The sequence below is a fragment of the Nicotiana sylvestris genome, chromosome 11 (genome assembly GCF_000393655.2).
Source record: "Nicotiana sylvestris chromosome 11, ASM39365v2, whole genome shotgun sequence".
Classification (NCBI taxonomy): Eukaryota; Viridiplantae; Streptophyta; class Magnoliopsida; order Solanales; family Solanaceae; genus Nicotiana; species Nicotiana sylvestris.
Window position 1 is genome coordinate 680,133 of NC_091067.1, and position 144,179 is coordinate 824,311.

A 144,179-nucleotide genomic window follows, 5' to 3' on the forward strand; every position below is an offset into this window, starting at 1 on the left:
GGGGTGGATTGAACATAATAAATATTGGCTTATGGAAAAAAGCAGTTATCCTAAAGCATTACTGAAAGTTGGGGCAGAAAAAAGATAGATTGTGAATCAAATGGGTCCACACATATTATATAAAGGAGAATATGGTGCATGAAGTAAAGCCAAAACATGCATCCTGGGTTATGGCAAAGATACTCATGCAAGGAAATATATTGAAGAGGCTGGGCTAACACTAGAGGAGATTATGAACAAGTAAGAGTTCTCCCTAAGGCAAATGTATAACAACCTGAGAGGTAAATATTCCAGAGTTCATTGGAGGAGGTTGATATGTAACAATCAAAGTAGTCCAAGGTGGTCTTTCATATTATATATGGCTGCACAGAATAGACTATATACAAGAGATAGGCTCATCAAGTGGGGGATGCAGAGTAATCCGCTATGTATTCTATGTGACCAAGAACAGGAAACCACACAATACATATTCTTTGAATGCAATATAGCAGCTAGAATCTGGAAAAAATTACTCACATGGCAGGGTATATGTAGAGCTACAATGGGGGTCTGATGAGATAACATGGGCAACAAATAATGCACGAGGGAAATGTGGGAAAACTGAAATATATAGAATGACATTAGCTGGGAGCATCTACTATATCTGGCAGGAAAGAAACCTAAAACTATTCCAGAATAAACGTAGATTAGAGGAGGTGATTGTGAAGATGATTATACAAGATGTACACTGCAGAGGAAGCAAAGTACCAAGATTAGCAAAACAGATGGCCGGCCTAAACTTCTACCCATGAAGCAACAAAGGAGAAGGTCGAACCATGTGCAATAAGATATGCGATACTAAGTAGTAAGATTTCTGAAGGTTAGAGTTAGTAGAGGAGGCTAGAGATGCACACTAAAGTTGGGGCTACATGTCCAACTTTAGGATAAAGACATACTTGTACAAAGATTAAGATAAATAGAAAATTTATTTATCAAAAAAAAAAATTATGAGGTATTGGCCACGTTAAAGGTTAATTTAAACAACATTTCATACAAAAAGGGGGTTTGGAATATCCATATCCAATGAAGGTCTTTGAAGCCAATATTCAAAGAGAGAATTTTTCAACACATTGTTATGGGGTTTGCTTATTGGCCGACCTTTTTAACGGGTGTATTCTCATGAATAAAACTTTTAGGAGGTATTGATATCCTAAACAGTATATTATAGATGATGTTGTAGAATTAGCTCAAATAAGATGTATCTATTTGGTTGCCCCCATTTAATCTATACCCATATTTTTAAATTTATTTAATATATACCCTAATTTTGACAACTTCAGACCAGTCGTCGCCTCCACTTCTTCCTCTTGTGACCTATGCGCTCATTTCTTCTTCCTCTTCTTTTCCTCTTCTTATTCTTTTCTCCCTCAAACACATGAGATTCTGTATAAGTATTACTGATTGGATATGAAGTACACAGTGATTTAACATAGGATATGAGTTTTGAAGTAAAATCACTATTAAAGGAACATCAACATTGAGATGTCGAAGATCTAATTTTGAAATCATCTCGGTATTTAAATATGGAGTTGAATGAATGTATACCAACATTAATTTGAAGATTTGAACTAGAAGTACACAGCAAGAAATTCCATTAAAATTTTTTGAGTCTCAAGTTTAAATTTTCGAAGACTTTGCTACTACAATTTCAGGTTTGTTAATTCAAAATCATTTGACCGAAATCCTTGGACTTGCATTCCTTGTTGAAAACGTAATTGAACATTGTCCGAGAGTGTGAAACTTGAAGAAGCATCCCGGACTTAATTATTAAATGTCTTCAAAGATACGAGTCTGAAGTTTGGGACAACAGGGCCAAACTTCAAAAATTACCAAGTTAAACTTTTGTTTGAAGTTTTCAATTGTCAGGCCAGATTTGTTTGAAACTTGAAGAAGCATCCGAGACTTAATTATTGAATGTCTTCAAAGATACGAGTCTGAGGTTTGGGACAACAGGGCCAAACTTCAAAAATTACCAAGTTAAATTTTTGTTTGAAGTTTGCAATTGTCAGGCCAGATTTCAGAAAAAATTATTTGAAGTTTCAAATATCACAAGTTGATTTTGTTTGAAGTTTGCACTACAAACTGAAGAACTTCAGACTAATTTGTCTGAAATTTGCAGTATGAATTGAAGTTTTCTAGATCACCTTTGCAAGTTAGGCCAAACTTCAGGCGATAATATTTGAATTTTGCTTTGATAAGGCCACACTTCAGGCAAAAAATTCTGAAGTTCAAATTTCAGACATACACAATTGAAGCTTTACAACAGAGTTTGTACACTAAGGCACTGATGGTTGTTCTATTGTTGAAGTTTGCATTATGAACTAAAGTTTGTCTTGCACTACGAACAGAAGTTTTCCCGATTACCTTTGCAAATCAAGCCAAACTTCAAGCGAAATTTTAAGTTTTGCTTTGGTACTTTACTATAACGGCCAAATATTTTTTGATTTTGTCTGAAGTTTTCACTACAAACTAAGGAACTTCAGACTAATTTGTCTGAAGTTTGCAGTATGAACTGAAATTTTTTCGATTACCTTTGCCAGTCAGGCCAAACTTCACGCGAAAATATTTGAATTTTTATTTGATAAGGCCACACTTCAGGAAAAAAAATTTGAAGTTCAAATTTCAGACATACACAATTGAAGCTTTACAACATAGTTTGTGCACTAAGGCATTGTTGGCTATTCTGTTGTTAAAGTTAGCACTATAAACTAAAGTTTGTCTTGCACTATAAACTCAAGTTTGCCTGATTACCTTTGCAAGTCAGGTCAAACTTCAGGCGAAAGTATTTTAAGTTTATCTTTGATACTTTACTATAACGGCCAAATATTTTTTGGAACTAATTTTTTATGTTATGTTATAATATACTCCATCCCTTTCAAATTAGATGAGGTACTTTCTTTTTTAGTTTGTTCCAAAATAAATGACACATTTCTAAATTTGGAAATAATTCAACTTTAAACTCTTCATTGTATCCATTTTACCCTTAATGAGAAGCTTTTATAGCCACACAAATATCATGACCCCATAAATCTTTTACCCCTTAAGCTTTTAAGACCACAAGTTTTAAAAATTTTCTTCTTTTTCTTAAACCTCGTGCCGAGTAAAACTATCACATCTAAATTGAAATGTAGAGAGTATAATCTTTATAACAACTATTCACTATAGAAAGCTAAAAGTATTCGAAATCAATAAAATTATTATAGAAAGTCTGACTCTATTGTTTACCCACAAAATTGGATAACAATTGAACTTGTAAGTGATTTTAAGGATACATGAATTAAATTGACACAAAGCGATAAATTAAATTACAATTGAAATAAATAATGATAAAGTAAATTCAAACCATACGAATTGAACAGTTACAACCTTGGGGGTTGGCCACTTTTGAACAGGATGCATTTCGATCAATATTAAGACACAATTGAATAAAAGCTTAAAAAGAAAAATAACAGTGTATTGCTTCTGAGTGCGTGTTACAGTGTACTTAAAAGAATTATCATACCCCCTTTATATAGTAGCGGAGTTCTAATTTAGGTATAATTCTATAAAAGGTAAAAAAATCTTTTGATTTACTGACTGCCAATCCCTCATTGATATGTGCCGAGATTTTCGCTGCAATATCCAACCGGTCACGGATATTTCGGTCTACTGTTGGTTACGCTAACAATGCTTCTTCGAGCTCGTTCGGGGTCAAGGTCGATTCCGAGATCACGAACTCAATATTTTTGAAGACAGACATTCTGACTTCGGGCTCTGGTCCGGTGGGACTTGGGGTCGATCTTCAGTCCCTCATGTTCCAAGCCCGATCTACCATGTCATAGACGAGCCCGATTTCGATCATTTACACATAGTCCCCTCATTTTTCGGAGAGTAGACAACGAGAAACGACATGAGCTTCCGATTCTCACTTCGATACCCCGCGATAGAAACGATAAAATAAGTAAAACGTCACGTCAGTCAAGTATTAATAGCATTAAATGCTTGTCAGTTGCCGGTCGGCCACTTCTGGATGGGAAATGTCGTTTGCCACTATAAGTACCCCCTTCTTTATTATTCATATTGTACATCCGAACCCTTATCCTTATTCCTTAGAATCTGCATACTTTCTGTCATTTTACATCCTGGTTTTTTGAGATCTTTTGTGAGAAATCTTGCTCATCTTCATCCCAAATCATCAAGTGTACTCCTTTAAATATCTTTTTTTCCTCCATTTTAAAAGAAATGGCGAACACTTCGAAAAGAAACTCCTTCTACATTGCGGATATCAAAGAGACCATTCCGCATACTGCTGCTGAGGAACCAGTAGCGGAACCCCTCTTGAACACGTTTATCCCTAGTAGATGCTCGGTAACCGCCGATTTCAAGGTCGAAAAACTTTCCCCCGTACTAGGCCGGTGTGAGAAGGTCTCGAGATACGTATGCTCGATTACTGAAGAAGTCCTCCCCATGGTCAAAAAAGATTGCAATTGGGTTGACAAGCAAGTGGTGGTTCCCGGACCCGATGAAGATATCACCACACATGTCGAGGGATACTTAAGTATTTACACTTATCCCTTTATGCTGGGCCTATCGGATCCGGTTATTATCGATTTCTGCAAAAGACACGAGGTATGCCTCGGTCAAACTCACCCTTCATTCTAGAGGATTGTGATCCTTCTTCGGTTCTTCGTGAGCAAGATTGATGGATGCTCGTTTACCGTCGACCACCTCATGCGCCTATACAGTTCCTGACTCTTTCGGGGGAGGGGGACTGATCAAGATTGCATGTCGGGCTAGTAAATCCCCATTCTCGAGTATCGATAAAGATCGGGATCGAGGTTGGCTAGGCCGTTTTGTCTGAGTGAGGACCTCAGAATTGATCTCACCCGAGTGCATGCCATTCCTCGAGAAGTGGAATATATCACGTAAGTAAAATTTTGTTTTCAAAATTTCATTTTACGCTTTTGTCCTTTCTTCTTATCGGTGCTTTGTGATGGTGCAGCTGTCGCTCGGGTCCCGAACACAATCCCTCGACTCATGGAGTGGGTTGAGGGTGTTACATCCCGCATTTTCGTACATTAAAGCTTCGTCGTAAGATTAATCGACGTAAGTTCGGGAATGAGATTGTTTTGGAATTATAAGTATTACACTATTTCAAATAAGTGATAAGTAAATTCGTGAAGGTGAAGGGTAAGCGAATCGAAAAAATGAGTTTCGTCAAAGTTTGTCAATTTGGGATAAAATACGGTCCGAGAAATAATACCCAGTATTTATGGACTAGTGCCATACAAGGTACCACATGACCATGATAGTAAGGTGTATAAGGTATGCTAAAGTGAGTAGTATTTTAAGTAATTGAAGATAATTCGTAATTATGTGAATAATTGGGTTACTTAATGATTTTGGTGGGAATATTAGCTAAGAAATTAAAGTTCTTGTGATAAAGATTAAGGACACTTGAACGTGGCAGCCCTTGCCTTAGGGAAATAGTGACTACTAAGTTCACATAAAAGGTGTCAATAGTTGAGAAAGTATTTAGCCAAGTAACCCTTATCAAGTGGGGTCCACACCACTATAATAAGGAACTTTCAAATTCCTTCATTCATTTGAGGTAAGAGATCGTATGGATCTGCCATGGCATACATGAATTCCTTTCAACATTAGTTTGATTTCTACATAAATATTTCCTTAAGTTTCAAATGGAGAAAAGCTTCAGAAAGGGGTAAATGATGAGATCTTCAACAATAATAACGGATCTATTTTAGCAAATTCGTATGATATCATAAAATAGAAACGTAAGATGCAATTCTAAGAGAATACGGTACAATCTTCCTCAAGAATATTATATGAATTTTTCCCTACTTCGATCTGCCGTTACGTGTTTCGTCGCAATTTCCGTATGTTAAAAGGATTGCTAAGAGAATCGGTTCGGGCATGTTAAGGCTATCCCTTCTTTCTTTTTGGCATGATCCAAATTATACAGAAGAAACGAGCAAACACACAATTTTCATAAATGATTCTATTCATAGAGATACTAGGGGTCTCTATGTTCTTGATTCCCCATGTGACATATTATTATATCTTCTGTTCATGGGTCTCAGAATAATACACAGTTGTTAAAGTTTATCCGAAAGGAATATTGAGATTATTAACATATTTTCTTGCATTTCATTCATTTATACATGTACATTGACCCATGAATAGATGACGCATATATATATATATATATGGGATATGAGAAAAAGGTTACGACGTTATATATGCACCACTACCTGATCCATTGATATATGTTGATGATGTTGCCCACAGTGGCCGAGACAATATAATGGGATGCCCTCAGAGGCTTGATGATGTTATGAACACATATACCTATGCATGACACGACATTTATACGCATATGCATGGCATTATACATATTAATGATTCACACAGTTATTCAGACTTACATGTCGAGTCTTTTATTCCATGTTTCTCTCATGTCTATTATTTACTGATTTTCATTCCTTACATACTCGGTACATTATTTGTACTGACGTCCCTTTTGCCTGGGGGCGCGATGTTTCATGCCCGCAGGTCCCGATAGACAGGTCGAGAGTCCTCCAAGTAGGCTATCGGCTCAGTAGAATATGTTGGTGCGCTCCATTTGCTCCGGAGTTGCTTGTTTGGTTAGTATAATTTAGACGTGTATTGTTTGGTATGGCGGGTCCCTGTCCTGACCTTTATGACAATTTTGTACTCTTAGAGGCTTATAGACATATTTCATGTATACAGATACTTGTATGACTTTGTAAGCCTATGTTTAGTGTACGAGTGATCATTTTGGTCTTGTAGGCCAGTATGTCATATGTATAAGTATGGATTACATGTTGGGGCATCCAATATCGAGTATTTACCCATAGTTTTATTCTGTTTATCTCACGACAACCTCTATGGATCATTTACCTATAATAGTATGATACGAAAGATATGTTACATAGGTACTCGGTTGAGTAAGGTACCGGGTGCCCATTGCGGCCCATCAGTTTGGGTCATGACAGGGGCATATTGTCACTCATGACACAAACTTTTGAAGGTCCAGTGGGAGGCTCGTTCACATGGTGAGACTCCTTTTCCGAGTAAGCAATATTAGGGTTCATTTTATGTTATTAAGTTCTCACTTGTTTCATTTCCTTTTGTAGGTTTGTCCAAAGATGTCACACTGAGGCCTTCATCTGGTGGTGAGGACTTACCTACTGAGTCTCCTGCTTCGAGACGGGCCGAAGAGAAGAAAAGAAAAAGGTCTCCGAGCTCTCCAAGCTCGGAGAAGAAGAAAACAAAAAGAAAGTTGGTGCGCAAGCCTAGGGAAAGTACTAGTGCCTCGAGCACCACCCTCGGATTCACTCTACCAGCTGAGGGACGAATCCGAAGAAGAAGCCTCTAAACTGGTGGCCCGCTTGCGATCGCAGTTCAAGGGATAATGGGCCTCCGAACCAGAGAGAGGCGAGGCCGATCTACCGTAAGCCAGGGAGGCCGACAGGGAGTCCGTGGACAAGGCCAACGAGGAGGCCGCGACTGAGGCCTCCGGGGATATAGTTAATGCCCCGAAGGATACACTCGATGTGATAGACATCACCGAGTCGCCTTCATTCTGAGTCTATGTACAACGAGGCTCAGACGGTGAAAGAATGTCCTATCAAGGGGGACTAAGGAGTAGAAGACCCTTTCCGCGTCTTTTTTGATGGCGTGGATTCGGCCACCACGGAGGACATCACCGGATTGGGTGACCTGGCGGTACCGAGGAAGATTCCATCTTCTGGAATAAGCGAGACTTCCTCAAGTCCGAAACTAATCAACTGATTCGTAGCTCCAAGCGCCGATCCTGACTGGAAACGATCGACATCTCCATTTCGGAGGATGCCTGGGTCCTCTCTGCCCCCGTAGGAGTGACCAATTATCTTCGGTGTTTGGTGACCAAAGAAGACCAAGCCAAGATGATAGAGGTGGACGTGCCCTGCCTGTTCAACGAAGCACATGAGGCGTTAAACCGGGTAACTTCAGATACCTCTTGATGACTTCTAATTTGTACTTAGATTAATTTATATATAATCATAACTTTTTTTGTGTATGTAGGCTTCAGTGCTTCATCACGAGACTTTTCTCTGATATCGGGAAGAGCTAAACCAGTATGAGGTCGAGATTCGAGGGCTCATTGAGAAGAGGGATGCTTACAAACTTCTCAGCAAACAATGTGAAGGGGAGGGTAAGAGCATCCGAGCTGAGCTGGAGGCGGCTTGGAAGGAGCACGTCGACCTGGTGGAAAAGGTAAAAGTCTTTGAGGTTAGTGGCGATGAACTAGACTCAGTGACTAACGCTCTGAACCCGCAGGTCCAACAAAATCTTGATCTGATCGACCAACTTCGGGAAGAGATGGACGTGGTAAAGACCGAGGCCGAAGAATGAAAAAGTAAAATGGACCGCTTGGCCTCGGAAAAGGAAAATGCCTGGGTACAATTGGCTTCGGCTAAGGTCCAGCTTCGGGCGGCAAAGGAAAAGGTCATAGTGCAAGCCAAAAAGATAGAGGAGTTCCGGTCTCAACTAAGTTTGGTCGTCTTCGATTGAGAAACTCTGGCCAAGGAGCTTGAAAAGGCCAAGTCGGTAGCCGTTGCGGTTAAAGTCGATGGCGATGAGATGGTGGCCCAATATAAGGCCGATGCCGAGGCGGCTCAGGATCAAGCGAAGGATATGGTCGAGCACGCAAAACGGCAATCCCTAAAGGAGGCCTTCGAGGAAATTCATGCTCGGGGTTTCAACTTGTCGGCTGAAATTGAGAGTGCTAAGGGGCTCGAAGCCGAGGCCAAGAAGTTGGTTATACTGAGGATGATGAAGACTCTGAGGGTTTGAGAAGATCCGAGGGTAGAGGATACCCCAAAGGTTTTGGTGATGAGGTGGTCCCTCGCGAAGACTAGGCCACTTAGGCGCTTCACAGATGTTTTTATTTTTCTGCTTTTTGTATTACCTTCTTTTTTTATTGAGGCCGTTTGGCCTTTGTAAAAATTTATATCAAGGCTGTTTGGCCCTTGTAAAAAATCTTTTGATATGTATATAAGGCTTTTTTCCATTCAACAATTTATATGTTTCTCCTTTGCTTTATTTTATATTTGCAAAGATTGAAATGCCTTAGCATGAAATAGTTAGGTTACGTTCGGAGGTTCGAACAGGCCTTGCCTTCAACATTATTTTGTTTAAGGCATCATAGGGGTTCCGTGTGACTGGAAAATTTTCCCCAAAGTACTTATAATTTTTTAGATTATAGTTTGTTCAGGGTAGCCTTTAGAACCGATTAAGAAATTTTAAGGCCTTGTTGTTTTTGTTACGGATCTCGGACATCTCTGAACCGTTTCAATAGGGTCGTAGCCTTTTTATTTCTGGTGTTGCCCAGTGGGCTTTTTATCCCAAGTTATTCGGGCTTGCCCAAGATATAAGTCTCCAAGTGGGGATGACCGTAGCCTTTAAAGTTCGGGCGCTGCCAATAGGTCTTTCCTCCCGGGCTTTGATAGCCAGGGCGGCCCGAGTTTGTCTTTGGACGGTAGTCCCCGAGGCGGAGTGATCTTTTGAACTCGGATTAAGGTGGCCCTTGGGCTCGATACCTTTTAGGGATCGGATGTAGGAAATTCCTTAAGAAATGATTTTTTTTAAAGGACAAGATATTTATCAGCAAGGTAGAGACTTCCTTTTATTCTTGTGCTTAATAGTTACACATGTGTACAAGCTTTGTGCCAAGGCTCGAGTAGTCTATGCGGGCACATTTCATATGATCGTTTGGCCCTTACAGTAAATCCTATCGATCGAGCCGAGACCGTTCAATCACAAAGTCTCCGTCCTTTTTAAAGTCGTTATCCGAGGGTAATGCTCCCCAGTATCCTAGGTTGATCATGGAGATTGACTCTCAGATAGTAGCCAATATGTTCATTGTTAGGAACACCGACAACATTCATCTTAAAGGCCTAATTGAAGACATTACTAGGCTCATAAACCATGTCGAAGTTAACATTACACACTGCTTCAGAGAAGCAAACCAAGTGGTTGATAAATTGGCAAAAAATGCAACAAAAAGCGGGAACAATAGCTATTACTACACCTTCCAGCAGCTCCCAGGAAATGCTAAAGGACCTTTCCAACCGGATAAATTGCAACTACCTAGTTTTAGAATTAGTTATGATAAAGCCATTTTTTGTAAGTTGATGTTCATTCTTTTGTAGATATGAGAGGCAGGATATATTTTCATTGCCTTGCCTTTCATATCGTTTTCTCAAGAGGTAAGGTCCATGTCCCCTTCCATTGTACGTAATCCTTTTTTGTCGGAATAGACATGGTAAGGGTCTCACCAAACCCCCAACACTCCAGGTAATGAGAACCTGGGTGTTTGGCTTTAATAAAAAATAAAAAAAAACAACCTTGGGGGGTTGACCACTTTTTAACAAGATGCACTTCGATCAATATCAAGACACAGTTGAATAAAAGCTTAAAGAGAAAAATAACAGTGTATTGCTTCTGAGTGCGTGTTACAATGTCTCTAAATGAATTATCAGACCCCCTTTATATAACATATGAGTCCTACTTTAGGTGCAATTCTATAAAAGGTAAAAATATCTCTTGATTTACTGATTGCCAGTCCCTCATTGATACGTGCCGAGATTTTCGCCGTAATATCCAACCGGTCACAAATATTTCGGTCTTTTGTTGGTTACGCTAACAATGTTTCTTCGAGCTCGTCGGGGATCAGGGTCGATTCCGGGATCACGTACTCAATATTCCCGAAGACATACATTTTGACTTTGGGCTCTGGTCCGGTGGGACTTGGGGACTGAGGTCGATCTTCAGTCCCTCATGTTCCGAGCCCAATCTACCATGTCATAGACGAGCCCGATTTCGTATACATCTATAATCATAGACATCCTCTTCCATTTGAGTCGATTGATGATCATCTTTTGACATCCACTTTCACTCAAGTGTATCTATTTTAAATTTATTACGCAATCTATCAGATAAGTTAAAAAGGGTTCAATATATTCGTTAAAACTGATGGACCACCCATCATGATCAAGTGGTAGTATCAACATAATTATTACGTACTTCACAAGGTATTGAGAAAATGAAGACTACAATTTAGACCAAATAAAGCTCACGTTTGATAAATGAAGATAGCTACTGTGAGAGATTCTTGTAATTTAGAAAAGAAAAAGTTACGACTTCACCAACTGCTTTAGCCTAGTTATTCAACTACTTTAATTTCCTCTTTTATTTCTTTACTAGTTATTTTTATTTGGTTTAATTTCTTGAAAGAGTATTACTGATTCAATCATCGGAGAAATTAAATGGTGAGTAGAAAGTGAAGGAAATATTTTTCTTTTGCTTGTTTGATTGAACATAAAAAAAAAAGGCAAAATACATAAACGACTCTTTAAACATGTCAATTTCTTTTCGTATTGACATTTAAATCAAAGGTAGTACCTATTGAACATAAATTGTATGATCAATTCTTTTCACAATATTAACTCTCTCTGTCTTTAATTATTTCGCTATCTTCCCTAATATTGTCTATTACGTACAATACAAGATATATAATTGCGCCCACACGAAAATATATAAGTTCACATGCATAGCACACTCCATAATTAATAAATTTACATAGAAAGCAGGTGATGATCATTTAATTTGCCCTTAAGTTGAAGGAACTTCTTAGGTGAGTAGAGTCTGAATAATTGAAAGGCAGAAAGTGAAGAGACCACAACCAATACAAGGACAGCAGCATAGCCACATAATAAAGCACCTCCAATTTGGATACAAAACCTTGTGAATCTATTGCACAATTTCATCCATTGCAAACTTCTCACTCCAGCCAATGCTATTGCTGATGCTTCAACTGCTGCTGATTGTGCTGCAAATACTGTGTATACAGCTGCCTGGAAAAAAATATATAGACATGCCAAATTAGGTAGAGTACTTTTAACTTTTTGACACTCCAATAGTTTCGAGCCGCGGAAACAGTCATTAATGATTGTATTAGGGTGACAATGAGTTCGAGCCGTGGAAATAATCACTAATGCTTGCATTATGATAGACTGTCTACATCACATCCTTTGACGTGCAGGAGTCCTTTCTGGGACCCTGCGTGGATATGTGATATTTTATGCACTAGACTGGATAATGTTTTGACACTGAACAATGGGTTACGTTCGAGCCGTGAAAACAGTCACTAATGCTTGCATTAGGGTAGACTGTCTACATCACACCCTTTGAGGTACGACCCTTTCCAGGGACCTGCATGAATATGCTCGGTGGCAGATGAAGCATCTCCCCTGAGGGGGTTCAAAAAAGAAAAAAAATTCGAAAATTAGAAGAAATTATAGCAAGTGGGACTTAAACTAGTGACTTCACAAAGGTTTTGAACCTCCTTGACCATTGGGCTATGCTTTTGGGTTGTGTCATGGGAATTCAAAATATAATATAGAGGTAAAAAATAAATAAATTTGTCTTATATGTACAGTGTAATTTTTCGGCGAAGGAGATTCACACTCCATCCGCCCCCCTAAATTTCCCCCTAAATATGAGATATTTTATGCACCGGACTACCCTTTTGATCAAATTGTTTGAGGATTAACTTTATGTAACCGTCTATACTATAGCGAGAAGCAATTTGGAAAAAAACTACTATGAGAGGTTAAATATATAAATATTATAACTATTTTATACACTGACAGAGTATATAACTTAAGTGGTTGGTTGGCTGCAGGATTGAAAAATTCATATTCGTATATAATCTTGCATAAGATAATATTATGTTTGGTTCGGGGGATTAGAAAAATAATTCATGCAATTAATTTATGTAGCGTTTGGTTTGTTGAAAGAAAAAATATTTCCTGTGTAATTATATATATATATATATATATATATATATATATATACCATATTTGGTTAAAAGTATCAAATAATACCTGCATTATTTAAAATAGAAAAATCCCAAACCAGTGATGCAGGAGACAAAAGAAGAAGAAAAACGAAGCAATTAATTGCTCTAGGTTACAGCATTAAATAACATTAATATCTCAACTATTTTAGCTTTTAAAGCAACAACGTGGAGCATGCTTATCAATGAACTAAATCACCTAACTAGTTCCAACTCTCATTTTCCTTTATGTTTTCATTGATCTGTTCAGTAGAATAAATTAACTTCTTTTGAAAATTTGACATTCTATTTTGTGTGAAATCAACAGTATCAATAACCCCATTTTGTATATCTCTTTTTTTAACGACAACAACAATAAATCCAGTATAGGATCAGTGGCGGAGGTAAAATTTTATTAAGACGTGTCAAAATGTATAAAAGTAAACACACGAAAAAGTTAAGGGTGTCAACATATAGTAATATACACAGTGAAATTTTTTGGACGAAGGGGTATCAATTGAAACCCGTTTGGATAAGGTGGCTTCACCACCGGATGAGATTTGGGGAGGATAGTCTCTACGCAAACCTTATCCCTACCTAATGCAGGCAGAAAGATTTCCAATAAACCTTGTATATCTCTTCTTTTACCGTTTAATAATATTATACGGAGGAAGAACAAATTACAATAACATACTCAATGTAATCTCATAAGTGGGGTCTGAGGATGGTATTGTGTATGCAGACCTTATCCCTACCTTATGAAGGTAGAGATGGCGTTTCCGATAAACCCTCGACTCAAAAAAAGTAAAATTACGGTAGCGTTGAAAAAGAAATATGGTAATGAATAAGCCATGAAAAAGAAAGCAGTAGCCACATCCAAAAAAATCAAGATAACTGAAGCAAAGAAACACCAAATAAAAATAAAATTAATTAAGAAAAAGGAACATCTTTTAAAATAAGTCTAGTTTCTAGAGAATTACCTGATCTAAGAAGAAAAACAACCAATAGTTCTTGTAAGACCTTTGTTTAACATCTCCCTTTGCAGTAGTAGGAATGAGGAAACATCTTAACACATGGAGTACATTATAACTGGCAACAGCAGCATCAATCCATACCAAAAAACTATATATAAAACAAAAAATTGACTTTAGTTACAATTAGCACATAGTGGGGTAGGAAAGAGAAAAAAGAATACAAGAAAATTGATGTAATTTAATGTTTCAAAGTATGACATATTTCCCTTTTTAGTTTGAAAAGAATGGCACACTACTAAATTTAGAAATAATTAATTTTACGTTTCTTATTTCGCCTTTACATAAAAAAATTTATAACCACGTAAATACTATGACATGTAAGGTCACAAGTTTTAAAATTTTGTATCGGCATGTTATGGTATATTTAAGACCATAGTCTATCTCGAAAGTCTCCATTTCTCTAAAAGCCCGTCGATTTCAACTATGCCACATAAATTAGAACAAATGAAATAATGTTACGTATTGGTCCATATTCGATGCACATATCAGAGATTGAGATAATAAACAATATACTCTTATACAACCAGACATCTCTATAGCAGCATCTCTATATAACAATATTTCACTATAAAAGTTAAGTTTTTCCGGAACCAATTTTCATGCTGTGTTATAATATATATTCTGTATAACAGCACTTCGCTATAATATCCAAAAATATTTGGAACAAATAAGGTTGTTATAGAGAGGTTTGACGGTATATAAGGTACATATGCTGCACAAAACCTTTTGAAGGAAAAAAAGGTTGAGCTAGAGCAACGTACTTAAGTATATGTTTTTCTTTACTAAAAGAAAAAAATTATTCTATATTCATGCAGAGTTCGGGGAAGGGCCGCACCCTTAAGGGTGTAATATATACAACCTACCCTAGAGTAATATTAATGGTTATTTTCACGGCTTGAACTCGTGACCTATAGAACACACGAAAACAACTTTACCGTTGCTCAAAAGTGTCCTTCCATTACATAAATGTAACATTTTTTGCAGAAGATGTAATAGTCTTCAAGTAACAAAAAAGAAGTTCAAATGGAGGAGAAAGAATTAATAATAGAAACTCACAACAAGGCATCCATATCATTGAAGCTGGCTTTTCTTTCAACTGTGTCAAAAAGGAGTTTAGTTTGAGAATCAAATCCCATTAAACAAGCAGTCAAAACCAAGAATACAATCGCAAATAGCCTCAAGAAACCCTCTTTTCTCACAATATCCATATTATGATCCTTTTCACTGCTGTTCTGTAGCTGTCTTCCTCGTTTCGTCTTCGGCTTTCAGAGTTGTGAACTAACTGAATAGAAGAGATAATGGCAAAGTTAACATGCATTTATAAAACTTATTTTGCATCTTCATGTAATTTTCAAAATCATTAATGCTTTGATTTTGTTAGTTGTGGGCTTGTGGCTGTAGGGGTTGGGGGAGGGAGTTTCTGGTTTGTAAATGGTACACGTGAAGAGGGGGACCTTATGTGATAATGCAATTTCAATTTTCAAAGGGTTCATGCTTTATTCATATAGGATATGGATTAGAACTACCACAATTTAATTATATCTTGTATATTGTGGGTACTCACGACAATTTTTTTTTTAATTAAGGAGAATTTTTGAAGCAATGATAAAGTTGTTTGAGTCCAGAGACGGATCTATGTTGCGGTCCTATAAGTTACGGGTTCGAGCGTAGAGACAGACTTACATTGCGGACCTATAGGTTACGGATTGGAGAATCGAACCGTGAAAGCAACAATTAATGCTTGCATTAGGATAAACTGTCTACATCATAGTTCTTGGAGTGCAGTTTTTCCCCGAGCTCTGCATGAATGTGGAATATCTTATGTACTAGTCATGATAATTTTTTAAAAATATATATTCGAATGAGTATTAAATTGTAGAAATAATCTGGTTCATTTTATTTGTATTTGGGATTTTATATGATTTCATGCAACCACAACTTTTTGGGTTGCAGTTTATTTATCGAAAAAGGGTCAAATATAGCCTTGTACTATCAAAAAAGGTTTAAATATACTTTCCGCTATACTTTAAGCCAAAATATACCCCTGTTGTTATACAATTGGCCGGTTTAAATATATATACCCCCTTTTCGTTAAGTTTGTCCAAAATGGACATTCAATCCTACGTGGCACTGATATTTGATGAGGTGGATGTCATGTGGCTTGCCACCTCAGCACCCCTAACCTATTTTACTCCTCCATTCTATTTTTTTTCCACCACTAAAATTTCCTTCCCCTCCACCATTGTTGCCACCATTACCGCTACCATGAAATATTTTAAATTTTAGTTTTTTATATATAGATTAGGGTCGCTGAGGTGACATGCATTGTAGCATCTAGCTCATCAAATATCAGTGCGACGTAGGATTGAATGTCCATCTTGGAAAAACTTAATAAAATAGGGCTATATTTGAACCAATAGTATTACGCTATAGATATATTTGGACCCAAATATTTAAACCTTTTCTTATAATATAGGGGTATATTTGACCTTTTACCGTTTATTTATGGACCGAAAGAAGTCTATAGAGTCCTTGGCTAAAACCTATTTATATAGGACGACTGTACGAAACTGCGTCCTAGGCTAGACTCTTGCCCTTTATTGATAATAATTAAATTTCATTAAAGAAAATTTGAAAAATAAAAGTGAAGTAGCATACCAAATTACTCACTGAATAATTGAATATGAGAGAGGAAACAAATATCCTCTTTACATAAACATATAGTATACCTTTTTATAATTTATGTATGTTGTTTAAGGACAAAAGTTTTGAAAAAATTATTTTTGAAATTCATGGTCTAAAATAAGTCAAATATTTATATTACTATAAATCAACTCCCTAAAAGTGGAATGAGAAATTTAAAATTTTAAAATATAAAAACAGTGTCTAAAAGAAATCATCATAAAGCAGTGTAAAAGAAATCAAATCTATATATCTATATAAAGCGGGAATGACAACAATGGTGTGGCATATCTCTAATGCCAAGAAATCTATTTGTAATTTTCTCCTTATTATTTATATACAACTCAATTCAACTTAGGTTTAAAAAAGAAGAAGTTACAACCGTTACAAAAAGTCACATACTTAAAAAAGTGGGAAGCAACCCCCACTTCCAACCGAGAGGTTGTGAGTTCGAGTCTCCCCAAAAGCAAGGTGGGAAGTTCTTGGAGGGAAGGATACCGCGGGTCTATTTGGAAACAGTCTCTCTACCCTAGGGTAGGGGTAAGGTCTGCGTACACACTACCCTCCCCAGACCCCACGGATTGTTGTTGTTGTTGTTGTATAGTAGTTGTTTCTTCTTTTTCTCTCTTAATCTGTTTATTTGAATTTTATATTGTCTCCCTCAGAATATGCTTACAATTCTCTTGGTACTCACTCAGGATATGCTTCATTTTCTTCCTAAAAGTGAATAAAAACGGTTATAGAGTTAAAATGCACATAGAATCAAAATGTTCTAAAATCAGATAATAGGCCAATAATAACAGTTGAGTGACTGTGCTAGAACCACGGAACTCGAGAATGCCTAACACCTTCTCCCGGGTTAACAGAATTCCTTATCCGAATTTCTGGATCGCGGACTGTAATATAGAGTCAATCTTTTCCTCGATTCGGGATTTCCTTATCGGGTTGATGCGGTTTGTCGGTTTCCTTTGTACACCCCTATGAGACACATGCAAATGGTTCCTATTTTGTCTTTTATTTTCCAGGACAAAGATGAAGCTACTATATCAATTATGAACTTCTGTAAGATAAGAATGTTGAAAGAAGCAACTAAGCAAGTCATTACTTGGGATGAGAATAGCAAAAGGTTCTGCTTTAATTTACCCCACTTTGGGCGAGAATAGAAGCAGATGCAAAGCAATTTCTTGATCAATTTTTAGCTGATTAAGATTATGGTGTTTACGCAGGAATTCTTCTCCTATTCATAGTAGGATCTCTCAAGTTTACTATGGCTTCAGTTCAAGCCTTATAATTAAGATTGCTGTATATATATATATATATATATATATATATATATATATATATATCAAAATCCCTATATTTGTATTTGCCTTCACATCATGTTGGATATAAAGAGTTAGGGATGTAAATGGTTCGGTTCGGCCGGTTATTTTATAAAATTTGTACCATACCAATTTTTCGGTTATTCTATTATGTATAACCAAAATTAAACTTTTCGAAACCGTCCCAATCATGTCGGTTTCTTTTCGGTATCGGTACGGTTCGGTGAATTTTCGGTATTTTTTTAATATCATGTAAATTTCACCAGTAGAAGTAGAATCGCAATAACATACGTTCTTTTATAGGACTTAACAAAACTGTCTAGACATTTTTACAGTTTAAAGGGTGATGAATTAAAAAAAAAATAGCTAGAGTATAGATCCATCAACTATTCTGCAACATCGTAAAAGAAATTAAACAAAGGCAAAGAAAATATAATCACACGAGTTGAAAGATATACCAAGCTGAGACTCAAGAATAACGTCAATAGAAGATTAAATATTCAAAAAGATAAATCTAAATTATATGAAAGGAAACATATTCAATACATTGTAGTTTGCTACTCATAATCGCTAGAATACTTTGTAACTTGCTAATAAAGATACTTGAAATAACTTAGTTTAAGTAGAAGTAGCATAATAGGTTTCAGGAATTAGTATTTTGAGTTTAATTACTTGTTGGCTTGTAATAGTTTTCATAATTCCAAGGCTCAAAGAAAATTTAATGCATTATTATTTTTAAACTTACTAAATAAATATATTTTCTACATGTAAAATTTATTCGGTACGGTTCGATTTTTTTCGGTTTATTTTTATAAAATAAAAAACCTACCCTAATTATCGGTGCAGTTATAAATTTATATAAAAATCTACGATTTCTTAAAAAGAAACCTAAAAATTGATTCGGTACGATACGGTACGGTTCGGTCGATTTGATCGGTTTTCGAATATTCATTGACACCCCTATAAAGAATTCAAAACACCACATATGTTCTGTTTTAGGGATTAATGATGATCAACAACCAACAATAATTATTTTTCTACTTTTATTACAAGTACATAAAATTTGTCTCTTATACCTAACTTCATATCTTAATTTTGCTAACTTCTTTTATTACCGCACGACAATGAGATCCAACCAGATAAAATTAAGGACAACATTAATTATGCACTATGAGGTTTTAATTAACAAAATTTTTGATATGTAATTATTGTGTTTAGCGCATTTAACTCGATCCCTCAATACTGTCACCTTCTGCGGCAGGGACGGGTTAAGGGGCGGAAGATCGTTCACCCGAACCTCTTCGCCGGAAAATTACACTGCACATATAATGCAAAATTTGATTTGTACCTCTATATATTTTATTTTGTATTCCTATAACACAACTCAAAAGCATAGTTCAATGGTCAAGGGGGGGGGGGTTCAAAATGTATCCCATTGTCCACAGTTCAATGATCAAGGGGGTTCAAAATCGTATTCCACTGTCCACAGTTTCTTCTAAATTTTCAACTTTTTTTTTTGAACCCCCTTAGCGGAAATTCTGCCTCCACCGCTATTTGCAGGATGGCATAGATAAAACTTATATATAAGAGTCTTTTTTTAATCCCAGGATAATATTTAAAATTATATTTATATTCCATGTTTGGTTATAAGTATAGTATTAAGAAGTACTCTATCATTGTAAATTTTATATCTAAATTTTAGTTATATTATCTATTAATCCTACGATTATAGTGTTCCGAACCAAACGACACCTAATAACTGACCTTCAATGTTAGGTCCCTCCACTTTATTTTACAAAGCTTAAGAACTTACCTGCAATTTTGAGATTAGTCAATATTCCTATACATTATTTTCAAAAAAAAGAAAAAAGAGTTCCATTGACACTCCAAGAAGCAAAAGAAAACAAAAAAGGGAAAACAATATTGTATAGTTGCTCTCAAAAGAAAAAGAAAAAAAAAGGCAGTCTGGTGCACTAAGCTCCCTTTATGCGTGGAATCCGGGGAAGGGCCGGACCATAATGGTTTATCATACGCAACCTTACCCTGCATTTTTGCAAGAGGCTGTTTTCACGGCTCGAACCCGTGACCTCCTGGTCACAAGACAATAACTTTACCAGCTAGGTCAAGGCTCTCCTTCTTAAGGAAATGCACCAACCGAGAAGAATAGCCGAAAAATGCATATTTTGTATACATATTTTTGTATATTATATACAAATGATATACAACTTTTATACACTTTTACTACTATCAAATATAAATAGTTTCGGGCGCCGGTTAAAAATGATCTTTGCCCAACATAAAACCACAGACGCATAAAGTATTAAACTAGGAATGTAACAAAGTTTGAAGGATCAGTTGCTTACAGGAGAGTAATTTAAGTTGGTATTTAAAGTGAAACCAGCAGCTCAGGATCGAAAAAGTTTTCTTGGTAGGAAGTATTTTCCTCTTAATTTTTTTATGTGATGCGAATCTAGATTAGTCGGACCAATAAATTTCGAATACCAGATGATTAATGGAAAAAAAAAAGAAAGAAGATGCTCCTTATAATGATTTTCTCTGTTAAATTAGGATTTACAGGATTTAACTTTTAAATTAGATTGGTCTTAAAAAGAGAACAAGAAACCTACTTCAACCACTCACAAGAAAAATGCTTCCCACCATTTTGCTTATATCTCAAATGTACCAAATTTTGGGTAAAAATTAAACTTTTGGAGAACTTGGTGGGTCAAATTTGTTGGTCAAACACATAGGCAATCCAAAAAGAATGTAGATTCAGCCCAATCCACCTTATATGGGCGGCCCTTCCATAAAGTAAGTAAAACAACCGCTTTAGGTCTCATATTTGTGGGGGCCCCATTTTTTGTTACACCTAATAGATTATGTATAAGTTTAAAAAAGAGTTTAGTAAAGTGAAAAAGTTTGATTTCTTTCTAAGAAATATAAAGAAGAAGGATTTGCAACTGCTATAATTTCTACTAAGGAAATTGCACTTGAAATGGATATCGAACCCGAATTTCGTAAGAAACGTGTGATATATATGAAGTAACAATTTGATGCAAATGTTGATAATGAAATCTCAAAATCTTTCGAGGAGTCCTTTAGAGTTGATTACTTTTATACATAATAGACAAGGTTATTTTTTCACTTCAAAATAGATTTGAACAATTCGAAGCATATGAAAATATTTTTGATTTTCTATTTGGCAGTAAAAGTTAAGATCACTAGATGTTAGAAATTTGAAAAAAATATTGCCTTAATCATGAATGTTCCTTATAGCATAATAATCAATTCGATATTGATGGTTTAGATTTATGTTCTGAATTAAAAGTATTAAGGAAAATAGTACAATTAGAAGTAACAGTTTAATTGATACACCTAATCAAATAAAAAGATTTAATTCTTTTACAAATGCCTAAATTGCTTATGAAATAATGTTCATAACTCAAGTTATCGTTGCTTCAGCGGAAAGAATGTTTTCAAAATTAAAATTGATAAAATCTTACCTAAGAACAATAATGCCACAAGAAAGGTTTAGTGGATTAGTTATATTGTCAATTAAGAAATACTTATTAGGAGTTATTGACTATATGAAAATTAAATAACTTTGTATCTAAAAAAAAGCTAAAAAAACAGACTTCAAATAAATAATAAAAAAAAAATTAAAAAGTTAAGGCCTCTCATAAAATTTGGCTTTAGGCCACAAAATTTGTCGGAGCGCCCCTGCACATATATTATATAAGAGTATGAATTACATTATATATAGGTCGATTATTTTTAATTTAAGCCGTTGGATGAACGGTTATTTGGGTTATATCTTCGTATCCTCCAAATGGACTTTAAACGAGAGGAAAATGGTGCAAATCAAACAGGTTATCTGATTTTGCACGTTATCTCATAAATAAGTAAATAAATGCCAATAAATTTTAAATAATTTGTGTTGTACGCCTAACTTGAGATTATGGTGTCTCAAAGTAAAGATATGACAAAGGAAAGAACGCTGAGGGATTGTCTGGTTCAGGTCAAGCCAAATCCTATATGAAATGGAGTAGATAATATTAACAGTTTCACAAAAAATTTATACTGATTTTAGCTAATATCAATAATAAAATATAAAATTATTAATCTAATCCGATAATCAAACGGCCAGAGGGTTTTGGTCCAGGCTCGAGAAGAGAGAGGACAAATTGTTATTGTGGTCCGATAGGCAGGGGCAAAGTTAGGTGGACGGAAAGGGGTTCAATCAAATCTTCTTCGTAACAAATTATACTATATATATAAAGTTATTTATCCCCACTTTTCAGGCTAAATTATTGGGGCGAACTTTTTATAAGGATACAAGCTTGCGAAATGATCAAAAATCAAAGTTTATCCGATCCCTAAAACAATTCACTTTTTATGATTACATCGATATGCATATATGTTAGATATTAAATTTCCTTAACTTCTTCACGTATTTACTTATTTTAGTTTTTGAATCCTCTCGGTAAAAATCCTACTTTTGCCGCTGGTCCTAGGCATCCCTTTTCAATCAATTACATTCAGTGGTGGATTTAGAGGGCAACGTGCGGGTTCTCCAGAACCCAATAGCTTTTGCACAATCCTTATATATGTATTAACAAATTTATTAAATATCTATAAATATTTAATTTGATTATGAATTCAGTTACGTTATTAACTTGAAATCGTTACAGAAACTCATAAACTTCAAAATCTGGATCCGCTTTTGATTACATTACTGCATGCATTGGTTGTTGTGAGCTCCATTTCATACTCATCTTATTGTTCTTATTGCATCCGTGACCTGTAATGTTAATTTAGAATGACTCTTTAAGTTTAAAGGGGTTGCTCTGATGGTAAGCAACCTCTTGTGAGTTCGAGTCTCCCCAAGAGCAAGGTGAGAAGTTCTTGGAGGGAAGGATGCCGGGGGTCTATTTGGAAACAACCTCTCTATCTTAGGGTAGGGGTAAGGTCTGCGTACACACTACCCTCCTCAGACCCCACTAAGTGGGATTATACTGAGTTGTTGTTGTTGTTGTTGTTGTCTTTTAAGTTTAGCATAACAAGTTCCAAGAGTTGGGTGAGAAGTTCACGTGAATTACTTAAAGGACTTAAAAGACATATAGTTGCAACTAAAATAAGTAGCCTAACACATACAATTAACACAACATTGAAAGAAGTAGAGGTGGTATTTAGAAAATCTTTTTGTTTTTCTTTTCCGAGAATATATGTAACAATATTAATGTGCTATTTCTAGATTTGATTTCTGATAAAATGATATATACATAAGTTAGAAAAGTATTCTTAAGCCGTTTGCTTCCCATGTTTTTAATTCACTTGACACTTGAATGATGCTTACAAATCACTTTCACATAAACAATCTCATCATACATAATTCTACGCTCTAGAAATATGTTGCTTAAGTCATCGAATCAAGAAAAATAAATTAAAAATGTCACGAATATACGTCCGATAATTACCTTGAAAACTTTCGCTTGCTTGGAGGCATCTGAAGGCTTACACATTACAATCGACTAGGCCAAGCGTAACTATTACAACCAAGAGGCGCATGGGCGTAACGTCTTGGAAGTGAACGTGTAAAGCATATCACTTTTCGCATATCAATTATATGCTACTCACTCCTTCCATGCATTCATTCATAGAAGACAAGTTCAAAGCCTAATTATCGCAATTATCGTTTTTTGCATCTCACTTCTCCATAAGATACATCCTTGTTGTATTACGCAAAAGAACATATATAGGATGATCATGCATGTAAATTTCCACAACATAGATACTAGTACGCTGCTGCACCAATACCCTCTACTCAGGGCGGACCTAGAGCATGGAATATGGGTTTCGAAAACCCAGTAATTCTTGCGTAAATTCTGTATTTATATTAAAAAATTTACTAAATATTTGTAAATATCTAACTGTGAACCCAATTATTATTGCATATTAATTTAAAATTATAGTAAGAACCCATAAGACTCAAATCTTGGATCCGCCTCTGCCTTAAAATTATTATATATGCTTAATAACTTCAATTGTTTTTCGAAGAAAATTTTCACACTATATATGCTGCTATATCTTAGCCTATTAATGTCAGGTCCAATATTATAATCGAGAAAGAAAGAAATTAACATCTAGACGGAAGAACCAAACCTCTAGTTAGAGACGACTCTTTTTCATTATTTATACTATCACATTATCACCTAAATTGCAAGAAATGTCACAGGTGATGACACGTACCCTAAAATTTGATGAGTCATGACCTCACTCTCTTGACTGCTTCTGCATGCAAAACTATGACATAGAGAAATATCTAAATGGCAGAATTATCAATAAACTACTCAGTCGGCACTCGGCACAAAACAATCATTTCTTTCCCAATTTCGAGAATTCCTATCCTCTTTTAGTGTTTCTTACTCTAGTTCTCTCATTATTAAGAAAGTCAAATAGTCACTTTTGTAAAAACTAATAAAATGGCAGCTCCGTGCACAAAATATTTGACATTTACCTAAGATTTAGAAAAAGAACGCACCCTTATAGAGTATATTATAGACAATCTATTTTAAGGCCGGCGTTAATAGCTGCTTCAATGGTTCGGACTCGTAAGTTATAAGTTACACGAAAATAACTTTATCATTATTGCAAGGCCCCGTATTATAAAAACTGGTAAGAAAGTAAATATTGAGTTGTAAGATAAACAAAAAGGTATCATCATCACTGAGAAATACATCAGAAAGTTAAATATTTGATGAAGTTTTGAATTAGTGTTAACTATACAATCTATGCTTACAATGACAAAAATGAAGCTGAACGTCATTTTTAGTGCACCAAATGTGTAACTTTCCATCCTAATTAATAACCGTACTATACTTGCAAGTTTTTTTTATCATCAATAATGGAGTAATGACAAGAAAGTCACCGATAAAATTGATATCATGTAACTAGAAAGTCATGAATTCGAGTCGTGAAAAGAACCTTTTATAAGATTGCATGCAAGATTCTTATGATTCGGTCCTTTCTCGGATTCCATATATAACAAAAGTTTAATACATCATATTTTTTTTTTAATGGAGTTATGAATAAACCGAGCTATTTATTAATTTAACCATTTTATATTCACAAACTTACCCTTATCTACTCAGCCATTTTATATGCAAGCTGTACGTCGATCACTCTTTGTTCCTTTTTACCTACACATGGCATCCATTGAACCTCCTTTTCAGGACACAATTTTGTCTCTTCCATTTTCATTCCTCTATAAAAAGGCAATGCAATTCCATTTTTCATTCTCATTCCACTAATAACACTTAAACAGTTTCCAAATATATACTCTGAAAATGACTTCTTTGTCTTCCTTTAATATTAAACTTAGTTTGCTTGTAGTAATATTTATAAGTTGTTTGGTTGTTGAATATTCTGCTAGTGATCTTAATCAAGATTTTGGTATTACGTGGGGAAATGATAGGGGAAAAATACTAAATAATGGGGAGCTTCTTACTCTTACACTTGATAATACTTCTGGCTCTGGTTTTGAATCAAAGAAAGAATACTTGTTTGGTAAAATTGATATGCAAATCAAATTGGTCCCTGGGAATTCTGCTGGCACTGTCACTGCTTACTATGTAATTTTTTTTTTTTTTTTTTTTTGCATTAGATTATTATTAAAATGGAGCCTTAGCGTAACCGGTAAAGTTACCGACATGTGATAGGAGGTTAGGATTTGAGCTGTGAAAATAGCCTCCTGCATTTTCTAAGGCTGCGTACAATAGACCCTTGTGGTTCGGTCTTTTTTTCAGACCATGTACATAGCGAAAGCTTAGTAAAGTTGCCGCCACGTGACCGACCAGAACAGCCTCCTGCAGAAATGTAGAGAAAGGCTGCGTACAATAAACCCTTATGGTCCGGTTTTTTTCCAGACCCTGCGCATAACGAAAGCTTAGTGCACCAGACTCCCTTTTTTAACATTATTATTATAAATTATTTTTTCCCAAAAAAAAGGTTTTGATATTTTATTTGTTATTTTTTTGATATGTTTTTTTTTTCTTTTTTTTTGTGAATTTAGTTGTCATCACAAGGATCAAACCATGATGAGATAGACTTTGAGTTTCTTGGGAATTTGAGTGGAGAGCCATACACAGTGCATACAAATGTGTATACACAAGGCAAAGGTGAAAGAGAGCAGCAATTTCATTTGTGGTTTGATCCTACTGCAGATTTCCACACTTACTCTGTCCTTTGGAATCCACAAACGATTGTGTAAGTAGTCTAACTATTTTTTTTTTAAAGAAGTTACGTGTTTCTTTTACATCTAAATATGTGTTTGTGTACCACGAAAATAGTAACTAGGCCAAGAGTTTTTTCCCCTATAATATGTACTCTTTAACTTATCTATATTGACATTTCAAAAGATTAAATTCAGAACTCATTTAGTAACACCTTATCACCTTATGTCGGCAACAAACCTGGTGAGAATCCCACAAGTAGGGTCGGGATCGGGTCGGGATAAGATGTACGCGACCTTATCTCTCGGGATAGAATGTACGCGATCTTATCCCTACTTTTATTCCTACTTTTACGAAGGTAAAGAGATTATTTTCGATAGACCCTAAGCACAATAAAATATGAAAAAGAAACAATAGCAACAAGTACCAACAACACGATATTGAATAAACGGAAGCGAAAGAGACAATAAAGTGGATAGGAGAAAGAAATAGAACAACATATAGTAAAAACTAAGCCTAAAAGAATGCAAGAGCAATACGAATATTACTGGTATGGAAAAGAAAAAACGCTCAGTAACTTACTAACCATCTACCTAATCGTCAACCTTTACGTCCTCCTATCAAGAGTCATGTCCTCGGTTAGCTGAAGTTGTATCTGCTATCATATAATTTAGAATATATACAGTTCAAATCCTGGCTCCTTGCTCCGACTAATATGGTAACGAACCTTATTTTTCGTATTATTATTCTTGTCTTTCAAGAACAGTTAACGGTAGTTATCTTTTTGATGATCTGATAATGCAAAAAATATTCTTAAATACTATAAGTATGTTGAATTTAAACTGCACATATTGACAATCTTTTTTTGTCTCCAAATTCAATTTTTTTTTCAGATTTTCAGTGGACAATGTCCCAATAAGAGAATTCAAGAATTTGGAAGATAAAGGTGTGGCATTTCCAAAATCCCAACCAATGAAGTTATACTCAAGTTTATGGGATGCTGATGAATGGGCCACAAGGGGTGGTTTAATCAAGACTGATTGGAGCAATGCCCCTTTCTCTGCCTCTTATAGAAATTTCAATGCTCATACTTGCACTAATAATTCTAATTCTTCTTGCTCAATTTTAGCAGCAAAATTGGATCCTGTGAGTCAAGAAAGATTAAGATGGGTGCAGCAAAAGTTTATGATATATAATTATTGTACTGATACTAAGAGATTTCCTCAGGGTTTTCCTCTAGAGTGTAGTACCACTTAATAATATGTAGTAACTTAATTATGAAAAAAAAATTAGAAATAAAATATGTAGAATATTTAGTCTATATTAATAGCCTCCTCTCTTTCTGTGGCTTTTATTTTATTTTATTTTCTCCTTAATTTATGTTGAGGCTTAGCTTTGGTAGCTAAGTGGTAAGGGAGGAATGTTGCAATTCTATGTTTGTTGTTATTGAAAGTATTTGTGTAAATAATATATGTAACGTGTTAGTATTGCTATATATGAAAATGTTCTCCGCATTGACTTATTTATTTTCCTTTTGTTTTTGATAAATCGGTTCGAATTTGTACCATTTTTATACTCTTTACTAATATTTGGATTAATATCATATAAGTATTTCGTTTAAAATTTTACTATGAATTAGAAATATAACAATGTTTTAAGAAGTAAAAATATTGAATACATATATTATTATTGGTTTTTATATTCTTTTTTCTAAAAATTGTACTCCCTTCATTTTCATTAGAAAATGTGGACTTTTTGCCTTTTCCAGGTTTTTGATATTTTAAAATATATATTTTTAATTGAAATTTCATGATTTGTTAAGGTTTTCCCCGCATTAAAAATTAAAATGCTTTGACTTATTTTTACCATGTTATAAGTTTCAACTATTTAGAGTTTGCTTACACATGACTTAAACATGTCGTTTCATGTTAATATAAACTATGTAAGTTCCTTTATGGGTAAAGCTAGCTATTTGTATGATGGTTATCCTTGAATTTGATCTCTATACAAGTAAGTGAAAAAAAAAACAGATTATAATTCCGTCCAATTTTATATGGGATTCAACTGTGGGAATTCGAACATAAAATCTTCACGTATATTAAAATATAATTTACATATTTAAAAATTATATAGATAATATTATAAGTTACAATAATTAGTAACTCAAAATATTTAAAAGACATACGAAAAATTACGGTTAAAGAAAAATTATTTTCGCTCATTTCATATATTTCACGTCCCAAATTACCCCTTAGACGTAACTAACACCCAGCACACACCACCCGCCAGGCGAATAATATTTTCATATCTTATCTATTAATCTGCAACATTTGATCAATTAAACGAGCATCTAAATAATCTGATAATTAATTACGAATAATTAATATCTCGAAATATATTAGAAACTATAGCCCAAATCACACCCTAGACCATGGAGCATCTAAAAGAATTACAAAGGATATCATATGAACAAATGATAAAGACTCTTTTGATAGCCTCCATGAACAATGCGGCGACTCACTTCAATAACTGAATCCACTCTATCGAACTCATCAGCTACTAGCTCCATCTTCTTAATATCTGCATAGACATGCAGGTAAGGAGTGAGTTGTACGTAAATATAACATAGTAATTAAGATCCTCGACCAGCTACTCTAACTATCTTTGGAACAAGTGTTAGAAAATACAAACACACAACGAGCACATAAATAATATGCACATAAATTCTTTCACCATATAATTACTCAATAAGGTCAAAACAATTATTCAACAACAATATTATATATCTCAGCGCAATTTACACTAAGGACTTGTCATAAATGGCAGTGCAGAAAATTAACTAGATACCGCAAAGAGTCCATGACAGTATACACAATGCCCCAAATCTACCACGGTGGCATACACAACGCCCCAAATATATTACGGCAGCGAAAAAATAATTTCTAATGCCTCAACGCCATAGCACGAGGCTATGCCACATCACATCACACCACATATTACTTATTAAATTATTTTAGCTTTTTACAAAATAATATATATTTGTGGCTGGTCAAAGACCACCGATTCTGCTAAGCGCACGCTCGTTCCAACACATAGACCAGACAGACAAAATATACTTTCAAAACGAGTTTTTGGAAAAGCAAATATCAAAGCTAAAGTCTCACTTACCCCGAATTCATAATCCAAGCACCTTTTCAATAACTCAAAACTATACTCTCGAGTCTCTGGATCACCTCAAACTACACAAAAACGAGTTTAGATAGAGGCTTAGGGGTAACAGACATAATAAAATGAAATGAAGCTGCTATTGCAAAATATGTATGGAATGTTGCTCAAAAAACTGACAATCTATGGGTGAAATGGATCAACAATGTCTACTTAAAGGAGAAGGATTGGTGGCAGTACAAATGCCCCAATGATGCTTGCTGGTACTAGAAGAAAATATGCAGGAACAAAGAAATATTTGCTCCTGGATATAATCAGAATTTGTGGAGCAGTGCCAATGGACAGTACACAATTAAGGAGGGATATACATAAGGCTGTATTGTGGTCCGGTCCTGGGCCTAAATGGGCTAAACGGGTCGGGCCAAACGGTCCCGGACTTTGGCGGGCTGGGCTCTGGCGGTCCCGGACCAAACGATCCCGGGCTTAACAGTCTTGGAGGGTGGAACTGGCCCACTGTGGTCCTAAGCCCACATGGTCCCGAGCTAAATGGGCCGGGCCTAAACGAGCCTAAGTGTTCAAGGCTATTTTTTTTATCTAAGGCAATTTCTTGTAAATTATATATATATATATATATATATATATACATATACATACATATTAGATAATTTACAAGAAATTGCCATATATAGTATATTGCCTTATATAAGATTTTTTGATTTTTTTTTATCTAATGCAGTTTCTTGTAAATATATTATATAATTGTGACTAAAATCTTCTAATTCAAATTTAAACACACAAAAAATTGCAAAGAAATATTCAAGGGAATGCCTTATAATTTTTATTATTACAACATTAACAAAAAATGGCAATATCTTTCTTAGTCTTCCTCCCCCCAATGGAACGAGCACAACAAGGTGCTAATACCACCATTAAAAGAAAAAAAAAACTAATGAAGATGTGCCAAAATACAAGTTACATATTAGTCTATGTATTATCTCTAACAAATTTCATAAATCCTTCAAGGTCCGGAGGAATTTCCGTTGGTGGTGGCAGAAAAGAAGCTTGTTCATCACCGCTTACGGGTGAAGCAGCATCCTCCGCAAGTTCCGCTAGCATTTCTTCATAAGCTTCGTCTATCTTCGGTTGTGATTCAACAAGTCCAAAATTTCTTCTTTCCGAACGGATCCAATCTCTAAAGAGTATTGATTTTTCCAAGTAACAACTAAACTTTCATATAAGTAATTCCATCTAGTCGGACAAGGTTTAGGAATCATTCTTTCTCTAAGGTCAAATTCATCACATTTTTTAAAATATTCTCCAAGTCTACTTCTACGGTTTGAATAAAAAAGCCAATTAAGAGCGATTTTAACCTTTTTTAATTTCAACATTTAATATTTTCATACCATCACCGACGATTAAATGGTAAATTTGACAAATACATCTAACATGGAAAATATTACTAAATGCAAGATTTAGTGTAGTTGTAAGCAAGCCTATAGCATTAGTGTTACTAGAAGCATTTTCCATTAAAACTGACATTATTTTATCTTTAATGCAAAAATATCTACAAATATCTGCAACTGTGTAAGCAATAAATTTACCTGTGTGACGTGAATTAATTATTCTATAAGCAATAATGCATTTTTGCATTTTCCATTCCTCATCAATCCAATAAGTGGTAACAGTAAGATAATCATAGTCATTATCACTTCTACCAATATCAATAGTAATAACAACGCGATAATTTATATGAGTAAATAAATAGCGCAAATATTATTCATATTCATGTTTATATTTATAAATATCGTTCTTTACGGTTACGCGAGACCATCCTTTATAAGTAGGATTAAAAACTCTTCTAATATAATGTACAAAGTGAGGGTTAGAAGGAAAATTATAGGGTAAGCACATAACAGTAACTATTTTGCCAATTCTTCACGATCTTTATTTGGATCGTAATATAACATGCCACCGGTAACAGTATTAATTCCCCGTTGAATTAGATTTGACCCGGTACTAGGGTTAACCTCAGTACCTACACTTGTCCCCTCTTGCGCAGCTTTCATTTGAAGATATCTAGCTTTATCTCTAGGGTGTGTCTTTATGTGTCTAGTCAAAGTACCCGTACCGCTATGGTCTCCAATATATTTATGAGCCATCAAAGACCCACAAGTTTTACACTTAGCCTTATTTTGATCTCTTAGTTGAGTAAAAAAAGTGCCAAACAAAATATGTTTCGGGCCATCTAGAAGGTTGTCTATTCAAAGTAGGGGGTAATATAGGAGGGTCAGGCGGGGCATCATTTGAATTATTATCAGTTGGGGTAACAATAGGACTAGTAGGTGTATCATCTAAATCCGGTTGCATTTCATCTAAACCATCATTTTCATCGATAGTTGGATTACCATAAAGAGCATTCATATATTCATTATTTAATTGTTGACCTGGTGCAATATCATGGCAAAATTGACTATCGGTAAATTGAAAACAGAGGTTATCACTATCAAGAATAATAAGTGGAGGAGGACGGGTAACAGGTCTGCGTCGGGGAGCCGAGAGAGGAGTAGTAGCTTGACCACTATATTCACCAATTTTAGATTTTCCCTTACCCTTACCACCAAATATTTTTTTCAAAGAAAAGTCCATATTAATTATAATTATACAAACTAAAACAAACAAAACTATAATATTAAAACTTAAGAGTTGGAACGAGTTTACCGAATTGACGAACAACTTCTTGAAAATTGTATATCGTTGAAGAATTGAATACTTCAATTCACCAACTTCACAATTTTTCACAAATTGCAATAATAAAGTAAGGAATTATAGAAGAAAATTAGAGAGAGATTGATGATTTTGTGAGTAAAAATGAAAGAATGAGGGGGTATTTATAGTTGAGAATAGGAAAAAAAGTGTAATTATAAAAAGTTTGGGGTTAAAACAAAGTTTGGGGGCCAAATGGATATTTTTTATAAAGCCAAACGGCTAAATTACAGGCCAACAGCTAGTTTTTAAACTTCCAATCGTTGGCCAATTTTTTTAAAAAAAATAGTCGTTGGGGCTGTTAGGCCCTGTTGAACCGGCCCAGGCCCGCCAGCCGATCCCGGGCTAGTCTCAACATGGAGGACCAGCCTACAGTGGGCTCCTAGGACCGCATGGGACCGGATCGTTTGGACCAACTCGTTTAGCCCATGGTCTCGGGGTCCCGGGCCGGTCCCGGGCTTGGCCCGGACCACAATACAGCCTTAGATATACATGGAGAATTGGAGAAAAGGAAAAGTGGGTATAGAGAAGATGAGTATGGAACAATATGAACCTACCCAAGCATAGTTTTATTTGCTGACTCACTATGCATCAAAGACTGCTGACAAAAACCAGATCATATCGTATGTGCATTAGTCAAGAAGATAGGTGCCCAATATGTGGAACAGAAGAAGAGACTATCCAACATTTATTCTTTGAATGTGTATTCTCACAGTAGTGCTTAAGGGAGGTGTTAAACTGAATGAGCATAGGTATACAAAAGACAGAGATAACAGGGATATGAAAAAGAGTGACCAGACTAGTCAAAGGAAAGAAATGCAGGGAAGTTGCTACTGCTATATTGGCTGCCCTGATGTACTGGATATGGAATGCTAGGAACACTGCTGTATGGAACTTCAAACTATCCACCACTACCTACATACTAAGTCAGATTAAACAAGAATGCAGACTGAGGAAGCTCGCCTATTTGAAGAGCAAGACAAGTGTTCAAGAAAGAGAATGGATTGAGAAGATAATGCAGAAATATAAGATAAGATAGATAGAAAAAATAATGTTTTGATGACAAGGAGTACATAGCTAATGTATATGTATATAGAAAGAAATAGGAGAAAAGAGGAAAGTACTGAGGAAAAAAGCCTGTAATAGTTTCGAGGTGATGAAATAAAAAAAATTTCTTCACAAAAAAGAATGATAAAAAACCCTTAAGTGAATATCCATTTAATTTTTAGAGCAAGTCCAACTTGTAGTCAAAGGTTGACACAAAAAGTTAACATGTCGGAATTCTCATGCCATGACCACCAACGGATTCTTTTCCACGAGAGGATTCCAGAACACTACTTAAAATCAAATTTTGATAACGTTTGTCCTTTCATATTCATGAATTAGGTTGAAGAACTCTAGGGCTAGGCTTTCGCAAATTCTGAAAATTTCTCCATATTTCTATCATAAAATTCTTCTCATAATTACGTAATAAACTCAAATAAAAGTTTAGGATCATTACCTTGAAGATTTGAGCAGAAAATCCCTATTTTTCTCTTCTCTTTTTCTCCCTTTCTTTTCTTTTCTCCTACTACATTTTCTTTTTCTGCTTTTGCGTTTTGCTTCTGTTCCAACTTTCAACCAGCGTTTATGTTTTTTTCGCTTCTTTTTAAGTGTTTTTTTTTTGTCTTCTTCTTTTATATTAATTAATTTCTTTTTTTTGGTCAAATTACCAAATAACCCCTAAATTAAATTAGGGTTATTACAATATAATAATTTTGTCGCATAAAATAAGACAGAGTACCTATCACAATAACATAGACGAAGTCCGAATGAAACTTCATTTATTACAAAACTCAAAAAACTTACAAAGACAAGAAATATTGTATTTGCACTGCGATTGTCCTATTCATGTAGCATTACATCTTATTACATGATTCTATTTGTAATTTATTATCTCTGAAAATGAATTCCGTCAATTACAAGAGGAATTTGATAATTACCAAGACTAATATACAAAACAATTTTAACTAGTTGTGGAGTTGAAATTACATTCTAGAGGAAAACCTTGAGGAAACCTTTTAATATCAGTACAATAATTATAAACCATATAATTTTTCTGCACCCATTGTAACTTAGCTTGGCTTGTTGAATCAAGTTCTTGAAAAAACCATGGATTTGTGCTACTATTACATGATGATTTTCCAAATTCCCAAACACAAGCATTGGCTTTGAAATTTCTAAAAGAAGCTATAAATGGAGCATTGGACCAATCTGTTTTAATTAGGCCACCCCTAGTAGCCCAATCATCTGCATTCCATAGACTTGCATATACTCTCATTGGTTGCTTGTTTGGGTATGGTATTCCTCTTGACTTCATGTTCTTGAACGCTCTTATTGGTGTGCCATCCACATAAAATCTACAAAATTGGTAAATCAAACATAAAAATATATGTATAAGTTTTTGTCAATTTGTAGAAGCAGAAATAAAATAATGTCATGTTCAACTATTAACCAAGACAATTTGTTTTGGGACTGAGGCATAGGAGCAATAGTTATGGTGGTTGTTGTTGTTGTTGTTGCTGTTACATATTCAAATATTAAGAATTAACAATAATTTATTAGATTTAGTGGGCGCTTGAACATAAGAATTGTGAAATTAAAAAAAAAAAAAGAAAAAATATAAGTGAAAATGTATTTGAAAATCACAAATGTGTTTGGACATGAATACAATTTGAGTTGTTTCTGAATTTTTGTGAGTGATTTTAAGTGAAAATTTTGAAACATAATTTTTTTGGAGTTTTTCAAATTTTTGAAAAATTTCGAAATTCAACTGCAAGTGTAATTTAAAATTTTCATGACCAAATACTGATTCTGAAAAAAAATAAAATAAAATCGGAAAAAATAAACTTTTTTATGGCCAAATGGGCCCTTAATTAAATTCTCGTGCGTCCTGATTCTAACTAGTTATATCAATATTATGAACATTATTCAGCTTATAGTTTGCTTAATATTCCAGTATATTGGTTATTTTTATAAGAAATGTCAAATAGAGCAAGTCAAAATAAAGATAAAGTTAAATTTATAGAACTTTAGGAGCAAAAACCAAGAGAGATATATAAGTTTGGATATATGACACCATTACTATTTGAGGAGTTAAGCTAATTTTTTTTAACTTTAATTTCTCTTTTTTTTTAAAAAAAATAAATAATATGCATTGATTACTAACTATCTTAGCAAATCTTACGTAATTTTTTTCCATAGTTTTCAAATTGTGTAAATTTTATTTCAAAATAAAATAAAATTGAAGGAGCAGTAATGGTTCTAATGAATAATGATATATGGTTTGTATAGTAAAAGGATGCCGACCAAGAGGTTGTGAGTTCGAGTCTACCCAAGAGCAAGGTGGGAAGTTTTTGAAGGAAAGGATGCCGAGGGTCTATTTGGAAACAACTTCTCTACCCCAGGGTAGGGGTAAGGTCTGCGTACACACTATCCTCCCCAGACCCCACTAAGTGGGATTATACTGGATTGTTGTTGTTAGTTTGTATAGTAAAAGGATACCTACATAATTGTTTGTGGGTTCCAAAGAATGGAGTAGGTATGAAAACCAGCAGTTGGATCAAACCATAAGTAGAATTGCTGTTCTTTGTCACCTTTGCCTTGAGTGTAAACATTTGTATGAATAATATAAGGATCACCACTAAGATTGCCCAAGAATTCAAAATCTATCTCATCATGTGTTGCCCCTTGTGATGATAACTACATAGAAAATTAAAATAAAACAAGATCTTAGTAATCATATGATATAAAAATAAGAAAAAAAATTACCATATGATCATAATTATTGATGTAGATTAAATGACAACATCACCAATAACTATGAGATAAGGTATTCCGGTACACAAAACCTATTCATGCAGGGCCTATGGAAGGATCACACCCCAAGGGATATAATATGCATAGTCTATCATAATACAAGCATTAGTGGCTGCTTCCACGGCTCGAATCCGAGACCTATAGGTCATAACGGAGACAACTTTACCGTTGCACAGCCTGGTACATAAAGACTCCCGCATTCATGCAGGGTCCGGGGAAGGGTTGCACCCCAAGAAGTAATGATGTAGACAATCTACCATAATACAAGCATTAGTGACTGCTTCCATGACTCGAACCCGAGACTTATAGGTCACAACGGAGACAACTTTACCGTTGCACAGCCTTGTACATAAAGACTCCCGCATTCAAGCAGGATCCGAGAAAGGGTCACACCCCAAGGGGTAAGATGTAGACAGTCTACCCTAATGCAAATATTAGTGACTACTTTCACGACTCGAAAAATAATTTTACCGTTGCTCCAACACTCTCATCCCCTTCGAATAACTATGATATAACACTTACGTAATATGTAGTAACAGTGCCAGCTGAATTTCCACGTACGAGTTTCAACTGCATATCAATCCTTCCAAATAAATACTCTCTCTTGGATTGAATACCGGAACCAGAGGCTTTGTCAAGGGAGAGAGTAAGAAGTTTTCCATTGTTGAGAACCTTTGCCCTACCATCTCCCCATGTAACATCAAAATCTTGATTAAAGTTATTATAAGCCAAACTATGATATTGCAAAGAGCATAAGGCAAGAAAAACCAAATATTGAGCTAACAAAGAAGCCATTGGGTAATTGATTTGGTTTTTACAAGTCAAAGATGGATTGTAATTTGTAACCAAATGCTATATATAGAGGTGTTGGGTTAAGGAATGAAAGTTGGTGGGGTTAAAAGAAGGTTTCTAGAAATTGGAGGGCCATTTTGGTAATGGAGTAGGACAGCTGGCAAATAGTTTATTCCCACTATAACAGTGGGTGGGCCCCATTTCTATGACGTGGCTTAATTTGATAGTTTAGCCAGCCAATAAAATAGTTTGGTCATCATTAGACATCATCATGGAAACAAACTACAAATTCTTGTACTAGTGGACACGGTTTTAGACTTTTCTTGTGTCATATTGAGTCTAATTAACCATTTTTATATGAGATTTTTACCCTGTATAACCGCTTAATCAAAATAATTGTCAACAAATACATAATATGTATATACAATTATATTAGTGTATAACTTATATATATAATAAATACAAATACTTTTGACCGAACAATCAAAAGTGTAACTTTCCCTTTTAATTTTGTTTTGAGGTAGTTCATATATTTTGAAATTGAACTCAGGAAACCATATTCTTAAAACTTTTTTTATTACATAGGGATTCATACAATCAAAAGTTTATGTTTTGTCTAATTTTACATTAGGAAAGGAGATGGACATATTTCACCACTATTGCAATTCTCCTTTGACATCTACAAATGCTAGACTTTAATGTTTAACGTATGGGTAAACAACGTATATGTGTTAAGAAATTAATTAAATATGTACAAATATTAAATTCAGAACACATAAAATTATTGTCGATCTAAATTCAGAATCCATAAAGTTAAAATTTTGACTCCGTCGGTAGAAAAAGGAAAACTCTAGCAATTTCTATAGGTTCATATTGAAGTTGTATTCACCAATAAAATATTTCTTTTGCGTGTATTCTAGTACATTCCTCATTGGCTTTTCAACGTGTTACTTTCTAGTTGAAGAATCATAGGTAAGTGTTGTTTAGGATATTACTAGAAAAGACCTTTTCATTTGGTCAATCAACACAGCTGGAAACCAACAACTTGGTGAACTAATGTTACTAGTTTTGAATAGTACTAGCTTTATTTACATGGGGAAGGTTCATATAAAGAAGTGACAAAGATCAAATTTGGTCACATATAATATTCGTTAACCTTTTGGTCTAATATTAATTTCATTATTAGCAAATAGTCTCGTTCTTTCGTGTAAAAATGGCGTGTAGTAGCTACTAATTAAGGGTGTCTTTAATTTTTATTCACTAATTATAATGCTCAGCAAAAATAGCCAACACTAATAGAAAAAAAATAATTTTACCCTTTCTTCCTCTCTTTCACGTTGCATTTTCATCTGGAATACCCAAGGTGATTTCATGGCCGACCTCCTCCATGCTTGGTCAACAACATCAATCCCTCAATCCCTTATCTATGCACATCAATCCCTCAATCCCTTGTCTCTCTCTCTCTCCAAAAGAAAATGTCGGAACCCCTCTTCATTTCACACACTGTTGCTGCTTCTCTCAAGCACAAACTTCAACTTCCAAAACCCAGAAACTTTATAATAAACCCATGGATGAATTGCAGTTCAGTTCGACTCACAACTACTGCCACTGCCACTAAGTGTAGTGGAAAAGTGAATGGATGGTCCCTTTATGGCATGAATGCTCTTGTAACTGGTGGCACTCAAGGCATTGGGTACTTTTTCATTTGCTAGTTCATGATTTATGTTCTGTTTCAAGATATGTATAGTTTTCAATCCATCTACCATTAAAAGCAACTATTATGCATATTGTTTCCATCATACAAGTCAAGAGAATGGGAAACAAATGACATACGTTATAAAGCAATCCTTGTAGAATTAAGAACAGGTGTACTGTAAGTGCAAGACCAAGATAAGGACTGTCTGTCCTTAACATTTAAACATGGAATTAAAAGTTAAGGACTGAACTTTTGAACAAGAAATTAAAACTTAAGGACTGTCTGTCCTTAACTTTTGAACCAAAAATTAAAACTTAAGGACTGCATGTCCTTAACTTTTGAACCAAAAATTAAAAGAACAGGTGTACTGTAAGTGCAAGACCAAGATAAGGATTGTCTGTCCTTAACATTTAAACATGGAATTAAAAGTTAAGGACTTTCAGTCCTTAACTTTTGAACAAGAAATTAAAACTTAAGGACTGTCTGTCCTTAACTTTTGAACCAAAAATTAAAACTTAAGGACTGCATGTCCTTAACTTTTGAACTAGAAATTAAAAGCTAAGGACTGTCTGTCCTTTAACATTTAAACATATAATTAAAGTTAAGGACTTCGAGTCCTTAACATTTAAATATGGAATTAAAAGTTAAGGAATGTCAGTCCTTAACTTCTGAACCAGAAATTAAAAGCTAAGGGCTGCATGTCCTTTAACATTTAAACATGTAATTAAAGTTAAGAACTGCCAGTCCTTAACATTTAAACATGGAATTAAAAGTTAAGGACTGCAAGTCCTTAACTTTTGAACAAGAAATTAAAAGCTAAGGACTGCCTGTCCTTTAACATTTAAACATGGAATTAATAGTTAAGGACTGCTAGTCCTTAACATTTAAACATGTATTTAAAAGTTAAGGACTGTCAGTCCTTAACATTTGAACCAGAAATTAAAACATACAATTTGAAACTCAAGCTACAGGACTTTGTATACAGAAGAACAACAACAAAGTGAAGGACATTTTGTCCTTAAGTTTTTTTATTCAATTTGCAAAATGAGGCCAGTAGAATCAAAGTTAACGACATAGTTTTTTTTTTTTTTGAATTCAATTTTTAAAACGAAGACACTATGTCCGGAATACAGAATTATCATAGGAGGCGATGTCTATAACTTTATCAATCCTCAGTTGATCGCCGTTGTGGTAACTGCTGCTGCTCGTTTCTTCTCTTTGTGTAACTGCTGCTTGTGTTGATAGCGTAAGTATAAGTTATACCAGAAGGGTATTTTCGTCCAGTCAGGTATAAATTTTTTAAAAGAGTGGCTAAAGTCTAAATACATTGAAAACAGTGGCTTTAAAATAAAAACCACTGCTTTTAGTGGCTATTTGTGTCGTTCGCCCTTCTTTCGTTAATCCCTAATGGAGCCTAACATGGAGGTATTCTTAAATCATAGTCAGAAGTGAATGTGCAAATTTGGTGAAAATAGCATGTGTTAGCCAGCTTTGGAACTGGTAAATAAAAAAAACTAGTGTTTGTAAAGTTATTAAAAAATAGCTATTATTTTGTTGTAACATTAAAAGTTCCAGCATAATATACTGGAGATCGGTGCACCTGTTTATGAACTTCCAGCATATTATGTTAGAACTCCAACACACGAAAAGATCCAGCATAATATACTGGAGATTGGAGCACATGTGTATGAACTTCCTGTAAGATTATTAAATCACAGCCATAGCAGAGATTAAGACACAATTGTAGAATCAATCTAAAGTCAGAGTTTAAGGAAGAGTGTCGTTAAACTCCATGGATACAACAACGACAACAAACGACGATTAAGCCTGAGACCAACTTTCACGATCCACTAGCTACTCGCTCTCACAGCCCGGAGAACTTGACTGATGGGACGTCTACCGTTACCACGTATTCAAGAGGCAGAATACGCTAGGGTTTTCTAATAGCTAGGGAAATGGGGGTTCACCTCTATTTATAAAGAGTGTCTACCCATCACAAGCCAATAGTTATTGGGCCTCACTTATCCAACACACGATATTTAATATTAGGCCTTTTATTTATCCACCACTTGGGCCACGACACTATCCTTTCAGACTATAACCAATTAACGTAAGTCCAAATTCCAACATTCTCCCACTTGGACGCCAACATTAATTGAGGACAAGAAAACAATTTTAAATATTTGAGTTTTTAAGAAAATCATTTTGAAAAAGGATTTTAGACTCTACGGTGGCCACACTACTCACATAGCCAATGATAGAATGACCTATATAACAATCCATTCAATCTTAATAGGAAAGATTAACAATGAATCGTAGCAGGCATCGCACCATTTTAAGGTATGAATTCTATCTACGACCATATATGCTATAATTTCCATCAACATGGATCAAACATATGTGCTAAGCATTTTATCTTTCTAATCAAGGTGAATATATTCACACCTCTTAAAAGAAATAATCCTCCAAGTGATATTATAACCATATCACCTCAGGAGCCTCCAAGTGACATAAAATCATATCACCTCAGGAGGATTCCCTTGTGTCTTACCTGGGATAATAAAGGCAACAAGCCGCAAGACTCAAAGATATCATGAGTTTATGCAATGTCCAATTGGAAATAAAAATAAATAAATTATCATGTTAGTCATAAGCATAAGAGATATCAAATAACACAAGCTTGCATAAAAATAGGATTTATTAAAGGCAATATCTCAGTCAGCAATTACAAAGTAACTCCCACTGACTAAAGCGCATCAAAAGACTCTAAAATACCCATATTTTTAGCATGTTCATTAAACACTACAGGTCTAAGACGTTTAGTCAAAGGATCAGCCAACATAGATTTCGTGCTAATATACTCAATACATAAATCACCTTCTTTTACCATGTCTCTAACCTTAAGAAACTTAAGGCTAACATGCTTAGAGCCTCTTGTTCTCTTGTTATTCTTGGAGAAGAACACAGCTGCACTGTTGTCACAGAAAATAGTCACCGGCTTAGATATAAAATCCATAATTTGCAATTTAGTAAGAAAATTCTTTATCGAGAACATGTGAAACAGTCTCAAAACAAGCAATAAACTCAACTTCCATTGTAGATGTAATAGTGATGCTTTGCTTTTCACTTTTCCAAGAAATAGCACCTCCATCCAACATAAAAGTATATCCAGAAGTTGATTTCATAGTGTCTTGACAACCAGCAAAATCAGAATCTGAATATACTAGAAGATCCAGGTAATCAACCCTTTTGTACACAAGCATGAAGTCTTTGGTGCATTGTAGATATCTCATCACTTTCTTTGCAGCCACCCAATGTGCCCACCCAGGATTAGAAGAAAATCTTCCCAACATGTTAACAACAAATGCAATATCAGGCCTTGTACAAACCTGTATGTACATCAAACAACCAACAACACTTGCATATGGAACATCTTTCATTGTTCTCATTTCAACTTCATTTTTCGAACATTGATCTTTACTAAGTTTATCCCCTTTTACAACAGGTGCAACACCAGGTCTACAGTCTTTCATATTGAAAGTTTTAAGAACACTCTCAATATAGGAACGTTGTGATAAACCCAATAAACCACGTGACCTATCTCTTTTAATTTCTATCTCAAGAACAAAAGAGGCTTCACCAAGATCTTTCATATCAAAAGACCTTGACAAAAATTGTTTGGTCTCATTCAACAAGCCCAAATCATATGTGGCAAGCAGAATATCATCAACATAGAGAACCATGATAATGAAATTACCATTAGCTATTTTAAGATATACACATTCATCAAGCTTATTCTCCACAATTCAAAATTTTGTAATAATTTCATCAAATTTCAAGTAGCTCTGCCTGGAGGCTTGTTTAATCCTATATATGGATTTATTAAGCTTGCACACTAGATGTTTTTTACCAGCCTCTTTAAACCTTCAGGTTGAACCATGTAAACTTCTTCAAGTAGACTCATATTCCGGAAAGCAGTTTTAACATCCATCTGGTGCAATTCTAAATCAAAATGAGCCACAAGAGCCATCACAATTCTAAATGCATCCTTGGATGAAATAGGAAAAAATGTTTCTTTATAATCAATGCCTTCTTTCTGAGTGTAACCCTTAGCAACCAACCTTGCTTTATAACGGTCTATGTTTCCCTTAGAGTCTCTTTTAGTTTTAAACACCCATTTGCAACCAATAGGTCTAAAACCTTCAGGCAGTTCAACTAATTCCCACACTCCATTGTGTTCCATGGAGCGCATTTCATCTTTCATTGCCTCACGCCATTTATCAACAAATGGAGAGGAAATAACTTGAGCATATGATAAAGGATCAGTTAGCTCTCCAGTATCACTAAGATTTTCAGTCACATACACGATAAAATCATCAGAGATGGCAGACCTTCTTTCTCTTTGTGACCTGCGGAATGGTTCATTGTGTACATTTTGTTCAGGAACTATGGGATCTACGTCGTTATTCCCTTAATTCTCCCTATCATGAATAGGTTGGTTTACCACCTTTTCATGTATAACAGGTACAGGGACAATGACTTCCTTCTCTTTCAATATAATTTCCTTACCACATGAACAATCACAATCACAAACATCATGCTCAAGAAATTTTGCATTAATAGACTTAACGATTCCAGTGTCACGCCCAGGACAGAAAAACATAAAACCTTTAGAGTGATCAGAATAGCCTATAAAGAAACAACTGGTAGTTCTAGGATCAGTTTTCTTTTCTGTGGGTGAATAAATACGAACTTCAGCTGGACATCCCCAAATGTGAAAATGGTTCAAGCCAGGTTTTCGGGTTGTCCATAGTTCAAAGGGAGTTTTCAAGACATTTTTGTAAGAACTCTATTCAGGATATAGCTAGTTGTTTAAGGCTTCACCCCAAAGAGACTCAGGTAGGCTAGTCCTTGACATCATACTTCTCACCATTTCCATGAGAGTACGATTCCGTCTTTCCGCCACACCATTCTGCTCAAGAGTACCTGACATGGTATATTGTGCTACTATCCCATATTCTTGCAAAAATAAAGCAAAAGGCCCCATGCATTGACCAGATTCATCATATTTTTCATAGTACTCACCACCACGGTCAGACCTCATTATCTTAATAGACTTCCCAAGCTGTTTTTCAGCAAATTTTAAATTTATCAAGTGCTTCAGATTTTTCTTTTAAAAGATATATATAACAGTATCTTGAAAAGTCATCAATAAAAGTAATAAAATACTTATGATTGGTCAAAGTAGATATATAAGGTCCACTAATATCAGTATGAATTATTTCTAAGAGTTCAGAGCTCCTAGTGGAACCCTTTCTCTTAACCTTGGTCATTTTACCCTTAACACAATCCACACAAGTTTCAAAATCTTTTGGATCAAGAACAGGTAAAATATTTTCCTTTACCAATGGTTCAATTCTTTCTTTAGAAATATGACCAAGACGCCTATGACATAATAGGTAAGACGTTTTACTCATAACAAACCTTTTGTGGGCAATATTTTCAACATGCATTGCAGAAAAAGTTTCATTCAATACATTCAAGCGATATAGACCATAACTTAAAAAGGCATCAACAATAGCATGTGAATCATAGAAAATTTTAATAATACCATTGTTTTGTTGAAATGAATAACCAGCTTTGTCCAAAAGGGAAACCAAAACCAATTTCCGTCTCATAGACGGTACTAAAACAGTATTTTTTAAAAGAATACTAAAATTATTTTAAAAGGTAAAATAGATGTCCCTATAAACTCTACTTTTGCTTTGAGTCCATTGCCCACAACAACACTGGCTTCATCCTCTTTTGGCTTTCGTCTGCTTACTAGATCCTGAAAATCATTGGTTACATGAACAGTTACACCACTATCCGAGCAAGACTAATTTCAAAGCAGACAAAAGCCAAAAGATTATCTGATTTCTTTTTCAGAGGACAACCAGATTTCTTATGACCTACTAGTTTGCAATCCCAACATTTGGTTTCTTTCTTAACTATAGCTTGAGGACCAAGAGGATTATGAGACTGACCTTGATTAACATCAGGCTTTTTAGTATTACCACTATTACCACCTGGATGATGAGACTGGTCATGTTTTCTTTTGTGAAATTTGGGTCCACCTTTTCTTTTATAAGAGGGATAATCAGATGATCTAAACGAACTAACAAAGTTCACTCCTCAGGATCGTCCCTTTCTCTACCACACAAACAGTAATAAGGTCATCACCACTCCACTTATCTTTTTATACATTATAGGTTGTCTTAAGTTGGTTAAACCGCTCAGGAAGGGACCTTAGAGATTGGTGTACAAGAAAATTATTGGTAATGGTTACACCTAAATTGTTCAGTTTGGTAGCAACGCTAACCAATTTCATAATATGATCACGGACACTACCTACAAGGTCATACTTTATGGTAGACAGGGAATCAATCAGGCTACCTATCTTAACTTTATCAGACTCTAGGAATTTCTGTCCAATGGCACTCAAAAAATCTTTTGCATTCCCATTATCCTTAATAACACCTATTATGTGATCAGAAATAGATCTCTTCATGATCATGAGACTCAATTTATTAGCCTTCATCCATTTCTCAAACTTAGCCTTTTCATCAGCAGTGCTAGTAGTTGTGGGTTCAGCGGGTTTCTGTTAAATCAATACAAAGTCCAGGTCTATCAGGCCTAACACTATTTCAACATCCTGTTTCCACTTCTTGTAGTTGCTACTAGTTAAAGTTTCAACGGAATTCAACTGAGTAGTCATGTTGTTAACAACTGTATAAGCAAACAACACAAAATTAGCTAAAATTATGGGCAGGAATATATAAATCAAAAGAGCCAAAGATATTCCTTACACCCTTCCTTTGGGTAGAAGATGCAATTGTCTCCCCCTTTAAAAAATAAGGAGTCCAAGGCATTCATTGCATCCTCACCTTTAGGCAAGAGATACAAAACCCCCCCTTTATTATCCAAGAGTACAAGGCATACATTATGTCCTTCCTTTATGTAAGAGACACAAAACCTCCTCTTACAACAAGTTATCCTTAGCATTAATTTAGCGTCACTAGTATCAAAAGGAAAATTTCCAACACTAGTGTACACTTGTAAAGGATAATTTGGACATGGTACATTGAGAATATTTTAATGACTCAAATAAACAGACCACTTTGGTGAAAACTATCTAGTAATCATAACTCTCAATCCATGTATTAAATGATCTCATATGTATATAGTATTAAGAACTTTTCAGTGACTCCAAATAAATAGACCACTTTGGTGATACTATTTATTAATCACAATTTCTTAGTTATATATGTTAATACATGTGATAAAACACCCATATACTCAAACTCTTCTATATATCTTTATTAGTTTCATTCTCTGATTGAAAGAAATAAAAGTACCAAAGCAGAAGGTTTAAGGATACATAGTCAACTGCTACGTTTAGCATGCAGGCAACTAAACAATTTCTTTTTCCTTTAATGAAAAGCAAAACGATCTGCCGCTAAAGTGAACGATCGAAGTGGCAGTAATAATAAGATCCTTGATTAGGGATCATACTATTTCTATAACAAATACTACAGTCATGTCCTAAACCAAACGTTGAACCATAAATTAAAAAATAAAAATATTATAATAATAAAGAACATGCCCTAGGATAAGAAGTATGTACAAGACAAAAGAAATCATCATATTGTCTTCTGTCGCCATCGACTTTCACCAGCCAAAACATATGGATTAATTTATTTTAATCCTATCATAAAGGCCACACACATAATTAGAATTCTTTTAACAAAGAAAGTGATTTTGTTTCCTCCGCCGCCTCTAATACATTAGGCTAAAACAGTTACCAACGTGCGGCGATGGAACAACTTTGGTGAAAAAGAATATCATACCATCGTCCAAGTTCACAACAATTGCTTTTCCGTTAAAACCCAAAATTAATTCATGATCTTAATCCCTAACTATGGTGGCTCTAATACTAACTTTAATATTATTAAATCACAGTCATAGCAGAGATTAAGACACAATTGTAGAATCAATCTAGAGTCAGAGTTTAAGGAAGCGTACCGTTAAACTCCATGGATATAATTGCGACAACAAACAGCGATTAAGCCTGAGACCAACTTTCACGATCCACTAGCTACTCACTCTCACAGCCCGGAGAACTTGACTGATGGGACGCCAACCGTTACCACGTATTCAAGAGGCAGAATACACTAGGGTTTTCTAATAGATAGGAAAAGGAGGGGTGACCTCTATTTATAAAGAGTGCCTACGATAAGGTCAATAGTTATTGGGCCTCACTTATCCACACACACAATATTTAATATTAGGCCTTTTATTTATCCACCACTTGGGCCACGTCACTATCCTTTCAGGCTATAACTAATTAACGTAAGTTCAAATTCCAACACTTCTAACATATTATGCTGGACCAGTATATTATGCTGGAACTTCAGTATATTATACTGGAACTCCAATATATTATGCTGGAATATTTTCCGGATTTTGAATAGTGTTTTCGTTCAGATTTATCTTTATATGAAAAGTGGCTAAATTTCAATTACTTTTGAAACTATGACTATTTTTCAATTACCACTTGTAAATCTAGCTATATTTGAATTCACCTCTAATACCTTATTTGCTTTTCGGAGAATTCGAACATGAAGTGGGTGTTCAGACATAAGAATTGTATAATTCCAAAAAAAGGTGAAATCTTTTTTCAAGTGAAATTAGAGTTGTGTTTGGACATGAATATAATTTTGGGTTGTTTTTGAAGTTTTGTGAGTGATTTGAGTGAAAATTTTAAAAAATAGGTTTTTGGAGTTTTTCAAAATGCATATTCAAGTGAAAATTTAAAATTTTATGAAGAAACACTAATTTCGAAAAAAAATAAAAAAAAAATTGAGAAAAAGGAAAACATTTCTTATGTCCAAACGGGCTCGAAGTCTCCTATTTCATGTTGGAGTTACTACTTTTGCTAATGACAAGGACAAGTACAAAAGAATTTGCTAATAATATACGAGTGAACCAAAAATGTTATAGGCTGTTTGGCTGAGAAGTGCTTTTTTTCAAAAGTACTTTTGGTGAAAAACAGTTTGTGTTTGACTAATTACTTTGAAAAGCACTTCTGAGTATCAATTAGTGTTTGACCAAGCTTTAAAAACTGCTTCTAAGTGTATTTTTCTCAAAAGTGCTTTTGGAGAGAAGCTACTTTTTTCTGCTTCTCCAAAACTGCTTCTGCTTCTCCCCAAAAACACTTTTTTTCCTTTCAAAAGCTTGGCCAAACACCTTAATTTTAGAAAAAAAATATTTTTGACCAAAAAAAGTGCTTTTGCCTCAAAAGAAGCTTGGTCAAACACGCTATTAGCATGAATTAAGTAATTTCGAAAGGACAATGTTGGACCTTTTTCCACGTAAAGAGACACAAGTCGCTGCAGTATTTATGTACTGTTCTGAGAGTGAAGGATAAATTTTTTATACGTATATTCGTCAACTTCTTTTGATTAATATATTTCTTAGCTCATGATAAAACTTTATCGAGTTTTTTTAATTGATTTTTGTTTTTCCAGATTTGACAAGATCATTAAATAGGAAATTCCAGCAAACATTGTTATGTTTAGCTATTATTTAGGTATTTGGTGGAATAGTGAGGTATATGCAAGTTAGAGCGGATGCCACTTGTTAGTAGGGAAAAAGATAATTTTGAAAATTCGGATCGGGTAATGGTTAATGGGTTGGTTAATTAAATCTGGTTGGGTGTAAATTAAAATTTCATATGTTAAATTATGAGTGGATAACTTATCTACTGTGGCAGCCATTTAAAATTAAAGAGGTTTCCGAGCCAAGAGTGTCACGGCAAGGTGGATAATGGGACAAACTTCTAATAAGAATTATTTGTAGACTTTATCATAAAATTCAGGGGGGTATTTGGACCTTTTCCGAACTGAAATAACCAATAAGTCTTTTTGTTTTGCCAAGACATAGCAATTATTATGTTGACTATTTAAATGTTCAATTCAAAAATCAAAATAAAGAAATAAATGAAGTAAAAAAGATTGAAAATTATTTCTTAATCAGTTGGATTGGGCTTATGAGATATTCAACCCGAGAAAATAAATTTGAAGAATTAACTCAAATAACCGTCCACCCAACAACTTAAACTAGAAGTAATGATGGAGGTATAATATATACATAATTTATGTATTATATATGTATAATTGTGTATAATCAATGCATAATCTGCTAAAAAAATTGAACTGAATATGACCAGCTATTTGTGTAAAAATCCCAAAACATTTACGTAAAAATAGCACGGTATAGCCAGTTTTCGGACTGGTCATTCAAAAATAGCCAGCGTTTACCAAGTCAATAAAAAATAGCCACTATTTTGCGATAATAAAGACGGATCCAGCATAATATACTGGAGTTCGGTGCACCTGTATATGAACTCCAACATATTATGCTGGACTGATATACTTTGCTGGCTCCAGTATAATATACCGGAGACTGGAGCACCGGTGCTCCAAACTCCAGTATATTATGCTGGACCAGTATACTTGTTGGAACTCCAGTATATTATGCTGGAGTTCCATCATATTATGCTGGAGTTCCAGCATACTTATGTTGGAACTCCAGTATAATATGCTGGAGTTCAAATATACTTATGTTGGAACTCCAACATAGTATACTGGCATATTTTCTGGGTTTTGAACAGTGTTTTCGCTCAGATTTATCTTTACATGAAAAGTAACTAAATTTCGATTACTTTTGAAACTGAGCTATTTTTAAACGACCAGTTATAAATCTGGGTATTTTTGAATTTCTCCCAACATTTACGGACCATAGTTCTAGGCCCAATGGCCCAATAACTTCTAAATTCTAAAGGGGACCAAAATGTTCCCTCCTCCTCCTCCCACGAATTCGAATTAAGAGGTAAAAATATATCACAAAAAAGGAAAAATTATAATTAGGTTCGAAGATTGATAAATATGTATGATTAATGCATAATCTAATCTGATCATAACGGATACATAATTTAATTTAATCTATTTCTAGAGTCAAACTATTTTAGAACTATTAAAGCAAATGCAATAAAAAGTGTCGATTATTATATCACAGATTCTGACTAATGAAATTTAAATTACAATTCTCAATTAATGACAATATACAACAGCTTGTTGTATGATTCATCATAGAAAACTACAAAATCATAACTTAAAATAGAAAAAAAAAAGTAAAAACAAAAACAAAAAACAAAACAAGTAGAAAATCCCAAAATACAAGATATGTGTGAAACCTTATACATAATAAACAAACAAGTTATAATTTTCCTATATTGTTATTGAAGCTTGCATTCAGGCGCAGGTCCTTTAGGAAACCTCCATTTATCATTACAATAATCATAAATCATATGTTTTTTCTGCAAAATTTTCATTTTTGCTCGACTTCTTCGATCCAATTCGTGCGTTAGCCACGAGTCATTACCAAAAGGAGGAGAGTTGATATTGCACGAAGATGAACTAGTTAATCTTGAATAAATGCAAGCATCATAAGTAAATTTTTTGTAAGAAGCAATAAAAGGTGCTAATTTCCAATTAGTTTTAATACGACCACCTTGTGTAGCCCAATCATCTGCATTCCATAGACTTGAGTATAGTCTCATTGGTTGGTATTTTGGAAATGGAACACCAATTTTTTCTGCATTTTTGTATTCCCTAATTGGTGTACCATCAACATAGAATCTACATTGAAAAAATTAGAAGAATAAATGAGGAAAAATCCAATTAAAGAATCTTGGAAATTAAGTTACTAATTGCAGTTTAATAACCAAAATGCTCAAAAAAGGGGGTCAAGATCAAATTTTCTAAAGCAAAGTAATCAATATGTTTAATAGTTTGTTTTGCCAAAATTTTAAAATCAATTTATTTTGAAAAGTACTTTTCTTAAAAGTATTTTTTAGAAAAGTACTTTTATAACTTATTTGGCCAAGCTTTTTTTTTTTGTTAAAAATGCTTTTTTTTTTATAACCAAAATTAAGGTGTTATGGCCAATTTTTTTGAAGAAATAAAAGTATTTTTGAGTAGAAGCAAAAACAGAAGCAGGAAAAAGTAGTTTCTCTTTGAAAACACTTTTTTGAAAAGAATTTTTGAGAAAAATACACTTAGAAGCACTTTTTAAAAGCTTGGCTAAATACTGATCGTTGCTCAAAAATGCTTTTCAAATTAATTAGCCAAACACAAACTACTTCTCACCAAAAGTACGTTTTTGAAAAGCACTTTTGAAAAAAACACTTCTCAAAATAAATAGATTTTAGAAGCTTGGCCAAATAGGCTATTAGTGAGATGCAGTTTGGATTTGACGAATTAATTTGAAAAATACTTTTAAGCGGCAATTAGTGTTTGACCAAACTCTTAAAAAGTGCTTTTAAGTTTAATTTTTTCAAAAGTGTTTTTCAAAAAAAATACTTTTTAATAGAAACTACTTTTTTCTGCTTCTCAAAACTGCAGCTTTTACTCAAAATAATTTTTTTTCCTTTGAAAAAAATACTTTTGGCCAGAAAAAACCTCACCATACATGCTATAAAAGAAATCAGAAGCAAAAAAGTTACTGATAATAACTTACATAATACATTTTGGATTCCAAAGGATTGAATAGGTATGGTAATCTGCAGTAGGATCAAACCACAAGAAAAATTGTTGTTCTCTATTGCCTTGGCCTAAACTGAAAATATTTGTATGAAGAGTATAAGGATTTCCTGTTGAATTTCCCAAGAATTCAAAGTCTATTTCATCATGCTTGTTTCCTTGTGATGATAGCTGCAACAAAGACAAAAAAACATTATTCATAAAATAATTTTGTCAATTTTCTTTTGAATTTCTTTTCAACCAAGTAAACATTACAGTAGAGAGCAGCAACAACAACAAACCTAATGTAATCTAATAAATGGGGTCAGAAAAGGATAGTCAGATATGCTCAGAGGCGGATCTAGAATTTAATGTTTATGGGTTCTTGCAACGACCTCGAGTAAATTTCCAATAGTAACTGGGTTCACATTCAAATATTTATAGATATTTAGTGAATTTTTCGAACACATTTATACTATTTGGACAAAAGCTACTGTGTTCATGTGAACCCGTTGGTCGCAAGGTGAATCCACCCCTGGATACGTAGCCTTATGGACCTTGTGTAGGTTGAGGGACTATTTCCGATAGACCCTCAGCTCAAAGCACGCATGCATAATCAGAACATCATAGAGAAAGAAATGCAATAAAAACGTTGTATTAGCCCCAAAAAAATACTAAGGTGACATTCTTCATAAAATACTTTTAAAATTTCTTTTTAACCAATTAAACGTTACAGTAGAGAGCAACAACAACAATAAGCTCAGTAGAATCTCACAAGTGGGGCCTGAAGAGGAAAGTGAATATTGAATACACAGCCTTACCCCTACCTTGTGCAGGTAGCGATACTATTACCGATAGACCCTCGGCTCAAAGCAAACATACATAATCACAACAATATAGAGAAAGAAATACACTAGAAACGTTATATTATAGAGTACTTACGTAAAAGGTAGTAACAGTGCCAGCTGAATTTCCAGGAACGAGCTTAATTTGCATATCAATTTTGGCAAAGAGATACTCTTTCTTGGACTGAAATCCTGATCCAGATAGCTTGTCTAAGGAAAGTGTTAAAAGTTCTCCATTTTCATGTATCTTTCCTCTATCGTCTCCCCATGATAATATAAAATGCCGGTGAAATGTACCATTTACTAATACTACAGGTATACTGCATACATAATTCACCAAAAATAAATTCAGTTCCTTGCCATAGTAAAAGGACAAATAGAAACAAAAGACTATCGGGTCACCTAAAAGAATGTGCAAGAAACAAAGAGAACTAAAAAACTATTGGGTCATATAAAAGATAAAAGGGCAGCCCGATACACTAACTATCTAGTGTTTACGCAAGGTTCGGGGCCATTTGCGGAGCCACATGCACTTAAGGGGATGTATATGTATACTATGTATTGACACCCCTTGACTTCTTGGTGAGTTTATTTCTTTATATTTTGACCCCTCTTAATGAAAATCCTGGCTCCGCTGCTATCCGGGGAAATGCTGCACCACTAAGGGTGACCTACAGGTCATGAGTTCGAGCTATGGTCAGCCACTAATATTTGCATTAGGGCATATGACCTACAGGGTCACTTAAAAATAATTATAGGTAATTCTCTGTAAAATGTGGGATTAGTAACCTGAAAATTATACCTGCTATATCATGTTAAGATAAACTTATAATGTAGAAATACTTTACATTATTAGTAGGCAAAATGGCTTTCTGGACACTTAAATTTGTAGGGCTTTTGAAAGCCGATACACAAACTTTAGTCTTTCCCATTTAAACACTCAAACTCGTGAAACCTATAACTAATAAACACCTTTGACCATTGAATATGCTTATGTGGCGGTAGCTTATCTTACGTGGATATAGTGCGTACAAGTCACATTCAAATGACGCGTGTATCTGTTACTATTCATTAAAAAGATTGTAAAATCAAAAAAGTAAACAGAAACTATAAGGAAAACCAAAAAAGAAGAAGAAATCTCATCCGCCGATTTCCAAACTCCAGTATATTATGCTGGACCAGTATACTTGTTGGAACTCCAGTATATTATGCTGGAGTTCCATCATATTATGCTGGAGTTCCAGCATACTTATGTTGGAACTCCAGTATAATATGCTGGAGTTCAAATATACTTATGTTGGAACTCCAACATAGTATACTGACATATTTTCTGGGTTTTGAACAGTGTTTTCGCTCAAATTTATCTTTACATGAAAAGTAACTAAATTTCGATTACTTTTGAAACTGGGCTATTTTTAAACGACCAGTTATAAATCTGGGTATTTTTAAATTTCTCCCAACATTTACGCACCATAGTTCTAGGCCCAATGGCCCAATAACTTCTAAATTCTAAAGGGGACCAAAATGTTCCCTCCTCCTCCTCCCACGAATTCGAATTAAGGGGTAAAAATATATCACAAAAAAGGAAAAATTATAATTAGGTTCGAAGATTGATAAATATGTATGATTAATGCATAATCTAATCAGATCATAACGGATACATAATTTAATTTAATCTATTTCTTGAGTCAAACTATTTTAGAACTATTAAAGCAAATGCAATAAAAAGTGTCGATTATTATATCACAGATTCTGACTAATGAAATTTAAATTACAATTCTCAATTAATGACAATATACAACAGCTTGTTGTATGATTCATCATAGAAAACTACAAAATCATAACTTAAAATAGAAAAAAAAAAGTAAAAACAAAAACAAAAAACAAAACAAGTAGAAAATCCCAAAATACAAGATATGTGTGAAACCTTATACATAATAAACAAACAAGTTATAATTTTCCTATATTGTTATTGAAGCTTGCATTCAGGCGCAGGTCCTTTAGGAAACCTCCATTTATCATTACAATAATCATAAATCATATGTTTTTTCTGCAAAATTTTCATTTTTGCTCGACTTCTTCGATCCAATTCGTGCGTTAGCCACGAGTCATTACCAAAAGGAGGAGAGTTGATATTGCACGAAGATGAACTAGTTAATCTTGAATAAATGCAAGCATCATAAGTAAATTTTTTGTAAGAAGCAATAAAAGGTGCTAATTTCCAATTAGTTTTAATACGACCACCTTGTGTAGCCCAATCATCTGCATTCCATAGACTTGAGTATAGTCTCATTGGTTGGTATTTTGGAAATGGAACACCAATTTTTTCTGCATTTTTGTATTCCCTAATTGGTGTACCATCAACATAGAATCTACATTGAAAAAATTAGAAGAATAAATGAGGAAAAATCCAATTAAAGAATCTTGGAAATTAAGTTACTAATTGCAGTTTAATAACCAAAATGCTCAAAAAAGGGGGTCAAGATCAAATTTTCTAAAGCAAAGTAATCAATATGTTTAATAGTTTGTTTTGCCAAAATTTTAAAATCAATTTATTTTGAAAAGTACTTTTCTTAAAAGTATTTTTTAGAAAAGTACTTTTATAACTTATTTGGCCAAGCTTTTTTTTTTTGTTAAAAATGCTTTTTTTTTTATAACCAAAATTAAGGTGTTATGGCCAATTTTTTTGAAGAAATAAAAGTATTTTTGAGTAGAAGCAAAAACAGAAGCAGGAAAAAGTAGTTTCTCTTTGAAAACACTTTTTTGAAAAGAATTTTTGAGAAAAATACACTTAGAAGCACTTTTTAAAAGCTTGGCTAAATACTGATCGTTGCTCAAAAATGCTTTTCAAATTAATTAGCCAAACACAAACTACTTCTCACCAAAAGTACGTTTTTGAAAAGCACTTTTGAAAAAAACACTTCTCAAAATAAATAGATTTTAGAAGCTTGGCCAAATAGGCTATTAGTGAGATGCAGTTTGGATTTGACGAATTAATTTGAAAAATACTTTTAAGCGGCAATTAGTGTTTGACCAAACTCTTAAAAAGTGCTTTTAAGTTTAATTTTTTCAAAAGTGTTTTTCAAAAAAAATACTTTTTAATAGAAACTACTTTTTTCTGCTTCTCAAAACTGCAGCTTTTACTCAAAATAATTTTTTTTCCTTTGAAAAAAATACTTTTGGCCAGAAAAAACCTCACCATACATGCTATAAAAGAAATCAGAAGCAAAAAAGTTACTGATAATAACTTACATAATACATTTTGGATTCCAAAGGATTGAATAGGTATGGTAATCTGCAGTAGGATCAAACCACAAGAAAAATTGTTGTTCTCTATTGCCTTGGCCTAAACTGAAAATATTTGTATGAAGAGTATAAGGATTTCCTGTTGAATTTCCCAAGAATTCAAAGTCTATTTCATCATGCTTGTTTCCTTGTGATGATAGCTGCAACAAAGACAAAAAAACATTATTCATAAAATAATTTTGTCAATTTTCTTTTGAATTTCTTTTCAACCAAGTAAACATTACAGTAGAGAGCAGCAACAACAACAAACCTAATGTAATCTAATAAATGGGGTCAGAAAAGGATAGTCAGATATGCTCAGAGGCGGATCTAGAATTTAATGTTTATGGGTTCTTGCAACGACCTCGAGTAAATTTCCAATAGTAACTGGGTTCACATTCAAATATTTATAGATATTTAGTGAATTTTTCGAACACATTTATACTATTTGGACAAAAGCTACTGTGTTCATGTGAACCCGTTGGTCGCAAGGTGAATCCACCCCTGGATACGTAGCCTTATGGACCTTGTGTAGGTTGAGGGACTATTTCCGATAGACCCTCAGCTCAAAGCACGCATGCATAATCAGAACATCATAGAGAAAGAAATGCAATAAAAACGTTGTATTAGCCCCAAAAAAATACTAAGGTGACATTCTTCATAAAATACTTTTAAAATTTCTTTTTAACCAATTAAACGTTACAGTAGAGAGCAACAACAACAATAAGCTCAGTAGAATCTCACAAGTGGGGCCTGAAGAGGAAAGTGAATATTGAATACACAGCCTTACCCCTACCTTGTGCAGGTAGCGATACTATTACCGATAGACCCTCGGCTCAAAGCAAACATACATAATCACAACAATATAGAGAAAGAAATACACTAGAAACGTTATATTATAGAGTACTTACGTAAAAGGTAGTAACAGTGCCAGCTGAATTTCCAGGAACGAGCTTAATTTGCATATCAATTTTGGCAAAGAGATACTCTTTCTTGGACTGAAATCCTGATCCAGATAGCTTGTCTAAGGAAAGTGTTAAAAGTTCTCCATTTTCATGTATCTTTCCTCTATCGTCTCCCCATGATAATATAAAATGCCGGTGAAATGTACCATTTACTAATACTACAGGTATACTGCATACATAATTCACCAAAAATAAATTCAGTTCCTTGCCATAGTAAAAGGACAAATAGAAACAAAAGACTATCGGGTCACCTAAAAGAATGTGCAAGAAACAAAGAGAACTAAAAAACTATTGGGTCATATAAAAGATAAAAGGGCAGCCCGATACACTAACTATCTAGTGTTTACGCAAGGTTCGGGGCCATTTGCGGAGCCACATGCACTTAAGGGGATGTATATGTATACTATGTATTGACACCCCTTGACTTCTTGGTGAGTTTATTTCTTTATATTTTGACCCCTCTTAATGAAAATCCTGGCTCCGCTGCTATCCGGGGAAATGCTGCACCACTAAGGGTGACCTACAGGTCATGAGTTCGAGCTATGGTCAGCCACTAATATTTGCATTAGGGCATATGACCTACAGGGTCACTTAAAAATAATTATAGGTAATTCTCTGTAAAATGTGGGATTAGTAACCTGAAAATTATACCTGCTATATCATGTTAAGATAAACTTATAATGTAGAAATACTTTACATTATTAGTAGGCAAAATGGCTTTCTGGACACTTAAATTTGTAGGGCTTTTGAAAGCCGATACACAAACTTTAGTCTTTCCCATTTAAACACTCAAACTCGTGAAACCTATAACTAATAAACACCTTTGACCATTGAATATGCTTATGTGGCGGTAGCTTATCTTACGTGGATATAGTGCGTACAAGTCACATTCAAATGACGCGTGTATCTGTTACTATTCATTAAAAAGATTGTAAAATCAAAAAAGTAAACAGAAACTATAAGGAAAACCAAAAAAGAAGAAGAAATCTCATCCGCCGATTTCCAAACTCCAGTATATTATGCTGGACCAGTATACTTGTTGGAACTCCAGTATATTATGCTGGAGTTCCATCATATTATGCTGGAGTTCCAGCATACTTATGTTGGAACTCCAGTATAATATGCTGGAGTTCAAATATACTTATGTTGGAACTCCAACATAGTATACTGACATATTTTCTGGGTTTTGAACAGTGTTTTCGCTCAAATTTATCTTTACATGAAAAGTAACTAAATTTCGATTACTTTTGAAACTGGGCTATTTTTAAACGACCAGTTATAAATCTGGGTATTTTTAAATTTCTCCCAACATTTACGCACCATAGTTCTAGGCCCAATGGCCCAATAACTTCTAAATTCTAAAGGGGACCAAAATGTTCCCTCCTCCTCCTCCCACGAATTCGAATTAAGGGGTAAAAATATATCACAAAAAAGGAAAAATTATAATTAGGTTCGAAGATTGATAAATATGTATGATTAATGCATAATCTAATCAGATCATAACGGATACATAATTTAATTTAATCTATTTCTTGAGTCAAACTATTTTAGAACTATTAAAGCAAATGCAATAAAAAGTGTCGATTATTATATCACAGATTCTGACTAATGAAATTTAAATTACAATTCTCAATTAATGACAATATACAACAGCTTGTTGTATGATTCATCATAGAAAACTACAAAATCATAACTTAAAATAGAAAAAAAAAAGTAAAAACAAAAACAAAAAACAAAACAAGTAGAAAATCCCAAAATACAAGATATGTGTGAAACCTTATACATAATAAACAAACAAGTTATAATTTTCCTATATTGTTATTGAAGCTTGCATTCAGGCGCAGGTCCTTTAGGAAACCTCCATTTATCATTACAATAATCATAAATCATATGTTTTTTCTGCAAAATTTTCATTTTTGCTCGACTTCTTCGATCCAATTCGTGCGTTAGCCACGAGTCATTACCAAAAGGAGGAGAGTTGATATTGCACGAAGATGAACTAGTTAATCTTGAATAAATGCAAGCATCATAAGTAAATTTTTTGTAAGAAGCAATAAAAGGTGCTAATTTCCAATTAGTTTTAATACGACCACCTTGTGTAGCCCAATCATCTGCATTCCATAGACTTGAGTATAGTCTCATTGGTTGGTATTTTGGAAATGGAACACCAATTTTTTCTGCATTTTTGTATTCCCTAATTGGTGTACCATCAACATAGAATCTACATTGAAAAAATTAGAAGAATAAATGAGGAAAAATCCAATTAAAGAATCTTGGAAATTAAGTTACTAATTGCAGTTTAATAACCAAAATGCTCAAAAAAGGGGGTCAAGATCAAATTTTCTAAAGCAAAGTAATCAATATGTTTAATAGTTTGTTTTGCCAAAATTTTAAAATCAATTTATTTTGAAAAGTACTTTTCTTAAAAGTATTTTTTAGAAAAGTACTTTTATAACTTATTTGGCCAAGCTTTTTTTTTTTGTTAAAAATGCTTTTTTTTTTATAACCAAAATTAAGGTGTTATGGCCAATTTTTTTGAAGAAATAAAAGTATTTTTGAGTAGAAGCAAAAACAGAAGCAGGAAAAAGTAGTTTCTCTTTGAAAACACTTTTTTGAAAAGAATTTTTGAGAAAAATACACTTAGAAGCACTTTTTAAAAGCTTGGCTAAATACTGATCGTTGCTCAAAAATGCTTTTCAAATTAATTAGCCAAACACAAACTACTTCTCACCAAAAGTACGTTTTTGAAAAGCACTTTTGAAAAAAACACTTCTCAAAATAAATAGATTTTAGAAGCTTGGCCAAACAGGCTATTAGTGAGATGCAGTTTGGATTTGACGAATTAATTTGAAAAATACTTTTGAGCGGCAATTAGTGTTTGACCAAGCTCTTAAAAAGTGCTTTTAAGTTTAATTTTTTCAAAAGTGTTTTTCAAAAAAAAATATTTTTTGATAGAAACTACTTTTTTCTGCTTCTCAAAATTGCAGCTTTTACTCAAAATAATTTTTTTTCCTTTGAAAAAAATACTTTTGGCCAAAAAAAACCTCACCATACATGCTATAAAAGAAATCAGAAGCAAAGAAGTTACTGATAATAACTTACATAATACATTTTGGATTCCAAAGGATTGAATAGGTATGGTAATCTGCAGTAGGATCAAACCACAAGAAAAATTGTTGTTCTCTATTGCCTTGGCCTAAACTGAAAATATTTGTATGAAGAGTATAAGGATTTCCTGTTGAATTTCCCAAGAATTCAAAGTCTATTTCATCATGCTTGTTTCCTTGTGATGATAGCTGCAACAAAGACAAAAAAACATTATTCATAAAATAATTTTGTCAATTTTCTTTTGAATCTTTTCAACCAAGTAAACATTACAGTAGAGAGCAACAACAACAACAAACCCAATGTAATCTAATAAATGGGGTCTGAAAAGGATAGTCAGATATGCTCAGAGGCGGATCTAGAATTTAATGTTTATGAGTTCTTGCAACGACCTTGAGTAAATTTCCAATAGTAACTGAGTTCACATTCAAACATTTATAGATATTTAGTGAATTTTTCGAACACATTTATACTATTTGGACAAAAGCTACTGTGTTCATGTGAACCCGTTGGTCGCAAGGTGAATCCACCCCTGGATACGTAGCCTTATGGACCTTGTGTAGGTTGAGGGACTATTTCCGATAGACCCTCAGCTCAAAGCACGCATGCATAATCAGAACATCATAGAGAAAGAAATGCAATAAAAACGTTGTATTAGCCCCAAAAAAATACTAAGGTGACATTCTTCATAAAATACTTTTAAAATTTCTTTTTAACCAATTAAACGTTACAGTAGAGAGCAACAACAACAATAAGCTCAGTAGAATCTCACAAGTGGGGCCTGAAGAGGAAAGTGAATATTGAATACACAGCCTTACCCCTACCTTGTGCAGGTAGCGATACTATTACCGATAGACCCTCGGCTCAAAGCAAACATACATAATCACAACAATATAGAGAAAGAAATACACTAGAAACGTTATATTATAGAGTACTTACGTAAAAGGTAGTAACAGTGCCAGCTGAATTTCCAGGAACGAGCTTAATTTGCATATCAATTTTGGCAAAGAGATACTCTTTCTTGGACTGAAATCCTGATCCAGATAGCTTGTCTAAGGAAAGTGTTAAAAGTTCTCCATTTTCATGTATCTTTCCTCTATCGTCTCCCCATGATAATATAAAATGCCGGTGAAATGTACCATTTACTAATACTACAGGTATACTGCATACATAATTCACCAAAAATAAATTCAGTTCCTTGCCATAGTAAAAGGACAAATAGAAACAAAAGACTATCGGGTCACCTAAAAGAATGTGCAAGAAACAAAGAGAACTAAAAAACTATTGGGTCATATAAAAGATAAAAGGGCAGCCCGATACACTAACTATCTAGTGTTTACGCAAGGTTCGGGGCCATTTGCGGAGCCACATGCACTTAAGGGGATGTATATGTATACTATGTATTGACACCCCTTGACTTCTTGGTGAGTTTATTTCTTTATATTTTGACCCCTCTTAATGAAAATCCTGGCTCCGCTGCTATCCGGGGAAATGCTGCACCACTAAGGGTGACCTACAGGTCATGAGTTCGAGCTATGGTCAGCCACTAATATTTGCATTAGGGCATATGACCTACAGGGTCACTTAAAAATAATTATAGGTAATTCTCTGTAAAATGTGGGATTAGTAACCTGAAAATTATACCTGCTATATCATGTTAAGATAAACTTATAATGTAGAAATACTTTACATTATTAGTAGGCAAAATGGCTTTCTGGACACTTAAATTTGTAGGGCTTTTGAAAGCCGATACACAAACTTTAGTCTTTCCCATTTAAACACTCAAACTCGTGAAACCTATAACTAATAAACACCTTTGACCATTGAATATGCTTATGTGGCGGTAGCTTATCTTACGTGGATATAGTGCGTACAAGTCACATTCAAATGACGCGTGTATCTGTTACTATTCATTAAAAAGATTGTAAAATCAAAAAAGTAAACAGAAACTATAAGGAAAACCAAAAAAGAAGAAGAAATCTCATCCGCCGATTTCCAAACTCCAGTATATTATGCTGGACCAGTATACTTGTTGGAACTCCAGTATATTATGCTGGAGTTCCATCATATTATGCTGGAGTTCCAGCATACTTATGTTGGAACTCCAGTATAATATGCTGGAGTTCAAATATACTTATGTTGGAACTCCAACATAGTATACTGACATATTTTCTGGGTTTTGAACAGTGTTTTCGCTCAAATTTATCTTTACATGAAAAGTAACTAAATTTCGATTACTTTTGAAACTGGGCTATTTTTAAACGACCAGTTATAAATCTGGGTATTTTTAAATTTCTCCCAACATTTACGCACCATAGTTCTAGGCCCAATGGCCCAATAACTTCTAAATTCTAAAGGGGACCAAAATGTTCCCTCCTCCTCCTCCCACGAATTCGAATTAAGGGGTAAAAATATATCACAAAAAAGGAAAAATTATAATTAGGTTCGAAGATTGATAAATATGTATGATTAATGCATAATCTAATCAGATCATAACGGATACATAATTTAATTTAATCTATTTCTTGAGTCAAACTATTTTAGAACTATTAAAGCAAATGCAATAAAAAGTGTCGATTATTATATCACAGATTCTGACTAATGAAATTTAAATTACAATTCTCAATTAATGACAATATACAACAGCTTGTTGTATGATTCATCATAGAAAACTACAAAATCATAACTTAAAATAGAAAAAAAAAAGTAAAAACAAAAACAAAAAACAAAACAAGTAGAAAATCCCAAAATACAAGATATGTGTGAAACCTTATACATAATAAACAAACAAGTTATAATTTTCCTATATTGTTATTGAAGCTTGCATTCAGGCGCAGGTCCTTTAGGAAACCTCCATTTATCATTACAATAATCATAAATCATATGTTTTTTCTGCAAAATTTTCATTTTTGCTCGACTTCTTCGATCCAATTCGTGCGTTAGCCACGAGTCATTACCAAAAGGAGGAGAGTTGATATTGCACGAAGATGAACTAGTTAATCTTGAATAAATGCAAGCATCATAAGTAAATTTTTTGTAAGAAGCAATAAAAGGTGCTAATTTCCAATTAGTTTTAATACGACCACCTTGTGTAGCCCAATCATCTGCATTCCATAGACTTGAGTATAGTCTCATTGGTTGGTATTTTGGAAATGGAACACCAATTTTTTCTGCATTTTTGTATTCCCTAATTGGTGTACCATCAACATAGAATCTACATTGAAAAAATTAGAAGAATAAATGAGGAAAAATCCAATTAAAGAATCTTGGAAATTAAGTTACTAATTGCAGTTTAATAACCAAAATGCTCAAAAAAGGGGGTCAAGATCAAATTTTCTAAAGCAAAGTAATCAATATGTTTAATAGTTTGTTTTGCCAAAATTTTAAAATCAATTTATTTTGAAAAGTACTTTTCTTAAAAGTATTTTTTAGAAAAGTACTTTTATAACTTATTTGGCCAAGCTTTTTTTTTTTGTTAAAAATGCTTTTTTTTTTATAACCAAAATTAAGGTGTTATGGCCAATTTTTTTGAAGAAATAAAAGTATTTTTGAGTAGAAGCAAAAACAGAAGCAGGAAAAAGTAGTTTCTCTTTGAAAACACTTTTTTGAAAAGAATTTTTGAGAAAAATACACTTAGAAGCACTTTTTAAAAGCTTGGCTAAATACTGATCGTTGCTCAAAAATGCTTTTCAAATTAATTAGCCAAACACAAACTACTTCTCACCAAAAGTACGTTTTTGAAAAGCACTTTTGAAAAAAACACTTCTCAAAATAAATAGATTTTAGAAGCTTGGCCAAACAGGCTATTAGTGAGATGCAGTTTGGATTTGACGAATTAATTTGAAAAATACTTTTGAGCGGCAATTAGTGTTTGACCAAGCTCTTAAAAAGTGCTTTTAAGTTTAATTTTTTCAAAAGTGTTTTTCAAAAAAAAATATTTTTTGATAGAAACTACTTTTTTCTGCTTCTCAAAATTGCAGCTTTTACTCAAAATAATTTTTTTTCCTTTGAAAAAAATACTTTTGGCCAAAAAAAACCTCACCATACATGCTATAAAAGAAATCAGAAGCAAAGAAGTTACTGATAATAACTTACATAATACATTTTGGATTCCAAAGGATTGAATAGGTATGGTAATCTGCAGTAGGATCAAACCACAAGAAAAATTGTTGTTCTCTATTGCCTTGGCCTAAACTGAAAATATTTGTATGAAGAGTATAAGGATTTCCTGTTGAATTTCCCAAGAATTCAAAGTCTATTTCATCATGCTTGTTTCCTTGTGATGATAGCTGCAACAAAGACAAAAAAACATTATTCATAAAATAATTTTGTCAATTTTCTTTTGAATCTTTTCAACCAAGTAAACATTACAGTAGAGAGCAACAACAACAACAAACCCAATGTAATCTAATAAATGGGGTCTGAAAAGGATAGTCAGATATGCTCAGAGGCGGATCTAGAATTTAATGTTTATGAGTTCTTGCAACGACCTTGAGTAAATTTCCAATAGTAACTGAGTTCACATTCAAACATTTATAGATATTTAGTGAATTTTTCGAACACATTTATACTATTTGGACAAAAGCTACTGTGTTCATGTGAACCCGTTGGTCGCAAGGTGAATCCACCCCTGGATACGTAGCCTTATGGACCTTGTGTAGGTTGAGGGACTATTTCCGATAGACCCTCAGCTCAAAGCACGCATGCATAATCAGAACATCATAGAGAAAGAAATGCAATAAAAACGTTGTATTAGCCCCAAAAAAATACTAAGGTGACATTCTTCATAAAATACTTTTAAAATTTCTTTTTAACCAATTAAACGTTACAGTAGAGAGCAACAACAACAATAAGCTCAGTAGAATCTCACAAGTGGGGCCTGAAGAGGAAAGTGAATATTGAATACACAGCCTTACCCCTACCTTGTGCAGGTAGCGATACTATTACCGATAGACCCTCGGCTCAAAGCAAACATACATAATCACAACAATATAGAGAAAGAAATACACTAGAAACGTTATATTATAGAGTACTTACGTAAAAGGTAGTAACAGTGCCAGCTGAATTTCCAGGAACGAGCTTAATTTGCATATCAATTTTGGCAAAGAGATACTCTTTCTTGGACTGAAATCCTGATCCAGATAGCTTGTCTAAGGAAAGTGTTAAAAGTTCTCCATTTTCATGTATCTTTCCTCTATCGTCTCCCCATGATAATATAAAATGCCGGTGAAATGTACCATTTACTAATACTACAGGTATACTGCATACATAATTCACCAAAAATAAATTCAGTTCCTTGCCATAGTAAAAGGACAAATAGAAACAAAAGACTATCGGGTCACCTAAAAGAATGTGCAAGAAACAAAGAGAACTAAAAAACTATTGGGTCATATAAAAGATAAAAGGGCAGCCCGATACACTAACTATCTAGTGTTTACGCAAGGTTCGGGGCCATTTGCGGAGCCACATGCACTTAAGGGGATGTATATGTATACTATGTATTGACACCCCTTGACTTCTTGGTGAGTTTATTTCTTTATATTTTGACCCCTCTTAATGAAAATCCTGGCTCCGCTGCTATCCGGGGAAATGCTGCACCACTAAGGGTGACCTAGGTCATGAGTTCGAGCTATGGTCAGCCACTAATATTTGCATTAGGGCATATGACCTACAGGGTCACTTAAAAATAATTATAGGTAATTCTCTGTAAAATGTGGGATTAGTAACCTGAAAATTATACCTGCTATATCATGTTAAGATAAACTTATAATGTAGAAATACTTTACATTATTAGTAGGCAAAATGGCTTCCTGGACACTTAAATTTGTAGGGCTTTTGAAAGCCGATACACAAATTTTAGTCTTTCCCATTTAAACACTCAAACTCGTGAAACCTATAACTAATAAACACCTCTGACCATTGACTATGCTTATGTGGCGGTAGCTTATCTTACGTGGATATAGTGCGTACAAGTCACATTCAAATGACGTGTGTATCTGTTACTATTCATTAAAAAGATTGTAAAATCAAAAAAGTAAACAGAAACTATAAGGAAAACCAAAAAAGAAGAAATCTCATCCGCCGATTTCCATAATAAAAACACTCCCCTGGATCTCGTCTTCTACATACCACTCCTGTATCTTTGCACCATCCCCAACGACCAGAAACAAGGCTTCACCCATAACCCACAGCAACGACCAAACAAACCCAATCAGTCCCTCCTCCCCATCTACGCCTAATAGCGCCTGCCCCCCTTCGAATTTTGAGCTTTTCTTGTTCTCAATCTAAAAGCTAGCCGCCTACCACCAGAAACGGCTGCAAGATAAACACACATACACACAAGGGACAGAGAAACAGATCCTGGGAGGGGGGGGGGGTGAGAATGAGAGAAAAAGGAGATGGGGAAGTGAGCGAAAAAACAAAGGGACAAAAATATTTTTGTGGTTGTTCGGTTTAAGTGTTGAGGACGTTCGAGATCGCTGACGAGTTGTTTTTTTTCCGGTTCATGGTACAATTTAAAGATTTCTGTTGATCATATATTATCCATGTTTTTATTCGTTTTCTCTAATTCACTTGAACAGTTCTAAGTATCCATTATTATTCCTTTGTGTTCGATTTTTTCTGCCGTTGTACTGTGTAAATTATTTATGGCCCTCTTCGTAGTTAATTTGGTTTGCTGGGTCATTTTGGTACCTTGAGTTAAGTAAAAGTTGCACAACTATGGTGAAGAAGAAAATAAGGGAAATAGAAAAAAAAATTAGAAATTAATAAATTTATTCCAGCACAGCTATGGCGTTATTTTTCGCGCCCTTGACGTGTAACATTCCCATTGGTCATTTGCTGACTGGATGGACACGTATGAGAATGTGTAATACACGCGCGTAGGGTCAAGGGTCAAATGTGTTTATTAGTTAAGGGTTTCACGAGTTTGAGTGTTCAAATGGGAAAGTTCAAAGTTTGTGTATCGGCTTTCAAAAGTCTTACAAGTTTAAGTGGTCAGGAAGTCATTACGCCTTATAAGTTAAATCCTTTGGTTTATTCTAATTTTTCGATGACTAACTCATTAGTGTAAAATTTGTTATATATGCAGAGCAGTTCTCACATATTATTTTGTTAACCAATATTATTAATTAAGTAATGCAAAAATTAATACATAACCTTTTTCTAGCGTTTACTACTCCGTATTAGTAATTGACAACTGCAATTTAACTCAAAGCCTTAAGTAAAAAAAAAAATACATGATCATGCCCAACTCTAGTCCTAAAAAGGATAAGCAGTCGCAACATATATAATTCGGTTTTCAGTTCAAATACTATTCAATATTGGGAAATGTGAAAATAAGGTCTAATTAAGTATTGTAAAAAAATAAAAATAAAAAGCAAATAAAAATTTGAAAAAGGAAAAAAATTGTGTACCTGTCATCAGTTTCTTGGGATTTAGACTTCACCAAGATATGATTAGGGGTGTTCTCCAGGTTGCGACGGGCTGAACTAAACGACTGAGATATGATAACATCTATCTGCTCATGTAATTAATTCCACAAATTAAACATGATTAATTTTTAACTCTGAGAAGAAAAATATGACATGACCCGTGCAGAGGCGAATCTAGGATTATTATAAAATGAGTGCACCACTAAAAAAATTTTTTAAGTGTGAATTGATCCCTACACATCTAGGTAAATAACTCAACATTCAACCAAGTACAATATTTAACCTCTTTTGAAGCATGGGTGCCAGCAGATAACATTAGATCAATTCTAAAAAATATGTACATAAAATACATAGTTTGACCGAAAGACCATGAGCTCACGTGCCCTATATAATAGGCTATAAATCCACCCCTGGACCCGTGGCTGTAGCTACAATTCTGCTTACGAGTTCAGTAAAATGCAGTAGTTTTGACCAAGATCTTATATTTATGTTAAACAAGTCCACTTAATATGTAATAATTTATCCGAAACCGAATGATTTACCTTTTCAATAATTCGGAATTAATAAACTCAAAATCCTAGTTTCGTACATGACTATGCAATTATGCTAGAGGGAGATAAAGATAGGAGACACTGAATTCATATCCCTAATTTTAAGCATAATCTTCATCTATTGGGATCTTTATTTTCAAGGATTAAAAAAAAAAAAAAAGAGGAAATGAGATGTGTGTTTTATAATCGAAAAGAAAACATGGTTTGGACATTCGATAAAATTGAAACGATTATAAGAAAAACACAAAAAGAAAATATGCACTTTACACAATCTTAAAAAAACAAAATCAAATTATCATATCGACTAAATTATCATATTAATACGAGTTAACGATGCAAATGAAGGATGATTATACAATATTTAAGATAATAATTAAGAAATTTATTAAAATTCTTACCTTAAAGACAAAAAGGGCAGCAACGAAGAGCAATATAATGTATGGAAGAGAAGACCTAGACCTAGATGAAGAAGATGAAAACCTTGCCATTGAACTAATTTGATAATATGAATTTTTGAAACTTCATATTGCTTTCTTTTTGTATTACTCATAATTATTGTATACAAATGGAATTTCGTTGTTCATTGATTAATTAGTATTTTTTTTCATCGTAGTGGCTTCATATTGGCTACCAACTACGTTCGTTCCTTCTTTCTTGCTGGCTCCAATCATCATCACCTAATTTTTTGTGGTCAAATCTTTGTATTTAGACGTAAAATACAGCCTCTGTCTCAATTTATATGAAAGTGTTCGGATTTCAAGAGTCAAATAAATTATACTTTAATTTTAATTTTTTTTATATTTCTCTAAATATTTTAAATTAATTATTGTGACTTATAATTTTTTTTTACGTAATTTCTAAATATGTAAATTTTATTTTAAAAAAATTAAAAGATTCTATGTCCAAATATATGGACAAAATTAAAAGGTTTAAATCTGGAAAAGCTAAAAGGTTTAAATTGGAATAAAGGGAAAAGCATCTTCTTTTGTGCTTTAATAATTTGGTCTCATTTATTTATTTATTTATTTATTTATTTATTTATTATTCTTTTCTCTATAATATGGAATATACATGCTAGTTGTGATATTTACAATAATTAATTGCACCGCATCGTAAAAATTCTTTTCTTTTCTTATTGTCGGTGAGTGTGAGAACTCAACCTCTTTCTTTTATCACTTTAAAAGGCTGAATATCTTTTTATAATCGTATTTGACTTAAATAATTTCTCTCTCTCATACACACACACGTTGAAAAAGATGATATTTGATGTTGGAGAGTCTATTTTGATAGCTACAAATAAGGGGCGAAGTGCAACCATAGCCACTTTTAAGCCTGCTATTTAAAATATATTCATAATTTATAATGTATTTAAATGTTAGTCAATTCATCCAAACTTCAGGACTAAGTATCCTGAATTTTGAATTACTAATTTAAAATTTAGGACATAAGATTTGATCTGCTGGACACAATTTTCGAACTTTAAGATATGATATCTTGAAGTTTGAATTTTGAGGTTTAAACTCTAGGATGTAGTGTCCTGAAATTTAAGCGAAATTGGCTAATCTTTGCATACATTGTAAACTGTGAGTAAATTTTAGGTAGCATACTTAAAAGTGGCTATCTGGTGTCATTTCCACACAAATAAGTTCCAAAATTTCTAAAATTTTGCATCAATTTAAGACGCTGTTTGGCCAAGTAATTGCTTATTTCATTCATCAAAAGTCAATTTGAATTTAAAGTTTAAAACGTCCAAATTAGAAACTGAAAATGGAAACTAGTGCTGCAAATTATATAGATCTTTGTTTGGGATTGTTTGCACTAGGGCTGTGCACGGATCGGATTTAGCATATTTCAGATTCGAATTTCGGATTTCGGATTCTAGAAAATGCAATCCGAATCTGATCCGAATTATATCGGATCGGATCGGATTTTAAAGTTTGGATCGAATCGGATATCGGATCGTATTATTATGCCTCAAAGTTAAACTAATATGTATATTTTCTTTGTAAAAGAGGCAATACATTAAGAAAAATTCATGTTTATGCAATTATGAGAGTACTATGGTGCCAATATAGCTAAATCTAGCAATTGTAAAGGTAATAACTTGGAGGTTGATGTAAATTAAAGTGTAGTATTTATACATGTCCTAATAATTTCGGATTTCGGATTGGATTGGATTAAAATATACCAATCCGAAATCCGATCCGAAATCCGAAATTTTAATAAACATAATCCGAAATCCGATCCAATCCGAAATCCGAAATTCAAAATTGAATGGATCGGTTCGGATTTCGGATATCCGATCCGAATGAACAACTCTAGTTTGCACCGAGTGACCTTTTCTGAGGCCAATCTTTATATTCTATCCGCCTTTAAAAGTAGTTCGGTGATTTCTTTTTCTTTTTCAGATAAATGTAATCCATTAAGCTAAGAATGGACACAATTTAAAGAGAGACCAAGAAAAGGCCATTTTTGCAAAAGCGCCCTTTGTTTGAAAGTCTGATAAGTCTTTAACCTTTAGTCCAATTTGAACCAAACTATTTAATTCGTTTTTGTGATAAAAGTTAAACAAGATAATCAATTGAGACAGTTTGTGGATATTCACTCTATTTTCTGTTACCACAAAATGTTTTGAGATGAACTCATATATTTTTAAAATGAATATGATCGAATATCTTCAAACAGATTAATACTATTAAAGTATTAATCAATTAAATTCTTAAAATTAGTTTGGCCCTCCCGTGCATCAACCAAGTTAGTTTGCACTACTTATCTAAAAATAAAGATAATTAAGACCATACACTTAGAATGTAGTGTAAACAGACCTTACCCCCACCTCAACAAGGTAGAAAGGGCAAATAAGATAAGGAAAGACGACAAAAGAGAAACTGACCTATATTTTACCAATTAGAAACAAATATAGGCCCGTGCAAACAACAACATACTCAGTGTAATCCTACAAGTGGGGTCTAGGAAGGGTAAAGTGTACGCAATCCTTATCCCTACCTTTAAGAGAAACAAATATAGGCCCGTGCAAACAACATACCCAGTGTAGTCCTACAAGTGGGGTCTAGAAAGGGTAAAGTGTACGCAGTCCTTATCCCTACCTTTAAGAAGGCAGAAAGACTATTTTCGGTAGACACCTCGGTTCAGAAAAAATATAGACAAGTGCAATAAACAAATACATAAACAAACGTATATTAGCGACAGCTAAACGTTCTATGACTATATATACATAGTGAAAAGTACATAAACGTAAACAAAGAAATAAATCATCACAGTAATATGAATAGATAATATATAGATACCTTATCAAATTTGGAGATGATTTCCAAAGAACTAGCACTAGATATAATATACAGAATATCAAGAGTCAGAGGGAAAAAACTAAAAACATCCTTAAAAGTTTTATATTAATTACCAACTAAACGAACTAATATAATTGCTAAAATCTAGATCTAACTAATATATATACGAATAATATATAAGTCTACTAATAAAATGCCCACATGTTAGCAACCCTACTTTCCAGAAATAGTATTTGATTGACTACTACTCTCACCATTCACCAAATTCTTCATGTTATATTCTGGTAAATACATAGTAGAGTTTACCATCTCACAATTCACAAGATACTGATCAATGAACTCACCACTGCCCATTTTTTCAAGTCCCATATACTCATAATCTTGCCCTATATAGCCACCAATACATGAACTAAAGCAAGGAATATCACCAAATCCTTTGCTTTTCATGTTATCATCTTGTCCCATGAAATTGTTATTAGCCATCATAGAAGATATTGGTTCAATCTTCATAGGTGAAGGAGGGTAGTGAAATTTATCATTTGTCACAATACTTTGGTAGTCATAGGCATTAGTTGTTGACCATGGCATGTCACAAAATTCAGGCACACAACTTTGAGTGAAGTTACCAAATCTAGTGGGAACTTGTGGGTGAAATGTCGGTACGCGATTGTTGGAATGTAACGTGTCCTGGATACAGTTTATGGAGTCGTGTCTGGTAGAGTCTTGACTTGTAGCTTCGAAAGTAATATTAGCAAATTCATTGCTTAAATTTCCATCAGAGGACTCACCAATTTGCCCATCATCATTAAATTCTTGAACAGAATCATTACTATTTCCTCTTCCTGTCTTAGTTTCATATGCATCCCTAATTCTCTTTCTTTGAGTGAACATGGTGTTATCCCTATCTGATTTCTTGTAGATCCTGCACAATACCCATTCATCCAACTACAAAATTTGAAAAAAAAAAAAAGAGGAAACAATGACATAACAATGTTAATTAGGACACAAAACAAGTAGATACTGAAAATAAAAAAGAAATCAAGAACTATTAGTCAAACAAAATCAAAAGGAAAACAATAAATAATAAAGATAGACTTTAAGTTTTATGTAATGACTATATAACAGTCATTCACTATAAAAGTCAAAATTTTCTTGAAAAAATCGAAACAAACGAGCATGTTATAGAAAAGTTTGACTGTAGTATCTTTTCATATCAAGCATGATATGATAAGTTAAAAAAAAAAAGTAATAATCTGTTGTGGCTGATTAAATGAGTTGATGCATGTGACAGTATATATAACTTAAATACAGTATAAGAGGCTCGTTTGTTCCATATTTTTGAATGCTATAGCAAATTGCTGTTATAGAAAACATATATTATAACAGAAAATTAAATTTCGTTCCGAAAAAACTTGATTTTTATGATAAAGTGTTATTATAAAAATGCTGTTATAGAGAGGTTCGACCGTAACTCTACACAAGTACGAAAACCAAAGCATTGGAGAACTTTTAGTTAAACAACTATAGTTTCGGTTAGGACATTTTTAGATAACATTTTTGATAAACCAAATAATTAGATTAGGACAAATATAGAAAGTAAGAATAGTTACCTTCCAGTCATTAATATCTCTTTCAGCCAAATTTGGAATGTCAGGGACTCTATACTCGTGCATAATCCAATTAGTCTTTTCTCCTTTTGGAGGCTTTCCAATGTAATAAACTAAAGACTTTTTTAATCCAATTATCACATTTTTATTATCCTTGATTTGTTTATCAGCTCCAGTAGCTTTCCAATATCCATCACCAGCAGCTCTGTTTGGTCGATTTCCATTTCTGTACTTACGATCTCTTGGTGTTAAGACATACCATTCTTTTTCTTCAGTACTTGGCTTAACATGTGCTGCAAAAAAGATTGAAATAACAAAGTATTTAGCTTATATATTAGCGAAGCTAGAAATTTACCAAAGAGTGTTCAAATTTGAAAGAAGTGAAAAAAATTCTTGACAAAGAGTGTTCAATATGTTTTATATACCTCTAAAACGTAATATTTTACGTATATATATGGTGTAATTTTTCGACGAAGGGTAGTCAATGGACTACCCTTACTACCATGTGGCTTCATCCCTGTGCACTAATTACGATATCAGTATAGTTTAAGCTGTTGTAATGGATCATAGATTTATTTTTTAGGTTACGCTATCAATAGATTTTAACTTGTTGTAACAGATAACAAACTTATTTTTCAGGTTACTAATTCCATTTTTTTGGACGGTTACTTATAGTTATTATTTAAGTGATCTGATAAGTCTAACATCTGTATATATAAATTAAACTCATTATATTTGAACATTACACATTTACACTTCTTGTTAGAACGTTACACCTCTAGTAATTAGAATGTAGATTAACATGTCTACAAGTAATGTAACACTCAATTTTCTAAGTTTTAGATGTGAGTTTAACTTTTAATATATAATATCAATGTAAAAGAATTTTATACTATCACATCACCTAAAAGATATATATAACTATATATATATATCGGTAACAATATAACTATTATCTAAAATAGGTAAAGGTATTAATTAATACAGAGGATTTTATTAACCTGAGATATTATGTAGAAAAAAACTCGATCACTTGAAACCCTATACCAATGTTAGAACCCTAAACCCTAAAGCAACTTACACCAATTCACAAAACCCTAAAACAAGATATTGAATATAATTAAACAATCACATGATCAGAATAAAACACACTGTATACCTATATACAAGAAGAAAAAACACATAAAAATCTTAAACCCTTAAACCCTAGTCACCTGAAACCAAAATATTTTTAAAAAAAATGTTCCAACATGTTATTAAAAAATTTATTTTCATACATACCAGCAATCAACTCAGGGTTGTACTTATAAATGTTGATTTCATATATCCTGTTTGGATACAAAGGCAAGCTATCCAACTTCCTCTTCAAATAATACGTAACGAGCTCAGAATCAGTAGGGTTAAAACGATAACCAGGAGGCAAATTATTGATATAAGCATCAATTTCTTCAGCAGAAGTAATTTCACCATTTTTGTTATTGTTGCTAAGAACTGCAATAACTTGAAGCTCATTTATAGGCATTTGATCAGTTAAATTTCCTTTAGAAATATTAGCATTGTTTGTAGGAGGAGATGATGAGTGATGGTTTTCCATCGTATAGGGGACTCTCTCAAAGAAATTATGAAAACCCTATACCTTAGATTAGATGAAAGATGTTAATTAAAAGTCTAAGATTAGAGTTTTATAATTATAAAAAATGGGGTTTAATGTATTTCTATTAGAAAAGGAGTGGCCAGAGAGTATTTTACTTCAACAAGATAACTACTTCCTTATGTATTTCCGATAAATTTTGTTGTTGATTAGATGGAATTTGGTAGCCAAATCTAAAATCTGTTTAATTTAATGATAGATAATCAAAATACAGTTGGAATATATAGGAGTAATTAATTTGAGAATACACCCCTTATATTTATAAATCAAACACTTAATTCCTTATATTATGGGCATATTACACAAATATAGGGTTTATTTGCAAACGAGTTACATATTTTAAGGATTTTGATCGATTTGAAATAAATCGTTCTTTTCCGTATTTCCCGATTTCTTTTAGAAAAAATGTCTTAAAACTAAGAATATTCAATTTAACCAGCTGTAAATTTTCTTCAAAACTAATAGATAAACTTGAATTCCAAATATCAAACATCATATTAGCATCCAAGAATATAAATGTGGGGTATTTTTTAGTTACATGATGTTTGTTATATATATATATATATATATATATATATATATATATTCTTAAATTACTTTATCATTTAACTATAATATATTAACATAATTATGTGCATGCATAAGATTCGAGTTAGCTTTTTCAAAGAAGGGCTCACGAATATTGCCCTCCATACTTTTGTTTTGAAGGCCCTCTTTAGGAACAATTGAGATGAGCTGGTAAAAGCTACTATAATTTTCTAGGTTAGTCCCACGTAATGATGAATTAAATATTTCTTCAGATTTAACTCCAAATCAATGGATATATGACATGATATATATTCTTTAAACACACGTTTATTAATTTAATCATCCCAAAATTCACTGTAGTTGGAAGTAAGTGCTAATCAGCCAAAACAATGTCAAGGAGCTGATCTATAAGTTCAACGAAAAAGTCAATAACATATATTAAACTAAAATTAGGCATAAATAATAATAATAACAATAACAAAAAATATAATATATTTAATATGATTTCACAAGTGAGGTCTGAAGAGAGCAGAATGTATGCAGACGTTATTCTTACTTTGTCTGAGGTAGAGAGACTGTTTCCGATAGACCTTCAGCCCAAGAAAATTATTTTCAAAATTGTAACGACTCGACCGGTCGTTTTGAGCTCTAGTGTGTTGTTCGGCGGTTTGATACCTTGAATAGCTTCACTTAATGTATTATGACTTGTACGCATAGTCGGAATTGAATTTTGGAAAGTTCAGAGTTGATTCAGAAGGAAATTCTCAATTCGGAAGCTTTAAGTTGGAAGAGTTGACTAAGGTTTTACTTTTGAGTAAATGACTTCGAAATAGGGATTTGAAGGGTCCAATAGGTTCTTATGATGATTTTGGACTTGGGCGTATGTTCGGATTGAGTATCAGGTCGCCTGGGAGCATTTCAGCGCTTATTGGGGAAAGTTGGCATTTTGAAGATTTTAGAATTTTCTATGTTTGGTTTGAAGTGGACTTTGGTGTTATCGATGCCCCTATGGGAATTCGAGCATTAGAATAGGTTCGTATCATGATTTTATGACTTGTATGTAATGTTTGGCGTCATTCTGGAATGTTTTGATATGATTCGGACGCGTTCGACGAGTTTGAATGTTTAAAAGTTGAAAGAAAGATATTGATCGTTGATTCATGATTTTTAATGTTACTCATGGCGTTTTGAGCCTTTGGATAAGTATGGATAAGGTATTGGGATTTGTTGGTGTGATCGAACGGGGTCCCTAGGGCCTTGTGTGTGATTCGAGGTGGTTTCAGACCAAGTTCGGTGTTTTGATATTGACAGTGTGCAGGTGTGTTTTGTGATCGCGAAGAAGGTTGATGAAGGGCCCCTGTTTTGCTCTCGCGAATGCGAGAAGGCTCGCACGAACGCGTAGAAGGGCCTGGCCCTACTTCGCGAACGCGTAGACTTGATCGCGAATACGAAGAAGGCTGGGGGAGGGATGTTGTGAGGCAGAAAGCCTTCGCAAACGCGAGGCATGGAACACGAACGCGAATAGCAGGATCAGCTGGGCATCGCAAATGCGATCAGGTGGTCATGAACGCGTAGAGTAGCTGGGCAGCTAGGAGGAGTTTTCTTTCGCGATCGCAAGGCTTTTTCCGTGATCGCGAAGAAGAGCGGATCTGGGCAGATTTGATTTAATACAGGATTTGGCCCATATTCCTTTATTTTTACTTGGTTGGGTGATTTTTGGAGCTCTTGAAGAGGAGATTTTCATAATTTATGTCAAGGTAAGTAATTCCCACATATTGTTAGTTAACTACATAGATTCTACACAGATTTAAACATGAAAATTGGTAGAAATTGTGAGATTTTGAAAGAAACCTAGAATTTGGTATTTTTGGATTTTGACCACGAAATTAGATATGGAATTAGAATAAATTATATATTTGAATTCGTGATGTTATGGATAATGTTTATCTTCAAAAATTTTCTAAATCCGAGCATGTGGGCCTGAGGGTTGACTTTGTTGACTTTTCTAGTGGAGTTGAAAATTATTATAAATTAATTAATTATGATGTTGGAGTATATTTTTATTGGTTTTCATGATTGTTTGAATAGTTTCAGATCGATGGGCATTGCTTTGGGGTGCTAGAGAGGCGTTGGAGCCGGTTATGGAACTTCGGAGTAAAGTAAGTCTCTTGTCTAACCTTGTGAAGGGGAATTTACTCTGTAGGTGTTTTGCTTATTACATGCTAAATATTATGGGAGCTACGCAGGTATGAGGTGATGAGTGTCCGAGCGTATGCTAGAATTCCTGACTATGTACGGGTCGACTTAGATTCACGTCATGCTTTAATTTTACTAATTGAGTTATTAATGGCTTTTTAATTACTTTTTTCGTATTATGACCTGAGATTAGACTCGCATAGAGTAATGGACTCGCTATTTTAGATATTTGACGAGCTACTTGATTAGCCGTGGGAAAATTGTACTTCCCTTACGAATTTCTTCCGCATTGTGCGTATCCATCGAAAAGTTTCCTTAAATTTCGTAACTCATATGTAATTCATGAGAGGGATCAAGTACCTGTTAAAGCTTCTTATTCTAATGGGATCAGGTTGTTCATCTCGGCAGGCTTATTATAATACACTCTTATGGGATCGGGCCGTTCACCTCGACAGGATATTGTAACACACTCTTATGGGATCGCGTCGTTTTCCTCGTCAGTATTACGTATCATATTCTTATGGGATCGGGTCGTTCGCCTTGGCAGGATTATTGTAATACACTCTTATGGGATTGGACTATTTGCCTTGGCAGAATATTGTAACACACTCTTTTGGGATAGGGTCGTTCACCTCGGCATTATCACGTACATATTCTTATGGGATCAGGTCATTCACCTCAGCAGGATTACGTATCATAATTTTATGGGATCGAGTCATTCACCTAGGTAGTTCTATGAAACACTCTTATGGGATCGGGCCGCTCGCCTCGGTAGAATCGTGTGAAATACTTGATACAGAGTCCACAGGCTCACGAGTTTCTTGACTTGAGATGTGGCCGTTGATTTGGTATTGACCATTACGTATTCCATTTGAGGAGGTATCCCCCCCTCCCAATTAAGAACTTTGTGTTTATTATTTAGCTGTAAACCATATTATTTGCCTATATTTATATTCATTAAATACTTACTATATTTTATACTTGTCTACTTTATTATATTTGATTTACTAGACTACTAGTAAGTGTCAATGTCGACCCCTCGTCATTATCTCTTTGGGGTTAGGCTAGATTCTCACTGGGTACGCGTTGATTTACGTACTCATGCTGCACTTCTGCACTTAATATGCAGGATCTGACAGGTTCATTTGGTGGTCACTTGGGCGCGTAGGCGCAACTGCCGAGGGAAGTTTATGGTGAGCTGCATTCCTTGCTACGATTCACAGTATACAAAGTCTCTATCATAATTATTTATTTTATCCTGTCTATCTTGTACTCCAGACAGATGTATTGTTATTGTACTTTCGAATAGATGCTCATGCACTTGTTACACTGGATTGGGTTCCTAGTGGATGTTCATTATTGTAGTTCACGTTATTAGTATCATTCACTTTTTGATTTATATTCGGAATGTGGTAAAGAAAAGTACATGTCTCTATGAGTGCCAGATTTTATTCTATTTATTTAATGAAATTCCCGATTTTAAAAATTAAAAGGGATAATTATTTAGATGGTTCATCGTTTGCTTGCCTAACGGCAACGTTGGGTGCCATCACAAGCTATAGTAGATTTGTGTCGTGACAAAAATATATTTGAAAAATATAAAAGTAAAGAAGTTATGATAAAAATACTGAAGAAAAGAAAAGTATTATGATGTTGAGCATATTTCTATATGTTTTGATATTACTTTACCCATGTTTTAACCGCTTTTTGTAGCTATTTGGTGTAAAAAATGCCCAACATGGTTTAATTATTAGTTTTATGACTAATTGAGTTGTATGTGATGAATTAGGGTATTTAAAGTGCAAAAATATGAAGAAAAAATGCTCTAGCTAGAGGAGGAGAGGTTAGATGCGTCGCATCTAACCTAGAAAAAAATCATACTTGTGCACGCTTAGCAGTGAACTCGGCCCATAGCATCCCCATAGCATACGCACTTGGGCAAAGCTGAAATGGAGGAAGCGAAGCATCCACCCTAGCATGCGAAGCTGAGAAGCGGAGGACGAGGTGGATACGAAGCATCCACCCCAACATCAATCCATGAATCTGAGTCGGACTAGGAATAGGAGAACTTTGGCCCACGAATTTTGTACGCAATATATAAGCCAAAAATACATCGTTTAGGTCATCTAACACACTTTTTGAAGGGAATTCGACCTAGGGAGAGCACAGAGCCGCCGTGGAGGCCGAGTTTCATCTTTTCTTCCACCAAACTTTGTAATTTTATGTTTCTTTGTATGATTTGTTGTTTTGCTACCATGTCTATGTGGAGCTAAACTTCACGTTAAACTTCACGTTCTAGGGTTGTGGTTCTTTCATGACTATTGTTATTCGGATATTGATTTTAATTTCTTAGTTTATTATATTGGTTTATTTATTTAATCCTGCACTAAATTATTTAATTGCTTGATCACCAATTGAACACTATCTATGAATCTTGAATTGAACTCGAAAGTGGGAATTCCAGATTGCATATAGGATTGAGTAGAGCAAGTTCTTGAACCTGGGCATCGGGGAACGGATTCGCGGTTTGGATAGACATATACCTAATTGCCTTGCTTGGTTGATTTACAGGAATTATAAATGCGTTCTTGTTGATTCTAATTCCATAGACATATAGGAGTTAGGTTAGCTTGAATAGGCGAGTAAGAACTCGACAGATTCTTATGAGCAATATTAATTAGTCAATTCAATTGAAGAATACAATAGGATTGTTAGATAGCCCATAACCCTAGATCGTTTTCATTACATTAATATCATAAAAATATGCTCTTCCTTTGTTGAAAGTTCATTATTTATATTTCTTTATTTAATTAGTTTAGAATCAAATATTTCTAGGTTTAATTCTTGTTTAGATAGTTAGGATAGTCTAATTTAGTTAATAGTTAATCACAAGTCCTCGTGGATTCGACATCCGACTTTTAATAACTTTATTACTTGACGACTGCGTATACTTGCGTGTGCGTTTGGCCTCAACATATTAACAACAAAGATAATAAAATAATCAAAGCTAAATAAATAACAAGAGTAATAAAAATGGAAGAATCTGGCATGAGAATGAAAAGCTAAGGTGGAAATTTCTTTCTAATACCCTTTCACAAACGAAATCGTTGGGAAGCCCTTTGAAAATACTTTGGGAGAAACTATCACGGTCAAGAGTTTTGTTATTGTGCACTAATTGTGTAATTTTCTTAATTTATATTTTATATAAATTATATTTCAGGTTACTAAATTAGTCTTAATTTCGAGAAGTGTCTATTATTATTATTATTATAGATCAATGAATATTGTGTAAATATTTTACATTGTACATAAAGTTATAAACCTAATCTGATAACTTGGAAAATGAAGTGAAATTACATTTAACACTGTAAAGCATTTTTGTACGGTTAATCCAAATAAATCAAAATCTTAGTAGGATATCTACAATATCATTTTGTATCTTATCAAAGCTCATATGATTCTGTTTGGTGCTACAATGATTATCTTATGCAATATTCTTCTCGGCCTAAAAAGGACAATATCTAAGTCGGTTCTCCATTTTTCATAATTGAATATTATTCAATTATGGAAAATAGAGTAAAATTGTCTTGTTTTGTCCTAGTGCCGGCTCAAGGGCCAAGCAAATGAAGCAATGACTTTAGGCTCCCAAATTATTGGGGCCCCAATTTAAGATTAATACTCCTATGTTAATTCTATGGTAAATTCCTTTAAGAAATATTAAATATCTATGGTAAAAGATTATAAGAGATGCACAAAATAGGAAAAGAATTATTTTGTCAATGTGATAGATGATGACTAATAGTTAATTTATATTCTAAAATTAATATTTTATTTTTTCTCATAATAAAACTCGTATTTTATATTCACTTTTTCCCCTCTAATTACTAAGCTGTTTATTCTCTTAAAAACAAGGGATGAATTTAAAAAAATCCATTATTTTCAAGTCCTCAAGCATTACAACAAACAAATTAAAATAATAGAATTTTATGGTGATATCAAATTATAAGCTTCTAGAATCATATTCTACTATTCTAACTTTCTATCTTTGAGTTTTAGATTTACACTTTAGTATTTATATTCTTATCTCATAGTAGCATATTACTTTTTATTATTTATCAGAATGCACATATATCAACTATATAGCATTAATCAAATTACTCAATATGATTTTTTTAATAGTTTGAGGCATCGTAATAAAATTTGGCTTTAGGCCTCCAATGTTCTTGAGCCGCCTCTATTTTGTCCAAGACATACCCTTATCAAGAAGTTGGTTCTCCAATATTTATTTTTGATCTTGCTGAAGAAATTACAATTGCGTAAAAAAAGCGTATTGATTTTCACCTAGAAAAAAATTAGAAAAGAGAAGACTTATTAGTTGTACTTTGAGCAAAACAAAATATTTTATGAATTTCTAATTTTGATGTATTTCAAGAAAAAAATTTACACTTTTTTTTCGTTCTTTCTCTCGCTGTTAAAAAAAAAAAAGAAATCAATTTTTTTACTCTAAATAAAAAAAGTTGATTGAAAAAAAAAATGAATCTCGTTATTTGAGGGGCGAAGATGTCGACTCAAGATAGAGGAATATTTGAGACCAAATCAAATCAAAGACTTTTATTCTATTTTTCATAATTAAGGAGTAAAACTGAACTAATCCACTAATAATAATTGTATGTTTATGTCCAAACTCAAAATAAGGTCACTTTTGCTATGTTTCCATTATTGAAGGGGCACCATCAAAGTATGTAATGCAGTGGATGGAGCTGCTCCTCCCTTAACTAGAGGTCTCAAGTTCGAGCCGTGGATATGAAAAAATCCTTGGTAGGGAGTGCTATTCTCCGAATGAAGTCCTATCCGACGCAAATTCGGATATAGTCAGGCTCCAATTCGAGTACCGGACACCGGGTGAAAAAAAAAAAAAAGAAGGGGCACTTTAGGCCCCTTTTCCTTTAATAAATACCTCGAGTACAAATGTTTTGATTTTCGTTGTGCCTTCGGTTCAATAAATGATACAAATTCCTAAGCATATTGTTTTCATGTCCAGAACACTTAAAAATGAATATCTCAATTTCCATTGATTATACAAATCCAGTGCAAAATTAAGCTGTTTCTAAAGTTGTATGCATCTTCTACTTGGTACAAAATAATAAAAGAATCATTACAATAGTTTGATTTATTATACATTTAGCATTATGCTGATTTGTTTGTTTACAACCTTAGCTTCTAGCCCAATCCTCTCTTTATTCTTACGATGTGTGAAAGAATATTCATTTAATTGGCACTTAAAATTAGTTCTGCTTATGCAGAGAGGCAAAACCAAAATTCGAAGGTTACGGGTTCAGAATTCTAATCCTTTTGATTTATTGGATTCTAAATTAATAATTAGTGTATATTTGATAAATTTCTTAAGACATATACAAAGTTTGGACCAAAACTATTGAGTTCGGCCGAATCCATAACTAATAGCCTAGCTCTGTCCCGTGCTCATGTAACATGTTTTTGTGCTAAATGTATAGTAGGTAAAAGCTAACACTTGATATAAAAAAGAAACCAATGTGCAAATTAAGACTTAATTAAAAAATATAGAAAACAATAGAAAAAATAATATGAGAAACTAGTACTAAGGCACACTTATAAAATAATATAGAGTATCAATTTTCATTGTTCAAACGAATTTGGTACAATACTAAGCTGTTCTAATCTTCAATAATCAATGCATCATCAACTTGTACAAAATAATATAATAAAAGAATCATTACAATAGTTTATAGAGCTAATAATTAAATAAAGAATATATCCTATAGTAATATGTGTTACATAGCACAATCTGCAGGAAATCCTTGTGGGAATCTCTTGGAATCATTGCAATAATTATAAACCATGTAATTCTTCTGCACCCATTTCAGCCTTTCTTGACTTGTATTATCCAACTCTTCATTCAACCATGAATTGCTGTTGGCTGCAGAGGTTGAAGTTGCAGATTTGAAGTTTCTATAGGAAGCACTAAAGGGTGCTTTACTCCAATCAGTTTTAATAAGTCCACCTCTTGTAGCCCAATCATCTGCATTCCATAGACTTGAGTATATTCTCATTGGTTGGTTTTTAGGATATGATACTCCAATTGATTCTGAATTTTTGTATTCTCTAATTGGTGTTCCATCCACATAAAATCTGTTCAACCAAAAAAACAAGAAAATCTTAAGTCAAAATTTATTTCCAAGAAAGTCAAAGATTTTGAAAAAAAAAATCTGTTTGTTTGGATGGTCGTTACAAATCGTTTCATAATGTATTATTTTGTATTATTTTGATGAATACAATATTTGAATAGATTGTTCGTTTGACGGCGTTTTACGATGTCATTTACCAACAATACGAAAAATAAATTTGGAATACTATAAAGAAAAAGTTGGGTAGGAAGTAAATTATTACTATAAAAAGGTAAGTAAGGATAAAATATGATTATTTAATAATAAGGAAGACAAAATGAGATAAAAAATAAGGTAACAATGCGACCACACTATATCAGTCATTACATAAAGTGTCACTTTTCGTCACTACATAATACGATACAATAAAAAATATTGTATTTAACGTAATAATACAATAGATAACTTACATGATGCGTTGTGGATTCCAAAGGATGGAATAAGTGTGAAAATCAGCAGTAGGGTCAAACCAAAGATGGAATTGTTGCTCTCTGTTGCCTTTGCCTTGGCTAAATACATTAGTATGTAAAGTATAAGGATCACCACTTAAATTTCCCAAGAATTCAAAATCTATCTCATCATGTGTTGGTCCTTGTGATGACAACTGCAATAAAATTTTTTTTTTAAAAAAAGAAATATTAGTTTCATTTCAACTACATGAACATCAAAATGTAGCTAGCTAAAAAATGATTTAGACAAAAAAAAGAAGGAAAAACACTTACATAGTAAGCAGTGACAGTGCCAGCAGAATTGCCAGGGACAAGTTTGAGCTGCATGTCTATTTTACCAAAGAGATATTCATTCTTGGATTGAAAACCTGAGCCTGAGATTTTGTCAAGTGAGAGAGTTAGAAGCTCTCCATTATTTAGCATCTTTGCTCTGCCTTCACCCCATGTTATTTCAAAATTGTCATCAAAAGTGCCCGCAATTGCAACAGCAAAAGCACTAACTATAAGAGCTAGTACTAATTTAGAAGTAAAAGAAGACATCTTTAATTCCTAAGATTTCAAGATTATTCAAGTTTGTTTGGATGATTTAGAGTTGGATTACTAGGTGGGGTTTTATAAGGGTTTGACCCCCCCTTGTGTTGGGGGGGGGGTGTTGAGGGGGGGTGTTTTGAAGAAGGAAATTGGAAAGTTCACTGGGGACCAAGTTGTGGGCGTTATAGGGGGTAAAAATTTTAATACGCGTACTGAGCTGGAAACAGATGGTTAAGGTTAATGGATTTGTTTATTTATGGAAGTGGTTGAAAAATGATGGTACCAAAGCTAAGTGACAATGACAGCCCACGTATTTATTAGTTGTTTATTTATTTATCTTATCAAACAATCACTTAATTTGGACCACAAGAAAAACGTCCAAAAATCAACCAGAGATAGTATTGGTATAAAATTTAATCACATAAGCATTTACACTAGGCCAATAAAGTTTGGTGTAAGCGTCCACGCATGCAAATTTTTACCCTATTTTAATCTCTCTACCTTCCTTATTGAAGCTGGCTGATGTACGGACTTTTTTCTTCTTCTTTTTTGCGTGTTATTCCATGAGCTAATACACATTCCTTAACTTTATATAATTAAGAAAGATTTAAGGAGATTCAGAAAAATTAAAAAACCAAATTAGAATTAAAATTGCATAAATTTCATTGTAAAGCTACTAATTATACAAATAAAATATTTGAATTTATTAGTTGTATATTAGAAAAAGAAATCATATAAATGAAATAAAAAAAGTTATTAGCATCAAATAATCGTTAGAAAAGACTACCGCCTCTTGTCATTGCAGCATATTTTAAAACCTTTTGTGTTGAAATCATGTTCATGGAGGCTAAAAACATTTCTAGTAAATAAGAAAACTATATAATTGAGAATATAATTGTAACGACCCGGCCGGTCGTTTCATGAATTACCGCTCAGTTTTTCCCATTTCTACTTCTTATTATTTTATTCAGCTGTATTATATGTTATCGGATTGATTGGTTCGGGTTCAGAGAGGTTTTGGTAAAGTTTGAGACACTTAGTCTCTTTTTAGTAGGCTTAAGTTGGAAAAGTCAACCAGATGTTGACTTATGTATTAAAGGGCTCGAATGTAAGTTCTGATGGTTCGGATAGCTTCGGGTAGTGATGTGGGACTTAGGAGCGTGATCGGAATGTGTTTTGGAAGTCCGGAGTAGATTTAGGCTTGAATTGGCGAAATTGGAATTTTGGCATTTTCGGATGGATAGGAGAGATTTGGATATAGGGGTTGGAAAGGAATTCCGGGAGTTGCAATAGGTCCGTTGTGTCATTTGGGATGTGTGGGCAAAATTTCAAGTCATTCGGACGCGGTTTGATAGACTTTTTGATCGAAAGCGGAATTTGGAAGATTTTGGAATTCTTAGGCTTGAATCCGATGGTAAGCAAGAGGGGTTGATCTAATGGTAAGCAACCTCCACTTCCAACCAAGAGGTTGTGAGTTTGAGTCTCCCCAAGAGCAAGGTGGAAAGTTCTTGGAGGGAAGGATGCGGGGGGTCTATTTGGAAACAGCCTCTCTACCTCAGGGTAGGGGTAAGGTCTGCGTACACACTACCCTCCCCAGACCCCACTAAGTGGGATTATACTGGGTTGTTGTTGTTGTTGTTGTTAGGCTTGAATCCGATGCAAGTTTAGTATTATGATGTTGTTTTGAGTGTTCTGAAGGTTGGAACAAGTTTGAATGATGTTATGGGATATGTTGGCATGTTTGGTTGAGGTCCCGAGGGCCTCGGGTGAGTTTCGGGTGGTAAAACGGACCAAATGCATAGTTGAGAAGTTGCAGATTTTGGCTTCAGCTGTTGCAGACTTTTGGCCTTCGCGTTCGCGAGTGGGTCCTCGCGTTCGCGAAGGGTTAGGATGAGAAGCTGGAGATTTGCCTTCGCGTTCACGAGGGAGGTCCCGCGTTCGCGAAGGGTTAGGATGAGAGGCTGGAGATTTGGCCTTCGCGTTCGTGAGGGAGGTCCCACGTTCGCGAAGGGTTGGAGTCAGGAAGTATCGCGTTCGCGAGATGGAAGACGCATTTGGGATGGTTTGAGCTGCTGAGGCATCATGTTCGCGAGGGGGTCATCGCGTTCGCTTAAGAGGATTTTTTGGTCAATGGTATTTTGTGCTTCGCGAACGCGAGGCTTTGACCGCGTTCGGGAAGAAGGATTTCTGATCGCTGGGCAGAATGTTTAAAAGCCATTTTCGCTAGTTTTGGCCTAAGTTCACCATTTTTGACTCGGTTTTTGAGCTTTTTGAGAGAGATTGAAGAGGGAATTAAAGAGAACTTATTGGAGGTAAGAATTATGGACTTAATACTCGATCCTATTGTGATTTCTACCTAATTAAATATGAAGTTTGGGGAATTTGAAGCCTAAATTGGGGAGTTAGGGCTTGGAAACTTGAGACTTTAATCTAGGGATTTGAAGGGCCATTTGTGGTCGGATTTTGGTATTCTTGGTATGTATGAACTCGTGGGAAGATAAGGATTCCGTTGATGTGATTTTTATCGAATTTTGAGACGTATGCCCGGGGGTCAGGTTGGACTAATTTCGGAATTTTTGGTATTATTTAATTATTTTCGCTTGGGCTTAGATCCCTTAGCATATTCTAAGGTTATGATTCTGATTTTGGGTAGATTCGGCGCGAATTGAGACTGAGGCAAGAGGCAAAGGCGTTGCGCAGTAGTATTTCATCCGGTTTGAGGTAAATAACCATTGTAAATCTAGAACTGAGGGTACAAAACCCCGGTATTCCGTATCGTTTTGATAAATGAGATGACGCACATGCTAGGTGGCGAACGTGTGAGCGTACACCGGTGGGGATTGTGACTTGGTCTGTCCCGTAGCGATTATTAAGCCGCGTACTTGATTTGAAATCTTATGATATCCCGTATTTTAGAAATTTATACTGTATTATGGGTTGTATGCCATGTTTGGCGCCTTGTGCCGACCAGTTGAGACCCTTAGGGGCATTTTTACTGTTTTACTCACTCTATTTGTTTGAAAGCATATCCTCAGTCATGTTTCACCTGTTTATTGTTTAAAACTAGTTTTACCACTCTACTTCTTGAAATGTGAGAACTGTTTGGACTGAGTTCCCTGATTTCCACTGTTATGCCTGAGTGGCTGTGAGGTTAATGACTGAGAGAGGTTGAGGACCTAATGGTGAGGATTATAATTATTACGGATCGGGCTGCACGCCGCAGTAATATTATATGTATATTTTATGGATCGGGTTGCACGCCGCAGCGATACTTATATGGATCGGGCTGCACGCCACAACGATATGACGCTTGAGCTGTAGGAGCCCCTCCGGAGTGTGTACACCCCCAGTGAGCATAGTCGACTATAAACTATGGATTGGGCTGCACGCCGCAGCAGTTATTATGATTATTACTATTATGAGAAATTATTGAGCTTGAGTGCTAAGTGTGATTACTAAGTGACGAGAGCTGAGTCACGAGTGACCGAGAGGCTATATTTATGAGTGATACCTTGCCCGAGGGGCCCATTTATGATATTTTTGCTGATTTCACTCTTCCTTTATAATGAGTCTCTGTTGAAAACTGCTAAGTAAATAATTTTAACTTGATATTCTGTTGTTTACTCCTTTTATATGAATTTTAACTGCTCGTCACTGCTTTTAGACCTTATTTACTTTAGTTACTTACTGAGCTGGCATACTCACGTTACTCCCTACACCTTGTGTGCAGATCCAAGTGCCCAAGCGGCAGAGTGAGGTTTCCCAGCATTTCCAGAGCTTATCGGAGACTGTAAGGTAGCTGCACGGCGTCCGCAGTCCTACTTTCCTCCTTCCTATATTGTTTCTTTCTGCATTTTAGACTAGTTATGTATTAGACAGTCGAATTTGTATATTTAGAGGATCTAGACTCGTGACACCAGATTGTTGAGTTGTGTTGGTCTATTTTCTGTAATGTTTTCCGCACTTTTAAGTGATTTATGAATTCCTTATGAAAATTGAGACTTAACTAAATGTTAGAAAATATTTTTAGTAAACAAAATTGACTGTGGTTACTTATTGGATTGGCTTGCCTAATATTATGATAGGCGCCATCACAACCGGGTATTTGGGGTCATGATAATAATATTAAGATTGAAAAAAGCAAGAGCCCAAACTCTAATATTCTCTCTTGTAAACACATATTGTACAAATAACTATAATTGTAAATGAAATTACAATTTGAATCAAATCATCAATATATTCTTGAGGGACTGTCACGATCCAAATTTATCATGTCGTGATGGCGCCTATCGTGGTACTAGACAAGCCGATATACTAACAAAACTAACCATTATTTCCATTTTAATATAAATTCGAAGCTATTTAACAATAAACCTTCATAAAGGGATTAAGTCAAAACAGCAGTGCGGAAAGAAAGTCCGACTTCGGGGTGTCACTAGTTATGAGCATCTACAAAGGACTATCCGATAACACTAAGATATATACAGTCTGAAAGATAACTAATAACAATCTATAGAAAGACAGGAGGGATAAAAGCAGGGCTGCGATCGCCGTGCAGCTACCTTACTAACTCCAGCAGATCCGCGACGGATGAAAACAACATTCATTAGCATGTCCAACAATTTCTGGATCTGCACACAAGGTGCAGGGAGTAATGTGAGTATGCCAATTCAGTAAGTAACAATTATAAATAAAGGCTGAGTGCAATGACGAGCATTTAAAGTCATATACATTTCATAACATAAAAACCTCAATGGAAATAACAAGATCAAATCAATAATTAATTTCCGAACATCTTGTAAAAACTCCAGTTTCAATGAAAGTTGTTTAAATATTTGTTCAACATTTTCAATAGAGGCTCAGTATAAAAGAAGGGTGAAAACAGTAATTTCATAAAAACAAGCCCATCGGGCAAAGTATCACTCCTATATATATATAATATATATATAGCCCCTCGGGCAAGCCTATCAGTCACTCGTGACTCAGCTCTCATCAATCAGCATTCACACTCAGCACTCACGCTCAATAGGTACCTTATAATAACCGTTGCGACGTGCAGCCCGATCCATAAATATATAGTCGACTACGCTCATTGGGGGTGTGCAGACTCCAGAGGGGATCCTACAGCCCAAGCGCTACATCGATGTGGCGTGCATCCCGATCCAACATATCGATGTGGCATGCAGCCCGATCCCTAACTATCCTCACAATCCGGCCCTCGGCCTCACTCACTCATCAACCTCACAAGCCACTCGGGCATTTCAGTACAAACTCAGGGAACTCAACCCAAAACACTTTCATATTTTAAAATAGAGTGATGAACAAGATTAACTAATAAACAAGTATAAACCATGACTGAGGATAATGCTTTCTATCAAATCAATGTGAGGATAATAGTAAAAATGCCCCTGGGGTCCAAGCAGTACGGCACGAGGCCCCAAACATGGCGTTCAGCCCAAGTTAACAAAATCATTTCTAAAACACATAGATATCATATAGAGTTTATCAAAATATGCAACTCTACAGTTGCCACGGGACGGACCAAGTCACAATCTCTACTGGTGCACGCCCACACGCGCCGTCACCTAGCATGTGTGTCACCTCATTTATCAAAATAGTATGAAATTCAGGGGTTTCATACCCTCAGGTCTAGATTTACAATCGTTACTTACCTCAAACCGAATGAAAATCTATTTCGTGATGCCCTTGCCGCTCGACTCGGCCTCAAATTGCCCCAAATCTAACTAAAATCAGAATCATATCATCAATACATGCTAAAGGAACAAAGCCCATGCGACAAATTAAATCAAAATTCCCGAAATAGGCCAAATCCGATCCCCAGGCCCACGTCTTGGAATCCAACAAAATCATAAAACCAGAATCCTTATCCTCTCACGAGTCCATGCATACCAAATTTACCAAAATCCGACCTTATTTAGTCACTCAAATTCTCAAAATTCACTCTCCAATTTCAAGTCCTAAATTCCCAAATTTCTAGTCTAACTTCTCAATTAGATGATGAATAAGATTATAGATTCATGAAATATAAACCATTATAGGTTAGAATCACTTACCCCAACGTTGCTCTTTCAAATATCGTGAAAAATCGCCTCTCTCCCGAGTTCCTGTAACGACCCGATCGATCGTTTTGAGCTCCGATGCTTCATTTAGCAGTTTGAGGCCATGAACAGCTTCATCTCAGGTATATTGACTTGTGTGTATGGTCAGAATTAAAATTCAGGAAGTTTGGAGTCAAATCTAAATGGAAATTTTCATTTTGAAAGCTTAAAATTGAAGAAATGAACTAGGTTTGGAATTTTGAGTAAACGATCTCGGAATTGGGATCCGAAGGTTCCAGCAGGTTCGTATGATGATTTCGGACTTGAGCGTATGTCCGGATTGGGTTTTGGATAACCCGGGAGCGTTTTGGCGCCTATTGTGGAAGATAGCATTTTAGAAGAAATTGCATCAGTTTGGCTTAAAATGCATTTCAGTGTTATTGATGTCCGTTTGGAATTCCGAGACTGGGAGTAGCTCTGTATGGTGATTCTGGATTTGGAAGCGCGATCGGAAGTGAATTCGGAGGTCTGTAGGTCATTTTGGAGCCGTTTGGCTAAATATAGAAATTTGAAGGTTTTTGAGAAAATTCGACCGGAAGTGGAAATTTTGATATCGGGGTCGGAATGCGATTCCGAAAGTTGGGGCAAGTCCGTAATGTCGAATGTGACTTGTGTGCAAAATTTGAAGTCATTCCTGAATGATTTTGGTAAGGTTTGAGACACTTAGTCTCTTTTAAGGAAGCTTAAGTTGGAAAAGTCAACCGGATATTGACTTATGTGTTAGAGCGCTCGAAATGCAAATTTTATGGTTCGTATAGCTTTGTTAGGTGATTTGGGACTTAGGAGTGTGTCCGGAATATTTTTGTGATGACCGGTGTAGAATTAAGCTTGAATCGGCAAAGTTAGTATTTTGGCGAATTCCGGTTGATAGGTAAGATTTTGATCCGAGGCTCGGAATAGAATTCCGAGAATTGATGTAGCTTTGTTATGTCATTTTGGACTTGTCTGCAAAATTTGAGATCATTCGGACTAGTTTTGACGTGTTTCGACATCGAATGTGAAAATTAGAAGTTTCAAAGTTTATAGGCTTGAATCCGAGGTGAATTTAGTATTTTTGCGTTGTTTTTGGTGATTCGAAGAAACAACTAAGTTTGTGTCATATTATGGGACTTGTTAGTATGCTTTGTTGGGATCTCATGAGGCTCGGACAAATTTTGGAAGAGTTTTTGGAAGTTTTTTGCCGTTTTGAGCATAAATGTAATGATCTAAAGGTTCATTTTTAGTTCTAGAGATCCAAATTTGATTCCGAGACTTCCAGAATTTTGATAATGAATTATAGGACTGATCTGAAAATTTTGGTCTAATTTCATCAAGTCGCGATTAGGTTTTTGACGCGAAACATGAGTAATTGTTTAACGAGCGAAATGGATATCGCACTGGGCAAATGAGCTCCGAATTGAGTTTTGATTGAAGGTTTGTGTTCGTATTATTATTTGTGACTCGTAGGAACAAGAATCGTCTAATTCCAAGTTCGTATGAAGGAGTTAGAGCATTTTTAGTGAAATTAAAGAGTGTTGGTGCATCAGGTCTGGTGTGGTACTTTTAGCGACCAGATTAGCACCTTTAGCGATCAGATTTGGGTCTTTAGTGACCAGATTTGCTTATTAAAAGCTGTTGCATTTCTACTCATTTTTTTAACCTATTTTCTTGCGAAATAACACGGTTTGGGTCAATTTTTGAGCAAGAAATCATGAGAAATCTTGAGGTAAGTCACTTGTGATTATTTCTACTCCATAATATTGAATTATCATCGAATAATCCGACTAGATTACATGTTTTGAGGTGTAAATTGGGAATTTTGGACCTAGGGATTTGAAAATAAAATTTGAAGATTTGAGGGGTCATTTGAACTCCGATTTTGGTAAATTTTATATGTACGTACTCGTGGCAAGACGAGGAATCCGGTGATGTAACTTTCGTAATTTTTCGAGAAGTGAGCCCGGGGCTCGGGTTTTGCCAACTTCGTGATTTTTAGCATTTTTCGAGTATCGATTGGGTATTGTTCCCTTAGCATATTGTGATGTATTCGCTCTGATTTTGGTTAGATTTGACGCGCGTGGAGGCCGATTTGAGGGGCAAAGGCATCGCAAGCTATAGATTTCACCGGTTCGAGGTGAGTAATGATTTTAAATGATGCACTGAGGGTTTGAAACTCCGGATTGCACAACATACTGCTATGTTGAGATGAGACACGTGTTGTATGACGAGCGCGGGGTCATTTACTATTGAGGATTGTGACTTGGTCCATCCCAGTTGATATTTTTACCGCGTAATTGATAAAGATTTTTTGTTTTTCACTATGATTGGGGCTTATTGCCATATTTGGGCTTCGTGCCAATTATCTGAAATGTTTTGTGAATTTACATCACTATTTTCCTCACGAATTGAAATATTATTTGAACTCAGTCCAATTGAATTATATTATTTTGTGAACTCAGCTACATTTATACTCAACTCGAGATTTAATGATATTTATAATGCTGTTGAGCTGAGCACTATTGTTTTACTGATGCCCAAGAGGCTTATGATTATTTTCTGGACTGATTGAGGCCGAGGGCCATACGTGAGGATATGTTGAGTGATGTGAGGAGGCTTTCAGGCCTCGAGTGTTATATGAGGAGGCTTTCAGGCCTCGTGTGTGATGTGTGAAGGCTTTCAGGCCTATTGATATTGCGCTTGGGCTGTAGGAGCCCCTCCGGAGTCTGTACACACCCCCAGTGAGCGCAGGGTACCCAGGTGAGTTGGGAGTGGGCCCGAGAGGCCGTTGCTTGTGTGTGGTGAGTTGGGAGTGAGCCCGAGGGGCTGATGTTGTGTGCTGGTGAGTTGGGAGTGAGCCCGAGGGGCTGATACTATACTGAGATTTACATATTGAGCCCGAGGGGCAAGCTTTTGATTTATCCTTACTGTGGAAATTATTTGTCTTTACTGTTTTAAAAGAAGAATTATCTGATACTCACTATTTTACTGTATAACTGATTTTACTGCTTGGGATAGCGCTATATTGTGCCGTTATGAGATTTCATGTTTTCAGTCGTTATTTATTTTTATTACTCACTGGGTCGGAGTACTCACATTACTCCCTGCACCATGTGTGCAGATACAGGCAGAGCTGAGTTCGCTCCTGAGCGCTGATTCTTTCCAGACCAGGCGGTGACTAGGAGTAACGAGGTAGCTGTTGACGTCCGCAGCCCCGTTTTCTCCCTTATCTTTGTTATTTATGATAATTCCAGACTTTGTAAAATATTAGTAAACTCTGTAGTAGCTCATGACTTGTGACACCCCGATTTCGGGCTGAGTTGGGAGGGTTTTCCTTGTTCTATCACGTTTATTTCGCATTTAAGATTATATTGCCCATGATTTAGACTTATTCCTGCTAAGTAATTATAAAGAGATGTACTGTTTTGTTGATTGGCTGGCCTTGTCCTCACGAGAGGCGCCATCACGACTGGGTTGGGATTTTGGGTCGTGACAGTTCCTTAAGCCCAAAATCAAAAAATAAAGAGCAAACCTCGAGCTGGGGTTTTTCTATCCAGCAAAACCGCACCTGCAGTCCAATACCCGCTTCTGCGGCACCGCACCTGTGGAATTTCCATCGCAGGTGCGGAACCCACTTAATGAACCACTTTCCGCATCTGCGATCAAACCATCGCACCTGCAGTGCGCGCCTATGACTCATCTTCCGCTTCTGTGGAATGGACCAAAAGCTTGCATATGCGACCTCGCACCTGCGGTCCCCAATCCGCAGGTGCAGAAATGATAGAAGCAGCAAAATCAGCAGCATCAACTCAAAGCCAAACTTTCCGTCAACCACCCAAATCCATCCCGAGGCCCTTGGGACCTCAACCGAATATTCCAACAAGTCACATATCACCATTCAAACTTATTCCAACCTTTGGGATACTTAAAATAATATCAAAAGATCCAATCACCTTCGGATTCAAGCCTAAGGATTTCTAAACTTCCGAATTCCGCAAACGATGCTAAAATCTATCAAACCTCATCCGAATGACCTGAAATTTTGCACACACATCACAATTGACACTATGGACCTACTCTAGTTTCCAGAATTTCATTCTGACCCCGACATCAAAATTTCCACTGCCGACTAGGAAACGCCAAATTTCTAATTTCGCCAAGCCAAATTCTACCACGGACCTCCAAATCAAATATCGGACGCGCTTCCAAGACCAAAATCACCTAACAGAGCTAACCAAATCATAAAAATTCAAATCCAAGATCGAATACTAAAAAATCAAAACTTGGCTAAACCTTTCAAATTTAAAGCTTCAAGTTGAGAATCATTCTTCCATATCTGTTCCATTAACCTGAAAACCAAAATCGATGATTTACATAAGTTATAATACATCATATGGGGCTAGTCATGCCTGAGAACTAGCGAGCGAAGTGAAAATGCTCAAAACGACCGGTCGGGTCATTACAGGGACAAAAAATGCAGGAATGGTCAAATACTCTCTCTCTCTCTAAACGTGAACACGAACCTTTAATTTTGTTATATACTAATATTTTATTTTTCATATTATTGATAATTTTTTGTATTGGGGAGAGGTGATCAGGTAGGACATGGCACGATTGCAGATTTCCGAGGACATGGCCCTTGATAGGATGATTTGGAGGAGCATTAGGATTGTAGGCTAGGGGTAGTCAAGCTTTTTCTACTTCATACCGGGGGTGAGGTGGATTTGATAGGCTTGATCTTAGACGGCTTGTGGTTAATGTTGAGTCCACACTATCCTTTCTGTTTTACATAGCCACGGGCCTTAATTACTAGTTATTGTTGTCGCACCTCCTTTTTACGCGCCCGGGGGCGCAGGGGAGTTTTTTCCAATTAAAGGACAATCGAAACGGGATTGGTTTATTTATTTCAGAGTCGCCACTTGGGAGATTTAGGGTGTCCCAAGTCACCAATTTTAATCCCGAATCGAGGAAAATAATGACTCTATATTACAGTCTGCGTACCAGAAATCCGGATAAGGAATTCTGTTAACCCGGGAGAAGGTGTTAGGCATTCCCGAGTTCCGTGGTTCTAGCACGGTCGCTCAACTGTTATATTCGGCTTGATTATCTGATTTTATACAAGTGTGAACTTATGTGCAAAATTTAACTTTTAACCGCTTTTATCATTTACTGTTTTTATCAAGAATTGCAACGTTGTGAAAATGTATCTCGAACCGCGTTACAATCAATGTACCCGTGGTCGTCGACACACTTTGACTCCGTTGAGATTTGGATTTGGGTCACATCAATGTGCACCCGAGTTTAAGGAAATTAAATTATTAAAGGCGCGCCTAAAGCGACTAGCGTATTTATTTTGGGTAGGACCGTGGAATTTTACTAAACGGTCCATCCCGAAGCCTAAACAATTTTTAAAGCAATATTTATTGAGGGCCCCGCAATTTGTATTTTTATTTGGCGAGGCTCACCTCGTTCTTTATTTCTAATGAATTTGCAACGTCATGGACATGCATCTCGAACCACGTCACAGTCAATGTACCCGTGATTAGAGAGGCATTTCGAATCCGTCGAGATTTGGATTTGGGTCACATAAATGTGCACCCGAGTTTAAGAAGGTAAAGTTTATTAAAGCGTATCCTAAAGAGACTAACGTGTTGTCATTTTAGGAAGGTTGTGAGATTTGCTAAACAACCCGTCCGGGAAACTAAATGCTTCAATGATTTACATTTAACAAGGGCCCCGCATCTGCGTGTTTTGTTTATTTTCATCGAGGCTCATCTCGTTCTTATTTTAAAAGGATATCCTATAGCAACTACGTTTCTTGTCGTGTTCGTCTCTATCAATTGAAAACGGTAGACAGTCCTAATTAATTACATGATTGCGAGTTTACTTATAACAGGATTTAAAATGCTTTTACAGAATAATAAAATGTGACTGCGATTATGGATAACTAGCCGAAAATTATGGGCCCAAACCTAGCTCATGCGAGATGGCCAGACTTAGGCCCCCTTTTTCGATATGGGCCTAACTGATTTGTTTCGATTTGGGCTCGGCCTTCATGAGATTGAGGCCTAGGACTGATTCTTTGTTCTGTGAAATGAGTTTATCAATTTATATGGGACAATCTGGCAAAAGGAGAAAGAATTTTAACTAAAGTGGATAGTTTTCCTATTTGGCTTACATTAGAGAATATATTACACCCTCAGACTAAGTCTAAAGGTACAACCTATTGCCTTGGGCATACTCTTATCACCATCCTATATACACAATCTAACATTCAACTACCCTTCATTGTCAATATTAGGCCTGAAGGCTATCTCCAGCATCCAAAACAAGCATAAAATTTTCTACATTACATGATATTTAAGGTAACAAATTATGTATATAAAAAAAACATTCTTCAGGTCTTTTCATTTACATTCATGCTCAAATTTCCAGCTACATCTGACAGTGTATTAGGTGTGTACCTGGTATGGAAAGGAAAGGAAGAAAGGGAGTGATCAGTTGAGTGGTATGCAAACAACAGCAACAGCAGATTCACGACAACAACACAGCAACAAATCAACAATCAAATGTGTTTTCCACAGCCACAGACAACCAACAATGTTTCCCAGAACAAAGAGGACCAGCAAATAGTCGAGTACCAAACCAGTGAACCCAGAAAAGAATGATGAAACAACAACAACAACAGAGTATTCAATGCAGCAACACTACCAATTCAACAACCAGAAACAGCTCAGTCAATGCAAACAACCGAACTTGGCCAAGACAGCTTGACCAAAATGCACTCTTATACAACTTTCAGACAGTGTTTGGTTGCAATGTCTTACTGGAACTCTCTTATGTTTTCAGTCTTTTCTTTTAACTCACAAAACCTTTCTTAAGACTTAAAGATTCCAGCCTCAAGACTCAAAATTCTTCCTTTTTTCTGAAGACTAAAAGTCCAGCCTTAAGATTAAAAATGCCACTTTTGTTTTCTCTCTCTCTGAAGACCAAAAGTCCAGCCTTAAGACTAAAAATGCCACTTTTGTTTTCTCTCTCTCTCTGAAGACCAAAAGTCCAGCCCCTTTTAAGTTCTCAAATGGCCTATTTATAAGCCAAATGAACCAGTGCAGTTAAGCTGCCTGCCCTGCCAATTGGCAGAATACCCATACCCTTGAAGCCCATGCCTAAGCATATTTGGTGCCAGCCCCTTTGTTCTCCACGCTTGGTTTTTGTTTAATCAAGAGTTATGGGCATCATTTTATTATTCATTTCAAGCCCCATACTCTTGTGTCTTGTTCCCCATTGGTATTAGTTTAATCCCAAATTAGTGCCCTACTTGTCAGCTCATTTAAACTAATCTTTCTGTCCTTTTTAACACCCCGAATACCCTTGTTAACCCTTGATTATTACTGCCCTGCTTATTGCAGCATCAGGGCATTTTTGAACTGATGAAAGTTCAAATTCAAGACTGCCTGGACTGAACCTTTTCAGTCAGTTTTACAATGCAAACAAACCATTTCAAACAATGCTGGGGCATTCAGTTAGTGGCAAAGTTCAATTAGTCATGCGACATTATTAGCTCATTCGATTTATTAGTTATAGAAAACTAATCGACGACATTTGTCGAGTCGACTATACTAATTATAACAGGTAATAATTAGTCGTTCAAATAAACAACACATACAGGGACCTAAAGGGCTTCAGACAACTTGGGCAGTCACTAGGAACCTATATAAGTTTATTCATGCGACGACTATACTAATCGGACATGCTTACCATAGGATACATTTAAATCATACACAAAAAACAATCGACCAAATAAAAGGTCTTTACAGAGATGAAAGAAATTAAGAAACTATCAGAAAATAACGAACAATTATCACAAAGCATGCTAATGACTTAATCAGCAGTTAATATAAACGAAAAGGGAAAGAAAAACTTACCGACAAAGTTTGAAATCAAAACGGACCCAAATCAGACTCAACTTTGACCACTTGAGGCCGAACAAATTTTAACCAGGGTGTTCTCACATGAGAACACCTTGGTTAAGATCCATTAAACCTCAAACCCTTATTAAGACCGGCCGGATTCCAAGGCTATTAGTGTTCTAGGTTTTGGATCTTCAGATCTGATTTTTTGGGAGTTGTGGGTAGATTCTGACCAAACCAAGCTTGGTTTGGTCACGAAGGGGTCAGGGGAGTGTCTGGTATGAAGATGGGGTAATTTGGTATAGGTCCGGGTTCGACTCAAATCTTCAAACGAAGATTCTAGATGGAGGAAAGTGATTCGAGGCTAGGGAGTAACAGATCCATGTTCAGAAGAGTGAGGGGGTCTTAGGGTGTTCAGGAGGTGGTCACCGGCGTTCGTGCCGCCGGGCTCTGGTGAAAGGGATATCAGGGCGGCTTGCTAGGGTTTGGGGCTTCAGTGTTTGGGTGAAGATGATGAGTGGAGGGGGTTCGAATAGGGGGTGCGGGGTATGATAGGAGGCTTATATACGGGGAGGCTGATTGGATCTGAGCCGTTAGATCAGATGATCTCAACGGCTTTGATCTGATGGTGAGAAATGAAACGGGGTCGTTTGGTAGTTAAACGGGGTCGTTTGGTTTAAGTGAGGGGTTGGGTCAGACTGGTTATTTGGGTCGGGTTTGAACATGGGTCGCTGAAAGAGGTCCTGAACCGTTAGATCGGCTTGGACGGACGGCTCAGATTGATTTGCCTGAAACGGCGTCGTTTCAGGAGGTGCCTGGGCAGGCCTGATCTGTACTAGGTCAGATCGAATTGGTTTGGGCCTATTTTTGGTTTATTTCCTTGGCCCAAACCGTTTTCTTCATTCTTTTCTCCCTTTCTTTTTTCCTTTTTCTTTTCTTCTTTTTTTTTCTAATCTTAAAACTAAAAATAAAATGAAATTCAAACAAACATAATTATCAAAATATTTAAATAGGTTAAATCGCACCCTAGAATATTTTTGTGAATTTTTCTTTTACTGAATGAATTATGGTCTAATTACCAGGACATACACATTTTGTATTTTGTTTAATAATGTAAAAATGGACAAAATGGACAGAACCACACATGACTAGCAGCACACGTTACGGAAAATTGAAAATTGTACAGCGAGGTCCTTTGTTACTATTTCTTTTGGAGTGACTGTCCGTGAAGCAAAAATCACGTGCTTACAGCTGCCCCTCTTTGCACGAAGACACGAAGGGTTTTCGCGCAAAGATAAAGCGAGCGATTTTTGCCCGTCTGAATACTCCGTGTGAAGCATTTTTTGAAAAAGATTTGACCGAACCTTTGCTTCAGAGGTTTCCTACATATCCTGGGCTGAACAGGAATCAGGTCAATGTAGTTCGGGAAATTTTGGTAGCTGGGACTACCGTGTGACTGTAGTGTTTGCTGTTGTTGTGCGCTGTTGTATGCTGCTGTAGGATGCTACTGCTCAACCGATCTCCCTATTACATTGCTCTAAAAGGAAAACAAGAAGCTAAGCTAAACTGAGGATCCTGAAATCTCATCCATCTTCAACTTGTTCTTGTTGCCTTGCTTTCTTGTCGGCTAACGCTTTCCTCTGACGCCTTTATTTTGTGAACTTGGAGATGATGCTGGTCCTTCACCTTTTCTGGATGCCAGTTTTCATCACTTTGTTTGATTTGCTAGGAACATGGCTTTCTTCTTTAAATCTTTCAATGGTTTCTTCAGTGGTATGGCTTTTCATCAGAATTGTTATGCTGGGCATGCCATAGCGTTCTCAAACTGCTTCTTCTGAGACGCGTTCCTTCTTCCTTTTGAATGTGCGCTTGCTTTTGCAGCCTTCTGCTTCTTGGCGCTGGGGATTTTATTGTTTTCCTGCTTGGGGCTCTCTGTTGTAACCTTGCGTCTTCAGGTGAGGTTACTGGTTCCAAAATCTAGAGCTGAAATGTATTCCCGCATTATACTGGTGGGCGACCTAGAACTTAAAGTATTCCCGCATTATACTAGTGGGCGACCTAGAACTTAAAAGTATTCCCGCATTATACTGGTGGGCGACCTAGAACTTAAATGTATTCCCGCATTATACTGGTGGGCGACCTAGAACTTAAAAGTATTCCCGCATTATACTGGTGGGCGACCTAGAACTTAAAGTATTCCCGCATTATACTGGTGGGCGACCTAGAACTTAAATGTATTCCCGCATTATACTGGTGGGCGACCTAGAACTTAAAAGTATTCCCGCATTATACTGGTGGGCGACCTAGAACTTAAATGTATTCCCGCATTATACTGGTGGGCGACCTAGAACTTAAATGTATTCCCGCATTATACTGGTGGGCGACCTAGAACTTAAAAGTATTCCCGCATTATACTGGTGGGCGACCTAGAACTTAAAAGTATTCCCGCATTATACTGGTGGGCGACCTAGAACTTAAATGTATTCCCGCATTATACTGGTGGGTGACCTAGAACTTAAAAGTATTCCCGCATTATACTGGTGGGCGACCTAGAACTTAAATGTATTCCCGCATTATACTGGTGGGCGACCTAGAACTTAAATGTATTCCCGCATTATACTGGTGGGCGACCTAGAACTTAAAAGTATTCCCGCATTATACTGGTGGGCGACCTAGAACTTAAAAGTATTCCCGCATTATACTGGTGGGCGACCTAGAACTTAAAAGTATTCCCGCATTATACTGGTGGGCGACCTAGAACTTAAAAGTATTCCCGCATTATATTGGTGGGCGACCTAGAACTTAAATGTATTCCCGCATTATACTGGTGGGCGACCTAGAACTTAAATGTATTCCCGCATTATACTGGTGGGCGACCTAGAACTTAAATGTATTCCCGCATTATACTGGTGGGCGACCTAGAACTTAAAAGTATTCCCGCATTATACTGGTGGGCGACCTAGAACTTAAAAGTATTCCCGCATTATACTGGTGGGCGACCTAGAACTTAAATGTATTCCCGCATTATACTGGTGGGCGACCTAGAACTTAAATGTATTCCCGCATTATACTGGTGGGCGACCTAGAACTTAAAAGTATTCCCGCATTATACTGGTGGGCGACCTAGAACTTAAATGCATTCCCGCATTATACTGGTGGGCGACCTAGAACTTAAATGTATTCCCGCATTATACTGGTGGGCGACCTAGAACTTAAATGTATTCCCGCATTATACTGGTGGGCGACCTAGAACTTAAATGTATTCCCGCATTACTGGTGGGCGACCTAGAACTTAAATGTATTCCCGCATTATACTGGTGGGCGACCTAGAACTTAAAAGTATTCCCGCATTATACTGGTGGGCGACCTAGAACTTAAATGTATTCCCGCATTATACTGGTGGGCGACCTAGAACTTAAAAGTATTCCCGCATTATACTGGTGGGCGACCTAGAACTTAAAAGTATTCCCGCATTATACTGGTGGGCGACCTAGAACTTAAATGTATTCCCGCATTATACTGGTGGGCGACCTAGAACTTAAATGTATTCCCGCATTATACTGGTGGGCGACCTAGAACTTAAATGTATTCCCGCATTATACTGGTGGGCGACCTAGAACTTAAAAGTATTCCCGCATTATACTGGTGGGTGACCTAGAACTTAAATGTATTCCCGCATTATACTGGTGGGCGACCTAGAACTTAAATGTATTCCCGCATTATACTGGTGGGCGACCTAGAACTTAAATGTATTCCCGCATTATACTGGTGGGCGACCTAGAACTTAAATGTATTGAAATTGCTTCCCCGTTCTTCTGAGAAAATTTTCGACAATTGGCAGAAAATTTTCTGCCCCGGTTTTTGGTGACTTCCCTGGCGTTGCATCTTGCTGCCATTGTCAATTCTTTGTTCTCCTGCAACAGACAAAAGGATTTAGTCAGTTTTAATCGTGGTGGTAGAGGGTGCCCTTCCGGCGAGCAACTTTTCTCTCTTCCCCTTTTCTTGCTCTATGTCCCCATAATCGATTAACGGGCAGAGTTGCCTGCTGGGGGGGGGGTCTCTAGCCTGCTGGGGATTGGCTTTCAATTAATTCCCCTTTCTGCTTTCTCTTTAAGCACATGCTGTGGGAGTCTGCTTTTAACTCCTGAAACCACTCCCTTTATGAGCTTACTTCCTCCGACAGTGTCGGGTATGATCACTGCATTGCCTGGGACCGGCCTTTAGGACTGTTTGTATTATCCTGCATTGGATGAATTCCCCTCCGGTTTCTGGTAGTAAACTTTGAAAAATCCTTTCAAGACACATTTTTAGGAAAAGAAATAAAAGATATGGAAAGGAGAAAATCTTTCTGAACCAATATTTTTGTGGGAGGAGACAATCAAAAGAACTTATCTGGAGGACACAACTGGTCCCCGTGATCATGGCGTGCACCATAGATTCCCGACCCAGTCTATTTGTATCAATCGATTTGCCCGATGGTTTGACTTGCGGGGGATGATAAAGGAGTGTTCATTTCGTTTCGAATGTGGTAGCTTTGCTGATCTGTCTTGTCGCCTCATAGTGCCCTTCGAGGGGTTTTCACTAATGAGACTCTCTCTTTTCTCTCATCTCCCGGCGCCTTATGGTGCCTGTGAAGGTTTTCACCAATAAGACTCTCTCATTTCATATCCCTCATCTTACATCGCCTCTCGGTGCCTGTGAAGGTTTTCACCGATAAGACTCTCTCATTTTATTTCTTTCGAGGATTCAGGGTGTTGTAGATACGACCCTCTCTTCTGGAGATTCTTTTGACTATCAACTCATTCCCAGTCTTACGATCCTCTTCTTTGCTGGGGATCAGTGTATTATTCTCGGCCTTATTTGCCGGACTTGGCATCTCTCAAACATTGATCGGGAGGTCTTTTGGATGTTGATGTTGGTTTTGGTGTGGGGTTAAAGAAAGGCTATAAAAATGAAAACAATTTGAAGGGTGATGTGCTACAACTTTTGGAATCAAACCTTTGTTGGAACTTAAAACATAACCTCTGCCCCAGTTTTCTTGCTTGGGGAATTTATTTTTTTACGCTTATGTTGAGCTATGTGTGTTACGCACATTGTGCCATATTATGCACATTTATGTACATTATGCATCCTATATTCATTATGATGCACACTATGACCGAGCCGTGAGGCGCCTACGTATCCTCTTTGAGGAATCGGGTCAAACGTAGTTCCCACGGTTTTGTATTTCTTGTGATTTTTTTTTTCATGTATTTTCCATTAGTGATTCCAAAAGAGGGGTATTGAAAGAATTACTTAAGGCTCAAAGGGGGAAGCAAGGGTTAAAAGTGTTTGGATAGAAGAAAGAATTGCCTCCGTCATCTCATTATCCAACAAATGCCAAATACAAACAAATAAACCAAAATTGCCATAATTAAAGAAGTTACGCATAATATCTCTTGACTGCATCTGAATTGATAGCCATGTCGACACATCTACCTTCGACATCTGTCAAACACAAAGCACCGTTGGACAATACTCTGGTCACGATATAAGGCCCTTGCCAATTTGGGGCGAATTTGCCTTTTGCCTCGACCTGATGTGGGAGGATCTTCTTCAATACCAGCTGCCCTACTTCAAACTTCCTGGGGCGCACCTTCTTATTATACGCTCTTGCCATTCTCTTCTGGTACAGCTGACCATGGCACACTGCTGCCAATCTTTTCTCATCTATCAGGCTCAACTGTTCCAATCGAGCTTTGACCCATTCATCATCATCAATCCCGGCTTCAGCGACAATTCGGAGGGACGGAATTTCGACCTCCGCTGGTATCACGGCCTCAATTCCGTACACCAACAAATAAGGAGTTGTGCCTATGGAAGTTCGGACGGTGGTGCGGTAACCCAACAAGGCAAAGGGTAATTTCTCGTGCCATTGTCTGGATCCTTCCACCATTTTTCGCAGTATCTTCTTGATATTCTTATTGGCTGCTTCGACTGCTCCATTCGCCTTGGGACGATATGGGGTGGAATTGCGGTGTGTAATCTTGAATTGTTGGCATACCTCTCTCATCAAGCTGCTATTAAGATTCGCACCGTTATCCGTGATGATCACTTTTGGGATCCCAAATCTGCAGATGATATGGGAGTGAACAAAGTCCACCACTGCCTTCTTGGTTACTGATTTGAAGGTTTTAGCCTCAACCCATTTGGTGAAGTAATCAATGGTCACTAGAATGAACCTATGACCGTTGGATGCTGCTGGCTCGATGGGCCCAATGACATCCATGCCCCATGCCACAAACGGCCAGGGTGCTGACATCGTATGTAACTCTATTGGCGGAGAATGAATCAAATCTCCATGTATCTGGCACTGATGGCATTTCCTCACGAAAGTGATACAGTCGTGTTCCATGGTTAGCCAATAACACCCTGTTCGAAGGATTTTTCTTGCCAATACATATCCGCTCATGTGTGGCCCACAAACTCCAGCATGTACTTCTGCCATAACCGACGTTGCCTGCCCGACATTTATGCATCTCAACAATCCCAAATCCGGGGTTCTTTTGTACAATATTCCCCCACTGAGGAATAAACCATTCGACAAACGCCGGAGGGCTCTTTTTTGGTCTCCAGGGGCATGTTCTGGATATATCCCCATCCTGAGGTATTCCTTGATATCATGAAACCAGGGTTCGCCATCTGCTTCTTCTTCTATGGCATTGCAGTAGGCGTGCTGATCACGGACCTGGATGTGTAGAGGATCAACATACATTTTGTCAGGGTGGTGCAGCATTGATGCTAAGGTGGCCAAGGCATCCGCAACCTCATTGTGAACTCTCGGGATGTGTTTGAACTTCACCGATCGAAATTGCTTGCTCAGATCATGCAAGCATTGTCGGTATGGTATGAGTTTTAGATCTCGTGTTTCCCATTCACCCTGAATTTGATGTACCAAGAGGTCCGAGTCTCCCAAGACCAAGACGTCTTGGACATCCATGTCAGCAGCCAAGCGCAGACCCAGAATGCAAGCCTCATACTCGGCCATATTGTTGGTGCAATAGAAGCGTAGTTGAGCCGTAACAGGATAATGCCGTCCTGTTTCAGAAATGAGTACTGCTCCTATTCCAACCCCTTTTGCGTTTGCAGCTCCATCGAAGAAAAGCTTCCAACCCGGTTCCTCAGGTAATTCCAACTCATTCGTATGCATCACCTCTTCGTCAGGAAAATACGTTCTTAAGGGCTCGTATTTTTCATCAACGGGATTCTCTGCCAAATGGTCTGCCAGTGCCTGGGCTTTCATGGCCGTCCTCGTTACGTAGATGATATCAAACTCTGTGAGCAGAATTTGCCACTTTGCCAACCTTCCCGTGGGCATAGGTTTCTGAAAGATATACTTCAATGGGTCCAAGCGGGATATGAGATAAGTAGTATATGAAGACAGGTAGTGCTTCAACTTCTGAGCTACCCAAGTTAGGGCGCAGCATGTTTTCTCGAGTTGAGTGTACTTGACCTCATGCACTGTGAATTTCTTGCTAAGATAGTAGATGGCCTGCTCCTTCCTTCCTGTGTCATCATGTTGCCCCAGTACACAACCAAATGAATTTTCCAAGACCGTCAGGTAAAGGATTAGGGGTTTCCCGGGCTTAGGCGGGACCAATACGGGTGGATTAGACAGATACCCTTTGATTTGGTCGAAAGCCTCCTGACACTCTGCCGTCCAACCTACCGCAGCATCCTTTCTCAGCAACCGAAATATGGGCTCGCAAGTTGTGGTGAGTTGAGCGATGAACCTGCTGATGTAATTGAGTCTACCCAGCAAACTCATTACCTCTGTTTTGTTCCTTGGCGGTGGCAAATCTCGGATGGATTCAATTTTGGATGGGTCTAACTCAATCCCCCGTCGACTGACGATGAATCCTAGCAACTTTCCTGATGGAACCCCGAATGCGCATTTGGCCGGGTTAAGCTTGATATCATACCTTCGGAGTCTTTGGAAAAATCTCCTTAGGTCTGCTACATGGTCCTCCTGACGCCAAGATTTGATGATCACATCATCGACGTACACCTCGATTTCTTTGTGTATCATGTCATGAAACACAGCGGTCATTGCTCGCATGTACGTTGCCCCGGCGTTCTTTAACCCGAATGGCATTACCCGATAGCAGTAGGTTCCCCATGGCGTGATAAACGCTGTCTTCTCAGCATCCTCCTCGTCCATTAGGATCTGATGATAACCCGCATAGCAATCCACAAAGGATCCGATCTCGCGCCCAGCGCAATTGTCGATCAGGATATGAATGTTGGGTAGCGGAAAATTGTCCTTGGGACTTGCTTTGTTGAGGTTGCGGTAGTCAACGCACACCCTGATTTTTCCATCCTTCTTTGGGACTGGTACCACATTGGCCAACCACTCGGGATATCGAGTGACCCGAATGACCTTCGATTGTAACTGCTTAATCACTTCTTCCTTGATCTTTACGCTCATTTCTGTTTTAAATTTCCTTAGTTTTTACTTGACCGGAGGGTATGCCGGGTCAGTGGATAATTTGTGAACCACTAAATTGGTGCTTAATCCAGGCATATCATCATATGACCATGCAAAAACATCTTTGAATTCCATGAGAGTTTTGATCAATTCTGCTCTGACATTCGGCTCAATGTGGATGCTAATTTTGGTCTCTTGGACGTTATCAGCGTCTCCTAGATTCACAGCCTCGGTGTCATTTAGGTTAGGCTTGGGTTTCTCTTCAAATTGGCACAGTTCTCGGTTTATTTCTTCGAAGGCTTCACCTTCGTCACATTCAGATTCATCGTCACAAACGACCTCTTGCATCATTGAGTCGGTTTCAGATTGATTTATTAGACTAGGTCGAAGATCCGCTGTGCATGCCATGTCATTAGAACCAGTAAAAAGAGAACTGTTCAGAAAGAAAAAGAACAAAACAAAATTAAAATGGGACAAAAGAAAAGAACTTTATTAAACTTGCGGGATAAAAAGGGTTCACACTTTTACAAAAACGAAATTAAAATTTGGATTACACCCTTGAATAATCCGAACAACAAACAAACAAAACATTAATCAAAGCCTACTACCAAGACTCCCTCGGACAGGAAGAGGAGTAACCGTCCAATTGTTGGTCTTGGCCTCAGGCCCTACAAATTGTATCTCTGCTCTGCTGGAACCTTCTCCAGTTTCCACCATACTGACATCCGCGAATAGCCTCTCAAAACTCTGATTCAGGTCTTCATTTATACCGATCAAAGGTCCTCGAATCTTTGGGACCGGTGACCCCTTGGCACTTGCTTTGACAAAAGACCTTGAGAGGCGTGGCACTGGTTTAGGCAGAAACCAGACCCTCTTCTTCATTTTTCGGGCTTGCTTCCTGTCCGCTGCGGTTGGTTTGAACCCCAATCCGAAAGTTTCCAGATTTTTAGGAAGGGAAACAGGTTGGACTATCCCTTGAAGCTCGACTCCCAGGCCTTTTCCCGGCACAAATCCATTGCCCAGCATTTCAGATACCATCATGACTGTTGCGGTAGCTACCCTAGGGTGCGGGATGATTTCTCCTTTAGAAATTTTGTTGGCCGACCCTGTATTGAAAATCTGGTAGACCCAAGGACCTTTGTCATCAGCGGTTTCTATGAAAGGTACAATGGTTCCGCCCATGGTGCATGTTGTATCCTCGCCGTGTAACACGACCTCTTGTCTTTCCCACTCGAACTTCACCGTCTGATGTAGGGTAGAAGGCACCGCTTTGGCTGCATGAATCCAGGGTCGACCTAACAACAAGTTGTAAGATACCGTGGCGTCCAACACCTGGAATTCCATGGTAAACAGGACCGGACCAATGGTAAGTTCAAGTACAACATCCCCCACAGTGGCTGTTCCGTTTCCGTCAAACCCCCGGACACAGATGCTATTCTTCCGTATTCTTCCGCGGTCGATCTTTAACTGGTCCAGAGTGGATAATGGACAAATATTGGCGCTTGAGCCGTTATCCACCAATACTCGAGTTACCACCGAGTCTTCACATTTGACAGCTAGGTATAGAGCTTTATTGTGCTCCGTTCCTTCCACCGGCAGGTCATCATCTGAGAATGTCACTCTGTTCACCTCGAAAATCTTGCTGGCAATGGTTTCCAGGTGGTTTACAGAAATCTCACTGGGTACATGAGCCTCGTTCAATATCTTCAACAGGGCCCGACGATGCTCCTCAGAATGGAGGAGTAATGACAACAGTGAGATCTGGGCCGGTATTTTTCTCAACTGCTCAACCACAGAATAGTCTTGTACTTTCATCTTCTTCAGGAATTCTTCAGCTTCTTCTTCGGACACTGGCTTCTTGGTTGCCACTGGGTTGGTTTTTCTTAGCTCCACCGGAGCAAAACATCGACCTGATCGAGTCAGCCCTTGCGCTTCACAACTGACTTCCTCCACCTGTTTTCCTTTGTACGTCACCACTGCCTTTTCATATTTCCAAGGCACAGCCCTACTGTCAATCATCAGCAGCTGGACCACAGGCTTTATGGTCACCCGTTCTCTACATACCCCTTTCAACACGACTGCCGGTGTGGGCAGGATCCCTGATATTACCAACTTGCTTGGCTCGGGTTTGCTTGCTATGACGGATGGGCTCTTCCCCAATATCACTACCGGCTTGACGCCTTCTCCCTGCAACTGTACACTCGTTCCTCCACTGGTTAAGACTTCTTTCGGGGCGGCTTGGATCATCATCACTGTTTGTGAGGGTTTTCTTAATTCTCCTCCCTCACACACCAACTCAATCATGTGAGTTTCGTGGTGCGCTGGCAGTGGGTTTTGGTTGATGTTAGGAGCCTCCGGTGTCTGGACCTCGATCTTATTGGTGTCAATAAGATCCTGTATGGCATGCCTTAACTTCCAGCACTTCTCGGTATCGTGCCCGAGCATCCCTGAACAGTATTCACAACTGATTGAACGATCCAAATTCTGAGGCGGGGGATTTGGTTCCCGAGTATGGACAGGACTAACCAAACCCAATTGCCGCAGCTTGTGGAACACAGCGGTGTAGGTTTCTCCCAGTTCGGTGAAGGTTCTTTGCTTCCGCAACCTGTCATTCCTAGCATCTGGATTTCCCCGGAAACCTGCCCCTGAAGGGTTTCTATATGCCCTTGGTGGAGGGTAGGTGTTTTGTGGCGGTGCATATATGTTCTGGGGAGCCGGTGCGCGCCATTGTGGGCGAACCGGAGGCTGAGTGTATACCTGGGCTTGGTGCACGGAACAATGTGGTTCTCGAGGTGGATAGAAATTTTGTGGTGGGTTGTATGGGTAGTTTGACCGGTGAGGCCTGGGTTGGTTGTAGTGCGGCCTGCCAGCCCTGGACCAACTGCCTGCCTCGATCGTGGCAACCTCTTCTTTCTTTCTTCTCAGCGCACCTCCCGTGCCGCTTTGAATAGCCTGGGTTGTGGCCTTGAGTGCCGAATAGTTCAAGATCTTGTCCGACCTCAAACCCTCTTCTATCATGACCCCTATTTTGACCACCTCGTTGAAAGATTTTCCAACCGTTGTCACCAAGTGACCAAAGTAGGTTGGATCCAATGTCTGCAAAAAATAGTCCACCATCTCTCCCTCTCTCATGGGAGGATCGACTCTAGCTGCTTGTTCTCTCCAGCGGAACCCGAACTCGCGAAAACTTTCCCCGGGTTTCTTCCCAGTTCTCAATAACGTGAGACGGTCAGGGACTATCTCCAGATTGTACTGGAAATGACCTGCAAAAGCCTGCGCCAGATCATCCCACGTGTACCACCTGCTGAAATCCTGCCTGGTATACCATTCCAGTGCAGATCCGCTCAGACTTTGGCCGAAATAAGCTATCAAAAGCTCATCCTTGCCTCCTGCCCCTCTCATTTTGCTACAGAATCCCCGCAAATGTGCCATGGGATCACCGTGCCCTTCATATAAATCAAACTTGGGCATCTTGAACCCAGCCGGGAGTTGGACGTCTGGGAAAGGGCACAGATCTTTGTATGCCACGCTGACTTGATTGCCCAGCCCGTGCAAGTTCCTGAAGGATTGCTCCAGGCTTTTGAACTTTCTCAACACTTCATCCTGTTCAGGGGCCTTAACCGGCTTCTCAATCTCTGCCGGTACTTCCAAACGGGGATTGTAAGCTTGTGGTTCGGGTGCATGGAATGTAGGCTCAGGGGGATAGTATTGGGTATCGTGAGCCTGAAACAATGGCTCACTGGTCGTTCTCTGCAAAGGGGCTGATGTAGGTCCCACAAAAATGGGAATGTTGGGTGTTGGGAGAGGTTGATGGGGTGGTGGAGCTTGGGAATCATGAGGGCTTCTTTCTTGATGATAGAGGGGATTTGGGCGGCTTGTGGAAGGGCCAGAGTGAGGGTACTCCGGCATGTGTCCCAGTGTTTCAGGGCTCTTTTGTGTTTTGGCTAGGGCTAGTTGCATTGCATTCATTTCTAGTCCCATCCTTTCAATCTTTTCCATCGCTTCTTTTAACAACTGGCTCATCGGCCTTTCTTCCTCATTGCTATTCTCCGAAGTAGTCATGCTTGTTGCTACCGGTCCTTTGGATCTGGTTTGGTATGAATGTGTTGCCAGAATTCTTTAACAACTAACTGTCTGATATCAGACAACAACAAACTTTGTTAGTGTTAGAGCTTAACAGATTTGATCATAACACATAGAGGATGCAATGCACCTAGGCAGTTAACCGTTTCTACATGCTTTGCTTCAAACAACATGCGTCATCCCGGTTTGCTCATTCGTCTCTTTAAAGTATTTTGCGAAACCCTGCGTTTTATTTTATTTACATTTTCTTTTCTTTATTTATTAAAAGCGGTCGAATCTTATGGGGATTGCCTACGTATCACGTCCCCGCGTGAATCAGACCAGGCGTAGTTCTGCCTTAAAGTAAAGAAACACACAATTCTTGTGAAATCATTAAATTCATTCTCAAAATTTTGCTATTACAAATTACTTCAAGCAAGGAATAGCAATAGTACAGACTCCACAGTTCTTAACCCGTTTTGACTAAAAGAAAGGAAAACAACATATGGAAAAGCGACAAAGCCAAATAAACAGGACTCAACCAAAGATTAATTTTCCAACTTAGGGACCCGCGAGGCATCATTCGGCCTTTCCGCGGCCCTTGGTGTGAGGTCCCTCTGCAGGTTTTTCAACTCATTCATGATTTGGTGGACGCAACCCATGATGGAAACAAGGAGGGTCTTTCGAGGCTTTTGCTCGCATGCCAGGCATCTCATGTAGATGTAATGCCCAATCTCGTCGATCTTTCCCCGAATGTTGTCCCTTTCCGCGAACAACTGCCTTATCTGTCGGTTCTTCAATCCTAGTGTTTGTGCATTGCTGGCAAGCTGGTCCTGGAACATCTCCATTTGCCTTTCCATTCTGGTCATTGCATCGTAACATTGCCTTCTGTCGGCTTGGGCATCTCGTGTTTGCTTGAAGACCCTCTCTTGAAGAGAGGCATTCGTTTCCCTTAATGTCCCGATGCTCAGTTCATAATCCCTTATGACTCGTTGCAGGCGCTGCCTCCGAGCTATCGCACCCTTTGCCCACTTGGTCCGCAATCTTGCTGTGCTAGCCTTGGCTCTTTCCAAATCTTCCTGGCATTCCGCAACCTGATCCTTTAACCCTGCTATCAATCTTTTATCCGCCCGGCTTCTCAGCTGGCTATTAGCCTCCTTTTTCATTCTCCGGATCTGAGCTTTGAGGATCTCGCCTTCTCTGATTAATCTGTTCTTTTCTCCCTTGTGGGCAGCAGACTGTAATTGGCACTCAAACCTCATATCCTGAACTTGTTGCTTCAGTTTGCCTGCTTCGGCAAGATATTCCCGCTCTTTGGCCAACCAGCCCCACTGCTCTTGTGAAGATTTGGCAAATTCTTGCAGGTGAGGTCTTTTGGTCGGTCTTCCAGATGATGTCTCCCCTTTGTACCAGGCCTGATACCCGGGCGAAACTTCCCCTTTTGCCCGATTCATTACACAAGTATTTGCTTCTAAGTATTGACATTGGCTCCAAATTTGACGCACCCTTGCTTCGGGAAACTGGCCGTCGGGACTGATCTCGATCACCTGGGTGCTTAGATCCTCATCTTTCGGCACTATCTGATACCTCCCCAGTTGCCTTAAAACCCGATGCGGCGCGTATGGTTGAATGCTCTTGAGTCCCATTAAGAGAAAATGGGGTCTGGCTGCTGGCATGTATATGACTTCGTCGATCGGTAACCATCCTAGCGCCCACTGTATTTGACCGGCGTTGAGGGTATGGAAATATGAGGTCCATGCTGTGACTCCTTCTGGTAGGTAGGTCTTATTAACTCTGGTATAGAACTCCTCTATGCAGGTCTTTCCAGCGGATCCATGGCTCAGAAACTGGGCTCGGTGACATAGGTGTTCGGTCATCCACATTTGCAACAACAAATTGCAACCCTCGAAAAAGCTTCCTCCGGCTTTGCAAGATGTGAGAGCCCGGAACATATCAGATACTATCATGGGCGCCAACGTACTATCACTCTGTGTGAGCAACGTACTGACGACCCCTGCTATCTTTATGTCAATATTCCCGTTTTTTCTTGGGAACACTAGTAGTCCTAAGAAAGTTATCATGAAAGCAATCCGTCTATGTTCTTCCCACTTTTGGCGATTACCTTTGCTGCACAACTGGTTTTCTGGCTTGTCGAATCCTCCTATGTGACCATATCTTTGATATATGAAACTCATGCTGCAAAAACCTTTTGCCAAGTCAGGGTTATGAATTGTTCTGACTATCTTTAAGGAGTCCAGAAACCGGTGTATTGCTACAGCTCTTGGAGCAATCAGATATTTGTGCCTCAAAGGAGTCTCAGCGCTGCCGATATACCCTGCTATTTCTTCTAAAGTTGGGGTAAGTTCAAAATCTGAGAAACGGAAGACATTGTGCGCAGGATCCCAGTGGGGGACTAGTGCCCTTATGATATCTCCTCGTGGCCTGATATCCAACAAACTCGTGAGGCCTTTCAGATACTTCTTGATTTCGTCATGCCCTTCTTTGCCTAAATCATTCCACCAGAGCCGCAATTGGAGGGGGATTTTACTCATGATTGAAAAGGGTTCATTCGGAGTCGTGCTCATTCTGCACATTTATTAATAAGATTTTAACAAACGACACTTATTTTGATAAAAATATATGCGACTTTTTGAATATTGAATTTTCGTATATATATATAAAAAAACTTTCTAAAGAGGTCAATAACGGAAAATATTTTTGGATTTTTGTTTCAAAAACTGGGAGCTTAAAAGAACTTTTCTAGACTTTTGGCAAGACAAATACTTTTGCAACAAATAAAGATATATATACATTTTTTGAAGTAAAAAAAACTTTTTGAATTTTACATATATATATACATATATTTGCAACAAATAATAAAAGTAAAGACAAAATAAGACTCTTTTTTTTTATTATTTTTTTTTATTTTTTTTATTATTATTATTTTTGAATTTTCATAAAAAAAAAACCATTTTAAAAATAAGACTCCTTTTTTAATTTTTATTTTTATGACAAGACAAACTATATATTTCTATTTATATTTTATTTTTTGAAAAAACAAAACAGAACAACGACTTTTCAAAATTTCGGCAGAGTTTTGACAGTATTTGTTTTTTTTTTCAAAATAAACAATCAATTCCCTAACCGTTATTTCCCTTTTTTTTTCACAATATTCCTAATATTCAAACACCGGTCAGCATGCGGTCATGAGACAAATAAATGCACGGAAAACAATAGGATGCATTAGGATGGCCTTTTCATATCAGGTCGCTAGTCCTAGACGGACCCAACCCCTGTGTTGAGTCCCCTAAGTCATATGCAACATGATGCAAATAAGCGTTCCTACTAGGGATACGGCATGAAGTCACGTTATTCTATGTTCAAGACCTGGGTCGGTGTTCTAGACAGTGTACCCGAGCGGACAACTCGAGTTGAGGAAGGAGCTCCTTTCCGGGAACCAAAAGGCCAGCCGGCTTAGAAACTTTCCGAGCCTCTTTTATTTAGGGTATGACACTAACAGAATAGGGAGTCTCAACCAGTGAGCACATCCCCGGAGGTAAGAAGAGAAAGGTTTCGGCACAATTTATATACAGTTCAGATAATATCAAAGCGGTAAAAGCAGCATTTAGCACATTAGGCTCAAAACATGTAAAAATCAGATAAAGCCAAATATAACAATTTATCTAAGCTCGAATTCTTAACCCTGAACCAGTGGTTCTGGGTTTTATCCCCAGCAGAGTCGCCAGAGCTGTCGCACCTCCTTTTTACGCGCCCGGGGGCGCAAGGGAGTTTTTTCCAATTAAAGGACAATCGAAACGGGATTGGTTTATTTATTTCAGAGTCGCCACTTGGGAGATTTAGGGTGTCCCAAGTCACCAATTTTAATCCCGAATCGAGGAAAATAATGACTCTATATTACAGTCTGCGTACCAGAAATCCGGATAAGGAATTCTGTTAACCCGGGAGAAGGTGTTAGGCATTCCCGAGTTCCGTGGTTCTAGCACGGTCGCTCAACTGTTATATTCGGCTTGATTATCTGATTTTATACAAGTGTGAACTTATGTGCAAAATTTAACTTTTAACCGCTTTTATCATTTACTGTTTTTATCAAGAATTGCAACGTTGTGAAAATGTATCTCGAACCGCGTTACAATCAATGTACCCGTGGTCGTCGACACACTTTGACTCCGTTGAGATTTGGATTTGGGTCACATCAATGTGCACCCGAGTTTAAGGAAATTAAATTATTAAAGGCGCGCCTAAAGCGACTAGCGTATTTATTTTGGGTAGGACCGTGGAATTTTACTAAACGGTCCATCCCGAAGTCTAAACAATTTTTAAAGCAAATATTTACTGAGGGCCCCGCAATTTGTATTTTATTTGGCGAGGCTCATCTCATTCTTATTTTTTTTAAAATGAATTTGCAACGTCATGGACACGCATCTCGAACCACGTCACAATCAATGTACCCGTGATTAGAAACACATTTCGACTCCGTTGGGAATTGGATTTGGGTCACATAAATGTGCACCCGAGTTTAAGAAGGTAAGATTTATTAAGGCGCGTCCTAAAGAGTCTAACGTATTGTTATTTTAGGAGGGTCGTGAGATTTTGCTAAACAACCCGTCCTGGAAACTAAATGCTTCGATAATATACATTTTAACAAGGGCCCCGCATCTTATGCGTTTTTGTTTGTCGAGGCTCATCTTGTCTTTATTTTTTTTTGAAAGGATGTCCTATAACAAGTACGTTTCTTATCGCGTTTGTCTCTACTAATTGAAAACAGTAGATAGTCCTAATTAATTACATGCTTGCAAGTTGTTTGTAATAACATTCAGAAATTCTTAAAAATTAGAAACGAGGCTACATGCACAGTCGGCCGAACAAATAATCATGGGCCCAAATCCAGCCCACGCATGATTGGCCAGACCTGGGCCGCTGCTTGTTCGATGCGAGCCTGCTGGGTCTGTTTTGACCCGGGCTCGACCCTCGTGGGGTTGAGATTGTAAACCGTGTTATTTATCTAAAAAAATGGTTTTAACAGTTATATATGGAAATTTATTGGAAAGGAAAGAAATTAATTTACAGTATACGATTTTCATGCTTGGCATACATTACATGCTTATACTACACCATTGCACTAAATCTGAGATACAACCTATTGCCTTGGGCATACTCTTATCACCATCCTATATACACAATCTAACATTCAACTACCCTTCATTGTCAGTATTAGGCCTGAAGGCTATCCCCAGCATCCAAAACAAGCATAAAATTTTCTACATTACATGATATTTAAGGTAACAAATTATGTATATAAAAAAAAACATTCTTCGGGTCTTTTCATTTACATTCATGCTCAAATTTCCAGCTACATCTGACAGTGTATTAGGTGTGTACCTGGTATGGAAAGGAAAGGAAGAAAGGGAGTGATCAGTTGAGTGGTATGCAAACAACAGCAACAGCAGATTCACGACAACAACACAGCAATAAATCAACAATCAAATGTGTTTTCCACAGCCACAGACAACCAACAATGTTTCCCAGAACAAAGAGGACCAGCAAATAGTCGAGTACCAAACCAGTGAACCCAGAAAAGAATGATGAAACAACAACAACAACAGAGTATTCAATGCAGCAACACTACCAATTCAACAACCAGAAACAGCTCAGTCAATGCAAACAACCGAACTTGGCCAAGACAGCTTGACCAAAATGCACTCTTATACAACTTTCAGATAGTGTTTGGTTGCAATGTCTTACTGGAACTCTCTTATGTTTTCAGTCTTTTCTTTTAACTCACAAAACCTTTCTTAAGACTTAAAGATTCCAGCCTCAAGACTCAAAATTCTTCCTTTTTTCTGAAGACTAAAAGTCCAGCCTTAAGACTAAAAATGCCACTTTTGTTTTCTCTCTCTATGAAGACCAAAAGTCCAGCCTTAAGACTAAAAATGCCACTTTTGTTTTCTCTCTCTCTGAAGACCAAAAGTCCAGCCCCTTTTAAGTTCTCAAATGGCCTATTTATAAGCCAAATGAACCAGTGCAGTTAAGCTGCCTGCCCTGCCAATTGGCAGAATACCCATACCCTTGAAGCCCATGCCTAAGCATCTTTGGTGCCAGCCTCTTTGTTCCCCACGCTTGGTTTTTGTTTAATCAAGAGTTATGGGCATCATTTTATTATTCATTTTAAGCCCCATACTCTTGTGTCTTGTTCCCCATTGGTATTAGTTTAATCCCAAATTAGTGCCCTACTTGTCAGCTCATTTAAACTAATCTTTCTGTCCTTTTTAACACCCCAGAATACCCTTGTTAACCCTTGATTATTACTGCCCTGCTTATTGCAGCATCAGGGCATTTTTGAACTGATGAAAGTTCAAATTCAAGACTGCCTGGACTGAACCTTTTCAGTCAGTTTTACAATGCAAACAAACCATTTCAAACAATGCTGGGGCATTCAGTTAGTGGCAAAGTTCAATTAGTCATGCGACATTATTAGCTCATTCGATTTATTAGTTATAGAAAACTAATCGACGACATTTATCGAGTCGACTATACTAATTATAACAGGTAATAATTAGTCGTTCAAATAAACAACACATACAGGGACCTAAAGGGCTTCGGACAACTTGGGCAGTCACTAGGAACCTATATAAGTTTATTCATGCGACGACTATACTAATCGGACATGCTTACCATAGGATACATTTAAATCATACACAGAAAACAATCGACCAAATAAAAGGTTTTTACAGAGATGAAAGAAATTAAGAAACTATCAGAAAATAACGAACAATTATCACAAAGCATGCTAATGACTTAATCAGCAGTTAATATAAACGAAAAGGGAAAGAAAAACTTACCGACAAAGTTTGAAATCAAAACGGACCCAAATCAGACTCAACTTTGACCACTTGAGGCCGAACAAATTTTAACCAGGGTGTTCTCACATGAGAACACCTTGGTTAAGATCCATTAAACCTCAAACCCTTATTAAGACCGGCCGGATTCCAAGGCTATTAGTGTTCTAGGTTTTGGATCTTCAGATCTGATTTTTTGGGAGTTGTGGGTAGATTCTGACCAAACCAAGCTTGGTTTGGTCACGAGGGGGGTCAGAGGAGTGTCTGGTATGAAGATGGGGTAATTTGGTATAGGTCCGGGTTCGACTCAAATCTTCAAACGAAGATTCTAGATGGAGGAAAGTGATTCGAGGCTAGGGAGTAACAGATCCATGTTCAGAAGAGTGAGGGGGTCTTAGGGTGTTCAGGAGGTGGTCACCGGCGTTCGTGCCGCCGGGCTCTGGTGAAAGGGATATCAGGGCGGCTTGCTAGGGTTTGGGGCTTCAGTGTTTGGGTGAAGACGATGAGTGGAGGGGGTTCGAATAGGGGTGCGGGGTATGATAGGAGGCTTATATACGGGGAGGCTGATTGGATCTGAGCCGTTAGATCAGATGATCTCAACGGCTTTGATCTGATGGTGAGAAATGAAACGGGGTCGTTTGGTAGTTAAACGGGGTCGTTTGGTTTAAGTGAGGGGTTGGGTCAGACTGGTTATTTGGGTCGGGTTTGAACATGGGTCGCTGAAAGAGGTCCTGAACCGTTAGATCGGCTTGGACGGACGGCTCAGATTGATTTGCCTGAAACGGCGTCGTTTCAGGAGGTGCCTGGGCAGGCCTGGTCTGGACTGGGTCAGATCGAATTGGTTTGGGCCTATTTTTGGTTTATCTCCTTGGCCCAAACCGTTTTCTTCATTCTTTTCTCCCTTTCTTTTTTCCTTTTTCTTTTCTTCTTTTTTTTTCTAATCTTAAAACTAAAAATAAAATGAAATTCAAACAAACATAATTATCAAAATATTTAAATAGGTTAAATCGCACCCTAGAATATTTTTGTGAATTTTTCTTTTACTGAATGAATTATGGTCTAATTACCAGGACATACACATTTTGTATTTTGTTTAATAATGTAAAAATGGACAAAATGGACAGAACCACACATGACTAGCAGCACACGTTACGGAAAATTGAAAATTGTACAGCGAGGTCCTTTGTTACTATTTCTTTTGGAGTGACTGTCCGTGAAGCAAAAATCACGTGCTTACAATTGTTATTGCATGCCATCTATTTTATGGGTTTCATGATGCTATTACTATTTCTATATGGTTTGTGTTGACGATACTGATGAATTGTCTCTTCTTGTTTTATTTCCGTCTTTCTGAGCCGAGGTCTATCGGAAATAGTTTCTCTGCCCCATCGGGGTAGGAGTAAGGTCTGCATACACACTATCCTCCTCAAACCCCATTTTGTGGGATTCTACTGGGTCATTGTTGTTATATTATTGATAATTTTCTTTTCAATATATGTGTGTGTGTGTGTGTTATTTGTTAATTAAACTTTTGTTTTTAAACTCAATTTAAAGTTAAAAATTTAAAAAATGTATTATTCTAAACATGCATTTATTGAGATGCTTATTATATTGAGCAAGTGCAATATTATATTAAAGAAAATGATACACACGTTAAGGAATAAAAATCAGAAAGTATTTACATACCATTCAAGTTGAGGAAATATTAGTTACAAACTTAAAATAAGAAAATGAACTAAAACTAATCTTCTATAAATCATATAATAAAAAATATGATGATTGCCTCACAGTAGTTGCTCATGCATTTTGCTAATTCTTAAAGCAGAACATTAGAAAGAAAAATTAAAGAAAAAATCTGTTTACAAAATATACTTTAAGAAAAGAAGGAAGCAAAACTAATTGTGTTAAATCCTAAATTAAAAGTAATAAATACTATATAGTAAACTGTTTTATTTCTTTCCCTCATACGAAGATGATACTTGTACTCCTTAAGTTTCAAAATATATTTGAACTCTATAAAATGACCTATTTTGATTATCTACAACACAACACAATCTAGTACATAAATTATGGAATGTATTCTATAATTGCCAATGAATAAAATAAAATATTGTGAATTACCTTCAAAATGGATTGGATTGATGCTTGACTTTACAATTGAATCATCGGCTAAAGGAATTAAACTGAAGAATTGGCAGTGGAAAATGTGTATTCTGGTTAAAGAGGTTGCCACATCATTAGGTCAACTAGGTCCTCCATTATACTATTGGTCCATTTACGGCCCCGACATCATAGAATTAATGTAAAAATACCCTTCTGTCGTTAGGACCCTCCACCTTGGCAATATTATCCCATGTGGCATAACATATTGTTGAGGTGAATGCCACGTGGCGTACCACTTCATCACACTTATCCCATTTTACCCCTCCGCTACTTCGATCTTCTTCTTCCACCACCACCTCCCTCTTCGGCCAACTACAGCCAACATCACCTTCTGCTTTACCACACACCTATTCGTTCACCACTATCAGACCACTAGTCTTGACACCATTAAATCTATATTCTATCACCAAAAATCAAACTAAATCAAAACTTTGATTTTTGGGTTTCATTTTCCAATTTGATTTCAGATTTTTTGGGATTAAATTTTAGTGTTTTGGGATCTTGATAAAGGACTTAATGATTATTTCTATTTTTTGTTGTGTTTATATACGTGATAATTTTTCTGAGTTTGATTGACGGATTCCGATTGACCTAAAAATTTATGAATGCATCAGATTTGGCCTTGCGAGCATTTCTCACTATGATTAACATTATTTTTTGACATTTTAGGATAATAAAATAGGAATAAATAATTATATTTATTTTTTAGTGTATATATACATGATAATTGTTTTGAGTTTGTGAATGGTCTATAGATACATTGCATATGTCAGTCTTTGAACTTGAAACTTGAATCTTAGCTAGGTGACAACTTATGAGGTTTATTAGAACACGCAATTCTAGCATTTTCTCAAAGAAATTCAAAATTTTCAGAATTATTTAGAAGAAAACGTGTGACTTATTAGCTGGTTTTGGTTTTTACCAACTTCATAGTAACAAAGTATGAATTGAATGTTTGACGCAAAAAAAAAGTATGAATTGAATGCACTATGAAAAGGACAGATGAAGAAATGAAAAGGCCAATCAAAATGCACATTTGGAATTGAAATACTCCCCGGTTCAAAAAAAGTTATTTTTTTGCTTTTTTTTTGTGGTCCAAAATAAGTAATTTTTCTAGATTTCAAGAATGAATTAATTATTTTTTTCTTACATTGTCCTTGGAGTAAATGGTGTTGGAGTATGTGTTGGAATATTTATGTGAAGAAATAATAAAGGTTAATATGGTCAATTTCATTGCTAATTACTCCCTCCGGTCCAAAATAAGTGATTTTTTGGCCTTTTTCTTGTGGTCCAAAATAAGTGGTTTTCCAGATTTCAAGAATTAATTAATTATTTTTTTCCTATATTGTCCTTGGAATAAATAGTGTTGGAATATGTGTTAGGAGTATTTATGTGAGATAGTAAAGGTTAATATGGTCAATTCCATTGCTAATTAATGTTAAAAGGTAGATTTCTTAATCTGTGTAAAAATATCCAAAAAATTATTTATTTTGGACCGAAGGAGTAATATTAAAAGGTGAATTTCTGAATCTGTGTAAAAATAGCTAAAAAATCACTTATTGAAGGGAGTAGTAAGAGAACCAACTAGTTGGTCCACAGAAATCATTAAAGTTAATCCATGTATTTTTATTGGATTTTACAGTGAATCACCGATTTGTTAGTCAAAGGCTGTACTAGGACCCTTATATTTGCAACGGTATGTGTTTGATTTTTTTTGTAAATGGTGTCAATAATAATAATAATAATAATAAAAAAGCTGAATAACTAAATAAATAAATTATGATAGGTTATACACAAAATTTTATTAAATTTATTATGTGTGTGTATATATAGAGAGAATAAAAATAATCGATGAAATATTATTCCGTGACACCGCTTGGGCTATATATATCCTCACTTGGACCTATGATAATGTTTTTCAGAAATATAGGGCTTCGCTAGTCAATGTTTTCAATAGTAAAAATAGCACGGTATAACCAATTTTTGGACTGGTCATTCGAAAATAGCCAGCGTTTACGAAGTCAAAGAAAAATAGCCACTATTTTGCTGCAACAGAGACCGGTCCAGTATAATATACTGGAGTTCGGTGCATCTATGTATGAACTCCAGCATATTATGCTGGACCGGTATACTCTGCTGGCTCCAGTATAATATACTGGAGCACCGGTGCTCTAAACTCCAGTATATTATACTGGACAATTATACTTGCTGGAATTCCAGTATATTATGTTGGAGTTCTGGTGTACTTATGCTAGAACTCCATCATATTATGCTGTGCTAGAACTCCGGAATAATATGCTAGAGTTCAAGCATACTTATGCTGGAACTCCAGTATAATATACTAGCATATTTTCCGGGTTTTGAATAGTGTTTTCGCTCAGATTTATCTTTACATGAAAAGTGGCTAAATTTCGATTACTTTTGAAACTGAGCTATTTTTGAACGACCAGTTGTAAATCTGGCTATTTTTGAATTTCTCCCTTTTTAATAGAGGTGTACAAAGGAAACCGACAAACCCAATAACCCGATAATCTGAGTCAAACTGAGAAAAAAACCCGATTATAGTTTGGTTTGGTATTGGGGAAAAAAATTCGACCATAATTGGTTTGGTTTGGTTTTAACTAAAGAAAGTCAAACCGAAACCAAACCAACCCGACATTACATATATAAATTTTTTAGATATATTTAATACATAAATATACTTATTGTGATGTAATTTATAAATATTTCTTTAAAAAAATTATAATTTTATATTTTAAGGTATTATTTCAAGGTTGGACTTTGAACTTTTGAATGTTCCAATAAGTTTTATAGCCATTAATATTAGTAAATTAAATAATGCTAACAAAAGCCCAAACCAAAATCAAATCAATATTAATGCTAACAAAAAACATTCAATTCAATACTACGAACGGGAATGTATTGAATATCTATTTTTTGTTTGCAATAATTTTTAAAAAAATGTATAACCTATTTTTATTTTTTCTTTAGCGTTTATTCATGTAATTAATACTCCTTTATTAGTTTACTTATTTTAGCATGATTTAGTACTTTTACATTATATTTATTTTTATTATGACTTTTTAATTAGCAATATTTATATTACATAATTTTATTGTCTTTATTGTTGAATATTTTAGGATAAGCCATGAAACATCTCATATTTTGTATTATTTTCTTGAAAAATACTTTATATAGTTGTATCTTACTAGGATTAAAGAAATATTTTGAGCACAAGTTATATGTTTTGTTCTACGAAGATTTTACGGGAAAAAATCCGAACAACCCGAAAAATCGAGAAAACCCGAGAAAAATCGAGATTGAAAAACCCGAGTTTTATTGGTTTTGTTTGGTCTTTAGATTTAATAGTCCGACACAATTGGTTTGGTTTGATAATTGTAAAATCCGAACCAACCCGACCTATGTACACCCCTAGTTTATAATAAATAAAGCTAACATATGATCCTACAAATTTTATCGGCAAAAAGTCATTAATCCGGATAAAATATATATATATATATATATATATATATATATATATATATATATATATATATATATATATATATCACTTAGAGATGCGTTTCGAAATGCTACCTTTATTATAGATATCTTTAATTAAATTTTGTGTATAATTCAATTATGATAGGAAAAATAATTATATATATATATATATATATATATATATATATATATATATATAATGAGGTTATATTAATGTTGACAATTCAGACAATAAATATTTTATACATAAATAAATATTTCTTAAAATAATAGTGAAAATATTATTGCAACAATTTGAGTTTTTACGATTAATATTTGAATTGAGTATTGCTAGGTTAAGTTTGAAAGTATAAGATGATTTTTGGAAATGTGGTCCAATGGAGAAAATAGAAGAATAAGATATATTTGAATTTGAGATGGGACTTTTTTTTTTAATATGATAAGAAAATTCATATTTAAGAATATGAGCAATAGAGTCAAAGTTACTATTGAAATAATTTTTACTTATTATTTTATTATATTAAAATGAATGTGATAAAAGTGGATATTGAGAAGGTGGGTGTGGCCCCCATGGAGGACAAGATGCGGGAAGTAAGACTCAGATGGTTCGGGCACATTCAGAGGAGGAGCACTGATGCACCGGTGAGGAGGTGTGAGCGACTGGCTGTAGTGGGCACGCGGAGAGGTAGAGGGCGACCTAAGAAGTATTGGGGAGAGGTGATCAGACAGGACATGGCGCGACTTAGGATTACTGAGGACATGGCCCTTGACAGGGAATTATGGAGGTCGAGCATTAAGGTTGTAGGTTAGGGAAAAGTTGTGAATATTTCTACAACACAATAGAGTGAGACTAGCCAGTTAGGAGTTAGACTAAGAATGTCATTGGTCGTCTATTGATGCAGGGGTTTACCTGCTAGTTTTTACTATAACAACCATCTATTTTGTCTTTCGTATTCTGTATTTCATATCTCTTATATTGCTGTTATTTTATTATGCATTTTTATGGTACTAATATATCGTCTCTTGTTGCTTTTTTTTTTTGAGCCGAGGGTCTCCTGGAAATAACATCTCTACCCTTCGGGGTAGGGGTGAGGTCTACGTACATATTACCCTCCCCAGACCCCACTTGTGGGATTATACTGGGTCGTTGTTGTTGTTGTTGTAATAAAAAGCATATGACAACGTTAATAATATTAAGTATTGAATATACTGTAGCTAAATGAGAACAAACATAGAAAAAATCAAAATTTCTATCATAAAGAACAAAAAAGGATAAAACTTATTTAAATTTGATATAATTTTTTTTAAGTATGATAAAAAAAATGGCCATGATGTGAATAAAGCCACATAACTGAAGTTTAATAGATTAAAAAATTTAAATAAATCAAAATATTAATAAATTAGAGATAATGTGAGGTTATTTATACTAAGAATTAGTTAAAAAATAAAATAAAAATATATATAATGCTTAAAAATAGTATTAATAAATTTAAACAATTTGATAATTTTGGGTATTAATTTTAAATAAAATAAATATTTATTTCAAGATTAAAAAATTATACATGATTTTTATAATAATATTAAAGGATATAAATAGATTATGATATAAAACAAAGAGGCATGTTAATGAAAGCCACATAAGAAAATAAAATAATATATATTAGGTAACTTAATAGAAATAATCAAAAATTTAAAAATATTTAATATTAGAAATAGAAGGGAAAGACGATTTGAACTTGAGATTTAGATTAAAATTATGGTGAAACGCTCAAACTATGGATAGAACTACAAAATTAAAGTTTTACTAGATAAAAAAACTAAAAATTGGATGACAAATTAAAACTAAGGAAATACAAAATAAATATCTCGTGTGGGTAATTTTATGAACGAAAATTAAAGTTTATTTGTATCTTAACGTTAAAAGAGAAAGAAAATTTAATTACACGTGATACAAAAAATAATTATAAGAAAATTTAATAGATTTAAAATAAAATAATAAAAAAATTATCTATTAATATTTTAAACAAATTCAAAGTTATAACTTAAAACAAAATGTGATATTATATATTTTGTTTATTGGTAAAATATTAATGTAAAAAACTAATTAAAAATTCATAGTAGGGAAGAGGATGTATAAAGAGGAAAATAGAGATAGTGTGAGAATATTTATACTTTGAATTAATTAAGTATAAGTATAATAAATAATTATAATTTAATAAAACTCAAAAATATTATTGAAAAATTTAAATGAAAATAGAGTTCCAAGTAAGAGGATAAAAGTACAAAAATATATTTTAGGAATAAAAAAATTTATATTTATATATGTTTATCAAAAGAGTAATAAGCAAGATATCAAGTCAATTGGTAAGCTAATAAAAGATCACATGAATATACCATTATTGTGATGACCCAAAAGGTCATCACTTGTTTTAAAACAAAACTTCCGTAATCTGAGGCCTTGAAAACCTCATTTAGAGTCACCTCGATTTGCGTGCGCAGTCCATACGCGTAGTCGAAAAGTTTAAATAGGATAATCTGTGAAAAATGATAAAATTTGGTTATAAAATGAGTTAATTTGACTTCGGTCAACGTTTTTGGTAGTAGGAAAATATGGGACTTAGGCGTATGCCCGAAATCGAATTCCGAGGTCCAAGTCCGAGAATTGAATTTTTAAAAGAAATTATTTTCTGAAACTATTTAAGGAAAATTAAAATGAAATTTGCTTAGAACATGATGGTATCGGGCCCGTATTTTGGTTCCGGCGCCCGGTACAGGTTTTATATATGATTTAAGACGTTTTTGTGAATTTTGGTGAAAAATGGAGTTTATTTGATGTGAATTGGACTTCCGGTTGAGGAGTTATGAACTTTGAGAGTTCTTGATAAAAATGTTGAGTTTTGAGGTTTAATTCATGATTTTACATGTTATTTTGATGATGTGATCTCACGAGTAGGTCCATATGATGTTTTTGAGTTAGTATGCACACTTGGTTTGGAGTTCCGAGGGCTCGGGTGAGTTTTGGGTAGGTTCGGGATGTTTTAGACTTAAAACCAGAAGTTTCAGGTCTCTGAACCCCACCAATGCGGTCTGCGGTCGACCTTGTGCGGTACGTAGTGAGGGTCGTGCGGCCACGGTCGACTTTGTGTGGTCTGCACATGGTGCTTCTGTGCAGCCGCAGTCGACTTTGTGCGGTCCGCACAAGGCAATGCTGTGCGGCCGCAGTCGACTTTGTGCGGTCCACTCAGGGGATCTGAAAGGGGTATAAATAGACGGATTTTTCAGTCATTTTTCATTTTTTAAAACCCCCAAAACATAAGAGGGGATTTTTCAAACAACCTTTCTTCTCCAAATCAATTGTAAGTCGTTTTAACTAGTTTTCTTCAATCATTAACATCTTTTAACATGATTTCAACTTCAAATCAATTATTTTTATGAGAGAAATTGGGTGTTTTTGGTAGAACCTAGGGTTTTCAAAAATTGGGGATTTGGACCTCGATTTGAGGTCCGATTTCAAAATAAATTACATATTTGAGCTCGTAGGGGAATGGGTAATCGGGTTTTGGTTCGAACCTCGGGTTTTGAACACGTGGGCCTGGGGGCAATTTTGACTTTTTGGGTAAAAACTTTGGAAAAATCCATTTTTCATACATTCAAATTGATTCATTTGGCATTTATTAATATAATTAATTAATTTGTGATTAGATACGAGCGAATTGGCGGCAGAATCAAGGGGTAAAGCTATAATTGAAACTTGAGTTGTGTTCGAGGCATCGAGGTAAGTGTTTGGTCTAACCTTAGCTTGAGGGATTAGGAGTTGTGTCTTATTTTCTACATGCTAATCGTGGAGTACGTATAGGCATGGTAACGAGTATCTATACATTGGTGTTAAGCATGCACGTGAGTCTTGTATTATAATTGTTATCACTCCGTTGTGGTTTATTGCGCTTCATATGTTATTATCACCATTGTTCCCTTGTCGGGATGTTTGTTTTGACAGTATTGTTCCCTTGCTGGGATGTTATTGAAATATCATTGTTCCCTTGCCGGGAAGTTGTTATATTGCTCTTGTTCCCTTGCCGGAATTCCCTGTGATTATTGTTGGACTGTAAATGGGAGCGGGTGGTACGCCTACCACAAGATATGATGAAATGGGAGCGGGTGATATGCCTACCACAAGATATGATGAAATGGGAGCGGGTGATACGCCTACCACAAGATATGATGAAATGGGAGCGGGTGGTACGCCTACCATAAGATATGATGAAATAGGAGCGGGTGGTACATCTACCACAAGATATGATGAAATGGGAGCGGGTGGTACGCCTATCACAAGATATGACGAAATGGGAGCGGGTGGTACGCCTACCACAAGATATGATGAAATGGGAGCGGGTGGTACGCCTACCACGAGATAAAATGAAATGAGAGCGGGTGGCACGCCAGCCACGAGATACAGGAATCAGGATCGAGTTGCACGCATGCAACATGATGTGAAAAGAAAGTGAAATCTACCTTTGTTTTTCCTCATTCTTGTTAGTGGTTGGTTTTGATTCCTTCATATTTCCCTTGATGTTCTGTTTTACCTGTTATTCCTTGAAGCTTGTTTCCCCATCCTATCTTTATTTGTTTATTTCTGTATTTCTTTCCTGCCGTGTGTGTGTATATATATATATATATATATATATATATATATAATTGCACAGGTTTATTTAGAGTATGGTCCTAGCCTCGTCACTACCTCGCTGGGGTTAGGCCAGGCACTTACCAGCACATGGGGTCAGTTTTGCTGATGCTACAATCTGCACTTATGTGAAGATACCGGAGCAGCACTGGGTCAGCAGCAGCTGCTTGGGAGCCAGCCTTCAGTCCACCGAGACACCGAGGTAGCCCTGCAGGCGTCCGCAGGCCCGACTCTCTTCTATCCATTTGGATGTCCTTTTTCAGACACTTGTATGTAGCATTTCTAGATAGTCCATGAATCTTGTGACACCAGTTTCAGGGTAAAGATATATGTTGGATTTTTATTTGTATCAGTTTTGATATCAAATTTATCTAAGTCTTCTGCTTAAATTTCATCTTTCGTCATTATTTAAATGTTGATTACCTGCCAATTTAATTGGTTAAAATGGCTAAAATGAAAGAGGTTCAATTTTCCGCATTTCGTGGCTTGCCTAGCTTCTATAAGTAGGCTCCATCATGACTCCCGAGTGTGGGAAATCCGGGTCGTGACAAGTTGGTATCAGAGCTCTAGGTTTCATAGGTCTCACAATTCACGGACAAGCTTAGTAGAGTCCGAGGGATCGGTACATAGACGTATGTATTTATCTCCCAGAGACTACAGAGTTAGGAAAAACTTCACATTCGTTCTTTCTTGTCGTGCGGTTTGTCTCTCAGTGCTAATTGAAATTCTACTCTGTTCTTTTGCAGATGGCGAGAACACGCGCTTCCTCATCTACCGCTCAGCAGCCCGAGCCCCCAGCAGTAGCTACCACGAGGGACAGAGGGTGAGGCCGAGGCCGTGCTAGAGGTTGAGGTAGGGGTAGAGCTCAGCCCCGAGAAGTAGCCCCAGTAACAGAGCCTCAGTTGACTTTGATGACGAGGTTCCGGGTCCAGCAACTCCAGTGGGCCCAGCTCAGGTCCCAGAGGGGTTTATTGCTACCCCATTCCTTCAGGATGCTCTTGTCCGATTAGTGGGCCTCATGGAGAGTGTCACCCAAGCAGGCTTGCTTCCTGTAGCACCAACCGTCTCTCTGGTTGGAGGAGGGGCCCAAACTCCTGCTACTCGCACTCCGGAGCAGGTAGCTCCTCAGATTTAGACTCCAGCGATTCAGCCAGTTGGAGCAGTATAGCCGGGTGTGGTAGCTTAGATCGGTACTGGAGCGACTATGTTCGCCGATACTTTGTGGAGGCTGGATAGGTTCATCAAGCTCTTTACTTCTGCTTTCAGCGGTGCATCTGCTGAGGATCCCCAGGATTATCTAGACAGTTGCTATGAGGTTCTCACGAACATGGGTATTGTTGAGACCAATAGGGTTGATTTTGCTACATTTCACTTGTCTGGATCCGCCAAGACCTGGTGGAGGGATTTCTGTTTGGCTAGACCAGCCGGATCGCCAGTCTTGACTTGGGAGCAATTTACATATTTATTTCTGGAGAAGTTTTTCCCCATTACTTAGAGAGAGGCATATCGGAGGCAGTTTGTGTGCCTCCAGCAGGGTTCCATGACTGTTACCCAGTATGAGACCAGGTTCCTCAACTTAACTCACCAAGCTCTTGTCATACTTCCTACTGAGAGAGAGTGTGTGAGGAGGTTTATTGATGGTCTTATTCAGTCGATTCGTCTCCAGATGGCTAGGGAGACTGGGAGTGAGATATCTTTCCAGGAGGCGGCCAACGTGGCTAGGAGAGTGGAGATGGTTCTGTCATAGGGAGGTGATCATGGGTTAGATAAGAGGCCCCGTCATTCGGGCAGATTCAGTGGAACCTCGTCTAGAGGTAGAGATTCATATGGTAGAGGCCATCCCCCTAGGCCTTTCCAGTCAACACTTCAGATTTCTCACGGTGCTTCAGGTAGCCGTGGTCCTCAGATGCAGTATTCTGATCAGCAGTCCTACAGTGCACCACCAACACCTATCAGTGCACTACCGCTTAAGAGTTTCCAGGGTCGTCAACCCCAGCAGCCGAGGGCTTGTTTTACTTGTGGTGACACGAGGCACATTACTAGGTATTACCCTCGAGCTTCGAGTAGTTCTCCGCATCAGGGTTCCCGTGATGTGGTCCAGGCACCAGGTGTCCCATAGGCCGCCCAGCCAGCTAGAGGTGGGGTAGAGGTGCTAGAGATGGAGGTAGAGGTATTAGAGGTAGAACTCAGGCCGCTAGAGGTGTAGGCCAGCTAGCTGCAAGCCATCCCAGAGATGTAGTTCAGGGTGGTGGGGCCCAGCCCCGGTGTTATGCTCTCCCGGCCAGGCCCGAGGCTGAGGCTTCAAATGCAGTTATTACAGGTACAGTTCTGGTTTGTGATAGAGATGCTTCAGTGTTATTTGATCTAGGGTCTACATACTCGTATGTGTCATCTTAATTTGCACCGTATCTGATCATGTCTAGTGATTCATTGAGTGTTCCTGTTTATGTGTCTACACTGGTGGGTGATTCTATCGTAGTTGATCGAGTCCATCATTCTTGTATTGTGGTGATTGGGGGTCTTGAGACTCGTGTAGATTTGTTGCTTTTAGACATGGTCGATTTCGATGTTATATTGGGGATGGACTGGTAATCACCTTACCATGCCATCTTGGACTGTCATGCCACGACTGTGACCTTAGCTTTACTAGGTATGCCTCTTTTAGTGTGGAGAGGGACTCCTGGTCATTCTACCCATAGTGTTATCTCGTACGTGAAGGCTCGGCGTATGGTCAAAAAGGGGTGTTTGACCTATTTGGCATATGTTCACGATTCTAGTGCTGAGGTTTCATCTATTGATTCTGTGCCCGTTGCTCATGAGTTCCCTGAGGTATTTCCTTCAGATCTTCCGGGTATGCCACCCGATAGGGATATTGACTTTTACATTGATTTGGCTCCGGGCACTCAGCCCATTTCTATCCCACCGTATCGTATGGCCCCGCCTGAGTTGAAAGAGTTGAAGGAACAGTTGCAAGACTTGCTTGAGAAGGGTTTCATTAGACCCAGTGTTTCGCCTTGGGGTGCGCCAGTGTTGTTTGTTAAGAAGAAGGATGGGTCGATGAGAATGTGTATTAATTACCGGCAGTTGAACAAGGTTACAATCAAGAATAAGTATCTGTTGCCGAGGATTGATGATTTGTTTAATCAGCTTCAGGGTGCCAAGGTATTTTCAAAGATTGATTTGAGATCTGGCTACCATCAGTTGAGGATTAGGGCATCCGATGTCCCTAAGACAACATTCCGCACTCGGTACGTACATTATGAGTTCTTGGTTATGTCGTTCGGGTTGAAAAATGCCCCAACAACTTTTATGGATTTGATGAACCGAGTGTTCAGGACTTATTTGGATTCGTTCATGATAGTCTTCATTGATGATATTTTGATATATTCCCGCAGCCAGGACGATCACGAGCAGCATCTTAGAGTGGTTCTTCAAACTCTGAGGGATAGTCAGTTATATGATAAGTTCTCGAAGTGTGAGTTCCAGTTGAGTTCAGTTGCATTCCTGGGTCATGTTGTGTCAGTAGAGGGTATTCAGGTTGATCCGAAGAAGATTGAGGCAGTCAAGAATTGGCCTAGACTAGCATCAGCTACAGAGATTCGGAGTTTCTTGGGATTGGTAGGCTACTATCGTCGGTTCGTGGAGGGGTTCTCATTTATCGCAACCCCAATGACCAGGTTGATCCAGAAGGGTGCCAAGTTCGTATGGTCAGACGAGTGTGAGGCGATATTTCATAAGCTCAAGACAGCTCTGACTACGGCACCGGTGTTGGTTTTGCCCACAGGTTCAGGACCTTATACAGTTTATTGTGATGTATCTCGTATTGGGCTTGGTGCAGTGTTGATGCAGGATGGCAAGGTCATTGCCTATGCTTCGCGGAACTTGAAGATTCATGAGAAGAACTATCCAATTCATGACTTGGAGTTGGCAGCCATTGTTCACGCATTGAAGATTTGGAGGCATTATCTGTATGGTGTGGCATGTGAGGTGTTCACAGATCACAAGAGTCTTCAGTATTTATTCAAGCAAAAGGAGTTGAAATTGAGACAGATGAGGTGGTTGGAGTTGTTGAAAGACTATGATATCACTATCTTGTATCATCCGGGAAAGGCCAATGTGGTGGCCGATGCGTTGAGTAGGAAGTCAGCCAGTATGAGTAGTCTTGCTTATATTCCGGTCATTGAGAGACCGCTTTCTTTGGACGTTCAGGCTTTGGCCAACCAGTTTGTGAGGTTGGATATTTCTAAGCCTAGTCGTGTATTGTCCTGCACGGTCGCTCGTTCTTCTTTATTGGAGCATATCCATGATCGGCAGTATGATGATCCCCATTTGTGTGTCCTTAGAGACACGATGCCGCACAGAGGTGCCAAGCAGGTTACCTTAGATAATGATGGAATTTTGAGATTGCAGGGTCACGTTTGTGTGCCTAATGTGGATGGACTCCGAGAGTTGATCTTAGAGGAGGCTCATAATTTCCGATACTCTATTCATCTGGGCGCCGCGAAGATGTATCAAGATTTGCGGCAACATTATTGTTGGCGCAGAATGAAGAAGTATATTGTTGCATATGTGGCTCGGTGTTTAAATTGTCAGCAGGTTAAGTATGAGCATCAGAGGCCTGGTGGTTTATTTCAGAAGATTGAGCCTCCCGAGTGGAAGTGGGAGCGGATCACTTTGGACTTTGTTGTTGGACTCCCGCAGACTCGGAGGAAGTTCTATGCAGTATGGGTCATTGTTGATAGGCTGACCAAGTTAGCGCATTTCATTCTTGTGGCAGTCTCCTATTCATCCGAGAGGTTAGCTGAGATCTATATCCGGGAGATTGTTCGTCTTTATGGTGTGCCTGTATCTATCATTTCAGACTGAGGTATGCAGTTTACCTCGCATTTCTAGAGAGCAGTTCAGCGAGGGTTAGGTACGCAGGTTGAGTTGAGCACAACCTTCATCCTCAGACGGATGAGAAGTCCGAGCAGACTATTCAGATTTTGGAGGATATGCTTCGAGCTTGTGTCATTTACTTTGGAGGCTCGTGGGATCAGTTTTTGCCTTTAGCAGAGTTTGCCTACAACAACAGCTACCAGTCGAGTATCCAGATGGCTCCTTATGAGGCTTTATATGGTAGGCGGTGTCGGTCTCCAGTTGGATGGTATGATCCATGAGAGGCTCGATTGTTGGGTACGGATCTGGTTCAGGAGGCTTTGGACAAGGTCAGTATTATTCAGGATAGATTTCGTACAGCTCAGTCCAGGCAAAAGAGTTATGCAGACCGCAAGGTTCGAGATGTGGCTTTTATGGTTGGAGAGCGGGTATTGCTCCGAGTGTCGCCTATTAAGGGCGTGATGAGATTTAGGAAGAGGGTAAGCTTAGCCCTAGACTCATTGGCCCATTTGAGATTCTTGATCGAGTGGGAGAGGTGGCCTATAGACTTGCATTACCTCCGAGCTTATCAGTCGTGCATCCAGTGTTTCATGTGTCCATGCTTCGGAAATATCACGGTGATCCATCCTATGTGTTAGATTTCAGCACTGCCCAGTTGGACAAGGACTTGTCTTATGAGGAGGGGCCAGTAGCTATTCTAGACCGGCAGGTTCGTCAGTTGAGGTCGAAGAGTTTTCCTTCTGTTCGTGTTCAGTAGAGAGGTCACCCTCATGAGGCATCAACCTGGGAGTCCGAGTCCAATATGCGGAGCCGTTATCCCCATCTTTTCCCCGACTCAGGTACTTCTTTCTTAAGTCTGTTCGAGGACGAACGGTTGTTTTAGAGGTGGAGAATGTGATGACCTTTCGTCACTTGTTTTAAAACAAAACTTTCGTGTTCTGAGGCCTTGAAAACCTCATTTAGAGTCACCTCGATTTGCGTGCACAGTCCGGGTGCATATCCAGAAATTTTAAATATGATAATCTGTGAAAAATGATAAAATTTGGTTATAAAATGAGTTAATTTGACTTCGGTCAACGTTTTGGGTAAACGGACCCGGACCCGTGATTTGACGGTCCTGGAGGGTCCGTAGGAAAATATGGGACTTGGGCGTATGCCAGGAATCGAATTCCGAGGTCCCAAGCCCTATAAAAAAGAAATTGTTTTCTGAAATTGTTGAGGAAAATCGAAATGAAATTTGCTTAGATCATGATGGTATCAAGCCCGTATTTTGGTTCTGGCATCCGGTACAGGTCTTATATATTATTTAAGATGTTTCTGTGAAATTTTGTGAAAAACGGACTTTATTTGATGTGAAGTGGACTTCCTGATGAGGAGTTATGAACTTTGAGAGTTCTTGAGAAAAATGTTGAGTTTTGAGGTTTAATTCATGATTTTACATGTTATTTTGATGATGTGATCGCACGAGTAGGTCCATATGATGTTTTTGAGTTAGTATGCAAACTTGGTTTGGAGTTCCGAGGGCTCGGGTGAGTTTCGGGTAGGTTCATGATGTTTTAGACTTAAAACCAGAAGTTTCAGGTCTCTGAACCCCACCAATGCGGTCCGCGGTAGACCTTGTGCGGTGCGGGGTGAGGGCTGTGCGGTCCGCACAGGGCGCTGTTGTGCGGCCGCAGTCGACTTTGTGTGGTCCGCACAGGGGGTCTGAGAGGGGTATAAATTGACGGAATTTTCAGTCATTTTTTAAAACCCCAAAAACATAAGAGGCGATTTTTCAAACAACCTTTCTTCTCCAAATCAATTGTAAGTCATTTTTAACTAGTTTTCTTCAATCATTAACATCTTTTAACATGATTTTAACTTCAAATCAATTATTTTCATGGGGAAAATTGGGTGTTTTGGGTAGAACCTAGGGTTTTCAAAAATTGGGGATTTGGACCTCGATTTGAGGTCCGATTTCAAAACAAATTACATATTTGAGCTCGTGAGGGAATGGGTAATCGGGTTTTGGTTCGAACCTCGGGTTTTGACCACATGGGCCTAGGGGAAATTTTGACTTTTTGGGTAAAAACTTTGGAAAAATCCATTTTCCATGCATTCAAATTGATTCATTTGCAATTTATTAATATAATTAAGTAATTTGTGGCTAGATACGAGCGAACGCGGAATCAAGGGTTAAAGCTATAATTGAATCTTGAGTTGTGTTCGAGGTATCGAGGTACGTGTTTGGTGTAACCTTAGCTGGAGGTATTAGGACTTGTGTCTTATTTGCTACATGTTAATTGTAGAGTACGACGTATAGTCATGGTGATGAGTATCTATACGTTGGTGTCAAGCATGCCCGTGAGTCTTGTATTATAATTGTAATGACTCTGTTGTGGTTTATTGCGCTTCATATGTTATTATCACCATTGTTCTCTTGCCGGGATGTTGTTGAAATATAATTGTTCCCTTGCCGGGAAGTTGTTATATTGCTCTTCTTCCCTTGCCGGGATTCCCTATGATTATTGTTGGACTGTAAATGGGAGCGGGTGGTACGCCTACCACAAGATATGATGAAATGGGAGCGGGTGGTACGCCTACCACAAGATATGGTGAAATGGGAGCGGGTGGTACGCCTACCTCAAGATATGATAAAATGAGAGCGGGTGGTACGCCTACCACAAGATATGACGAAATGGGAGCGGGTGGTACGCCTACCACAAGATATGATGAAATGGGAGCGGGTGGTACGCCTACCACAAGATATAATGAAATGGGAGCGGGTGGTACGCCTACCACGAGATAAAATGAAATGGGAGCGGGTGGCACGCCAGCCACGAGATACAGGAATCGGGATTGGGTTGCACGCTTGCAACAAGATGTGAAAAGAAAGTGGAATCTGCCTTTGTTTTATTCTTGTTAGTAGTTGGTTTTGATTCCTTCATACTTCCCTTGATGTTCTGTTTTACCTGTTATTCCTTGAAGCATGTTTTCCCTTATTTTTGTATTTCTTTCCCGCCGTGTATATATATAATTACACAAGTTTATCTGGAGTCTAGTCCTAGCCTCGTCACTACCTCGCCGGGGTTAGGCCAGACACTTACCAGCATATGGGGTCGGTTGTGCTGATGCTACACTTTGCACTTATGTGCAGATACCGGAGCAGCACTGGGTCAACAGCAGTAGATTGAGAGCCAACCTTTAGTCCACCGAGACACCGAGGTAGCCCTGCAGGCATCCGCAGGCCCGTCGTCTCTTCTATCTATTTGGATTTTCTGTTTTCTTTTGTATCCGAGACAGACTATATTTCCTTTTTCAGACACTTGTATGTAGCATTCTTAGACAGTCCGTGAATGTTGTGACACCAGTTTCTGGGTAGAGATATATGCTGGATTTTTATTTGTATCAGTTTTGATATCATATTTATCTAAGTCTTCCGCTTAAATTTCATCTTTCGTCATTATTTAAATGCTGATTACCTACTAATTTAATTGGTTAAAAAGGCTAAAATGAAAGAGGTTGAATTTTCCGCATTTCGTGGCTTGCCTAGCTTCTATGAGTAGGCGTCATCACGACTCCCGAGGGTGGAAAATCCGGTCCGTGACAATTATCAAGACATTGAATTTTTGCAATATTGTTAACTTCTCGAAAAATCAAAATATTGATAAACCAAATTCCAAGAGAATATGTGTGTGCGTATTATATATATATATATATATATATATACATGAATAAAATTTGCATTGTGATTAAGCCAAGTGACAAATTATTATAAAGCCACTTGGCAATTTAGGATAATATTAATACTAATACTTAATTAAACTAAAATATATTTTTACGAACCTGAATGAAAATAAAGTGAATATTTTTGTAAAGATATTGTTTGTCGTATCTTAATTAATAATATTTTAAATTTTTTTTATTGAAAGATAAAAACAACGCCTCTATCTTAATTAATTATAAAGATAAAAATATAGGTATTATAAAAAATACGATAAATTTAAACATTAATATTATAATAGAATTAAAAAAATTAAAATAAAAAGATAATATATATATATTATTTCAATGTATAAATATATATATATATATATATATATATATATATATATATATATATATTTCAATGTAGAAATATTTGGAAGGATAAGCCTTATTTGATTTTTGAGAAAAGAAAGTATTTTAAATAATAACGAATAAAATTTGCATTGTGGTTAAGCCAAGTGACAAACTACTATAAACCCACTTGGCAATTTAGTATAATATTAATACTAATACGTAATATAAATTTAATTTTTTTTAATCTGAATGAAAAAATGGCGAATATTTTTGTAAAGATATTGTCTGTCCTATATTAATTAATAAAATTTAAAACATAAATAAATTGACAGATAAAAACAGCGCCCCTATCTTAATTAATTATAAAGATAAGAATATAGGTACTATAAAAAATATAATAAATTTAAATATTAATATGAACAATAGAATAAAAGAATAAAAGTAAATAAAAAAATTACTACAAGAAAAAAAAACCTATTTTTATTTATAATGTACTATAATGGAAGTAACATAATGCCGGACTGCCTTTTTTTTTGCGTGTTATTCCATGAGCCAATACACAGTCCTTAACTTTATATAATTAAGAAAGATTTAAAGAGATTCAGAAAAATTAAAAAACCAAATTAGTATTAAAATTGCATAAATTTCATTGCAAAGCTACTAATTACACGAATAAAATTATTTAAATTTATTAGTTGTATATTAGAAAAAGAAATCGTATAAATGAAATACAAAGTTTTTATTAGCGTCAAATAATCCTTAGGAAAACTTTGTTCTAAAAATTGGTGGAACCAATGGATACTGCCTTGCGAGCAATACTCACCGTAACTAACACTAATTTTTAGTGTTTAGGGATCTTGAAAAAGGAATTAATGATTACGTCTATTTTTTGTTGTGTTTAGATACGTAATGATTTTCCTGAGTTTGGTTGACGAACTCCGATTTGCCTAAAAATTTATCAATGCATATGCAAGTTCCTAAACCCAAAAGGGTAAAAATAAGACTGAAAACCGTTGATTGTGTTTTCATAGGATATGCGACTAACAATAAAGAATATCGATTTTTGGTTCATAAATAAAAAATCCCGAATACGGTTATAGAATCAGATAATGCTGAGTTCTTTGAAAATATATATCCATATAAAAAGGAATGTGAGTCGATTGGTGAAGGATCTAAACGGCCTCGGGAAGAAACACAAGAAAGTGCACTTAAGTAGGAGGATCCAAGATGTAGTAAACATCAAAGAACGTCTACTTTATTTGGACCAGATTTTGTGACTTTCTTATTGGAAAATGAGCCTCAAACATTTAAAGAAGCTATGTCTTCTTCAGAATTATTATTTTGGAAAGAGACAGTCAATAGTGAAATAGAATCCATACTGAACAACTATATATGGGAATTGGCTGATCTTCCTCCAGGAAATAAACCGTTGGGTTCTAAATGGATCTTTAAGAGAAAAATGAAAAATGATGGCACTATTGACAAATTTAAGGCAAGACTTGTGGCCAAAGGGTATAGGCAACAAGAAGGTCTTGACTATTTCGATACATACTCTCCAGTTACAAGAATTAGGTCCATACGAATGTTAGTAGCGTTAGTTGCAGTTTATGGTCTTGAAATTCATCAAATGGATGTTAAGGCAGCCTTCTTAAATGGAGAGTTAGAGGAAGAAATTTACATGGAACAACCTGAAGGATTTGTGGTTCCAGGTAAAGAAAAGAAGGTATGTAGAATTGTTAAGTCCCTTTACGAACTAAAACAAGCACTCAAACAATGACATGCGAAATTTGACAAAACAATTCTCAAATGGGGTTAAAATAAATGAATGTGATAAATATGTGTATATTAAAAATATTCCAAATCACATAGTCATTGTTTGCTTATATGTGGATGATATGCTGATAATGAGTAATGACATTGCCAGCATAAATGCGACTAAGCGCATGCTAACTGACAAGTTTGATATGAAAGACTTGGGAGTTGCTGATTTAATTCCGGGAAATAAGATCCATAAGACTTCTCAAGGTCTGGCATTGTCAGAATCTCATTATATTAAGACAGTACTTGAAAAATTCAAGCACTTGGGCTTTAAAGTTGCAAAGACTACAATTGACGTGAATCTTGCATTAGCAAAGAACAAAGGCCAAAACATATCACAATTGGATTATGCTCGTGTGTTGGGTTGCTTAAGTACATTATGAATTGTACACAACCAGATATAGCTTGTGCCATAAGTAAATTGAGTCGATATACGAGCAATCCAGACCAATCTCATTGGATGGCCATGAAATGAGTTTTCGGGTATTTAGTACATACCCAGGACTTTGCTTTGCACTACAGTAAATATCCTGCGATTATTGAGGGATACTGAGATGCAAATTGGATCGCCGGATCAACTGATTCCAAGTCTACAAGTGGATATGTATTCACTATTGGTGGATGAGCGGTATCTTGGAAATCATCCAAACAAACTTGTATTGCCCGCTCTACAATGAAGGCTGAATTCATAGCCTTAAATAAAGCCGGTGAAGAAGCTAAATGGCTCCGGAATTTCTTGAAAGATATTTCATTTTGGCCATACATTGCGATAGTCAAGCGGCAGTTGGAAGGGCTGTGAGCGTTATGTATAACGGTAAATCTCGTCATATATGACGAAGACATAAAACCGTTAGACAATTACTCTCTAGAGGAATTATCACGATTGACTATGTAAAGTCAAGTGATAATATGTCGGATCCACTTACAAAAGGCCTAACTAGAGAGGTAGTTGAGAAATCTTCAAGGGGAATGAGACTGTGGCCGAGAACAAGTCATAATGGCGGTAACTCTACCTAGAAGACTGGAGATCCCAAGATCTAGATTCAAGGAGATCAAACAAAGTCATTAATGACGGTTAAACATTGTCAACTAAAATTTTGGTCCATTCTCGTGATGAGACAATGTTCAGTACCAAGGATAAAGCATTAAGGCTTTTTAATGATTTCTAACTTTGATACGGGGTATATCAAATAGTGTATCTATGGGATGACATGTTTAGGAATCACCTATGTAAGTGTGAAGTGTTAGACGTTTCAAGGAGAACTTTGTAAGGCTAGTTCTCTATGCACTATGAAACCAGACGGTGTTTATGGCTGAAACGAACACAACAATGAGAACCAAAGATGGTTAAGGGTTGGTTGTGTGACTTGTGGTTGTCTAGGTATACGCTAAAGTTCGACGGTTCAAAGATATCAAATCTACCGATTGATCGAATATATCCGACATAAGTTCACTACGGAAAGTTCAAAGGGAAACCTACTTATCCAAATGCAATTAATCCTTGCTTGCGAATTACACAGTTTTTCATACATATTTCCGTGAAATAGCCATTCCCCATTCATGTGGGGGATATTTTTTTTGGGGGGGGGGGATTTAAGCATTAATGAGGCTTAAAAAAGGGTGAATGGGAAATGGAGGGAAATGAAAATTTTAAGTGAAATTTTAAGTTTCCCCCCTTGATGAAGGAACATTGTCCCATATTGGAAGAAGAAGAGTTTTTTATGGGTATATAAGCAATTGCTCTTCTTCTAGCTCTTAAAGAGTTGAGAAGAAGGCAAGCCTCACATCGTCGTCGTCGCTCGCTCGGCTCGGCTCGGCTTCGGCTTCGGATTTGGTCAAATGATTGATTGATTAATTTTTTGTACCAAATTTATTTGTTAATAGTAAAATATTAATAGAAATGTTATTAAATATTTTTTTTAATAACAGAATATTAATATTAAATCATCCAATCTGTTTTTCAGTTGTGTAACTGAAAATTAAGCTACCCTCTTTATTTTCCCCCTTTATTGTTGAGTAAACAGTCATTTATGTTGTGGCATATATGCTGTGGCCGTTTTGCATAAACAACCATTCTGAAGAGTTGCATCTCTTTAGATTTCAGCCCAACTTTGGCTATAATACAATACTATTCTGCTCAGAATTTTCATACGATTTTCTGAGTTTCTCCTCCTTCTGCATACTTTTAACATCAAACAAAGCAACAGTAAGTATGATTTGCTATCGAACTTTGTGTTCGCTGAAACACTGGGGTTTGAAGTACCACTATACCAGTGTGTAACTCGTTCTATCATGAGAGGAAATAATCCATAATCTTGGGTACTAGGAGGGGATTAAATTCCTTAAGGAAACATTGTGAATTCAGCGGGCTCAAATTGATTTCTATTTTTATTTTCATTTCTTTTTGTTCATTTATATTTTTTAAAATTATTTTACAAATACAGTTTACTAACACATGCAGTTCTAGCATTTTCTCAAAGAAATTCACAATTTTTAGAATTATTTAGAAGGAAACGTGTGACTTATTAGCTAGCTTTGGTTTTTACAATTTCATGAGAAGTTTTATTGTGTGCATTATACAACCGACATTAGTTGTGTGATGCTCCTTTTTGTTTCATAAATTTGTAGACCTTAATCTTACACTTCTGGGTCCACAAAAATCTGGATCTACAGAATCATGAGATAAAAAAAATGCTTCATATAACTAGTGTCAGAGTGACGGGAGACAAAATAAAATTTTCCCAACTTCATAGTAACAAGTATGAATTGAATGTACTTTGAAAAGGACAGATGAATAAATGAAAAGGCCAATCAAAATGCACATTTGGAATTGAAATAGTAAAAGAGCCAGCTAGTTGGAGTCAGTGCATGTATTTTTATTGGATTTTACAGTGAATCACCGACTTGCTAGTCAAATATTTTAAGAGGTCGTTTGGTAGAGTGTGTTAGAGAAAATAATGCATGCATTAGTTTTGTGTATTAGTAATGCTTTGTTTGATATACTTTTTCAGTCTATGTATAACTAATACAAGCATTAGTTATATACTTTATTTAGTATTATCCTATATATAGTTAATGCATAGAAAACCATGGCATTAGCTATACAAAGGCTATTAATGCATGCATTAGCATAATTAAAGACAAAATTATCCTTAAAGTCCCTTAAGTTAAAGAATATGGAGGGCATTTTTATAAACAATTAAATTTCTTAAAAATTATGCAATGCATTTTAATTTTTAATACATCACACCAAACAATGCATAAGAAATAATCTCTGTATAACTAATGCTTGCATTACTAACCCATGCATTACTAACCCATGCATTACTAATGCACCTTATTTAACATTATTCTTATATGCCCTACCAAACGACCCCTAAGATTGTACAAGGATCCTGATCTTTGCAATGGTATGTGTTTGAATATTTTTGTAAGCGATGTCAATAGTAAAAAAAAAGGATGAATAAATAAATAAATTATGATAATGATAATTAATATTATTTTTATAGTTATACTCAAAATTTTATTATATATATATATATATATATATGTAGAGAAAAAAAAATATTGACAGAATATTATTCTATGACACCGCTTGGGCTATATATATATGATCCTACAATTTATCACTTAATCATAATAGACTAATATAATTTGATGTAAAGACTGAATGTATATATAATTTTTTATTTCGTGTTTGAATCAATGGTTTCACTTTCCAGTCTTGACTTTTCTCCCTCCATCTTTAATATTTATAGAAAGTAGATATAGGCAAATTGCAACAAAATGAAGGAAATACTAAAGTTGAACATCCAATGAAGGTGATTTGGAAAGACTGACTTTAATCAATTAAATATTAAACAAAAATATATGGGCTGTCACTTAGCTTTTTTATGGCATCATTTCCTATCCACTTACCTATAACTATCTGTCTCCAGCAATACACATCTTTTTTTCTTGTTTTCTTTTTACTTTGAACTTTCCTCTTCACTTCCTCTAGCCTAACCCCACACACTCTACTTCTTTCTTGGTGAGGTGGGTGGGTGGGTGGGTGGGGGGTATAAACCCCTTATAAAAACCTACCTAGTAATCCAACTCTAAATCATCCAAACAAACTTGAATAATCTTGAAATCTTAGGAATTAAAGATGTCTTCTTTTACTTCTAAATTAGTACTAGCTCTTATAGTTAGTGCTTTTGCTGTTGCAATTGCGGGCACTTTTGATGACAATTTTGAAATAACATGGGGTGAAGGCAGAGCAAAGATGCTAAATAATGGAGAGCTTCTAACTCTATCACTTGATAAAATCTCAGGCTCAGGTTTTCAATCCAAGGATGAATATCTCTTTGGTAAAATAGACATGCAGCTCAAACTTGTCCCTGGCAATTCTGCTGGCACTGTCACTGCTTACTATGTAAGTGTTTTTCCTTCTTTTTTTACCGGTCTAAATTATTTTTTAGCGTTGGCGTAACTAGTAAAGTTGTTGCCATGTGATCGGTAAGTTATGGGTTCAAACAGTAAAAATAGCATCTTGCAAAAATGTAGGGTAATACTGCATATAATACACTCTTGTAGTCCGATTCTTCCCGAACCCAGCACATAGCGAAATTTTAGTGCACTGAGCTGTTTTTTTGGGTCTAAATCATTTCTTAACTAGCTAGATTATATGTTTATTGAGAGTTGAAATGGAATTGATATTTTTTTGAATTTATTGCAGTTGTCATCGCAAGGACCAACACATGATGAGATAGATTTTGAATTCTTGGGAAATCTAAGTGGTGATCCTTATACTTTACATACTAATGTATTTAGCCAAGGCAAAGGCAACAGAGAGCAACAATTCCATCTTTGGTTTGACCCTACTGCTGATTTTCACACTTATTCCATCCTCTGGAATCCACAACGCATTATGTAAGTTACCAATTGTATTACATCGTATTGTTACTTTAAATATAATATATGTTTTGATTATTACTTAAATTTTATTGTATCGTATCGTGAAGTTTGTCGTTTCATAGCAACTAAAAGTGTTACATGTGGTTGCATTGTTGCCTTATTTTTTCTCTCATTTTGTCATTCTTTTTATTATTAAATAATCATACTTTATCCTTACCTCACCTTTTTATAGTAATAATTTACTTCCTACCCAACTTTTTCTTTATAGTATTCCAACTTTATTTTTCGTATTGTTGGTAAATGACATCCTGAAACGCCGTCAAACGAACAATCTATTCAAATATTGTATTCATCAAAATAATACAAAATAATACATTATGAAACGATTTGTAACGACCATCCAAACAAACAGATTTTTTTTTTCAAAATCTTTGACTTTCTTGGAAATAAATTTTGACTTAAGATTTTCTTGTTTTTTTGGTTGAACAGATTTTATGTGGATGGAACACCAATTAGAGAATACAAAAATTCAGAATCAATTGGAGTATCATATCCTAAAAACCAACCAATGAGAATATACTCAAGTCTATGGAATGCAGATGATTGGGCTACAAGAGGTGGACTTATTAAAACTGATTGGAGTAAAGCACCCTTTAGTGCTTCCTATAGAAACTTCAAATCTGCAACTTCAACCTCTGCAGCCAACAGCAATTCATGGTTGAATGAAGAGTTGGATAATACAAGTCAAGAAAGGCTGAAATGGGTGCAGAAGAATTACATGGTTTATAATTATTGCAATGATTCCAAGAGATTCCCACAAGGATTTCCTGCAGATTGTGCTATATAACAGCTGAGACCCTGAAAAAGGATTATAGCGTATATTCTTTTATTTATAATCTCTATTGTAATGATTCTTTTATTGTTTTGTACCAAAGATGCATTAATTCTTGAAGATTAGAAACAGTTAGTATTGTACCAAATTCGTATAGACAATGGATATTGATTTATTCTTTTATAAGCATTAGTTGTTAACTTTGAGCG

At 36.2% G+C, this 144,179-nt stretch overlaps 11 protein-coding genes across 11 annotated transcripts; 2 read left to right on the forward strand and 9 right to left on the reverse strand.

Annotated features, from left to right (window-relative positions):
- Positions 1 to 11,457: 11,457 nt before the first annotated feature.
- LOC104244533 (CASP-like protein 2C1) lies at positions 11,458 to 15,323 on the reverse strand. Its single transcript, XM_009799977.2, has 3 exons — positions 15,034 to 15,323; positions 13,924 to 14,065; positions 11,458 to 11,960 (listed from the first exon to the last, which is right to left on the reverse strand). Exons 1-3 carry the CDS (start codon positions 15,183 to 15,185, stop codon positions 11,682 to 11,684), a joined length of 573 nt encoding a protein of 190 aa, XP_009798279.1. The 5' UTR covers positions 15,186 to 15,323; the 3' UTR covers positions 11,458 to 11,681.
- A 9,982-nt stretch (positions 15,324 to 25,305) lies between these two features.
- LOC104244532 (probable xyloglucan endotransglucosylase/hydrolase protein 25) lies at positions 25,306 to 27,672 on the forward strand. Its single transcript, XM_009799975.2, has 3 exons — positions 25,306 to 25,612; positions 26,053 to 26,246; positions 27,106 to 27,672. Exons 1-3 carry the CDS (start codon positions 25,328 to 25,330, stop codon positions 27,467 to 27,469), a joined length of 843 nt encoding a protein of 280 aa, XP_009798277.1. The 5' UTR covers positions 25,306 to 25,327; the 3' UTR covers positions 27,470 to 27,672.
- Positions 27,673 to 33,991: 6,319 nt separating this feature from the next.
- LOC104244531 (xyloglucan endotransglucosylase/hydrolase protein 24-like) lies at positions 33,992 to 36,823 on the reverse strand. The gene is made up of 3 exons (XM_009799974.2): positions 36,521 to 36,823; positions 35,688 to 35,881; positions 33,992 to 34,539 (listed from the first exon to the last, which is right to left on the reverse strand). Exons 1-3 carry the CDS (start codon positions 36,791 to 36,793, stop codon positions 34,146 to 34,148), a joined length of 861 nt encoding a protein of 286 aa, XP_009798276.1. The 5' UTR covers positions 36,794 to 36,823; the 3' UTR covers positions 33,992 to 34,145.
- Positions 36,824 to 41,512: 4,689 nt separating this feature from the next.
- On the reverse strand, positions 41,513 to 42,229 carry LOC138882210 (secreted RxLR effector protein 161-like). The gene has a single exon (XM_070162696.1). It carries the CDS (start codon positions 42,227 to 42,229, stop codon positions 41,513 to 41,515), a length of 717 nt encoding a protein of 238 aa, XP_070018797.1.
- Positions 42,230 to 42,381: 152 nt separating this feature from the next.
- LOC138882211 (uncharacterized) lies at positions 42,382 to 45,243 on the reverse strand. The gene is made up of 7 exons (XM_070162697.1): positions 45,169 to 45,243; positions 44,774 to 45,126; positions 44,382 to 44,607; positions 44,265 to 44,316; positions 43,811 to 44,172; positions 43,403 to 43,611; positions 42,382 to 42,895 (listed from the first exon to the last, which is right to left on the reverse strand). Exons 1-7 carry the CDS (start codon positions 45,241 to 45,243, stop codon positions 42,382 to 42,384), a joined length of 1,791 nt encoding a protein of 596 aa, XP_070018798.1.
- Positions 45,244 to 49,649: 4,406 nt separating this feature from the next.
- Positions 49,650 to 52,886, reverse strand: LOC138882212 (xyloglucan endotransglucosylase protein 7-like). The gene is made up of 4 exons (XM_070162699.1): positions 52,781 to 52,886; positions 52,052 to 52,356; positions 51,108 to 51,301; positions 49,650 to 50,227 (listed from the first exon to the last, which is right to left on the reverse strand). Exons 1-4 carry the CDS (start codon positions 52,884 to 52,886, stop codon positions 49,825 to 49,827), a joined length of 1,008 nt encoding a protein of 335 aa, XP_070018800.1. The 3' UTR covers positions 49,650 to 49,824.
- An 862-nt stretch (positions 52,887 to 53,748) lies between these two features.
- Positions 53,749 to 56,985, reverse strand: LOC104246965 (xyloglucan endotransglucosylase protein 7-like). The gene is made up of 4 exons (XM_070162700.1): positions 56,880 to 56,985; positions 56,151 to 56,455; positions 55,207 to 55,400; positions 53,749 to 54,326 (listed from the first exon to the last, which is right to left on the reverse strand). Exons 1-4 carry the CDS (start codon positions 56,983 to 56,985, stop codon positions 53,924 to 53,926), a joined length of 1,008 nt encoding a protein of 335 aa, XP_070018801.1. The 3' UTR covers positions 53,749 to 53,923.
- Positions 56,986 to 57,847: 862 nt separating this feature from the next.
- LOC138882213 (xyloglucan endotransglucosylase protein 7-like) lies at positions 57,848 to 61,083 on the reverse strand. Its single transcript, XM_070162701.1, has 4 exons — positions 60,978 to 61,083; positions 60,249 to 60,553; positions 59,307 to 59,500; positions 57,848 to 58,425 (listed from the first exon to the last, which is right to left on the reverse strand). Exons 1-4 carry the CDS (start codon positions 61,081 to 61,083, stop codon positions 58,023 to 58,025), a joined length of 1,008 nt encoding a protein of 335 aa, XP_070018802.1. The 3' UTR covers positions 57,848 to 58,022.
- Positions 61,084 to 61,945: 862 nt separating this feature from the next.
- Positions 61,946 to 67,937, reverse strand: LOC138882227 (xyloglucan endotransglucosylase protein 7-like). The gene is made up of 5 exons (XM_070162734.1): positions 67,692 to 67,937; positions 66,725 to 66,828; positions 64,347 to 64,569; positions 63,405 to 63,598; positions 61,946 to 62,523 (listed from the first exon to the last, which is right to left on the reverse strand). Exons 1-5 carry the CDS (start codon positions 67,779 to 67,781, stop codon positions 62,121 to 62,123), a joined length of 1,014 nt encoding a protein of 337 aa, XP_070018835.1. The 5' UTR covers positions 67,782 to 67,937; the 3' UTR covers positions 61,946 to 62,120.
- Positions 67,938 to 82,211: 14,274 nt separating this feature from the next.
- Positions 82,212 to 83,910, reverse strand: LOC104240686 (probable xyloglucan endotransglucosylase/hydrolase protein 23). Its single transcript, XM_009795558.2, has 3 exons — positions 83,509 to 83,910; positions 83,197 to 83,390; positions 82,212 to 82,751 (listed from the first exon to the last, which is right to left on the reverse strand). Exons 1-3 carry the CDS (start codon positions 83,773 to 83,775, stop codon positions 82,394 to 82,396), a joined length of 819 nt encoding a protein of 272 aa, XP_009793860.1. The 5' UTR covers positions 83,776 to 83,910; the 3' UTR covers positions 82,212 to 82,393.
- A 58,423-nt stretch (positions 83,911 to 142,333) lies between these two features.
- On the forward strand, positions 142,334 to 144,156 carry LOC104218648 (xyloglucan endotransglucosylase protein 1-like). The gene is made up of 3 exons (XM_009769188.2): positions 142,334 to 142,656; positions 142,960 to 143,153; positions 143,628 to 144,156. Exons 1-3 carry the CDS (start codon positions 142,390 to 142,392, stop codon positions 143,983 to 143,985), a joined length of 819 nt encoding a protein of 272 aa, XP_009767490.1. The 5' UTR covers positions 142,334 to 142,389; the 3' UTR covers positions 143,986 to 144,156.
- The last annotated feature ends 23 nt before the right edge of the window (positions 144,157 to 144,179 follow it).

Excerpts from the sequence above, each read along its gene's own strand:
- LOC104244533 (XM_009799977.2), bottom strand. The coding sequence starts at position 15,185 with ATGGATATTGTGAGAAAAGAGGGTTTCTTGAGGCTATTTGCGATTGTA. Across the intron at positions 14,066-15,033 it reads AATGATATGGATGCCTTGTT|TTTTTTGGTATGGATTGATG; the intron begins GTGAGTTTCTAT and ends TTTTATATATAG. Across the intron at positions 11,961-13,923 it reads TGTTTTTCTTCTTAGATCAG|GCAGCTGTATACACAGTATT; the intron begins GTAATTCTCTAG and ends ATTTTTTTCCAG.
- LOC104244532 (XM_009799975.2), top strand. The coding sequence starts at position 25,328 with ATGACTTCTTTGTCTTCCTTTAATATTAAACTTAGTTTGCTTGTAGTA. Across the intron at positions 25,613-26,052 it reads GCACTGTCACTGCTTACTAT|TTGTCATCACAAGGATCAAA; the intron begins GTAATTTTTTTT and ends TTGTGAATTTAG. Across the intron at positions 26,247-27,105 it reads TGGAATCCACAAACGATTGT|ATTTTCAGTGGACAATGTCC; the intron begins GTAAGTAGTCTA and ends TTTTTTTTTCAG.
- LOC104244531 (XM_009799974.2), bottom strand. The coding sequence starts at position 36,793 with ATGGCTTCTTTGTTAGCTCAATATTTGGTTTTTCTTGCCTTATGCTCT. Across the intron at positions 35,882-36,520 it reads GCACTGTTACTACATATTAC|TTATCATCACAAGGGGCAAC; the intron begins GTAAGTGTTATA and ends TTTTCTATGTAG. Across the intron at positions 34,540-35,687 it reads TGGAACCCACAAACAATTAT|ATTTTATGTGGATGGCACAC; the intron begins GTAGGTATCCTT and ends CCAATTTTGTAG.
- LOC138882210 (XM_070162696.1), bottom strand. The coding sequence starts at position 42,229 with ATGGTTCTCTATGTTGATGATATTCTGCTTGCCACATATGATTTGGGC.
- LOC138882211 (XM_070162697.1), bottom strand. The coding sequence starts at position 45,243 with ATGACTACTCAGTTGAATTCCGTTGAAACTTTAACTAGTAGCAACTAC. Across the intron at positions 44,317-44,381 it reads CAGATAATCTTTTGGCTTTT|GATCTAGTAAGCAGACGAAA; the intron begins GTCTGCTTTGAA and ends AATGATTTTCAG. Across the intron at positions 44,173-44,264 it reads TGAAGCCAGTGTTGTTGTGG|TACCGTCTATGAGACGGAAA; the intron begins GCAATGGACTCA and ends ATACTGTTTTAG.
- LOC138882212 (XM_070162699.1), bottom strand. The coding sequence starts at position 52,886 with ATGGGAAAGACTAAAGTTTGTGTATCGGCTTTCAAAAGCCCTACAAAT. Across the intron at positions 52,357-52,780 it reads AAAGTATTTCTACATTATAA|GTGACCCGATAGTCTTTTGT; the intron begins GTTTATCTTAAC and ends ACATTCTTTTAG. Across the intron at positions 50,228-51,107 it reads TGGAATCCAAAATGTATTAT|ATTCTATGTTGATGGTACAC; the intron begins GTAAGTTATTAT and ends TTTTCAATGTAG.
- LOC104246965 (XM_070162700.1), bottom strand. The coding sequence starts at position 56,985 with ATGGGAAAGACTAAAGTTTGTGTATCGGCTTTCAAAAGCCCTACAAAT. Across the intron at positions 55,401-56,150 it reads GCACTGTTACTACCTTTTAC|CTATCATCACAAGGAAACAA; the intron begins GTAAGTACTCTA and ends TCTTTGTTGCAG. Across the intron at positions 54,327-55,206 it reads TGGAATCCAAAATGTATTAT|ATTCTATGTTGATGGTACAC; the intron begins GTAAGTTATTAT and ends TTTTCAATGTAG.
- LOC138882213 (XM_070162701.1), bottom strand. The coding sequence starts at position 61,083 with ATGGGAAAGACTAAAGTTTGTGTATCGGCTTTCAAAAGCCCTACAAAT. Across the intron at positions 60,554-60,977 it reads AAAGTATTTCTACATTATAA|GTGACCCGATAGTCTTTTGT; the intron begins GTTTATCTTAAC and ends ACATTCTTTTAG. Across the intron at positions 58,426-59,306 it reads TGGAATCCAAAATGTATTAT|ATTCTATGTTGATGGTACAC; the intron begins GTAAGTTATTAT and ends TTTTCAATGTAG.
- LOC138882227 (XM_070162734.1), bottom strand. The coding sequence starts at position 67,781 with ATGGCAAGGTTTTCATCTTCTTCATCTAGGTCTAGGTCTTCTCTTCCA. Across the intron at positions 64,570-66,724 it reads TCCCAAGAAACTGATGACAG|TATACCTGTAGTATTAGTAA; the intron begins GTACACAATTTT and ends TTATGTATGCAG. Across the intron at positions 62,524-63,404 it reads TGGAATCCAAAATGTATTAT|ATTCTATGTTGATGGTACAC; the intron begins GTAAGTTATTAT and ends TTTTCAATGTAG.
- LOC104240686 (XM_009795558.2), bottom strand. The coding sequence starts at position 83,775 with ATGTCTTCTTTTACTTCTAAATTAGTACTAGCTCTTATAGTTAGTGCT. Across the intron at positions 83,391-83,508 it reads GCACTGTCACTGCTTACTAT|TTGTCATCACAAGGACCAAC; the intron begins GTAAGTGTTTTT and ends ATTTTATTGCAG. Across the intron at positions 82,752-83,196 it reads TGGAATCCACAACGCATCAT|ATTTTATGTGGATGGAACAC; the intron begins GTAAGTTATCTA and ends TTGGTTGAACAG.
- LOC104218648 (XM_009769188.2), top strand. The coding sequence starts at position 142,390 with ATGTCTTCTTTTACTTCTAAATTAGTACTAGCTCTTATAGTTAGTGCT. Across the intron at positions 142,657-142,959 it reads GCACTGTCACTGCTTACTAT|TTGTCATCGCAAGGACCAAC; the intron begins GTAAGTGTTTTT and ends AATTTATTGCAG. Across the intron at positions 143,154-143,627 it reads TGGAATCCACAACGCATTAT|ATTTTATGTGGATGGAACAC; the intron begins GTAAGTTACCAA and ends TTGGTTGAACAG.